The sequence below is a fragment of the Pangasianodon hypophthalmus genome, chromosome 25 (assembly GCF_027358585.1).
Source record: "Pangasianodon hypophthalmus isolate fPanHyp1 chromosome 25, fPanHyp1.pri, whole genome shotgun sequence".
In the NCBI taxonomy this organism is placed as follows: Eukaryota; Metazoa; Chordata; class Actinopteri; order Siluriformes; family Pangasiidae; genus Pangasianodon; species Pangasianodon hypophthalmus.
In genome coordinates, this window is record NC_069734.1 from 6,516,322 (window position 1) to 6,632,539 (window position 116,218).

At 37.7% G+C, this 116,218-nt stretch overlaps 5 protein-coding genes across 7 annotated transcripts; 2 read left to right on the forward strand and 3 right to left on the reverse strand.

Moving 5' to 3' along the window:
• Positions 1 to 25,317: 25,317 nt before the first annotated feature.
• On the reverse strand, positions 25,318 to 65,024 carry kcna4 (potassium voltage-gated channel, shaker-related subfamily, member 4). Of its 2 annotated transcripts, XR_008300997.1 has the most exons (3): positions 64,489 to 65,024; positions 60,328 to 64,163; positions 25,318 to 26,722 (listed from the first exon to the last, which is right to left on the reverse strand). XR_008300997.1 is itself a non-coding variant. In XM_053229576.1 (2 exons), the coding sequence occupies exon 2, from the start codon at positions 63,592 to 63,594 to the stop codon at positions 61,567 to 61,569; it is 2,028 nt and encodes a 675-aa protein (XP_053085551.1). In that variant the 5' UTR covers positions 63,595 to 64,163; positions 64,489 to 65,024; the 3' UTR covers positions 43,716 to 61,566. The 2 variants fall into 2 exon arrangements, 1 of the variants encoding a protein (XP_053085551.1); XM_053229576.1 differs by lacking the exon at positions 25,318 to 26,722 and having other exon boundaries at positions 43,716 to 64,163.
• A 4,779-nt stretch (positions 65,025 to 69,803) lies between these two features.
• fshb (follicle stimulating hormone subunit beta) lies at positions 69,804 to 71,087 on the forward strand. The gene is given in 2 exon segments (XM_053229464.1): positions 69,804 to 70,008; positions 70,403 to 71,087. Coding segments are annotated over 2 exon segments (417 nt in total). The 5' UTR covers positions 69,804 to 69,835; the 3' UTR covers positions 70,647 to 71,087.
• A 262-nt stretch (positions 71,088 to 71,349) lies between these two features.
• On the reverse strand, positions 71,350 to 76,473 carry arl14ep (ADP-ribosylation factor-like 14 effector protein). The gene is made up of 5 exons (XM_026937409.3): positions 76,206 to 76,473; positions 75,087 to 75,294; positions 74,178 to 74,306; positions 73,423 to 73,484; positions 71,350 to 73,224 (listed from the first exon to the last, which is right to left on the reverse strand). The coding sequence occupies exons 1-5, from the start codon at positions 76,274 to 76,276 to the stop codon at positions 72,996 to 72,998; spliced, it is 699 nt and encodes a 232-aa protein (XP_026793210.1). The 5' UTR covers positions 76,277 to 76,473; the 3' UTR covers positions 71,350 to 72,995.
• A 389-nt stretch (positions 76,474 to 76,862) lies between these two features.
• On the forward strand, positions 76,863 to 85,677 carry si:ch73-314g15.3 (uncharacterized protein LOC368688 homolog). Its single transcript, XM_026937421.3, has 12 exons — positions 76,863 to 77,370; positions 77,455 to 77,543; positions 80,650 to 80,768; positions 80,841 to 80,943; positions 81,558 to 81,655; positions 82,481 to 82,630; positions 82,884 to 83,051; positions 83,150 to 83,219; positions 83,305 to 83,383; positions 83,865 to 84,018; positions 84,730 to 84,834; positions 84,927 to 85,677. The coding sequence occupies exons 1-12, from the start codon at positions 77,264 to 77,266 to the stop codon at positions 84,957 to 84,959; spliced, it is 1,275 nt and encodes a 424-aa protein (XP_026793222.1). The 5' UTR covers positions 76,863 to 77,263; the 3' UTR covers positions 84,960 to 85,677.
• On the reverse strand, positions 85,125 to 93,759 carry spi1b (Spi-1 proto-oncogene b). Of its 2 annotated transcripts, XM_026937698.3 has the most exons (6): positions 93,411 to 93,759; positions 92,558 to 92,632; positions 92,384 to 92,465; positions 90,993 to 91,186; positions 88,336 to 88,504; positions 85,125 to 87,140 (listed from the first exon to the last, which is right to left on the reverse strand). In XM_026937698.3, exons 1-6 carry the CDS (start codon positions 93,450 to 93,452, stop codon positions 86,827 to 86,829), a joined length of 876 nt encoding a protein of 291 aa, XP_026793499.1. In that variant the 5' UTR covers positions 93,453 to 93,759; the 3' UTR covers positions 85,125 to 86,826. The 2 variants fall into 2 exon arrangements, with proteins under 2 accessions (XP_026793499.1, XP_026793500.1); XM_026937699.3 differs by lacking the exon at positions 92,558 to 92,632 and having other exon boundaries at positions 93,411 to 93,758.
• Between the last annotated feature and the right edge of the window lie 22,459 nt (positions 93,760 to 116,218).

The following is a 116,218-nucleotide window of genomic DNA, read 5'->3' on the forward strand; positions in this document are numbered from 1 at the left end:
AACCACACGTGGCAGGCACACAGAGCATTACCTCTGATACTAAGATGGGTTACATCATTCATGTGTACTCTCGTGTGTCCACATCATGCCTCAGTCTTTCCTGCTATTCTGAAGCCAAAGAACATTTCATCTGTAGCTGCTACTCTATTTGGTCACTCCATATGGCCATAAGCCTAAATATAGTTCTCACAATAAATAGCTCAGTGTTGAACCCGCAGTACACAAATAGAATATGAATTTCACAGCTTTCATGATTTCCCGTGTGTGTGTGTGTGTGTGTGTGTGTGTGTGTAAAACATTGTTTTGAACCTCAGTTGTGGCACTTGTGGTGGAACAGTTGGCATCTTGGTTCGACATTCTGGCAGCCACCTGAGGGAAGGCCACAGGGTATCAGACGGCTCTCCATCTGACTCATGTGCCAAGACTCACAGAGCTCAGGGAGAGTCTCATTGAAGACACCCACTGAGTCTCAGTCTCACAGCAAAGCACTTCCTCTATGCAGAGACATATGTGAGACAATTAATATGTGAAACTGAGAACAGACTACAGACTACAAACCAAGACACCACGCCAGTTCAAGAAGCAGAAATGATATGATACTAATTAGATAACTAACTGGCCATCTAGATAACTAGTTATCTTTTCCAGAACAGAAATGTTTATTTGAAATCTCAACATATTTTTTTCTTACCTCCAAGCTCCTGAATGTGCTTGGATCACATCATGCATTACTTAATTCAATGTATTTTACACACACATACACTGTGTCATGAGCTATAGCGTTACATAACTTCAATTCATGGATGAAGAAACAAGATAAATTGAAATTACTCAAGACAAAACCTCATCATGTTAGTGTGCATTACCAAATCTGATGGAAGATACCATGAGTATAATATAATGAATTTGCTGGAAGATATAGAAAATATAGTGTAGTAAATCTGACAGAAGATATTATGATTGTGTGTACATTCGAAAAAAGACGGCGAGGATTGTATAGTAAATCTGATGGAAGATGCACTGAGTATAGTAGAGTAAATCTCATGGAAGATATAGTGAGTTTAGTATAGCAGATCTGATCAAAGATATCAGGAATAAAGTTTATTGAATCTGATCACTGTATCACTGGATCACTATATGGCCATAAGTTTGTGTAAACCTGACCAATCACCCCCATATGTGCTTGCTGAACATTCCAGATTTAGTCCCCCTTCATTGTCATAATAACCTCCACTCTTCTGGGAAGGATTTCCACTAGATTTTGGAGCGTGGTTGTAGGGATTTGTGCTCATTAAGCTAAAAGAGCATTAGTGAGGTCAGGTACTGATGTCGGGTGAGGAGGTCTGGGGTGCAGTCAGTGTTCCAGTTCATCCCAAAGGTGTTCGGTGGGGTTGAGGTCAGGGCTCTGTGCAGACCACTTGAGTTCTTCCATTCCCACCTTGGCAAACCATAAACCTTGCTTCATGCACAGGGGCACTGTCATGCTGGAACAGGTTTGGGCCTCTTAGTTCCAGCCAGGGGAAATCATAATGCTACAGAATACAGAGACATTCTAGACAATTGTGTGCTTCCAACTTTGTGGTAACAGTTTGGCGAAGACTCACATATGTGTGTGATTGTCAGGTGTCCACATACATTTGGCCATATAGAGTAAATCTGATAGACGTTATCACGAGTATAATAAATATCATTATATATGGATATAGTATAGTAGATCTGATAGAAGATATAGTGAGTGCAGTATAGTAAATCTCATAGAAGATATCATTAGTATAGTTTAATGGATCTGATAGAAAATATAGTGAGTATAGTATAGTACATCTTACAGAAGATATAATAAGTATATTATTGAAACCTGACAGAAGATATAGTGAGTATAATATAGTAAATCTGATAGAAGATACACTGAGTATGATATAGCAAATTTGATAAAGGATATGGTGAGTATGGTATTGTAAATCCAAAATTATAATGAGTATAATATAGTAAATCTGATAAAAGATATGGTGAGTATAGTAAATCTAAGGAAAGATACAGTGAGTACAGTGTATTAAATCTGATGGAATGTATCAGTAAGTAAGCCAGTCTTTCTCTTATCTCATGTAAAGCAGTAACATACACACCACATGATTTAAAACTGAAACTGTTCTTTTCAATTTATTGCCATAGAAATGTATAGGTCTGAGTCTATACCAAGTCCAGCAGGTTCAGTGATTATATAATGTTTATTTATAACATTACTTGTTTTTTTCCAGGCATGTCATGCCCACTTACAGGAGATTAGAGGTGTGCCATTGCACTGTCATTCAGGCTTGTCACTTTTAATTTCTCGGTTAAGGTCATGATGGTTGTTGACTTTTTGTAAGAGACTGAGTAAGTTTGAGAGGGCAATAGTTTTGCTTCACGCCTACATTATCAGGGTGAACTTTGACCTTTGAATTAACAAATCTTGTTTCTTGTGAGCCAAAAGAAAACAAGAAGGCAGGACTGTGGTCTCTTTAGTTGAAAGAAAATGCTATGAATTATTAAATACAGTCACACCAACTTTTGCATTTCTGTTTTCTTACTGTTCTTTGGTGCACATCTGAAAAACATTAGTTGTCTCATCCACTGACACAAAAAATTCTGTTTTTCTCTCTGCCTGCTAGAATTTTCATGTTAGCAATGTTGCTTTCTTCCGCTGAGTTAGGAAGACAGTTTAAAATTTGGATTTAATAACCCAGCATTTTTCACTTCACATAGGAATGGACACTATGATTCATGCTAATAAACATTTTAGGATTTTAGTGTAATGTATTTCAACTTTACATAATAAATTATACATTAGGAAAAACTTTAAACTCTTTTTGGTAAATTGCATCTCACAACAAGGCTAATAAAAAGCAGGGGTGGAAAAAGTGCCAAGAAACTGTACTTGAGTAAAAGTATGTGTACTGTGTCTGAGTCTTACTCAATTAAAAGTAAAACTATATATGAATGCAAAAATCTACATGAGTGAAAGTCAAAAGTATCACATTAAAACATACTCAAGTATTCAAGAGTAAAAAGTTAACATTTTTAACTGATGAGAACTGACAGCAAGTCCATCATGCACTACTCTGCATGACTAGCTAGTTCCCTAAGCAAGCATAAGGAAATTATTCTGATAACCCAGACACACCTAGAATTTGGTTAACTTGTTAGTTAATATTTAATATTTTTTAATATTTAATATTATATGGAATAAATGCTAAGGTACATTAGCAACAAAGGCAAAGCATAACTAGTAAGCTAATTTAACAATACTTCTTTAGATATTGCAAATTTTGAAAACAGATATTTCATTTTTAACTGAGACATCTCATCCTGTATGAATTGGTAACTCCAGCAAAAGTGAACATCTTACTTTTCTATTAAAAATAGAGCAAAGAAAATCCCATAGCATTTGAAATTTGTAATGAGTAATGAATATTTTGATGATGAAAATGAAAATGTAAATGTATTTTCTCTTGGAAATTTACTTGGAGTACAAATATTCTGTTTCAGTAATACAGGTGTCTCAGAAGTCTCCATACATAGGGGAAATTAACACTTTTTAGCAAAATATCTTCCAAAAATGTTCATACTTAGTTTATATATATATTTTTCAGATAGCCTTTAAGAACGCCTTTGAAAAAAGAAGAGCGTATTGAAATTATCCTCATGGGTGGATCGGGAAGCTGTTGCAAGGTTGCGATGGATTTTAAAAGGAAACATGGCAAGCACATCACACACAACATTGTTGCCAAATTAACAAATTTAAAAAGATTGGAAGTGTTGAGGGCCAACCGAGAGGTGGACGTCCACGAGCATCCACTGACGACTGATGAAGACACAACAGACGTGGTCGTGGTGCTGGCACACATAATCTCCTGTGTACTATTGGGATGCCCTGTACTTTCAATAATTCTTTCAAAATAGTACTTAAGTACAGTTCCACAGTACAATTACTCAAGTATTTTCCACCTCCTGTACTGGGGACATGCTAATTGTTATTGACAGGTCTTTTCTGTACAAGATTTTGTCCTTTTTCCTCCTGTAGGAAGGGTGCAGTGTTTAGGTGTTAACTTTGGCACTTGCAAAGCTGCTGTCAGTTTGGCTGGCTCAGCTGTTCCTGATGCCTCTCACCTCTCTACAGCGAACTGAAGGTGTAAAAGTACAAAACTGCCTTTTTTTTTCTTTCAGCTCTCTGACCGAGTTTCAAAACTATCTGCTGACTCACTCTAGCATTTCTTTTTTATTTCGTATTGAGTTTTTGTTCATAATGTTATGAATTGACCACTGAATAAGATTAAATCTGCATACTGTGTTCATTTTGTGGCTGAAGTAATAATGATCAGTCTACAGTGTAAGTAGATGTTGATTGTCTATAAACAGATGTCTAATGCTGATTGATGACTAATAAGTGTAAGTGCACCCATTCATCATAATGCCATTATTTAAAAAAAAAAAAAAAAAAAATTACATCAGAGAGTTTTTCAAGCAAAGCACTCATCCATCATCTATACACAAATGAGCAGAATATAATAAGACAAGAAACAAACTGACTTTTCAGGAGTGTAAAGTGAATACTTTATTGTGCACTATTTATTAGCATCCTGCACATACAGTACAGAAGAAAAGAAAATGACAATAATACTTTCTGTGAAGGCCATATCTAATATAAATACATTTATAACAGGTTATAATGAATTTATAAAGCATTATACACACTGTTATAACTACATATACTACACCGCTGTTGAATTCCCAGATCTGATTTGTCAGAAGGCATTGATTATATTAATTTACTCATTCTAATACATAATGGTTTCTATAGTAACAACTCATTCACATATACTTGTATGATGGACGAGCCGCATAATTTAAGCTGAAAACATATAATCATGGACATGGTGAGGTTTTCCGTAATGAGATGTTTATTTAACATTTACTGAAGGGGTCTCCAGTGTCAGTGGTTTGTAACATACAGTAAGTTTTCAAATTTGGTCTTTTTAAATTCAAGATAGATATAAAAAAGAGAAAGTCTGGTGAGGGAATGAGGACATGTCTCTTGTGGACTTGTCTCGTAGATGTACCTGTAAATGGATAAACAGTACAATGTGATATTCATTGATAAATTCAGTTGTTATCATTGACAAATTGCTGAGGTATAAGAGGAATAATACACCTCATGACATGTTTTTATAGGAAAGTAATCAACTTTGGGATGGTAACATGATGGGTGGTAACCTGGGTAGTATCACACCACCTTGTCTTTTATTATTTTCCTATAACAGCAAGCCCAGTCATGCTGTGTTCCTTATTCATTAAAACTTTATAAGACATTATTAGAGCTGATAAAGAAAAAAAAAGAATTCTGAAGACAATCATGAAGTTATATGATTTTTTGGACCTTAGAAGTAGGTTTCACTACTTGTCTATTTTATCACTTCTAGTTTTCAGACAAATGATGTGATGTTAAATTAATTTCTCCATGCTATTATTTGCCAAAGCAGGAAATCTGCAATGCTCTGCTTGGCCAATAATATCAGAGAAGTTTTGAAAATGTATTGAGTGAGCTTTAAGGAGAAACTTTAGAACCGGGTAATGTATTATTCTGTCTGCTAGACAGTTTCATTCAATTGCATTGGCTCTGTTAGACCTTATTGACTCTCTTCCTCCTTTTTTTCTGGCCTGCTTCCCTAAATAGCACAAACCCACTTTATCATCACAAATCAATTGCTTTTGGATTCATGAATATTATAAATAAGAGGTGTATAGAGTGGGTACAGGTGAGGGAAAGCAATTGGATTGGAAAAAATAGTCCACCACTTGCAGCACTGTGAACTCACTGACCACTAGTGAAAATGGGTGATATACACATTCCACATGTGCATTGGGGAAAAGCTGATATTACTGAGAATGGTTTAGAGGCAGAGAGACAGCCTGGGGGGATATATGTGTGACAGCCTGGGAAAACCTTTCACATGGTCAAATTTGGACATAAATTTGACAGGATTTCCTGGATTGAAATATGTTCCTCTTTTGCATGTATCTCAAGCAGAAATTCTAGCATTTTAAAGTCACCCAAAAGTGTAAAGTGTAAATCTCATATCCAATTCCACTGAAAGACACCCTGCCTTCCTGTGCATTTATAACCTAATCTACTTATACAACATTACTGCCACATTTAAAATAATTATGTTTAAGCAAGTGAAAATATCTTGAATATAGTTAAATTTATCTAGTATTTCCTATTATAAGATTTAAATAATAATAATAATAATAATAATAATAAGACACACTGTCTAGATTGTCTCTGTATGCTGTAGCATTACATTTTCCCTTCACTGGAACTAAGAGGCCCAGACTTGTTCCAGTATGACGATGCCCTTGTGCACAAAGCGAAGTCCATGAAGACAGGGTTTGCCAAGATTGGAGTGGCAGAACTTGAGCGTCCTACACAGAGCCCAGACCTCAACCCCACTGAACACCTTTGTGATGAACTAGAATGTGTGCCAGGCCTCCTCACTCGATATCAGTGCCTGACCTCTCTAATGCTCTTGTGTAAACCTGGAACAGGATGTTCAACAAGCATATATGGGTGTGATGATGTCCACAAACTTTTGACCATAAAGAGTATTTTTAATAACCTTATATTTGGGTTATTCTAATCTTATAATAGAAAATACTAGATAAATTTGACTTTATTGAATGTATTTCCACTTGCTAAGATGACATTTTTTGCATTGTACCTGCATTGTCACGTCATAATTCCACGCAGAGAGGAGCACTTACACACTGTACAGATGGCAGCAGACATTTTTTAAATGTTTAAATGACCAAAAAGACATTATCAAGAAATTTAGTGGACAAAAAACAGAACTGAGTGAATTAATCAGCGACACTTTCCACGTCAGTGTTAGTGTTAACAATGTTAGAGATCAGTTGAGGGAAGAGACCAAGAGAGGCCCGTGTTTAAATGTTACACGTGTCTTTTACCTCAGGTGATGAGACAGAAACTGATGTGGATGATGCTGATAATCAAAGTGAACTCATTTCCCATTTTTAAGATGACATTTTTGCAATGAGCATCACGGACATTTTAAGAGTCAGCATCTGATTACAAAATGAATTGATTAGGCTTATGTCCATTTCACTATGCCCATTTCACACATAGCTATCCAAAAACATGATCAAATTGTGAGGAAATCACACTTCACACTTGGCTAAAAAGCTGACTGACTGTTTTTTACCTCTCCATTTGCTCATTAGCCATCTTGATCTTTGCAGGTAGACAAAGCCAAGACAAGGTTATAAAGTAACCCAAATAAAAACATTTCTACATCATTACAGTAAAATATATTTATGTTTTCTTAAAGATTTCAAAATATATTGATAGAAAAACACAGTTTTTTTCCAGAATTCAGCATCAGCAACATCTTATGGGTTTTCCCAGACCGCCTCATGAATGTGGATTAAAAGAGGCTGAAGATTCACCTGTTGTAAACGGGAAAGTGATATTTGTGTGCTCAGAGGCAGATCGGCATTGTGCCAACTGTGATTTTACTGCGGGATAAAAGCTCACTAACCTCCCAGCGTGCTGTTTTTGCAACTGAAGGTTCATGTTAATGTTTTACTAGTCTCAACCCAGCGTGCTAGGTGACATACACCAAGTGCTCTCTGCTGAAGTCCTGCAAACAAAATTTGGAAAGGATTCTCATGAAATGTTTGGCTGGAACTATATTTGTAGTGGGGAGAAGTGTGCTATTTGCATGTGTTGTGATACACAACAGACTCACACTCTTGCTGTGTTCCTCCTGGTGGAAATAAGTACTCAACAAATCACTGAGGTATAAAAACTAATGTGCTACTGAACAGCGACTGCAGCACAAAAGAGCATTGTTTTTGTGTTATGCGTGTGAGTTTGTGTGTGTGTGCGTGTGTGTTTATTATTATCCAAAAGCCTTCTGTAGCCAAGCATCTCCTCAGCAGGCTATCCTGTTCATTAGAAAGGCAGCGTGAGGATCTAGGCTTAGCCAAGCCCAGTTCCAGACTCGGCTCCTCTTCTTGCTCCGCCTGTCATTTAGCCAGCCGTGTGTGACACTTTTAAGGTTCTAGAACAATTCATTAGCATGGGAGCTGTGCAGAATGAAATAAATATCCCTTTCTGCCTCATCAGTATGATTCTGACTGAGGAAGGGTTACGTAAGTCAGCTAAATTTATCAGCGCTCGTTTTATGCTAAGCCAGGGCTTGCAGGCGAAGTCTATGCCTCTCCAACTGGAGGATTGCCTTTTGTTTCTCTGCAAACGGATTCATGCTGTCAATGGGGAAGACGAAGAAACACAAATGATATAAAAAGGTCGTGCTATTTTTAGAAGGAGGTTCTCATTTCTTCTCATGGAGAAGAACAGGGAGCATGCCTCTGGTTCATGCTTGTATAGTCAATGAAAACAGGTTTCAATCACTTTGCTGTTGTGCACAGGGATTACCAACCACACACACACACACACACACACAGAGGAAATGTAAGATATTCAGGTAAATCAGTGAAAAAAGGAGAAGGAAAGGGATGGACATAAGGATTTGTATATACTGTGTTCATGTGCAATATGGTAAAACCTTTAAACTGCACAGATTGAAAGTGTGTGTGTGTGTGTGTGTGCGTGTGTGTGTGTGTGTGTGTTCACTCCTCCAGATGAATGAATCGGTATTCCAGCAGTGTGAGGCTAAAAGAGAGCAACTCCTATCCTACAAAATAGTGATAGATTCTCTCTCTCTCTCTCTCTCTCTCTCTCTCTCTCTCTCTGTCTTTCTCTCTCTTTCTTTCTCTCTTGGCTGAATGATGTGACGCATGGCTGCTAGGTGCTCAGCCACACGGGGAGAAGAGGAGAGAGAGGGAGAGAGAGAGAGGGACAGAGAGATGAGTTGAGCTGACAGATCCTCAGAGGAAGATGGCACAGTGTAACACAGTGTTAGGCAGTTTAGCGTTTCACAGCTACGAACACACACAAACGCACACACACACACACACACACACACAGAGGCCATCTCAGAAAATGCCCTATTATAGCTAGTTTGTCTAAAGTTATGGGAGAAAAAAAGAGGACATGAAATGAGCACTGCAAAAGAAAAAGAGAAGCCAATCTATGTATAACAGGGCAGTAGGAAGCTCAAAGAGGGGAGGGATCGTTTATAATGCTTATAATTTTTTCATTTGAGAAATGCCACACCTCATGCCAAATCTAAAGAAACTCAACAGTGGCTAAATATGCAGCCGGGAGCTTGAAGCGAGTTTGTTTTCAACTGTGTACTGCCGCATTTGTGTACAACTGCCAACTTTACCGACACGCAGGGATTGGTATCCAGGCTGCAACAATGCGGTAGTGAAGGCATTTTAGGCTTCATGCAAGGTAGGAGGTAAAGACTGCCATTTTTAACAAATGAGTCAATGAAATAAACTGTAATCAGGAACAAGCTTATTGGAAAACCATCACAAACACACACACACACTAACATGTCTAGACATCTCAGAATATTCACCTGCTCACTCTCTCACACATTGGCCACAAACTGCATACTATATCAGCCATATCTACTACTACAGACCAAAATATACAGTTTGTTTATGGGGCATGGAGTTTTTGGGGTTTGTTTATGGGGCGGGGCATATGTGTAGTAGAGAGATTTGATTGGATGCAAATCTAGTACATACCTATATTTATTACATCCCAGCTATGGGACAAAACGCTAAAATTAAAATTAAAATGATAATACTGTAAAGATTTTTAATTGCACTATGCAGTATCACCCCGATGAGAATGGGTTCCCTTTAGAGTCTGGTTCCTCTCGAGGTTTCGTCATGTTGTCTCCGGGAGTTTTCCCTCACCGCTGTCGCCTTTTGCTTGCTCATCAGGGATCTAAACCTACATCAGCATTTCTGTAAAGCTGCTTTGTCACGATATCTGTTGTTAAACGCATTATACAAATAAAATGAAACTGAACAACATCTCTAAAACATTTTGAAACACTGATTTTGATCTCATAGGCAGTTTAATTATTATTCAAGTCATGTCGTAGGTGCAACAACAACAATAACCAAATCTGAGGCAGTGCATAATATGACAGCGGATATTGTATTTCAGAATGGATTTTGAGTGTTTGACATTTTGAGGGTGCATTCACTTTTGCTGAACATAGGTATGTTTAACAATACGACCTGATACATAGCATATGATTGGGCCTAGATTTCAGAATTATTTAAAGGACTTGGGACACTAATGCAGACTAGACTTTAAACCTCCTACATGTGTTATAATGCATAAATAATTATTAGATGCTTTACAACCCCAAGCAACTGGGTACAAGTCAACTTTCATTTAGCTGTGCATGCAATTAAGAGAAAAGCATAATACAGTACATATTTTAATTATGAAAAGGTGGTGAGGCAAAGAAGATACAAAAAGAAGACATGAAATTTCATTATTTTAGCTTTGCATGATGTTGTTTACAGCTATCTGTTTGATTAGCCAGATTAATTTACTAAGCTAGCTTGTAACCCTCACATTTGGGATCAATATGTACTGCTCAGTTGCCTTATTACTTCTACGCCCTGCATGTGTATTGTAAAATATCTTTTTAAGTAACAAAACATAGCTGGATATTGCCTTTTACAAACTAAAGCAATCAGTCATTGGTACTTCATCTAGAAGACATATACGGTAAGTAGGATTCATTCAGCATGGGAATGTTACAGTGGACACAAAAGTGTACATTTGTCAACAGTCAAGTTTCTATACCTAAAACATAACTTGATTCACACACACACAGACGTACACACAACTCCCACCGAGACTGACAAGGCCACCAAGAGGTCAAATATGTCACAGCTGAAAATATCAGATTGCTTCCTGCTGCTTAGTGTCAGTTCCGGGCCTGCATGACTGGCAGAGGCCTTTGAAAGTGTAAGTGTGTGTGTGTGTGTGTGTGTGTGAAAGAGAGAGAGAGAGAGAGAATGCTTTAATGTGTCCATATCTTGGTGTGGACCAAATGGATCCCCACAAGGATAGGAATACCTGACAGTTTTGACCTTGTGAAGACACTTGGCTGGTCCCTACAATGAATACCCCTTTTTTCTTTTCTTTCTTTTTTTTTTAACAAAAACCGCAAGGTTAGGGTTAGATTTAGGTGCAGGCAGAGCATTATTTAGCTGCAATGCAAGGACCTCACAAGGATAGTAAGACAAATGTGTGTGTGTGTGTATGTGTGTGTGTTAGAGAGAGAGAGAGAGAGAGAGAGAGAGAGAGAGAGAGAGATCCGGTGCATTGCACAATCCAAAGGGCAAATCAGTGAATGGAAAGATCCACAGCAGATGATTGACACAACCTGACACTGTAATATATCACTCCTGCAAAGCATCCCTATGTTTGTGTGTGTGTTCCTCCCTCCACAAATGCATTTAGATCTAAATTAGTTCTAAATGTTTTAAATAAACAGATTAAATTAATGAACCAACCACAGATCCCTTATTATTTTTCAGTTATTAGCCTTAAACAGACTATTCAGTAAGTATTATGAATTATTTGGTACGTACAAATAATTATACTTAAAAATGAAGCTAATAGGGAAATGTCTGTAGTTATGAGAGCGAGAAATGAAAGTCTGGATCTGTATAGCCTAAGAACCCTCTAAGAAAGGGTTAAATGTCTTTAAAGAGGTTTATATAATCATTTCAAATATGTCTCACTTTGTGACTCTATGAATATATTTTAATATCTGCATAATGTCATGTGTACATGACTAATGACTTTAAACTCACAAATCTAAGTTAATCACAATAATCATTAATGACATGCCTCCAGTCTTTCACAGAAAGCAATTTGCACACCTGCTTAACACTGTTCATGCAAATCTCTGGCTTCGAGAGAAATCACTCTTCCGATTAAATAATCACGCAGTGTTGATATTAGATAGTGACGAGGCGTGTTCTTGCCTTTGGTGCTCTTTTGTTTCAACAGAAAAAACCTCCCTGATATTTTAAGTAAAGGAAAGGGATTCCCCCAAAGAGATTTAGCATCTGACCCCTCCTCTCTTCTTTTCTCTTCCCCTCCTCTCCACCACACTTCTTTTTTTTTCCACCAGACAATTCACACTGGCAGTTTCCATGACAACAAATAGAAATTTAACTGCACACCTCATGTGAGTGTTTCACTGCCAGTAATTTGAAGCCAGAATCTCCTTCCATGTGGCCACTCCCAAGAAAACCTCTCTATCATCCTCACAATCCAACCCATCCTTCTGATCTATCTATCTATCTATCTATCTATCTATCATTATTTTTTGATATGATCATTCTTTCATTGCATACTTCCTTCCTTCCTTTTTATCTTTCTTTCTTTATTGTAATTTTGATATATTTATTTAGTATAATTTAAATAATTTCCTTTTATCCTCTCTTTCATTATTTATTTTTTAGTTTAATCTTCCTTCCTTCCTTCCTTAATTACCTTCTTTCTTTCTTTCTTTTTTCTTTATTGTAAAGTTAATATATTTACTTAATATCATTTATAGAAGTTATAAATGTAAATTTTATATTTAATTTTATATTCTTTTTTTTATTTTACAATTCTATTATTTTTTCTGTTGTTTAATATTTCTTTCTTCCCTTGCTTTCTTCCTTCTTTCCTCTCTTCCTTCCTGGTATGTATAATATATCATGTTAATCCCTCCATCCTACTCCCAGTGCTCTTCCACGTCTCATGCAATGTTTCACATGCACTTTCACTGTTTAGCTTTTTTTTCTCATTCACAGGTTAAACACTCATTCACACATTACATATTTTCTTCAGTTCAAGCTGCTAACTCTTGCCTTTATTTAACACTTTTATTTGCTTGTTCCTGTCCTTCTTTATCCTGTACTCTTTGTTTCATTCACGCAGCACTGCTGTTGCTGTTGCACTGCTGCCTCTTGGGTGCACGGCTTCTAGTGAAAAGGACGTGATGGTTTCAAGGTAAAGTGAGCTTTTGTCTCCATAAAACTGTCCCTGCACTTGACAGAAAAAGGTCTTTAGACTTTGTTTCATTCCCAATTCCTCATTGTTATTACTATATATCTTTCCTATCATTTGTACAGGAGTTACTAATTAATTAATTTATAGTGAGCTATACTGAGTAATATAAACATATTACTCAGTATTACTCACTATGGATTATTAAATAACTGAATGTATAACTGAATAATAAGCAACAACTTTTGCTTAATTTAACAATTTTTAAACCAAAATCTTCATATTCTTTGTCTTCTGGCAGTTTTGATATTTCCAAACTACAGAAACTCCTCTCCATTTATTCCTGAAAACGCATGTCTCCTGAAACCAGTTCTTTCTCATATATATATATAGGCAAAAATGCACAACATTCACCAAGTGAAAACTAAAAGACTTCAAAAAATGAATCATGAAATTATGATATCTGTGTACATTAGTATTCCCTGAAACTAAAATCACAACAGCATGTAACATGTATGCATAACTCCTGGAGATAAAAGCCTAGGAATAAAGATTGTAGAAAATGTAAATAGAAAAAAATTATCTTCTGAGGGAAGTAAGTAAAAGCTTCTGAGTAAAAGAAACATAAATCATATATTTGTGCTGTATACCTTCATGACCTATGACACTTGACTTTAAATTAACTACCACAGCTATACAGTAAACAGAATTGACATTGATTGATGCATTGATGCTATATTGATGAGAAGTTGGCCAGATATGATAAATATCATTAATGTTAACCCGAGTTTGACATTTTTTTTTTTTTGCCATTTTGGTGCACATTAAGTGCTTGTTAATCAGTAGCAGAGTGGAATTATAAGGAATCACTGAAATATGTGTGTTATGTGCGTGATTTTAAAATGGTATAGTACTGTTAATTGATTGGCACACTTTCTGTGATTAATCACACAATTAATCACATCTTTAATCACATTGAGATTTCATGAAAAACCATAAACTGTAACTATATTTAACTCCAGGGGTTTTATTTATACCTAAACACAGATCTCAACATAGAGATAAAATAAATACATACATAATTTTCAGCATAATAACATAACAGTTATTACAGGTATTTCCAATATTAGAAGATAATCTATAACCACACTGTCAGACCATTGTTCTGCAACTGGCTCTTACAAGATATGCTGATCATGTTAAAGAGTGCAATAAATGACATAAAGGAATTAAACACATGTATTTCCACTGATTTAATACTCCTCTACAACTATAAATGTTGACATTTTGTGAGCTTAGTATTATCTGCCATTCAGTCTTAATTCAGATAGAACCTTATAATACTAAGGTCACAAATTGTAGTCTCATATTTGGCTCAAATAAAACTGTTTAATAATGTCCAAACAGTGCAACGACATAAAAGTCGTCCATCAACTGTCTATTTATTATATGGTCTTACCGAGGTAGTATTGGTTGCTAAATGACATCTGGTGATCATCCGTCAGTGCTGCTGTAGTGCCGGTGTGATTAATTTTTACATGGTAGGTTAAAGACATACTTCTGTGATACTTACGATGTAGGTTGCAAATTATTACACTCATGTCCATTGAACCATCTGGGAGTGTGAAAAGAAATGAATAGATGAAAAGAACCGTGTACAAGTTCCCATTCTTCTCCACTGATTTTCTCAGTTTTAATTTCTGCCCTACAGTAACCACAAAGCCCAAAAAAAAAAAAAAAAAAAACAGGACAGGAGCTTAACAACCTGAGTACAGTAACAATAGCCTATGATTTTGTCTGTGACAAAACTAGTAGCATATACCCTACCAATGGCTGTGCGGTAATTAACACACCATTAATTTTGACAGTCCTAGTACTAATACATTATAAATATCTAATATTACATATGGTATAGATCAGTGCTGATGCTGTGAATCAGATCTTGAGTTCTAGCATAAAAAAGTACATAAAGTATCTAAGTACAAAAGTACATAAAAGTATATGTAAAAAAAGAAAAATACATGAATATAGTTAAAAATTGTGGTCTGAAAAGCTTCAACTGACTTCAGTGTAGAGGGTCACGTATTAGACCTTAATTCTAATAAGTGCATATAAAGTAAGTAGTGAATACAGCAAGTATTCTCATCTCCCTTATAGTTTATGCTATCTCCTCTTCCTTAATAATTACTGTTTCTGGAAATGTGGAGGTTGATTAATAATTATTAAAATGATTGCAACACAATTATTATGTTTGCTGTCTCAATACATCACATATGAAGAGTTAAAGTTTCGTAAAAGACAGCTCTTAGTTGTATGTGTTCGGTACAGAGCTCAATTTTACAGTGCAAACTACAAAAGTCTAGTAAATACCAAAACGTCCAAACTCAATTACACAAAATACACAAAATGCTTTACGGGTTTTGGGTATCAATGAAGACACTACCAAGAAATGAAACAAACTGTGAGCATTTAAAAAATTAAAAGTATTGATAACTCTTTACATTAAGGGCCATATACATTTTCTAAAACTGTACTTATTAATGAGAAGCAGTTTACAACTAGGGAGAAATATGAAACATATAATAAAGCACTAATAACCTGCTAATATTGGGAAAATAACTGCTGTATTTACTCATTATATTCTCACATACTGCATTAGCTATGACTTAATGTCTAGCATGTGACCCTTATACTGAAGTGCTACCAAAGACCAATCTATAAATGAGTTATTTACTGCACATATAAACAGAGTTTATAGTATAAACGCTGCTGTATATCACACTTGTCCTCTAGAAGCAGACACGTAGATCTTGCTTTGTTCCAACACAGCCGTCCCTGTCTCAGCTCATCATCAAGGGCTTGATGAATAGTTGATCAGTTTAATTGGATGTCTTACTGCTTATCCACATCAAATTGGCTGCAGAGGCTTCATTTCAGTGGAGCAGGGAATTGCTATCTAAAGCCAAACAAGGACACAGGACAGAATATCAAACAGTGTGTGAAGGAGTTTTTGGAAGATATGAAAAGTGGAAGAAACAGTGCTTTTTCTGACAGTTAACTTTATGTGCTTTTATATTCTTGGAATTGAATTGCTATAAAATCCAATGGCCTGGTTCAGCAGAACTACTGCTGTCTATTGCTAAGTAGTGAATAGAACATGAGGTTAAGTAGTTGAGAGTTAATTGTGGGTAGCACAGGGTGGATGTTAGTGTGTTTGTGTGTGTGTGTGTGTGTGTGTATATGTATTGTGAATGCAAAAAAGGACATGTTATGGTGTCAGAGGGTGTTAAGTTTCTGGGGACATTAGCACACAGAGTGTTATGTTTCCAATACTAGACCTGAGGCTGAGGCAAACTGCCCAGGCGCGTGTTTCCTGGCAGTGTGAAGGCTACAGAATGCCCACCATGTGTTTGGCTATTGTTCGGGTTTAATGTTACACTTCTGCGTGAGGAGACCTATTTCTGGAAGAGAGCTGCCAGCTTGATGGACGGCCTGCTCTTACGATATAGAACGTATAGTGTTATAGTTAAGCACATTGACTATTATGACTAAATTGCCAATGTTAATTAATTAACTTTATATTGACTGTGTGTCTACACTGGGTGTAACACAATGACACTATTTTGTATCTGTATGTGTATCTGTTTAGTTCTTCAAATATCTCTATCTGTATTCAGAATTAAACCTGAAGTGGGTGTAGCTTAAACTGGAAAGTTTTATTTTCTCCCACTATGTCCCCAGAAACACTGGATAACACTGGAAAAACCAGAGAGGTAGAAATGCAACACTGTCAGCATGGCATGTGAATTCGGGTTCTGAGAGTCCCTCAACCTCAGTTTCATCACTCAAGTACATAATTTGTCTCAAATAGAGATGTGCACAGGACTGGTTTTTTTTAGCCCAATTTTGCAGATATTATTTGGGTTTGTACTTGTCCTGGATGTTTTCTAACAAATTTATTCAGTTCTGTTTTCCAAAATATAACCAAATTAATTGCCTAATTTAAACCATAGCTACTAAGGATGCTGTACATACATCATGCATCGCCGCACATTCATATTACTGAAAGTGGTCTTTGTTTGCCATGGAAGCCTTTTATCTGACCGCTTGCTTGCGTCTGCATAAAAGAAAAACCTCCTGCTCTCATGACTGTTTTGTTGCGTACGGCATGATCCCAGTCTCGTAGTCTCAATCAGATGGCCTGTGAAGTTTTCTGACAAGCTTTCATAAAATTTTTTTAAAAACCTAAAACTAATGTGCCTCCTATTCATATCTGTATGTATATTAACTTAGAACACATTAGCTGTTCATTAAGAATAATTCATTCATATTCAGTTACAATCTTAAGGTATATACTACTTATATTATAACCCTGTATTAATTCATTTGGAAATGTGATTATATTGTTCACTTTGCAGTATGGAGTACATTCACATCAAGCGGGACAATTCACAATGATGGGAAACCTTCCTTTGAGTGTGTTCACACTTTGTCATTTACTAGATAAAAGTTGCGTTAGCATAAAGCCGCATTGGTGTTCAACATTAGCACATCTCTACGAATCTTTAATAGAAACGAATTGGGTGGTGCAATTTATTAGGTGTTAGTTAGTAATTCATTTGAACTGAAATATAAACTTCGGACACTGTGGATAACGTGTATGTAGTCTGCTGCTTCACATCCATTTTTTGTTGTTGTCAAAAGTTCTGACTTGGAATTCCCACTTTGATGTGGACATGAACATTTCCCAGTTGGAAGCTGGGAATTATGATTTTTCCTGAATTGTGTGAATGCAGCGATAACCTGTGTTCATTTTAAAGTGACATGGCTGCTCATATCCTGACTTGCACAGAAAGCAGCCGGATAGTTTTGAGTCCTTCGGCAAGTTCACCCAATTTTCCCGACAGCTCTGATGGGCGCCGGTATATAAATAGTAGCACCTGACGCTGATTTACACCCAGTGGACTTCTCCCAGAGTCCACAAGCACTGACCTTCAAGGTGGAAGGCAAACACAGAGACAATTCTGTCTCTTTTCATGCCAACTTCAGCAGTTTATTGCAAATAAAGACGTCTAGAGGGACAAGGGAGATTTATAATTAAAAGTGAAAGGTCAGCAGTGCTTCGTGACCTGTTGACTCCAGTTCTCTAGCCGCTGGTGGTTGGTGGACTCTTGACTAAACTCAAGCAATCTTAGAAGCTCAGGCGTGTCTTAATTAACATTTCTTTATTTTGGCGAGCAGGGACATTTGTTTACATATTGTGTGTGTGTGTGGATGTCCTCAAAAAGTCTGCAGGATAAAAAAAAAGAGTGAGCAGGTACACTGCTGAGAGTTTGGCTGCTGTGTTTGGAGCATGTCCAGTAATTGTTGTATGCAGCTTCCATCTGAAATATTTAAACTCCATGATAAGAGAGTGGATCAGGTGTCAACTGTTAGCCCCAGCTGGAGAAAATGCCCCATCATGGAGGTGCCCTTCGTCCTCACGATTAGGACACAGCAATGTGCTACTACCACAGACACACACATGGACAAACTGTTCTCCCATGCTTTTCTAAATGAGCATTTTAATCTAAGTCACTGTGTCATGTATATTTCTCCTCTTGTACTGTATATATTCTGTGTTTCTTCTGATTTGTTTTTATACTTCTCGTTTGGTCTTATATGCTACTTACAGCAACTCTCTCTATTTTAGATGCGTTTTATCTATTAAATTCATTTTTATTTAAGTTTATACTTACTTTTGGTTGAACACATACTGTCTCACAAACCATTAAAAAGAATGTTGATCCATTAACTGAAAATGTTCAAATTTATAATAACTGTAATGTTCAAAACTAAAGTTTACAGTTAAATGCATGGATTTTTCTACTTGCATGGCATGTTTTTTTCCCCTCCAACAAAATGCACAAGCAGAATGGCTCAGCAGATATTAGTCTGACCTGGTGTGACTTTGTAATCTGTATAATCTGAGACCCAGTTCAAGTTCAAATTAAGATAAAAACCCTACCCACAAACTGTCGTAACCTGTTGCAGCAAATTTGCAACATGTCAACAACCTTAATGGCTTACAATAACTGGATAAAATAACAGGATCAAATAGTCTAATGTTACGAAACTTTTTAAATTCATTTTTCAAATCACTATTAGATGAATCTGCTATCAGGATCGAAATAATTTAATTATTTAAACAGTAGCATTTCTGCCTCACAGCTCCAGGGTTCCCAATTTGATCCTTAGCTCTGTGTGGCATCTCACACCCAGTGTTCCAAGGAAAGGCTCCAGATCCACCACAACAATGACCAGGATAAAGCGATTACTGAAGATGAATGAATGACTGAATAAATATATAGATAATTTACAGAACAGCAGTGAGGAAACGGCGCATTTTCCTCATCCAAGAATCACAGCAATGCAGACGGTTTGTGCTGTCTGCTTACTTAAACACCAGGTACTTAAGAAAGACAAAATTGCACCTTCTTTGCTTTTTTATTTAATATATTTAATTTTTTTTTATTTAAACATTGCACATAATTCCATTTCCATCACATCTCATATTGCTGCCTACAAAAATGATAAGAATGTAGAAAAACCCAGAAGAACGACTGATGGTTTACCAAAGAAACAAATTCAAACAGTGGAAACCGAAAATCAGAGGGTCCCAAATTTACCAAAGCAGCACCTAAAGAAGGGTAACACAAACACAAAGGTTTTTTTTTATTTGGGATGCACGTTTTTTTCCAAAAAACAAAGCATCATGCATAAAGAAAAGGCAAGTCTTGCCTTAAACCCACATGAACAAAAGGAACATGTGGATATTTCTGGATAATGATATTATACACTTCCTGCATGGTGTTTGGTACACCAGGTGCATCTCAGCATCCAGACACGCTGTTTGTGACGAAGCCTGAGAGATGACACAACACACAGAAACGTCAGCCCACAGAGCTGTGCATAGGACATCAACAGAAGTCCATGCGGATATCAACAAGCAAAACCAATTTGCACCAGGCGTTTCTGGTGCAACCGTCTCGCTGCACTCATGAGGAGAATTTCCGAGCTGACTCGGGTTTGTGTCTATGAGGGTGTGATGACAGAGGGGGCTTTGAGGCATATGATATGATAGAGCGAGTAAAACGATCAGCTGATTGAAAGAGATCTTTTCCAGCATGCAGCGTTTGGTCTGGCTTGTTACCATGGAGAGTGAAGCGGGGAGCAGTCAGGCAATAGCGTCCTTTGTGAATTATTCTGTCCCTTTGGAATGACTGATGGAAAATGCTTCACAGCCTGGTACACCATGTACAGTGTGGTCCAAAAGTCTGAGTCTACAAAGAAAAACTGCTTTTAATTCATAGCTTGTCAAATTATAAGTCTCAAACATGATTTATAGCAATTGAGTCAATCAGTAATTAACATTGTAATTAACACTGTGTTAAAATAAAATTAATAAAATGGATAGTTTTGGTTCTAAAATCTGATTGGTTGCACTAAATCCGTTGTTCTGTCCATAGAGTACCCAAATCTTTGCCCGTCATGTTGCTTAGCAATCAAAGTTTCCTGTTGACAGACTACATTGCGTTGTGGAAGATTTGTGCGTTTTTAAACATTTTTACTGATTTACTGGATTTTATCATATTGTTTTAGTCACTGTATAATAAATGCAATAAGCCACTTAAGGGTTTACATGATGCCACTGTAAAATCAGTGTAACACACGCCCTTGAGTGGCTTTAAAAGGTGTCTTTCTCAACCAGCTAAAACTGATTTATCAGGTTTTAATACTAACAATTATTTTTTAAATGTTGGGATAAGGTTTTATTTGACAAATCTATGATCTACTAATTCTATGGTCCAAAAGGACTTGAGAGTTGTATAGCTATAGTATTGTGTTAAACTTCACACATACAATTACTACAAATTTGTTAATAACATATCCTTATCATTAACTCATCTTAAAAGTCAAATAAAACATTATCATTTTAAAGTGTTTGAATATTTCACAGTTAATTGAGTACTATCTTATATAAGAGCAGTTCTCAAACTTTTTTTGCTCAACAACAAAACTCAAAAGTGCAGACACTGCATACTTAGCAGATGCTTCATTAACTACATACACGATAATGCAAATGAAATTTTTGGATTTTTTTTTTTTTGGTTCTATATTATTAAATTCCATTTATGGACAAGATCTCCATCTTACCAGAAGTGTGTCTATTTTGCTAGCTTTCTCTGCAGTTATCGTTGCCCTGCACATACAAGACACATTTACACAAAATGTAAAATTACAAAGAAGATATAGAACTTCTGAGGTTTTTCTGTGGCTTCCCTGGCGCCCCCCTGCGGCCCGCCAGTTTGAGATCCAATCCTATATAAGACTATAGATAGGAAGTAAGAGAGAAATGATAAAATAACGCACTTCAGAGTGGGACTTTTGGACCATACAGTAGATTCTATGGTATAGTAGCATTAGCTGGGTTTTTACACTTGCAATAGAAGTGTTTTAGATTCATGTAGTGAATAATTTCACTACAGAACATTTTGTTGCAGTTTATTAGTGCAGTTGTTGGTTTTCCAAGCTGAAGCACTATGTGCTGTCTTTGGGGGGAAAAAAAGTTGAAAAAGTTAAACATCTGAAATCCTCTTTTGAATTCTTTGGCTTGTCTCTTTGGGACAAACTTTAAAGGTTCTTTGCCGAATTTTACAACAGTTACAACGTCACTGGAAAGCATTTTTTTTTTAAATCCAAAGCAACTCTAAGTTCTGGTGAGAGATATCTGGGATAAGGCAGAACTCTATGGTGCTAGATTTGTGTGTTGTATCATCTATACAAGCTTTTAGAAATCTCTTCACCTCAGTTGAGTTTTATTGGACAATATTATTTTGCAGAAGTAACAGATTCATACATCATTTGAAGAAGTAAAGCTATATCTGAACATCAGCTAATCAAATCAAAATGTTCTGTGTAATTTGTTTTAACAAGGAATTCTCCTCTTTCTTCAAGCCGCTCTAACTCTATAAACTACTCGACCAGTCCACACTGGCCGAGCGTCTGGGGTCACACAGATCCTTCATGGTTCACTAGTAATTCTTGGCTGTTGACTGAATGTACAATGAGAGTCATGCGCATTGCATCGTGGGTTGGTAAGGAGCTTGTCGCTATCGTCACAGCAGGGAGCCCAGAGCAACGTGCCATGATGACATCATTATCTTGCTAGCGCGTATTTACAAAGTTAGGTCACATGCAGGTCTACAACATGTGACGCAACACGTAGCCCTGTAATTGGCTCTCCAGCCTCAACAAGATCTCCACCACGCCTGGCAGTATAAACCCTTCATGCTTTAACACTTGACCTCTGTCCTGATGCTCCCAATCAATCCACTCCTGAGGAAACATATTTACACGGTGATGTCACGTGCAGCTCTACAACATGTGACGTGACACAAAACCCTGCGTTTAGCTCTCCAGCACTGATCCGCTCACGCTTTTTTGGATCAGGTGGATGGAAAGTTCTGGTGGACAACTTGGCGAAGAGCCCAGTTGGCTATCAAAAAAGGACAAACACAAAAGATATCAGAGAGAGAGAGGCAGAGAGAGGGAGAGATAGAGAGAGAGAGAGAGGTCTTGGATGGTAGAACTAGCATTCGTCTGACTAGACGCTTTAAGGATCACAGAGTGTAAAGACAAGAATATCAAGGAAATATGGGTTCTTAGGGCTGGAGATGTCTAACAGTCAAAAAAGTAGACATGACTTCTTAAAATAGACATCTGCTTATGTAAATATGCTGCGTTCAATGTGTATCTATCCTCACTAGGTCTGTATCTCTAAAATAACAAAAGAGTCCCAAACATAGAACGGATCTGAATTCAACTTTGGTTATATAAGAGGCAAGGCTAGATTTAAAAAAATAGATAATACACCTCCATAAGTGCTTTGCATACAGATGAATTGAATGCATTTTCCATGACAACAAAGCAGCCACTCCATCCTTTTGGATATATCTATAAATTCAAATATTTCAGTTCACACGTCTCTGTACATCTCCCACAGGTTTATATAATGTGAGCAGAATCCATCAGGTAGAGTTGTAGCCGAGAAATTGAGAGGGGGCAAGGAAAAAAGTGCGAGGGAGGACTAGATCGAAATCAGGAGAGGAGTGGGAATGTGAGATAGTGTGCATAAGTTCAGGTCTGCATGCATGGCTGAATGTATCAGATAGGTAAGAGGAGAGAAAGACAGAGACACAGGGAGTGAGAGAGAACTGTGGGCTTTGAAAATATTAACAAACAGCTTTTGACTGCCTCCTCCTTCAGAAAATGCTTTGCCAGCCTGTGTGAGACTGTATGTATGTGTGAGCGGGTGATATTGTTGTGCTGTCACCAGGTGATACTGTAATTTGCTGCCGTCTACGTGAGGGCACACACTCGAGTAGAAGGTTGTACAAGCACAGGTTACAGTTGATGCTAAACACTTTGGAAGGGTTTTGCCCTTGATTCCTCAGCCTTGTACACTCAGCTTGTATCTCCCTGTACTTTAAGGAATGAGGTGGCCGGCTCAGTAGATAACGACAATAAAGAAGAGGCAGTGCAAAGCACGGACCAACAGCGATGGCTGATCCAATCTCTTTAACAGAATTTAGCTCTGCATTTAATGTCAGTGCCTAAATGTCTGTTGGAGCAGTCAGAAAGTTCAAGCTCAGTGTTTCGAGACAATAACACTTGTACTAACTGCAAGGAATGTAACTACATTGGTTTGTGCTGTTGGATTTTTCACAAGGCAACAATTTGTCAAAATAAATTTATCAATGTGGTATTGTAGTTTTAATTTAAGCATACCTTTGCCTTTTACAGCTTTAACTATAGGTCAGTTTAGTGAATTCTTGGTATTAAAGGAATACTCCATGCACTGCATCTGCTGCATATGTGTGATTACCACAGACAAGAACTATGAGAGAGTGAGAAAAAAAAACAGATAACTCGAGAACTAATTTATAATGGACGTCTAAGGGCTTTTGTTGAATTCCATCAATAAACATTTAAACTACGTGACTGCATATGGATAATAAGGAAAAAACAGACATGGGAGAATGTCTTACCAGGCCTGTTCTTATATAGTTTTATAAAATTGTGGTATTTAAATAGTATCTTTAATAGAGAGCACAAGGATGACCAACCTGATGTCATGGTCTGTTTCCAGAAGAAAGGGGATTAGTTGTGAGTGACCACTGACCAATGACATGCTTTACATCTTATCCCCTCTCCCAACATCTCAAAAATTAACTTGACTTGCAAGCAAAGTGTAGACTCTGTGCGAATAGGCGCTCATGTCTTAGTGCTCCTAGGACTAAAACACCTCATGTTAGCTGATACTGCTTGACGTGCTCAGGTCAAGATACTGTTTAAATGCCATATCCAGCTTTTAAACACTAAAGTAATGCAGAAAGTCTTCAGTTATTTATGCTTTCCCAAAGGTTTTGTGAATCTATTTTCTGGTAAAAAATAAAATAAAATTAGTCCCATATGTAAACGAAAAATTGACATCAATATAGAGTTTAATTTATAAAAACCTTTCACTGAGAAAATTATTAGAATTGTTCTACATTGTTTCACATCGATGTCTATTGATAGAATTGAGTGAATGTCCTTAGATTTTCCTTGTGACATTCAAGTAAACAAGTGTTCCGCTCTTTCTCAGCACAGAGTAAACTCAAAATTTTATCCGTGGTAATCAGATATGGTAGATGGTTAAGATTATACTGAAATGCACTGGAGTATCCTTTTAAATAAACATAAACAAATGTCACGCATCATAATAAAATATTTAAATGGTCCTGGCAAAAATGTGCAGAATGGACCTCATTTATCAATTTTTTAGTAGAATTGTGGGTAAATGGTTTTGTAGACCAAACCAAATTAAAAATTCCTGCCAGATTTACAAAATTTTCAGTAAAGCTGATTTTCTTTGTACTTCTGTGTGTAGGCCATGCTAATCAGCAGCAAATTACCAAGCTTGTTCACGGTACAGTTGATTTGCACTTAGTGATTCCAAAGCAAAGCTCATAGAGAGCTGAAAACAACAATATAAGAATTACATTGTGGAAGAGTGCCGCCTAGCATGGCATGTGCTAAATTTTCCAGTAGTGCAGCTCAGCCATGGTGGCAGTGTGTTGACTACCATAGACACATTATTTGTTTTGTCTTTACACACACACACACACACACAAACATATATATATATATATATATATATATATATATATATATATATATATATATATATATATATATATATATATATATAATGTATGGTTTGTTTTCTTTCAAAGCATGATTATGAAAGTTTTTGCAGAATTTAAACTTGACAGCGTAATCCATATATACAGTTACACTCCAATTATATGATTTGAAGCAGCTCAATTAAGGTTCACTTAAGTGAGTCTCCTTATACGTAAATTTACAGAAGCTCAGGAGCTCTTGTAGGATTTGAATGTTTTTCTAACCGGATTTTCATGAAGCAAATTACAAATAAATTAGTTCATATCTCCCTTGATAAATGAGGCCCAGTGTCAGATATATTGCACTCTGTATTCAACTGTTGCCAGGCCGCAAGTTTAAAACCTCTCTAATTCATAATGTTTAAATCTCAGACTCTGTAGCTTTCCCTTGTGACAGCGTGAAAGTAATATTTGTTGTTTATGCACGTATACAGCACTGCAGTTACCAGCAGGCTGAGCCTGCCATCTGAGCTTTCGGCATAATTCCAAGAATGAACTCATACACATGAAGCCAAACATCACACCTGGCAGTAAAAGCCTTCATGTTGTAACCGGTACATACATACTGCATTCATTCCTGAGGAGATCTTGTAGCTCCTTGCTTGTTTGTTTGCTTTACATTAATTGTGTGCTAAAAATATTTATACATACTGATGTACTCTAAACATTTGCATGTTCGCAACTGGATCTTACAGCACTTTGTTAAATACAAAATACACATCTGCTAAGAATTTATAGCTGTTGGGATGCTAGCTCTTGCTCTGCCTGCAGTGGCATGACTACTGAATCCAATGACAAGGGGAGTGGTGGTGTTTTTTTTGTTGTTTTTTTTTTTCTTGCTGCATGAATACACTGCTAATGAATGGCCTTGGGACAAACTCCAAGCTAACACCAGGCCATTTCAGAGTGCAGTTTTGGTTGAAACAGAAGGAGATTAAAAAACTACACACTTAAGACAAAGAGCAGAGCCTGATTTGCTTTGCTTTGTGATTCTATTACCAATCCCACCTAATGGAAACCAGTGTCCACATTACAACCAAACAAATATTTCTCTATTATATTAAAATATCCACATCTGTTTTGTACAAGACACATGTTCACAAGTGAAAAAAATGTCAAAAAAAATCAAGCTTTTTTTTTTGAGAAGACTCCTACTGTGTATCCCTCAGCGCAGAGATGTAGTGAGTTGTGTCTTTAAGGCATTCATCAGGGACAGGATTTAAACAGTGACTGACGCCTGGCATGAAGATGGACTTCCTGTCTTACAGGTGGTGGGAGAGCAAGCAGTGTCCTCGCTATCCTCTACTGTCCAGCAGTGGTCTCTCTGGGTCAGGTTTTTTTGGGTTCCTCCGATCTCTGTTCTCTCTGACAGCTCAGTCATCGTGGGTCCTTTGCATGGGGAGTTCGGTTCAACGGCGCCTTTGATTCCGATGGACAAGACACACTGCAATGGAGCACAGACAAGAGATGATCAGAAAAGTATGGGCAAGGACATGAACATACAAAAAGTAGGAAATCTCTTGAAATACAACAAATTCTATTTCAGCTACACTGGAAAGTTTGGGTCTATATTTACATTTAGCAAAAAATTTATCATATACAGTCTATAAATGCTGCTATTGTTCATAGCAATACATGAAACCTACACACAGTAAGTCCTTCATGGCCAATGATATAAAGATACACAAAATGGAGAAAGACCACGCCTAAAGCTCCACCTTCTTATCAGTTAACTTCCTATCAATTCCCATTTCTCTCTTAATCTACTATGGATGGCGGTGGCCTTCCCACCACTTCTCCATCTCTTCCCTACTATTCAGCAAATCCTACTCTAGAACTCCAGCCCAAGTTCTCCACATTTTTTAACAGTTCCATAATCACACCTCATGTCATTTATTCAAGGGCATGGTCTGCACTCGCAAACATTTATGAAGTCTTATTCCAGCAGGTGTCATCCATCATAAAGGCTGCTTTGTCGATTTTGATTTCAAGTTAATATACCACCAGTCAAGTGTACAGACAATCAGTAACAACACATAGAGCAACACAAGCTCAGGATCGAACTGGGAACCCTTGAGTTATGAGGCAACAATGCTATGACCATGTACCACATCTGGTATAGATATTCAAAACAATTTTAAATTGTTAAAATATACATAACTCTGCCATTACAGTCTCATGCCATAAGTATCCATAAGTATTCATAAACAGCACACAAGCAGACATATAAAAGTCAGGCCTGAAAGTGTTCTAACACAATCTTACATCAACAAAAATCTGTCATTTGACTCAGAAGTTACATCAACGTGACATCACCGTGACAGCTGACGCCCGTTGAATACACATTTATGAATATTAACGTAGGTTTATCTCAGTTAAGTGATAAAGGGGTTAGTCAGTTGTCCAGTAGCTGTATGAACACTGCCCTTAACTGTTACCCAGATACTTTCACAATGCAGTGTTTTATATTCTCAATTCTTGAGAATCTTCACAAAACATTAAAAGTTTGCAGTTTCAGTTGTGTAAAGTTTTACCATGCCATGTTCAACAACTGATGCTTGTTTTTTTTTAATCGCATTTTAATGATATGCTTATCTGTGTTCTCTGTGTGTTTAATTTGTGATGCATTATTTATTGCATTATATATCACAGCACTGTTGAATTCTTGATTCTGATTCTACCCTTACTAGCCAGTTTATTAGGAATACCTGTAAACCTTCTCATTCATGTAATTATCCAATCAGCCAATCGTGTGGCAGCAGAGTAAAGCATTAAATCATGCAGATACAGGGTAAGAGCATCAGTTAACGTTCACCTCAAACATCAGAATGTGGGAAAAATGCGATCTCAGTGACTTTGACCATGGCATTGTTGAGTATTTCAAAAACTGCTGATCTACTGGGATTTCCAGACAAAGCAGTCCATAGAGTTGACACAGAATGGTGCAAAAACCCAAAAGACATCCAGTAAGAGTTCAGAGGAGAATGGCCAGACCGGTTTGAGCTGACAGGAAGGCTACAATACCTCAAATAACCTCTATTTACAACTGTGGTGAGCAGAAAAGCATTTCAAAATGCACAACACATCAAGTCTTGAGGAGCATAACTGCATGAATGTGCAGGTGTACAGGTGTTCCTAATAAAGTGGACAGTGAGTGTATATTCCATATAAATGACAATACCTAGACAATTTTGATATAAAAATAACCCCTGATGCTCAGTGCAATATACCCAAATGCATTATTTCGTGTTTACTGATGTCAGTGTTTTCCATTGATACTTGTTTTATTTAATATGCCAGAGTATGTCTGTCATTTTAATGTGTCTGTCTGTGTTATGTCTGTCTGTTATAACTGATGTGTTATTATTTATTGCAGTTTATCTGGTTTTAAATCTCACCTTTTTTTTTCATTTGTTTGCTAAAATTGTGCACGTAAGCTTTTCATTTCAGTAAACCTGAACCGGAAATTTGAATGTCTCAAGCCACACATTACGAAAGTAAAGGTTGTAAGCCCAGGCGTAATCATTTGCGTTCACTCAAATATAAAGAAGTTCAGTCTGAATTATTTCTGACATATAAATATAACACCTGCTGTCTTTTGATTCCCCTGTGCAAAAGAAATAAACTCTCTATAAATCTCTTGAATGTTGACTGAGAGTATGAACCACAACATGTTGATTGATGTGACATTTAAATACAGTATACTGATTCCAGTGATAAGCAGCATATTGCTAGTCTTATCTCTTAGACATTAACTTAGGATATAAATATTATAAAATGTCCCACAAACTTGAATTCCTAGACTATTTCATATGAAAAATAACCCGTGATTTATGATGTAGCCCAGATGAGAATGTGTTTTGGTCCATCTCAAGCTTTCCTCCTCCTTAGCTATGTCCTAGGGGCTGAATTTGAATCGGTGCCCTAATTGCTATATAGTGACAAGTGCTGAACAATAAATACAAAAAAATGTGATAAAATTGTTGCATGTGCACATGAGTGTGAAGAAAAGCATAGTTACTGAAACCTTTGTAAATCTTTCGGAAATTTTTAGTTCAATTTAATGCACTAATGTGTGGTACAGAAATGTCACAAATATAATACAAACTCATATCATGATCATAACAACAAATGTAATTAATCATGCAGCTCTGTAATACACTGTATGTGGCTTTTAATGGATATTACAGCCTTTATAATTATATATTATAAATTATGGATGGGAGTTTTCCCTTGACCTTGCTCATGATGTCTTCTGCTTTGACACAGTCTGTATTATAATATACACTACAACATTTTCTAAATACACAGATTCTCATAAGTGTGAGTTTAGACATATGTTCGAAGGTTAGTACAATTCCACACACTGGTATGTAGATGCTAATCCTTCACCAAGAAACGCACACACATCAGCATCACCTTCTTTTAAATCCTTCCCGTATTAAAGGTGTTAAATGCAGGACAGGATATGTTTTGCTTAAGCTTCTTGCATTAGGATGTTTGAGGCATACAAAATTAAAGTAACGATTTCTTTCAGAGTAATTAGAAAGGAGCTCTCGGCCAATTGAAAGCTCATCTTCAGTGGAGCGCAGCGCCGTATCCATTATTATAACCGGCACATCAGGCCATACTACCACTCCCAGCAAACCAGACATAGTTATGATAAAGAGAGCTGAAAGAGAGATTTATTTTTAATGTTTGAGTGAACAGATCTGATTGGACTGTTGGGCTATGAAATGTGTTTTTTAAAGTAGGATTTGTCCTGTTTTTGTGACTCAACCAATTTATACACTTCTGAAGAAATGTGGTAGTCTATGCACATCACATTAAATGCCACCATTCCTATATCTCAGAGAGCTTTCTAAAACTTGAGCACATATTCAACACTCTAATTTCCCATTGGGATCAATAAAGTCTTATCTTATCTTATCTTATCTTATCTTATCTTATCTTTTCTTATCTTTTCTTATCTTAACATAATCAGTGGGCTAGTCATTTAATGCCAGATACATCAATTTATGAAACTGTGTACTTTATGATGGTGCAGTCACATACATGCCAGAGAAACTAGCATATAATATAGTATAGTGCAGATGTCTTTGCATTTTTGCCTTCATGTTGCATACACCTACTATTCACTATCCAATCAGCTAATCATCTGGCAGCAGCACAATGCATAAAATCATGCAGATACAGGTCAAGAGCTTCAGTTAATTTTCACATCAAATATCAGAATGGGGAAAAAATGTGATCTCTGTGACTTTTACTGTGGCATGGCTATTGGTGCCAGACAGGCTTGTTTGAATATTTCAGGAACTGCTGATATCCTGGGATTTTCACATACAACAGTATATAGAGTTTACACAGAATGGCACAAAAAAAGACAAAAAAGCCTTTCTTCCAGTAAGCAATAGTTCTGTGGGTGAAAATGCCTTGCTGATTAGACAGGGTGCTATGGTCACTCATATAACCACTCTGTACAACCATGGTGAGCAAAAAGCATGTCAGAACTTGAAAACGACTGGAATAAGATCAGGTGACGAAGATCGGCAGTTTCTGAAATACAAACCAACTACTTCATAGTCAAATTCACTTGATCATATTTTTTCCCCCAGTCTGATGTGTGATGTGAAGCTCTTGACCTATATCTGAATGATTTCATGCATTACACAAATGATGTGATAAATGAAAAAAAAAGTACACCGAAGAAAGTTTCCAGCACTTTTTTCCAGCGTTAAAAGATCTGATATGCTTAGAATGTGAACTTATAAAAGAAGCCAGCATATGGTCCAATTAAGTTACAATATAATGAGTCTGCTTGATTCTCAGCTTTACTGCAAACAGCCTCATAACTCTCTGCTTTACTGCAATACATGTGCTGAAGGAAAATAGAAAAAAACTTTTTTTCTTTTTATTTCTAGTTCTCTCTCTCTCTCTCTCTCTGTTTTACTTACTCCCAATCTTGCTTTTATTTTTTCACTGCTCTTAACTCGCCAGTTCTTTCGCTGCTTTTCCACTCTCTCCGTCTCTCTCTAAATGATATTTTCATATTTTCCTGGCGCAGGGGAAGTCAAAACATGACTCAATAAGGAATTCAGCAGTAATTGCAGCCAATTTTTGTTTTTCCAAGCTGTCTCATTCTGAGGCTAATTTTAGATCGCCAGTGCTTGATGCCTGTGTTAACAGCAAGCTGAAGTCTTCAGCGTGGATTTCAGCAGAGTATGATAATATTGAATTAGAAATCCACCTTACAGGTCGGAGGAAATAAGTGAAAAGACACCTAAGATACTGTAAGCTGGCAGCTGATCAATGAAATAAAGATTAGATAAGAGATAGAAATATCCATCTTAGTAGGTGAAAGCTTCCAAATACCCACTATATTCTTATCTTTAATATTAGGATGAATGTTATCATTTTTAGAAGTGAAAGACTAGGAACTGTTGCATTTAGAGTAAAGCTGAATCTGACTGATCAGAAGGTGCTGATTAATTTTCTATAACAGCAGCGTTGAAAGTAGTGCCAGCTGTAATTCAAAACATATAATATATTATCATTTCTATAGTAACAGTTAAGCTTTTTTTTTTCCTAAATCTGATTTTTAAGATAGAGTGACCTCAAATTATGGGCTACCAAAATTGTTTTGTTTGTTTGTTTGGATATTGGTTGAATAAATAATGGCACAGACATATGTTCAAGTAGTTAGTAAGAAAGTCAGTGTGTTAGTCAGTTAGCTACCAGCTCAGAGAATTTCCTTGGAATTATGCCAGTCACAGTTCTGAATGTATTTGGTGCAGATCAATTGTCCAAGCAATTTTCAGATTTTTATATGATATATTGTTCCACTTATAACTTTCATATTTCCACAATAAGTAAAGATACACTGACAATTATTTATTGATTTTTTTTCTATATTTTCCCAACTATTATCCCAATGTCATTATTTATGCATAACATACATTTTGTTGTATTTTTCAAAGGTCTTTTCATATTTCTCCATACTGAATCATATATTGTTAATAAGTGTATTCCGTAGAATGTAGTGTAGTAGTACATGTACATTTCTTTAAATGACACAATGATTGATTCTGAAAAATGAACTGGTTCTTAGGATTCTTTTAGTCACTGACATTATGTTTATTGTCCTTTTCTCAAGATGGCCTGATTGCCAGACACCAACTCATTGTCCTCAGCCTTCAAAGCAGGAACAGCCACATCATTTCACACACTGTTTTGTTGGTCTTATGGGCAGAATTTCCTGTTATCTTGAGTTGCTTTGACTTTGACATTTTATCCAGAAAACTATGCAAAATATGCACTTTTCCTACATGTTTCTTCTTATATAATTACATTAAAGAACTATGTTGAGGGTGTGTTATTATAATAAAACAAACAAAAATATCATTATGAGTTAAATACACTATGGGTTTTTGTGATATGTAAATTGGTGCATATTAAATGACTGATTGCCTCTCTTGCATCTTTTAATATTTTTTTATTGTAATACAATTTTCATAAATTATATTATGTATTGACGTATACATTCAGCATGTCATGTTTCATTCTGTTATGAGTAAAAGATAAAAAAAATAAGCCTATTAAGGCACGATACCCGACCTTAAGAAAATGAATCATACTTGGAAAATGACATTTGGTGACCATCAACCCTTTTACCAGAATATTTACCAACGACATTTACCAACATTTCACATAGACAACATAATCCAAAATGCCTGCTGCAAAGATTCACATCATTTATCATCGTTGATCTGTTCTGAATTCTTAGTGATGATGCATCCTTCTGGGACATGCTTGAATGCTCAAGAGGCTGCTGTCATCTCTCTGTCTCAGTATCTCTCTCTCTCTCTCTATTTCTCTGTCTCACTCTCTCTCTTTCTCTCGCAAACACTCCATCTCCACCTTCATCTGCAGGCCGTATGGCTTGAGGCAGGGATTGAATATGAGGTGGAGAGGTGCATCACAATCCCCGAGCTTGTTCCTGATTCAGACAGGCAGTGAGGAGAACGCTGCTACAGAGGCTTGTGTGTGTGTGTGTGTGTGTGTGTGTGTGTCCCTGAGTCATCTGACTCCCAAACAGACCGTCAGCGTGGATTAGCTGCATCCCGCATGCCCGGGTGAGGGCAACAGCACATCATTAAAGCAAAGACTCCCTCCTCTGCCTCAGCAGTGAGACACACACACATCCAAGCAAAGAGGATGGCATTTCCACCACCTGCCTCATTTTGCACTGAGCAACTCAGAACAGGGTTAATCAACAGGGCATGAAGTCAGTGGCACACCAACTTTACTCCTGTCTCTAAGTAAGGAATAAAACATGACAGATCAAGCTATTATAGGAAAATATTCCACGACGGGATGGCGTAATGTGTCCAGACACAAAGCGGAAAGTCAGATCCTGAAGTGTTTTTTTCCTCTTATACAACAGCACAAAGGAGTGCATTAATATAAACCTATTATTTGAATTACAGCCAGAACAACTGTCAGAGCTGCTGTTATAGAAAATTAATAAACACATTCAAGATTCAAGAATTCAACAGTGCTGTGGTAGAAGAGACGATGGAAGACTGCAACTTGAGCTGGCAAACAATTACTGATATATCGCCAAAGATACTCGCCAGCTGTAACTGTCAGCAGTTACAAATAATATTCTTACTACATCCAGCAACAGATTTACTAGTGTGCATCGAATATCATCATAAAAAGAACACTAAAGTTCTGTACACACTTCAGATAACAATGTCAATATTTGAAATTCTGACATATTTATATCTAAACTGCGAATACAATTTACACATGTTTGTGCAATACAACAGAGTGCTTTTGCTGAAACTGTCCCAATGTTTGACAACCCTGTTTATTTTATGGGTATAGTACAGTCGCACACATGCTAAACTTTTCCACAGGCTTTTGGAAGCATTGGATTTCAGTTTCTGGACTTTTTTGGTCATTCTTTTGCTGGATGCCTTTGAATTAGGTGAATAATCCACTGCTGATGGGATTGAGGGCTTTTTTTTTCACATACAGAATAACATTAAACACCAGTAGTATTGCATAGATTACTGCAGAAAAATATCCTGCTTGTTAAGAGCATTATAAGAAATGTAACCTTAAACTTAAACCTTGTTTAAACTTAAACCTTAAAACTTGTTTATTTTAAGTAAGTAATACTGAGAATTTCACTTTTTAGGAGTTTGAAAAATAAGTATAAATATATTTTAAAGAGTACTTGGACCCTCATTTCTGACACCAGACTCATTTGTCTATTACCTATAATTTATTTAAAATCTCAATTTTATTAAGCATTCATTACTAAACATAATATTGACATACACTGTAACATTTCACATAATAAAAACATAAAGTAAATCATATAAACAAAAAATAAAAACAATTAGAGCACAAATTTGATCACGTTGTCATGTAGGAATTTCACAATATTATGTTAATATTAGATGTAATATTTTAAGATAAGGGAGACACATACAGTAGATATGCATGCATTTATGCAACAGCTTGCATAGTTGAGTGTAAAAGTTTGCATGGTGTCTGGGTGAAAAATGGAAAATATACATTTATTTGACAATTTAGATTTTAAAAAAAAGCAAATTCCATTAAGTTCAAAATGAAATGTGGGTTTAGCCTGTAGCATTATTATTCTGATCTCATTTTTTCTTTTCTTTTTCTATATGCACACTTTTTAAGCATTTTTGTTACCTAACACTAAATCTCATGTTGGTATAAATTTCAAATATTTCAATTATTTTCTTTCTTTTGTGCTAAAACTATGCCAGCATTTGTACTTGAGTATAAGTTTTAGCAATTGATGATTTAGCTAATAGTTCCATCACCAACATTATCATCTGGAATGAATGAATCTGTTGCAAGAAAATTCTACAGATAGAACAAGAAAGGCCCATTTAGATGCCAATTCAGCAACAAAAGATACTGTATGTAAAGAATAATGCACTTTGGGCATTATAGGAAAATAATCCACGCCAGTGTGATACAGATTTCCTACAACAACACAGCCCAAAGTGTGCCACTGTGCCACTTATACCACAGCTTTTTGCCAACTATTACAATTTTTAATTCATACTGAATTAAACGTCATGCTTTTTTAAACATTTACAGTTATGTTTAATGTTATGGCACATCCACAAGGCAAGTTAGTTCCTGTTACCTCTTATGTTATAACAGCTACTGTATAAACAGTCATTCTCTCACCAGCCTCTAGTTTTTCCTCTCTCTTGAAGTTAAAAAAAAAAACCAGAGTATCATGTTAACTGAGAAACCAGAAAACACAAAGTGTGACAGAAAACTTTTACAGAAAACGTTGTAAAACAATGATTACATGCTCTTCTTTTTAAAAATATTAACGAGTATTAGAACAAAACCTGTCGTTTATGTTAGATCTGGAACTACTGTCATTACTGAATTATAAAATATCAGTTTTCTCCTAAAACTAAACACAACTGACATTATCTCAGTCATAGTGACATCTATGGTACAGTTTATAGATTCAAAGATTCATTGAAGTAGTAATGTATAAAAAAGGCATTGTAGTGTCATTGATGTATCCTACTTTGAACACTTGATCTCAACCCAAAACCTAAACCTAACCCTAAACTTAATATAGTCTGTGATCATAACTTATATCTAAACTCTAAAGTGAGTTTATTTACACTATATTAACTGAATCAGATCGGTAGAGTATCTGACAACCTGCAAGTGGGACCTGCAAGAACTTCAAAGGAGCTAGAGAACAGAAATGATTACTTATGCATCTTTTTTGTTTTGATGCCCAACATTACAGCTACAATATTCCCTGTGAGTTAGAGAGGAACATCTGGGGCTGGCATTCAATGGTGTAGCAGATGGAAATTAACTGTGGAGTATTAACATTTTTGGTAACATTCAGACAAGAAATCATACGAGAAATCAGACACAGCAAAAGTATTAAGAGATTAGTCAAAAATAACTACACCATCATCGTAGCATTTTATCAGATGTCCTCCTATCCTGATCGTTATGTCAATCTGATCCTGTTTTGGGAAAATTAATACATGCTTGAGTGGCCAAAGTTCCTCTTTAGGCTATACAATTAAATGTGCATCTGGTTTTTACGAGCTGACTCAACTCCATATTTAGCCAATGCTAAAGGCAGAAACGCGTCTCGAACCGTTTGTGTGACAGAAAGGTGACTCAAAGGTCAGCATTTAAAAATGACAATAAAAACTCTCGTTAGTAGCATTGCTGTAAGACACTTTTATGACTTCAAATTCAGGGCAATGAATAGAAGTGCAGAAGAGCGACTGGGAAATTTCAGGATGTCATGTGATGACCCATGCCGCGGCCTTGTACTTGCAGAAATACCCACTTGTCTTTTGGTCATGTATAATTATATTTTAGCTCATTTCCTTTTACTATCAGAATCCTAGCATAATTGGAATGATAATTTGCTATTTCACCAACCACATGAATATAAGAACACATTTTCAATCCAATATAATAATTACAGTAATTGCATTTCTTTCCTCTAAAATCACAATAAAATCAATCCAAATAACATTCACAATGACATTCTGGCTTTGCCATTTTTTTTATGTAATTCTAAATGCTCTGGCCAATAAATTAGGTTACAATTGAATAACTGACTGGCATTTGTCACAGTCACTCGTTGTTCTTTCAGTAGCTGCTTTCCAATAGGTATGCTGCCGGACTTTGACATTCAGAATAAGTGATATAAAAATAACCAAGCAGGCATTTTGACACCATAACACCTGTATGGTATTGTAGATAACAGTAGCTGTGAAACACATTTTAATAACCTATTTTGTAAGCTTTGTTTTACTTGGATCCAAACTCCCAACTTGAAAGATCAATTTTTACATTCCTCATCAGCAAAGCTTTCATCAGGCTTTCGTGATGTATGACACTATGTCACGGTGCGGCACAAGAACAGAATGTACAGGCTATATAGCTCCAAATAAGGATATCATTATTTTTTATAAAATGAAGAATTACTGTGAGGTTTTTCACTTTGGGCTTCAGTCACGAATTCAATCAAATTTACTCTCTTGGAACTGCCTTCTTGGAAACATTGGAAATGAAATTTTGTTGCCACACAAAGATTTATTAAGTGAACATTCACTGATTATGTGAACTTCATGTACTCAAGTGCTTCTGTAGATTTGTGTACAGAGTCAATATTCTCAGATGAGTACAAATCAAAGTAGCTTTAAATGCCAATATGTCTGACTTTGAGTCCCTGCCAACCTGCTTGAGATTTAGCCAAATGCCAATATGTGAACCTGGATAGTGGTGGCGTGTCAGAGAACGAATGCGGAGCTGTAAGTGTGTCAGTCGTGTTCTTCACTTTCCTTCACCACAGTGGAGATTTATGGCACATGTTTGGTCTCATCAATCACATGGAGACATCTGCTTCACGACTGATCTCGGCAGTCATCTCCGTGCCCATTCCCATCTCTCTTCCTGTGCCGGTTTTTTATTTTGCTGATGACCTTCATCCTAATCATAGTGGAGCTGCACTAATGTGCCAGACGGTCCGCGGCTAATGCCAATTACATTCTCCATGCAATAGAAGACTGGAGCCACAACACATTAAAACAGATGCATACTTCTAATATTAAGTTTTAGTGTGTATGGTAGTTACTAAACTACTGCAAACATGCTGAAGGACATTAATTGTTGCAAAGTGCTTTCAAGTTAACAAATTACATTATAAGAACATTCAGTAAGCATTCAACAGGTTCTAAGGAGGTTGAGCTGTAACAGACCAAAAATAACGTCCCGGCAATGTTCCAAAACATCCGCTGTAATAACATTTGCTTTACAGTGGGCCTCATTTATCAAGCTGGATACAAACACTTTTATTCATAAATCGTTCACAGGGGCATTTACACAAGAAATGTGGTATTCATGAAAGTCCAATTAGTTTGGAATACATTCATATCCTACAATAGATCCTGAGTTTGTGTAAATTTACATATTAGGAGATTCACTAATATAAATGTTGACTGATCAGCTTTACTTGGATTAATTGTTATGATTTATATACAGATTACACTGTCAAGTTTAAATCGCTTATTTATTTCAACTGCACGATTTTAATGAACAATGTACAATCCAGAAGAAATCTATAAATAAAGACAAATACACTTAGCCAAAAGAAATGGCACCCTATAAAAGGAGGAAGAGTTAGTGTGTGTCTGTGGTGGTTGATGCACTGCAGTTGCTGAGCCACATTACTGGAAGATTTAGTGCATGCCACATATAGGACGCACTCTTTCACCATTCATCATTTTAGCCTTCTGTAAGCTTTGCCTTTGGAGCTTTGTGTACCATGAATGCGCTTGGTAATTTATGAGTGATTTGAATATCAAGAAATTCAAGAAAATCAGCATTACTGAAACTTTTTGTAAATCTGGTGGGAAATTTTAGAATGCTTGGACCGACAGAAACATTTACATGCAACGTTACTAAACAAATTGATAAATGAGGCCCAAAATTATTACAGCATTGCTCACATAACCTTCTGAGTTACACAAAAAATTAAATGTTAGTGTTAGTTTTCCTATAACTAAAAATGTCACAGCAACTTCGCAGAAATCTTTGTAAATGTTACGTAGCCTTAGACACTGGCTGTTGTATTTTTCACTTTCTTATTGTTATTTACTATTAGCAATCCTCTAATTTTAACTTTCAATAACTAATTAACCAGCTAATGTTATGTGCATTAAAAAAAACGATCTTAGGAATGTTTGATTTGCCTCAGAATTTTACAAGAATACATTCTTGTAATATTTTACAAGAATGACAAGAATATTATTCTGTAAGACCAATTAAGTAAGGAATAAAACATGACAGTGTGAGCCATTAAAGGAAAATAATCATAAATAGGGTGATTACATGGAGTGTCTGCCATACACTCTCTACGAATTAGCTGCTACTATAGAAACAAAACCACAGATGAATAAGTGCATTAATATAAAACTTTGATGTACAGGTTTACAGCCAGCACTACTGTCGGAGCTGCTGTTATTGAAAATTGATCAACACCTTCTGACCAATCAGATTTGAGAATTGGATAGCTTATACTGTTTGCAAGTATTTGTGTGTTTAGTCATTATTCAATATTTAAATATTATATGTGGTAAAACATCTTATAATACTCAAAAAGTAATGTATAATTTGTATAATAATGTGTAATGATCAAATATTTAAAGCAGAATAAAAGTTTATGTACAATACAATTGGACAGCACCTCCCATTCATCAAATAAATTACTAATGAGACCATTTAAACAAAATTAAATTTGTTTATTCTGCCACCAGCTTAACTCCACCTGCGGCTTCAGAGCAAGCTGCCAACACCTCTGAGGGAACCAGGGCAGTTAGTCATTGCGGTACCTGAAAAAGCTAGGGCTGGCTCTGACCACAGCTCTACTGCTGATGAGTTGAATTAGGTGTACTAAATGAGATAGATTGCTAAACGCTTCTGTACCGGAGCCAGACATTCCAGCTTTATATGACGATGAGTACCTTATAAGCTGTATGAAAACTATAGTATAGACCGTCAGGACCATCACCTCATGAAAAAAACAAAAAAAAAAAACAATCACCAATATTAATAAAACGTTGTATGATCCATTTACAGTATACTTCATATTTTTTTCAGATGCAGGTAAGAATCCCTTGCTGGAGATCATGTGACCAAAGAAGCCAAGCCTTGCCAGAACAGAAACATTTGATATTTAGTCAGACTGACCTTTGGATGGGGTCAGCAGGCCTATCAATGCTCCAACCTATCAGTGTAGTGGAGGTCAAAGAGAGTACTAATAATGTGATAGCCAGATAGGAGACATCACATGGCACGGCTATAATATAGCTGATGCCTACGATCAAGTCAATCTGAGAATTTCATAATGTTTACAATCACCAGAAAAATACAGAAAAAGATGTTTAATCTTGAACTGAATTGGCTATGCTTGTCATGCACTAAAAAGACATTTTATACCATAATTTAGTTTTTCATTTACATTAATTCATCTGAAATTTCAGTGCTGTTTTATATTCCTCAATATGGTGAGCGATGAGTAATTAATCAATGGACTGAGTGTGCATGTATATTTAATACAGTATATCACATCAAGATTCTACATCCTAGCCTAATTTAATACGCTTAGCATATTCAGGCCCCAAGACTCAGTTGTATGAAACAAATGACTATAGACAGAACTCATATCAAGTTCCTGCAGAAAATAGTGGGAAAATATATGACAGAAGGATTTTGTTTTCATCAATTGCTACAAATCTCATACAGCATAAGAAAGCACAGCCTTGAGACTTCAGACCAGGCTCTGATGTGAAGAAGGAAAAATGTCTATAGACATCTCTTTCTAGTGTGTTTACTCTGGACCTTGGAAACTAGCTTGGCAACCTGCCTATGTGTGCTATAAGGGCTGAACCTTTTTCTAACCCCCAAAAAATCTAATTTTGTTTTGCAAGAAAGGGACACTGACCACCAATAATATTATAAAAAGGACTCAATATGAATTGTACACTTCACAGCCTGTGGAGCTAAAGCACTACTCAAAATATGCAGCACTGACAATTTAGTTTTAGCCACTAGGGAAGAAGCGTAGGAGTGCTCAGCTGCACCGATGCAAGACCTGTGATAATTGCTTGCAAACCTTATTTATTATTAATGAAAACAAGCGAAGGAGAAGCGTGACTGCAGAGCAAGTCATTTAAAGACTGTCATGATGCCATCAGAAAATTATCTCAGAAAGAAGTCTTATTCCATAGTGCATGTTGTGCAAAATCATCATACACCCAAGTCCTCTGAGCATCACATCAACATCAACCAAGGGCTGCTATGCCCCTGAGGGTAAATCCATTGCTTAGCATTGCAGAAACGTGCCACACAGCCGAGTTTTACACTCGAGTCTCTGCATTATCATTGAGAAGGACAGCAGGGTCTCTCAATCAGGACATCAGTAGGGTAATGCGGCAGATTTGAGCATTTTGGCATTCTCCTTCGGCACATCCAGTACTCTGATTGTTAAGGCTAGACCAGTGGCCTTGATGGAAAGCTTATCTCTGACTGGAATCTCAGTCTGGCTGCAGACTAGGACATACTGAGAACAACATCTGCAGGACACCGCACATACATAGACACACACACACACACACACACAATGCTCTTAGCCATGATTCAACATCCTTTGCCTTTGATATTCTCTCACAAAGTGAATTTAAAAGCCATTGATTTTTTTTTCTCCCACTGCCAAAGCAGCCTATGATTCAACTGTCTCAACCTCAAGCTCACTAGGCTTAAAATCCTCACTCTGCCCACATCAACTGCACACACACATACACTCATACACGGACACACACACAAGCTCTCACAGATAAACCAATAACCTGACACTATCTGTGGCATAATCTGTAGTGAGTATAGTTAGTTCTGTCACATGCATTGAAGCATGTCTTGATGCATTTCATGTTGCGTTTCTGCAACAGATGAATGAATCCTCTCAGGGCCTAAGCTGCCACTCATATTAGCTGTCATGCTAATAAACAAATAATATGAATAAAACTGTTCCTAAGCCTAGGGACTCCATTCATTATGTATAACCTACTTGATGTTATGCAGATTTAAAAAAAAACATTCTCAAATTTTAATGTCTGAATTCCCTCCACTCTTGCAATAGTAATATTACGAAGGAGGATTGGCTTTTCTGAGAGTCCCCATTAACACCAGGTTTGATTTGCAGTGTTGTTTGGGGAAGTGGCTCATAGCTGATCTTTCTATTGACCTGCTATAAATGATTCTGTGCTGCTGTTTTTCATACAACTCTACTATCACATTCAGCTGGGGCATTAAACCTCCACACCAGCAGAGGTACCCTTCCTCTGAATGCTAACCACTTCCTGTTTACAGACTATAGAAAGCTAGTTCAAACTCTCATGGGATCCTTGCACAAACACTTCTGCGTTCTTTTTAGTACTGCTCATGCACTTCCAGTTCATTTACTACACGCGCAATAGCGGTAATTTACAGTCAGTGTCTGCAGTAGCTCCCGAAGAGGAACAACAGTTCCAGTCATCAGATATGTAAGAATACTCGTACACAACTACAAATGTAAGAAAATACCTATTTTATGTAAATAGGTATTGCGAAGTCTTGCAAACATCTGCGTTTGTGAACATTATATCTTGTGATTGCTATTACCATGGTCTTGACCCTTGCCTTGTGTTTCAACTATTTGCCATGTCTGGACTGTGTTTAATGTTTTGTAATTAAACCTCCTGCACATGGATTCTTGTGCATCTCGGGTTTTGAGATTTTCAATTCAGTGTGTTTTCTTTTTTTCTGTATAAGAGAAAACATGCTAAACTTCTTGTTCATGGTTTTCACGGTACTCATTCTATGTGGTAGAAAGATTTTGCTTCAAAAAACATGCTATAGAATAAGAAGAACTCTTGCAACCTTGCCTGTAGCCTGCCCACTGACGGCCATTTTTCCAGCTCTGACTGAAGGTAATGCAAGCTCTGAGCTGTGGACTGCCAGGTGGCAGATGAAAGACGCACAGCCGCAAAAAGAAAGGAAAAAACTAAAGGGCAACAGTGACCTCACTGGAACAAATAGAAGCAAAGGCATTTAACTACAAAGAGCTAGAAGGATCCCAAAAAAACCACTGCATGAATTACTGTGTTTATGTATATAAGATATTGAAATTCAAATGCATGCGAGTAGAAATACACAGTGAGATCACTCTCTAGTCGAGCAGTGTGGAGCTGCAAAGCACTTAAGCGCTCAGCACGTAGCAAAGCTTCAGGGACTGGCACGGATATGATGAGCTGCCTCCGTGTGTCTGCCATGAATATGGAAGCACTAGAAACTGCAATGTGCAGGTACTTAACTGAGAGACAGACAGGAAAAAAGAAATTTACAGAAAAAAGCTGCTCCCTCTCTCTCTTTCTCTATTTTGAGGGGGAAAGTGTGCAACACTGACACATATTTTCCAAGCAGAGAGCAAAAATGTGTGAGCAAATGTGTGAGTGAAAATTGTTCTAATTATGCAACGCTCTCTCTACCAATTTTTCTCTCTCTTCCACACCATTTTGTCTAACATTCTCTCCCTCTCTCTCTCTCTCTCTCTCACACACACACACACACACACACACACATACACACAGAGAAGCCTCCAGACCATACTTCGAGAGGAGCTAAAAACAAGTGTACCTTATCAGATATTTCAGCTCAGGTTACCATGGCAACAGTAGCATTTATCGCAAATATTTGTGTACACTCTCAGCTGATGCACACCACAGCCCAGACAGAGAGAAAGAAGAAAAGCGACTTTAACTTTATCATTGCCCCTGGGAAGAAAATAGAGGGGAGATTGATCAGCTCCCTCCATTCCTGAAAGCCAGGCTGAGTATGAAAGAGAGAGATGATGGGGTTTAAATAATTTCATAGGCTTCTTGCAATTTGCAATCCAGTAGAAACATTTTACTGCCTGTATTGTGGAAATGTGTTTTTTTCAAGGACAGTCAGACAGAACAATCTTTTTTTTTTCTTTATGAAAAGGCTGCAGACAGTAACGATTCTGAACAGCCATAATTCATGCAGAAAATCTATTTATGATATGCCCTTTTAAATGCATATATTTATAAACCCATGCTATTGGCATTGTACAGTTCATATACAGCTAAGTGCAAATGTTTGCACACCCCATAGGACAAAATTAAAAAACATGTAATTTGTTAGTTTTGTAACAGATGTAAAAAGTGCCTGTTAAGATATTAAGGACAAAAAGAATTATATAAGTCTAAAAATTTGCACCACCCTTTCTGAATGCGATATAAATATTCTAATAACTTATATGCCTTCTGTTAATTGCCTCCCACCCCTTATGTATCCTCTGAGCAGCTATTGGATCCTCTGAGTTGTAATTTTCACCCCATGTTCCAACATTTCTCTTCTAATTTTAATTTGTGTTCTTGAAGGAATCTTGAAGGAAGGTCCACCCTGAAACATATTAAATAAGTTTATATTGAAATATCTGTGATGGGCTCATTTCTGAGATGTTAGGGTTTGTGTGCTGCTCTGAGGTCACAGGAAGATGTGGCTGGCACAGCTAAAACTGTTTAATGAGAAAAAAAAATTCAACATAAGGGATAATAGTCTGTTTCTCAAGATTGGTCAAGAGCAAGAGCTTCTTTTCTCACTTATTATTTTGTCATATTAATAAGAAATTCAGTGTAGTAGTGCAGACAGCAAAAGGTGGACACAGAGGAAGCTGATCTGTTTGAGCAGAGTGTACAGATGAGGTGAGAGAGCTGGACAGACTAAATGACTAAAGTGCTGCTGCATGACTCTCTTTACGTAGAGATGAAATCCCACTGCAGCTCTATAAGCAAGTAGTTAAACGGCATTTTGAGTAATGTAGGATATCGTTAACCAAAGCAAAAATAGAGCAACATGTCAATGAAAACCTAAACCTAAAAAGAAAAATAAAAGGTAAATGTAAATTTTTTTTTAAAAACTCACTTAAAATTTAATTACAAAATAAATCTCGGATGCCACTGAAAATCATGTGTTAATTTTAAAGATTAATATGCAATACTAATTTATATGACGTCATTCAGGGTGGAGCACATGTGAAGACTTAGAGAGCTGCGGCAAAACTTATTTTCTATGTATTTTACTGTTGATTATGTTTTGGATTGCTGAAGACACACTTTTCACTCTTAACTTATTAGAAGTTTATTTTTTTGTGTGATTTACATTTTCATTTTCCATTCATAAATCATGGGGAGGGGTGCACTCAACTTTTTCACTTAACTGTATAACTAATTTCCAATTCAAATTCATACAGTTTTGAAACTAATTGTGCGTAAAGCAAAATACAAGCAAAATACATGCCTCAGCCTTTCAATATTCTCTTTAACATTCCACATCACAAAATCATCTCATGTAAGTGTGGACAGCGAAACCACTATAACAAGATAACAAGTATGATGACCAGGCCTTTGCTGCACTGGCTGATGGTGGGGAAGTTCCTGCTAACTGCAGCAGCATTGGTGTCCCAAAAGGCAGGAAGTGTAGGCTATTTCCATCCTCCTAAACATGCAGTATCTCATCCTGCTCTCTGGGGTCAGCACAAAGGGCCAATTAAAGCAGCGGAAAACCCGCCAAGGTAAACATTCAGGGCAGAAGAATCATCACTATAATAAAGCCATCTCTTCTCACAAAAGAGATGGAAGAAGACATTTAACCAATGTTACCCAATCCCAGAATGTACAGCTTTAAAATGATGAGGGTTTTCAAAATACGCCTCACCTCACTCTTCTGACTAGCATTAATGAGCTGTGTCTGGTAGACATTGAAGTGAAGTACACACTGTTCCTTATTAAGAAAATTAATGGCATGGAGGTGCATGTGCAGCAATATGAAGGCTTTAGAGCTCACTAGTTTTTGGAGTTTGTGTGTGTTTGTGCGTTGGAAGGTCACAGACTCCCACTTGCAATTCGCTGGCTCCCTTTAAACACCAAACAAGAGCAGGAATTACATCTGGGCATATCCAGTCCCACTTGTAATTCATTTTTCCTGATGAAAGTGTGCTTGTTGTGCACTCTCAGGTTTTAGTGTCTGTCTGGGAGCATGTGGGCTCACATGTGAAGAGAAGTCATCATAACTCTCCCTAGATATTAAAGTCTCACCCTTAAAGAAGAGGATGGTAAGAGAGACAGGGGAGTAGTGATATATGACCAGTGCTTAACAATCTATTTATGGCATAGTCATTATTTACAATGTGATTTAGTGGAGACAGAACAAAAAGCCTTTAAATAAGTTAAAAATAACCTAACTAAATTCTAATATGTTTTATAATGACCAAAAAAAAGGCCCAAGAACATCTCTGCATCTTTACTCTCTCTCTCCAAAAAAAAAAAAATCTATGGATCTGTGGTTACACATAGTGGAATTAAAATCCCAAAAAACGAATTGCTAGTAACATAGCTCTAATATGTCACATGTAAACACAAGTCGGATTTCAGTACCGGAGTCTCAATTTGCATTGTCACAATCTCAGTGATTTAATTAACAGCATCAAGGTTTGCATCATAGCGACAATTTTATTCATGACTAACTTAACTAGCTTGCTATTTAGCTAGCAACCTAGCTTTATTTTGGCCCAGGTAGACATGAGTAGATTTTAAGTATCACAAAAATTGAACTGTCATATTCTTAGTGATTTGTTTAACAGTACCTAACCACATAACCACAATTCTGTTCCTTACTAAAATAGGCTCACTTAGCTAGGTGGCTAATTAACCAATGTATAACATTTGTAGCAGACACAAGTTGGATTTCAGTATTATAGCCTCAATTTAAAATGTCATGTTTATTGTGATTCATTTAACATTAATTAAAATTAATATTAACTAGCTAGCTTGCTATCTTGGCATGCAAGTTCAGTGGCCAAAAGTTCTACGCTCGTACAGAACACTCCTTGATTCAGAAGTAACAAGAAAGTCTGTTTGATGGAAAGATTTTGCATTCTATTAACAAATTTGACCCAGATACCAATCTATATAATCACAATCAGCCCATCCAAAAGGAGTCAGAAGTAGGTTTAAGTTCAGGAGTACTTTAAAACATTTCATCTTTAATGCGGTTTTTAGCAGTCAACCATCAAATTATACCAGTAGACTGTAAATCCAGAGTTTTCCATTTGGCTCCTGTAACAACACATGGTTATACACAGTAATGGTTCAGTGGAAGGCCTTTTCCATGTGTGGTTGGTCTTGGGTTGTAAACATTACCCTGAAACAATTATTTGTGGCCTTATTTAAAACCGAACCATGAATTGGTCTTCGACAGAACTTTGGCATCTGGCAAGTTTCTGATTTAATCCACACCTAACTTTTTAGCCAACTCAGCATTTCAGGGAAAGAATCAATTGATTTCACAGAAACATTTAGAGAATGGTTTTACATCCACTCTGAATTTAATTAATTTTAATAAACATGCTGGAGGCTGGCGCTGGCTTTCTGCAGCATGATGCAGAGGGCATGCCAGTGAACTGAGAACGACGTGAACGAGAGGCATCACAAATAACTGCCGGCTTAGCCAGGTGTTGTTTTGCTGCACAATAATGTGTAATGCATCATTATAAATAGAGCGACAGGTCAGTCGCTGGAGGTTGGCATTCACTATATAGTGACATTGAAAAATACTTTTTGTCGCGCACGGCCTTTTTTCGCGTGCAAGACAACACACACACACACACAGGGAGGCACGCACGGCTCCAGGAGCTTTTTGTTTCTCATTTGGATGTTGCTCCACAGAGGTTGGGCGGGCAAAAGTGCAAAAGCAGAGTGTCCTGCCCTTCATCATGTTTGATGTGCATCAAAAAGGCAGACGTGATGCGTCGCCTTCCAGCGTAGAGCCAGGGACCAAAGGGGCATCTCCGTGTGTAACGCTGAGTTCAGGTCTCTCATCAGAGGAGTCAGGACCATCTGGCCCTGCAACACTGCCCCTGGCTCTAGGCATTAAGCATTAGATACACGCAATGTGAAGCAACATGAACATGATGGAATTGCTCTTATTCCCACACCTACTGGCGTGTTAAGGCCTATTCATAGTGGACTATTTTTACAAGGGGAGGTGGCGTAATATAATTATTACCAGAGTATCTCTGGGATTTTAGTCCCACCCAAACTCTGTCATGTCAGTAATATTTAAAGACTGCCCATTCATATGTGGGGATTATGCCGTATTTTACCTTCTATAAAATGACAAGTAGAAATAACTATATGCAATATACAGTACATGTATCCTGTCTGAATGGACATGGAATGTTGATAAAGATTCAAATATATCCTGTGGGAAAAGAGGTTTTGCACTTTTTCTTCAGTATGAACACACTTCAGGAAGCAGGGTACTAACTAGGTATTGACCAAGCAACACTTCTGTGGGTTTTAGGTAAGTTACTTATTATAGTATAGTATAGCCTACTGTCATGTTATTGTCATGTGACCTATTGGTTAAAAGAAACTTGCCAAAGCCCTACAACAAGCACTTATAACAAAAGGCCAAAACAATCAGTTTTTATTAAAATAACAATACGTGATGACAATACGTACATTGTGAAAACACTCCCATCTCTGTGATTTGATCATATGTGATTTGATCCCATGTGAATTGATCATAATTACTACAAACAGCCTCTGGCATCATTACTTAACGTACATATGTCTGGAAATCTTATCCCATCTGAATAGTACTTTAGAAGACCTTGGAGTAGTGGGTGTGTGTCTGTCGGTTTTTGTGTGTGACTGACACCAAGTCTTCACCAAGGACAACATCAACCCGAAGGACACAAACAGATGGAACGCAAACAGATGTGAACTATGAGAGTGAGTACATGGTCAGACTCAGAAAAGGTAGAATTAATTCAGCCTTCAGAAGATATTATTATTCAAGCAGTCTCTGCTCCAACATATTACATACTGCTTTGCAATAAGTAGTGGAACAAATCAGTGATATCTATATAACATACTGTATGTTCTTCACTCAAAGCTTATAAAAAAAAAAAAGGCAAAATATATCTAACCTGTATATGATGTGACATACTGCCCCGCCATCTCTTACATGTTTATCATGCTTATCATGCGAAATAACAGTAACAACATATTTATCATCATTCTTAACACACACCTTATGTATAGAGAGAGATCTTTAGAGAACCTGTCTGACATTATTCGTGAGTAAAATACGAGTGTGTAAAACCCACTGTAGAACCAGCTGTAGGGACTTCTAAATCAATCACTGGAACAGGTCTCTCCCAGAAATTTGTTATTTCCTTCCTATTTCTGCCTGTAAATGTACGGCTACCCAAGAGAAACCATGGCTTTTTGTCCAAAACAAACACCCAGACCCTGCACAAATCCTCAACTCCAGCCACAATATTCACATCAGTAGTTCTTTAAGTCTAATAAATGCCTAATGGTAACAGCAAAACCAGTGATCCTTCAAAAGATCTTTACAAATGATTAAGTATACATAACTGTAACAATAACTCATAAACCACAGAGAATTATTACAGCAGTTTCTGAGTCAGAGTGTGCATCTCTGTTTCTGTACTTTATCTTCATGTTTACCAATAATAAGAGACAATATATAGCCATCATAAGAACAAATTCATGACCATATGGGCTGAGTTTCTTCAAACTCGAATGTAAAAATTATTAATTTTTTGCGTACATCATCCAAAGCTGTTCATAAGCTATCAGGATATTTCTTCAGCCCTTAAAGTTTTTATTTAATAACTACTATGAATTATTACAGTAAACCACCGTAAAACTAAATCTAATAGAAAATGTATGTAGCTACAAGAGTGAGAAATGTAAATTTGGAACCACCAAGTTAACCCACCAAGGGTTAACTTGTTTTTGTGTTTCTTTTCCCATGACTAAAAGAATCACTAATTTCCAATGAGACATTTTTAAAAATGTTCTAATACCCATACAACTCTTTTCTGTTTAAGAATTCATACTAAAATATTGTTTTTGTTGTTAATCTTTAAATCTGTAACAAGCAATAGCCCACTTATGCCAGTTTTAGACTGTGCAATTAATGGTCTTAAGATCATTACATGTCACACTGTACAAGATGATCCTGATAAAATCTTGATCGATTTCTGTATCAGACTGTGCAATAACGCTCTCCATGTCAGGTTATGCGATGAAGATCCTTTGACAATAGACCTGTGATTAAAGAAAATTATTACTTTCTGCTTATGACATCAATCAGCCTGATTTGGGCTCATATAGAAAATGGTTTCACATAAATAGAAACATTCTTGTTCTTGCGGTAATAAGCGTATTTTTCTTTCTATTAGCGTGTTTTGTTTGCTTTTGTCTATTGCCACTACAGTATTTGTAGCTGTCCTATGAGTTTTGTGTCATCCCATGCTGACCTCCTATTGGTGGGTTTTAAATGAGCAGAATAACAATGATCCCACTCTGAGGTTTTAATTTTAAAAAAATTTCTGAAAGGACTTTGTTGATACTAAATCAGCTGAGCACGTCACGTTGTGTTCTAAGACCCCCGAAATCAACTCATAACTAAATAACTCTTTTACAATTTTTGTCTTTGACACCAAAATCAGCGAAACATTGTACAGCGTAAACTCAGCTTTAGTTAAAACATAGTATTTCAAATTGAAGCCTGAAAACAAATACGATTCATATTTAAACTGACTCAGTGAAAGCAAGTTTCAATCTGACCATCTAGAATCATATAAAGCCTACACCAGGTGATGTGAAAAATGGCAATGGTAGTACAAATATTGTGACTCAGAGTCAGCATCCCCAACAGTGTCCACATAAATACGCAGCAGAAATACATGCCTCACAGTGAATTAATGTCTGTGTCTATTGAAAATTCTCGATGAAGTACAGACTGCCGATACAGGTGTATCCACAGGACTGGCAACACTTGAAATTTCCTGGGGCATTGAAGATTATGGGAGCCTCCAAAGGCTGAACACTAAAGTCCAACACAAATGTCAAAATGTGAGAATCCTAAAACCCTAAAACCTCTGAGGGGCAATGTACAGCAACATGTCAGGAAACCTGGACAACTAAATTGGCTAGCAAGTTCCTGGCTTTATTTGAGTTTATTTACATGAATATGCACATGGTAATAGTGGCAAATGAATTGAGGATGAAAACTATAAGCCAAAATGTAATGTAAGATTTACATGTGCTCAGTTACATTTATGGCAAGTACTACTCACTTGCCAAAAATGTAATTGAGCTAATGTTACATTACTTTTCGAGGAATTGCCGCTTGGTTTGGAGCAGAGCCCTCTTGGTGGAATTGATTAGTTGGCTAGGAGTTGTCCAAACTGTCTTGTTAGATTGATTTTCCGAGTATATACAGTACGATAGTAAAAAGTAAACATTAACAAATGTGCTGTTTTTGATGTGCTATAATGATGGCTGAATGAGTTGGAAAAGATTCTAGCTACAATGGAGATTAGGCATGTACTAGTCTAGCTTTGACATTAGTTGAGTTAAAATACAAGTATTATTGCTAGTTATTGTAGTATGTTTGTATTTATATAATACAATTAAATAAATAAGACTTCTGGATGCATAATGATGATAAACTTTGTTCAGATGACAAAAAATGGTTCATGGGCACCTGGGAATTTTGGCAACAATTTATATTGTCTCTATAATTGCATCTAACTGCCAGGGGTTGAATTCTTATTTCATTAAAATTGAATAGAAGCCCATTTGGCGCTAGATGTCTCCCGAAACTTTGTGCTGACTCCAGCTTCTAAAAGCACTATGCCTCAAACCATCAGCGACAACCATGGACTTAGCAAAACTGTGGTATATAAGACTATTCATGCTGTTCCCACTGCACCCAAACTCTTGAATCCAAGTTACACTTAAATGTTGAGATATTATTATAAATTCACCAGAGACTCTTTACTGACATTGTGGTCAGCTGGAGTCATAAAGCAGTCATCTGGGCCAACTCTGCCAGAGAGCAAGAAATGGAGACTTGGAAATGGCTGGCTACTGGGTGATAGTGGATATCCTCTCTGAATGCATTTGCTAACACCCACTGCTCACCCATGAACCAAAACTGAGAAGTGTTTCAACACTGCCCACCAAAGGTCATGAAAAATGGTGGGAAATAAGGTTTAGAGCAACACCAGAGAGGACTTGTGCAAGAACATTTGTGTGCGCAATGCTGGACAATGTTTCTGTAAAATCTGACACACTCCTAATTTGTATTGTAAATAATCACAAAATCACACTATCCATTGTCACCCAAAGGAGAATGTGCTTCCTCTCACGGTTTCTTATGAGGTTTCTTTCTTTCTTTTTTTTTTTTACCAGTGTTGCCTTTGGCTTGCTCATTAGAGGTCTGCTTTGCAACAATGTTTGTTTTTAGTGCTATACAAATAAAATAGAATTCAATTATTGGGGAAGTCCAAGAGGAATATGAGATGGAGAACAAAAAAGAACAGAGGAGAATATTACTCTTCCTGACCTGAAGACAGAAGGGAAACGCCAGGCTAGTGTGGGCGCACAGCTAAGGGTTTTTTTATTAAGATGTTTCAGTTGATGCTTAAGTAAATTTTTCCTGGGTCTGTTGGGAAATGTAATTTTTTTTTTTTTTTTCATATTTTCTGTTATTAAACACTCTGCAGAAATGATCTCATTAAAGGATGCCAACTAAATATTTGAACAATATAAAGCAAGAAATCATAAAGCTAGAAGCACAAATTTAGGAAAATAATTCATTATAAAAAAAAATAGGAAAAAAAAAAAAGAAATGCGTATGCAATATAAACTGTATATTTTCTGCCAGGCTGTCAGATGAGATGAGAAATTGTAGTTAATTAAGATTAATTGATCGAAATATGCAAAGAAGTTTTCACTTAGTGAATACCAGGTCACTCTTTTTGTTCAGTGGGAAAGATTATTGGTTCTGATATTGAAGATGTTTCATACATTATATGGCCAAAAGTTTCTGGATACCTGAGCTGAACATCCCATTCTGGATTCAGTCCCCCCTTTGCAGTTATAATAACCTCCACTCTTCTGGGAAGGCTTTCCACTAGATTTTGGAGCGTGGCTGTGGGGATTTGCTCACTCAGCCAAAAAGAGCATTAGTAAAGTGAGGCAATGAGGGTGCAGTCGGTGTTCCAGTTCATCCCAAGGGTGTTCAGTGGGGTTGAGGTCAGGGCTCTGTACAGGCTACTCGAGTTCTTCCACGCCATCCTAGGCAAACCTTGTCTTCATGGACCTTGCTTGAAAAGTGCACAGGAGAATTATCAAGCTGGAACATGTTTGGGCCATTTAGTTTCAATAATTGTAAAAATGTAATACTATAGCATATAAAGATATTCTATACAATTGTTTGGTTCCAACTTTGTGGCAACATTTTGGGGAAGATCTACATATGAGTGTGATGGTCAAGTATCCGCAAACTTTTGCCCACATAGTGTATCATGCCTTTATACGAGAACATGCTCTTGGTCTGTTAATACTAGCTCATGCCTATTAGCACCTACTGGACCTCTCTGCCCTATGTGGTCCACTAATTTGGTTCCTGCTATAAGGACTCAGCAGCTAAACCAGGACTATATGCATGTCTAAGGGGTTCAGGCTATGGAGAGAGGCGGGCAGAGGGGATGTAGATAAGTCTTAACTCTTCTCCACGGACATTAATTCCTTGCCTTATTCCAAAAGACACTGTCAGACTCAGTATTGCTAGTGCTTGCTCTTCTTCTGGGGTAAGAGGCTGAGTACATGACTGTCCTCCCCGAGTTTTCCCCTGTCTGTCCGCAACTCTGCAGTCCTCCTCTTTGCCAATCTATAAAAGTCCTGCCATTTGTTGTAGACGTCATGGCCTGTTCCACTGTGGTAGCTGCATGCACTTCATCATTCTGCAATGTCATCCCATTTTTTTCTTTTTTCAGTGGTGGATAAGCTGCTTTGAGACAGTAAAATATCTTTATTTTTACTCCTTAAAACAAAAACATAATTCTTTTTTTAAATGGTTTACTTTTACATATGTTATCTGTTATTTTCAAAAAGTGCAAGTTGTCTGAATGGATTCCTATTTGTTACTGTTTGTAGATTTATAATTTATATGAATTACATACTGACTGTTGATTAATTTGCTTTTTGATGGAATGTTACTATTTACATTATTTGCATTTTGCACTGTACAGAAATGACAGATTACTACATGTTCACAACATCATTAAACTTAGCTAGAAGAACCTTCATAATTTTCAAATCCAATTTGTTCACTTTGAACATCTTGCTCCCAATTTGTGCTTACACCATCTGTAGTGTAGCACTTGGTGTATACAGACTGTAAGAAACCATAAATATATATCTCCAAAACTACTGTTTTTATTTACTTAGTAATCTTGTCTAGGGTTTCTTCCTGTGAAGATCATGCTGAGAGCCAGTTTAACAAATGCAGCGGTAAAACATTTTGCCTGAAGATGTCTAAAACCTTACTAAGCTATGTGCGATTTCCTCACACAGTCAAAGTTTTATTCAGGCTTTATTCGGACAGAACTGTAATCAATTGCGTTTGTAATGGGATACCGGCTTTCAAAGTGTCCCTGGTGCTCCTGTGTCACCATCAGAATGGAATATTTACATGCAGTTTCCTCCATTTTTCACTTTTGGGGGTAACTAGACTGTCACATCAGGTCAGGACATTAAACTTCCTTTTCAGCAGAGGTCTCCCTCCCCTGAATTGTAATTGAGCACTTCTAAGCTACATCCTCTTTATAGACTATACTGTATAAGGCTAACAAAAGCAGAGCTTCATTGTGAAGTCTTGCCAACTCCTGAGTGTGCATAAGTTCTGTGTCTTGTACTTAGTGTTTGTTTTTCTTATGTTTTTGACCAAAAAACACTCTTTTGAGTGCACATTAAAGGTGCTTGACTTCAAATGAATGTATTAAAGATACAGTAAGCATTTTCATCTAACATATGTACATCAAATAAGAGTCAAACAGAACAATAAAAATAACCCCCAAGAATAATGAAATACAATAAATAAACAACACAATCCTTAACTTTATCTGTTAGGAGACATTTGACTTCCATATTTATGTAAACTAATACATTTTCTTTTTAAAACATCAGTACATTTCTTTTTGTGTCCTCCTCCAAAGGTGCTCCTCCAACAGTAGTTGCACTTAAAATGCAAAAAAGTATGGGATTTACGACATAGCTTTGGATTGGGGTGGAGTCAGAAAACAACCAGAAAGAGTTCATTAAATCTCAAACAATCAAACACTCACTCGTGAAAACCTTCCAAGAGAGCCATCTGCATAAGATTGTTTAAACTCTCCTATGCTTGTTTATTTGCCTATCATCAGATGAGTTAAATGTCTATGCAAGGAAAGTGATCATTTAACAGGGCTTTGAACATGGCGGCTGTGCTGGTGTATCATATTTCCCCAGTAGACAGCACGCATATCAACTAATTAATGCTCTGAAAAGAGCAATGATGATTGCTTTCTGTCGGATGAGTGCCAAATTATGTCTGGCTCCCACCCCTTCTCCATGCAAATGCTAACCCAGATACTCACACTAGTCAAAGTTATGAGAAATTTGATCAAAAAGGCATGTTTTATAATAACTCTTGGATCTATTATTGTTGATACACGTCTTTAATATTGAGCCATGGTTGTGTTATGACAGCATGCCGTTAATCTGCTGTGTAGTGTGTGGTGGAACTTGTTTTGCATTTGTTTTGCAAGTAGTTTCAATAAAAATATTGATAGTGATGTCAGGTCACAGCTCTGCAGGAGCTGTATAAAGGGTAAAGCATGCCTAAAGCACTTAAAGGGGATTTTTCATATGCATTCTTTTTAATAAATGTTATTTTGTTTAGGAAAACAGCAAAGTCTAGCAAACATTAATTCTGCACAGTTCAGACGCATGTGTCATCGTGGCTCTCTAAATTGATGGTGTTTCTAAATTAGTTTTATAAAAGTCATTGCCTAGGCAGGTCTTTTAGTTTTTGTTGGATAAAATAGTGCTTTTATGTCACAAAGAGCACAAATGCACAGAGTGATGTTGGGTTTCTGAGAACAACAGATGCACACTGATCATTTTAAGATGGAAGTGTGGGTATAGATGAAGTTGTGGCATTTTTAAACACTGCTTTGGGGAAACTGAGCCTGGGTAAGTGTAATCATGCAACACATTTAACTTGTGTTAGCACTAGCAGTGGCAGAATGCCAGCCAAAAGCCCCATTAGCTGTTTAATCTTTCATACAGCTTCCAAACTTTCCTTTCAGGAAATAAAAACCCTGTTTGGTGAATAATGATGGCAATTCTCCCACTCAGTGACAGTTTTTATGGTTGTTTTGGTATATTATTAAGATATGATTAAGAACATCAGTATCAATTCATTGCAATTATAAAATAATCTATAGCTGCAAATGACAATCTGTGGGGTCCAAGCACCCTTCACAGTTAGCACCCACTATGGCCAGTTCTTGCCAAGTTACATAGAACACTACAGAGGTGAACATACTGTATAGGTTTCGTGACAGAAGCTCAACTCTGACACTGTGAAATATCTGTTAAGAGGTTACTGGCTCATAAGACAGACTACTACCTACTGAGAAGAAGAAAAATCCTAGCAAAAACATTAGGGTTTATAGCAATAATAAAGAATGTTAATGTATTCTGTCAGCGCAGAAGTAATGTGAGTTTAATACAACACAGTCCCACTGAAGGACCTTGGGATTTAGTGACATGATAAGTACTAATTTAGTGCCTTTGTGTCTCAAATTTAAATTGGGAGTTTCAGTTAATTGGTGTGTGAAAAAGAAATAAGATATTGGATCTATCTAATTAGGAACCTGTCCTGTCAGATAGAGAATGAGAGAGAAAGTGAGGAAGAAATTGTTTCTAAGCTCAACAGTCCACTTTAAGAGGGCAAGGACAACATAAAATCTATTTTTAGTACTAAAAATTTCACATTTTTAAAGTTTGATGGAATCTTGGACACTTTAGCTTCAAATTAAATTAATCACTTTATCGTATTTGTTTGGTGGTCTGGGAACCCAGTTGGATCCCACTGTGGCTGAATTCTACTTAACAGCCAAAAATGCAAAACATCTGCCAAAACAGCCAAAAAATCTGCATAGATTACAATGGGTAAGGAGCTAGTTTAACAAATGCAGTGGTAAAAACAGTCGGTCTGCCCAAAAGATGTCTAAAGCCTTGCTAGCTAAGTGTGATCTCCTCATGCAGTCAGTGTCACGATTAGTTTAATTTAGCTTGTGATCACCAGCTGTCAAAATGTCTGTGACACTCTCGTGCCGTCACATCATTAAAACTGAGAAGAGCACTTACACACTCTGTTCAGATGACGAGGGACAAAGTTTTAAAATATTTAAATGGACTAATAAAAATATGAGAAATTTAGCCAAAAATACAGAACTGAATTTATCAGTATTTATTATTTCAGTACCAATTTAAAAGCGAACAATTAATGACCAATTAAATGCCATGACTAGACCAAGGTGGATGATGCTGGTTATCAAAATGATTTCACATATTTATTCATAATCTAATAACACTTTGATAAGCATTGATGCATGATTTGTATATTTTATTTATGGGAGGAACTACGGTGCAGTGGGTAGCATTGCCAACTCACAGCTCCTGGGTCCCTTGTTTCATCTGAGTCTGATTAGTGTCTGTGTGGAGTTTCACATATTCTCTCCATATCTGTGTGGGGTTTCTCTGGGTTCTCCAGTTTCCTCCCACCACCCAAAAACATGCCAGGAAATAGACTGACTGCATTAACTTGCCAGTAGGTGTGACTTCGGGTATTTACTCTTATTTGGACTCAATAAACATGTTAATATCTTCTGTTTTTTTAATATATGGTGACTTGTAGTTTTCCTACTCCAGAGAGCTGATGTGAGTCATGACCATTCTGCTCACAGATGGATGGGTGCTCCCAAAGCCTGAAGGACTGGTCTTACTCACTGCACATTAAAGGAGCCAAATTGAAGAGCAAGCCCACCAGGAACCTTGCTGTTCTCTTATTCTGGCATCCATTTTGCCAATCAGCCACATGCTTAAGCAGTCCTTTTTGCTTTCATGCTGGTCAGCAGTGTCTGAGTTTACACAATATGTCTGATCAATATTAAAACCTGATGATCCAATGACTAGCACAGAGAGCAAGCTCTGGTCCAGTGTAGCCTAAGCAAGATTCAGAGAGGTTTTACGCTGACACACAGCGCCATCATAACCTTGGCGAGAGTGATGCGAACACTTAACCCGCTATGCCATTACACTGTCATTTCACCCCTCATAAACACAAATTGATGTAAACAACATTTGTCATTATGACAGCACAGGAACAACATCTCGGGAAATAAGGACCACTCGGCTAGAAAGCTGTTTTCTAGAAGGCACTTGTGATGCAGCATTACATATGGTGGATGCCAAAGAGAGCATCTATATATCTTGTTTACATGGTTTTTAAATGTGTAGTGGGGCCAAGTTACTGACAGAATTGGGTGTGAGACATGATATACAGTAAATTACAATACTGTATCAATGCAACTATATAGACTGTGCTTCATATCGGCCTGAAATTCAATCCTAAACTCAATCCTGAGCCAAGTGGACACTTCAAGACATTCAAAATCTCGGAATCGCTCACACTACCCAACTTTTGCCACTTGCAATTTGTTGTTTTAAAGCAGTCATATCTTTCACCTTGACAGATCCCCCCTGAAACTCACCCGAAACCCAAATCCCACTTTCTCACAAAAATAGGTTTTGCATGTTTTTCCTGTATCCACATGGGTTTCCTCCAGGTTTTCCCATGTCCTTCCTCCCAAAAACATGCTAGTAGGTGGATTGGCTATGCTAAATTGCCCCTAGGTTTGTGTGTGTGTGCGTTTGTGTGTGTTGTGATGTCTAGCATCCCATCCAGGGTGTATTCCCGCCTCACTCCCTGTATTCCTGGGATAGGCTCTGGATCCTCCATGACCCAGACTGGGATAAAACAGTTACTGAAGATGTATGAATGAATAAATAAATAAATGTATATATCAGCACAGCCTGTAATGCAGACTGCAAACTAAAGCCTCACATTTATTTATTTATTTATTTCACACTGTTCACTCAGTAATGATACTCCAAATACCCCGACAAAACTCATAAAAACTGCAAATATTTTGATAATATACAATATTGGAGAACATATAGTGAGGTGTTCAGTTAGTTCTTTCAACATGACCATCTGTGCTGTACGAATTCAGACAACGTATGAATACAATAATGGGATTCTTGAATATAATGAATGCCTGAATTTATTTTTAGAAATCCTATGCACATGTGATAGACCTCTGGTAATGTATTCTTGGTCAGCTGCTTTTGCGGTTAAGCATGGGTTATAAAGGATACAATTTCTTTTCACAAAGGAATAGCCTCTTCATTAACAGGAATAGCACACTGGTTCTGTGGTCTGATTACATTAAATGATTCCTATCATCGGTTGCTCAAGCACAAGTGGAAATGGATCGCTTTTGTAATCTGACACTAACACTAGTCTACCTCTCCAGTTTAAAGCCAGCACTTGATGTGATTAACTCATCGGTGGATTTTTTTTTCATTCATATTAAGGGTTAATAGGCTATTTTTTAACATTAGTTATGTCATCTATGAGCAATTAATCGACTTTGACAGCAATTATCCTGTGTGGCAACTGATAGACTGCACAGTCTAAACAAGAAACTCAAGACAGTTAATGAGGCGGGAAGGGCGACTCTCTGTTACCAAGGCAACCAAGTAAGGACGCATCCTACAGAAGGAAAAAACCTTCATCTAGAGCACAGATTTGCAACCTTGGTCCTAGAGTACTCTCAGTCCTGTACATTTTAGTGTTTTTCCCTGCTCTTACACACACAGAATGTTTATTAATTAGCTAATTCTTTTAATTAGGTGTGTTGGAAGCAGGGAAAACACTACATACTCCATGACCAGGGCTGGGAATGTGTGATCTAGAGATATGTTGTTAATTTCTGAGTGCTTCACTGAGAAATGTGTAAAATATTACATCTCATCTGATTCTGCCCCCTTTGCATGTGTTGATTCATTAGATATCAGCGACTCAACGTGTCATGAACACATCTGAACACTAGTGTTATTGAACGCTCCTCCATAGCTCCTGTTTCACCGCGAGCGTGCAGCGTCACCCAGCTACAGGAACCAACAAGCGCGTGCGGGCGCATGCGTACAACTCGACACGAGAATGTGTGAGCATCCTGAAGTTAAGCTCGTGTAAACTGGAAAAGTGTGTCTTTGATGTGCTCATCTTTGTGCTGTGATTCTTTTTTTACGAATCCTGGCGAATATATTGTTGTAAAATTAATAATGATCCATTCAGACTGCTTACCTTGCACAGTGAGGCGCTCCGGTGAGACCGTGTGGTCCCTGCACGCGCTCCAGGAAGACCGGTTTTCCATCCAGAAGTGATTTTTGTGCATAAAGTCCACCAAAGCACAAGTGCGGAGCGCCAGTTCATGTTTCCACGAGAGCTGCTGCTGTTGTTGTTGTTGCTGTTGTTGTTTCTTTTCCCGTCGGCGTCCTTGTAAAGGGATACATTGTCATTTTGGTTAAAGGGACGCAAAGTAAACAGTTGCATGAAGCATTCCCTTCTAAAATAAAAACATATTCCCGTGGCAGCACTATGACCCAAATGACAGGTCTGTCCCTTCTCAGCCATGGCGTCAGAGACACTTGTGCATGATAATTATTTTGAGATGCAATACCGGTATTTTGGCCTAGCTATATCTAAGGGGTGACATCTACACTTAAGTGTTGATCCCAGAATTGTGGTAAAAAAATGTTTAAAATGGCAAGATGACTGATTTGTTTAACGCTCTTAAAATAATTCAATGCCTCTGACTTTAATGTAGTGGATAAATTAAGTGTTACCAGAGGGCAGTTTAATGTGGCATCGTGCTGCTACTGTCAGACTAATTTGCTGAGTTTCCATAAAATATGAGACTTTGCATGTACTTCGTAACATCTGTTACTAAATAGTTATTGAATTCTCTCTCTCTCTCTCTCTCTCTCTCAAAGACGTGTGTCTGGTAATCTCTGGTTTAATCTGGTTTGAGAATAGAACATATTTAATGATAGTGCAAATGATTTAAACTTTATTGCATAACAACCTTACGTTAACAGCTCGCTTCCTGCTCTAACATTGACGTCTTCTGACAAAATGTAACTTATAAAGTGCCTATGCAAAATACTTGTTGTTTGTTCCGTTCTTTTAAACCGGGAAATTCTGCCTACAGTGTAGATGGGCCAGAACTCACACCTCCCCATGTTACGTAAAGCTGGTGATTTTTGCGTCGCCTGTTATTCGATTACAGGGTGTGTTTCTCTAGAAAAGTAGCCACATTGCAAAGAATGTTTCAGCCTAGGTCCATAAGAAATGAAACGTGTGCCTGCGTGCGTGCGTGCGTGCTTTTTTTTTGTGCATGTCTGGTAATACGCGCGTTTGTGTGGGGGTGTGCGTCCAAGCGCGCGACTTTGCGCACTTGGGCGTGCATGTGTGCTGATAAGTGAATTGTGCAATCATCTTCACGAAACCCTCCACAGAAAGTCATCAATGTGATATTTATAATCATACATCTGTCTGTATGCTTCTTGAATGTGTACTGTTTCTCCTGCCAATGTCCGTGCCGTTCCCTCTGCTCGGGCTCTGCTTGTCTATGCCGCAAAGTGACTCCGTGACACCTTCTTCCATCTCCATGTACTCGGCGGCTTTGTCGCCCAGTGAGGACCCGGATGGAGATCCTTTGAACTTTTTCAGGAAATCCGGGAAATACGGGCATCCCGGGGGCGGGTACTCAACCGCAGGAGCCTGGTCCTCATTATCAGTCTCCCTGTGGTAGAAGTAATTAAAGTTGGAGACGATGACTGGCACCGGGAGCGCGATGGTGAGGACGCCGGCGATGGCGCACAGCGAGCCCACTATCTTCCCGCCGACTGTTATGGGCTTCATGTCTCCATAGCCTACAGTCGTCATGGTAACGACGGCCCACCAAAAGGCGTCCGGGATGCTCGTGAACTGTGACTTGGGCTCGTCCGCCTCAGCGAAGTACACGGCGCTGGAGAACAGCACCACCCCAATAACCAGAAAGAAAATGAGCAGCGCCAGCTCGCGCATGCTCGCGCGCAAAGTGTGCCCGAGAATCTGGAGTCCTTTGGAGTGTCGGGAGAGCTTGAAGATCCGGAAAACCCTGACCAGTCGGATTATTCTCAAGATGGCAAAGCTCATGGCCTGCTGCCCGTTGCCTTGCTGTTGCGCGAGGTCCGTGCCCAGAGTTATGAAATAAGGCAAAATGGAGACAATGTCTATAGAGTTCATGATGTTTTTGAAGAAAGAGGCTTTGCTCGGACTGGCAAAAAAGCGCACAATGATCTCAAATGAGAACCAGATAATGCACACGGTCTCCACAATGAAAAACGGGTCGTTGAAGGGCGTAAATCCGTTGTCTGTATGCGTCACGTTTTTACCTGGACTAAGGAAATCTTTGTCGTCCCTGAATTCTGGTAACGTTTCCAAACAGAAAATAACTATTGATATGACGATAACCAAAACGGACACCACGGCGATGCCTCTGGCAGGGCTCGAGCTCTCGGGATACTCAAACAAGAGCCAAATCTGCCGCTTGAATTCGTCCTCTGGCAGCGGTTTTTCCTCCTCTTTGACGAAGCCCTCGTCCTCGCGGAACTTCATCATGGCCTCTTCGCCAAGCTCGTAGAACTTGACCTCCTCGGAAAAGATGTCGAAAGGTACATTGACGGGTCTCTTTAACCGTCCCCCTGACTGATAGAAATACAGAATGGCGTCGAAACTCGGTCGATTCCTGTCAAAAAAGTACTCGTTGCGCAGCGGGTCGAAGTACCTGATCCGCTTAGCGGGGTCCCCTAAGAGCGTGTCGGGAAACTGGGCTAGAGTCTTGAGCTGAGTTTCAAACTTCAGACCGGACACGTTGATCACCACCCTCTCGCAGCAGCCGTACTCGCTGTAAACGTTCTCGTATCCGGACTGTGGACGTCTGTCCGTGAGAGACGCTGTCTCTTCGTCGTCCATGTTATAGATAAAACTCGATCTCTTGCTTCCCCCGTCGTCGTCTTCTTCGTCGCCCTCGGCCTCCTCGTCTTCTTCTATCATAACGTCCTCCTCGGATCCGAGAAGCGCCAACTCAGAGTGGCGCAGGTCCCCTCCGAGAGCCGCGCGGTGCCGCCTCCAGCGCGCGACTCCTCTCTGCTTCTTGCGCTCTCTCAGAAGTTGCTGCTGAGGCTCGTACTGCTGTTGCGCCTGCTGAGTGGAGGAGGAGGAGGGGCGCGAGGCAGTCCCTCCGCTCCCATGGTTGGCATTATTAGAGGAGGCGGTGCGAGTCTGATATGGCTGACCGTATGGGTGGGTGCACGAGCCACCTCCACCACCACCGCCGCCACCGCCACCTCCGTCTCCGGTCGCCCCGGCCTCGGACGCCGCCGCAGCTGCTGCCGCCGCCGCCGCCGCCGCCCGTGACTGTCTCTCTCGCTCGCGCTCTCTCTCCCTGGCGCGAGCCTGGGCATATCCGTACGGCAGGTGGGGGTTGCACCCGCTGCTGTCTGCTCCGACCATAGCAAACTCCATGTTGGCGTAGTTTGTAACCGTATAGTTAAATACAGTTATTTGTCAAGACTTCAAAAGTGAGTGCAGCAATGTCCATAAATGCACTTGGAACGCCACAATGAGGCTTGTGGAAGATGTAAGTCCACTGAGGCAAAAAAAATAAACCCTCACAACATGCACGGTGATTACAATTTCATTTTATGTTCATGCAACATTCACTGAAATCATTCAACTGAGTCCATAAGGTGTTAATATAGGTCCAATGACATCATCAAGTCCAGGTGCGTAAAGGTTAAGGAACCTGTTTGTTTATGGCGTTGCATCGGTGTCCAAAAGCACAGGCTGCCTTCAGAGTCCTCCATAAGATTATTAGAAGAGTAAATGATGTCTTCACCTTTCACCGCCACCTGAGGTGTTTTACTTGTAGGAAGAAGCGACTTTGAGTTCTGTTAGTGATCCGTGGTTGCAATCTTTGGGATGAGGGAGGAGGGTGTGTGGTGGTGGTGGAGGTGGTGGTGGGGTGCTGTTCTGTCCTCTGCCCCTCCACTGGCTACGAATGAATCACGGAATTATTTTGACGCCAGCGACAGCTGCAAAGGGCACAAAAACAAACATGTTATAGACTGCACGCATCCCCTCCCACCCTTCAAGAGAAAAAGAAAAAAAAAATTCTCCACACTGTATTAACGTGTTGTGCGACAGGGACAGCTCAATACTGATTTTAATAACACTCTTAGAAATAACAATGCATATTTTATTATGATATCAGTGCGCTGATATAGCAGTTACAGGCCTGTACGGCAACAGGAGACAATACGTGATTATTAGAGAGAGAAAAATCCCTATAGGCGATTAATCCTAAACACTCGCCGCACGCAGCGGCCACCCCACCTTCCCTCCGTTCAGACCACTTACATGAGAAAAGACCGGAGAATATCTGCTTAGCTTCCACCTCCAGCACAATACGGCGGAGCTAGGTGAGGATGTAAATCCCAGGTTTGCCCAAAAATCCCCGCCTGCTCTGGGCATCCAAAACCCACACGACGCACGCAGCAAGAGAACATGTCATCCTCAGGAGTCGAGTTTTATTCGCATCCAACAGGATCTTGGCACTTTGGGGCTGCGTCTCGCCGTGTCTCAATTCAACAGGATCTCGCATCACCTGCACATCACATCTTCCATTAAAAAAAAAAAAAAATACAAAACAACAAACAAAAATGCACCACAAGACGCAAAGACGCACTTAACCAATGAAGCAAGCTTATGTCACTGGGAGTGCACGGATAGATCAGTGAAGCAGCGCGATGAATGAAAAGTTGAATAATGCCATGTGAAATAGCCTTGGGTAAGTGGACGCCCTGCGCGTCTGCCGCCGCTCGCTCTCGCCCGTTTACCGTAGCGCGCGCCTGTTATTACCGAGGAGCCTCGCGCGGCCACGACCAGTGCCGACAGAGCTCGATCATCCCCCAGCGGCCACTGCGGCTCACTGCGCCCTCACACTCGTGCTGCAGTCCCAAACTTCTGCTTTATATATCATCTGTGCATGATGCTAATTGGTGGCCATAGGCTTCCAGTACTTGTTAGCTACTTTAGCATAGTGCAAAGCTGAAAATATGAGCTGGATGACGTCTATAGCTACGTTGGAGAATCGTGCCAGAGATATGAATAGAAAGTAAAGCATTGAATGAGGACTCACTCAATTCCTTGAGTATGTGTTCACACATGGAAAAATGCTGCGCATATACATCCTGAATTACAGCAAATGCAAAAAATAAAAATAAATAAAAAATTATGCAGAAAGATCAAAATCCCAAACAATACAGCCTCTCCCCTCAATCACATGCACATTCATTGTCACTGGGGTGGTGGTCTCATCATTTCTACCTTTTGTACCTTTAATTGAAGTCTTTCGCCTGGAAATATGGATGTAGTGTACATTAAAAAAGATTCACAACATTGGACCATTAAGAAAAAGTAAGCAATATGCACCTTTCTAGGTGAAAGATACACACTACAGGTGCAAAAAGTGGACTCTAGAGGGTACCACCCCAGTGACAAGGAATGACACAGTGTAGCCCCCCTTCTATTGCCAGCTACCAGAATGTGAGGAGAACATACAAACTATTCCAAAAAAGGTGCTTTCACTTAAAAATCAATGTCCCTATGAATAATTGCCCAAGCCAGTAGAGATATAGGCCTAGTTAATACTGTCTGGAAAATTTGCACTCAGAAAGTCATCAAACTAAATGAAGAAAAAAGTGGAGAAAAGTGAGAAAAACAACCATGAGCATCAGACATGTAAAATGAAAAAAAAAAGGAGAGCAATAGGTCTGTGAAGGACAATAAGGCAGCTGGTCTAGATGCACATATCAAATTTATACCATAATGCATAGATGAAGCTGATTTATATATTGCTGGTTATATCTTGTTAATTACAATTTCCATTACAGGAAAACTGCTGTGATGCAATTTTAATTACATAAATAATGTAAAAAGCCTATTTGTGGAGCCAAAAAAAAAACCTGCATGTACAGTATCTTAGGCTGTAAAACCATAAAATTAAAATGACTTTTCACAAATGACAAAGAAAAGCACTATCATGCAATGATGTTCAAATTTGATCATTTGCAGAGATTGTATTTCAGGTTATTAAGGGCTGCTTTGGCTTTATATAAACTCCGGATCCACTACGCTCTCTGCATGAAGCCGATGAAACCCACGTCAACACCACTGCACCATTTAAGCTACAAATCAATGTGTAATGTTGCAAGCATTTTGGCCATTCTATGGCTCAGGTGGGAATTTTGTCATTTTAACAACCATTCATCTTGTGTGAAATATTGCATTGCTTTCAGCACTTTGTGCTTTTCCACCATTGTGCATTGAGATCTAGTGACTTTACATGCCTAGAATATTACTCTTTCCAAAGTAGCATTATAGAAATGCAGTACCGTGTTATTTGGCCTTGGTTCGAGGGTTTTCATCTAGAGATTTTGGCCATATTATGCCTGCAATGGGTTGTAAGCAGTGCGCTTGCACACAGAGGGCAGTATTTCACTAGCTGATATTACAGCTTAATGACCAAAGCACTGGCCAGGGCCAGATGGTCACATTACCATTTAGACAGAGGGTTAGGGAGTTCACTGGGATGTTCCCAAAATCTAAAATGAGTGTTTGTCCACCTCTGAATGCAGTGTTTTTCCCTGCAATATGAAGTCTGTATGGTTGTTTTAACAGACATGAACAAATCAGAATAAAAAAATCTGCTGCTAGCAGATCAGGTACTACATTAATAAAGCACTTATAAGGCAAAGTTTGCTCCATTTATTTCAGTCTTATACTAGATTGGTGATCAGTCATGACCTAGTCATTCTGGCTCATATATGGCATATTACAGCCCTATACTCATTCTTTAGTTTACCTTGAATTATCTAATCTGATCCTATATCTTGGTCCAATATTCTTCATATCAGCCTTTTAGCTGCCAAAAGAAACAATACTGCTTCATCCTAGTCTTATCTCCTGCTGTCTTAGACATGCTGATGTGAGATAATTGGAACATTAGGATGAAGGACAGACGTCACTGGCACAGGTCAAGGCTTTGCATATAATAGCAAGCAACAAAGATTGATTTCTCCACTGCTAATGCGTTGGATGACTTTTAGTTTTATTTTCATGCATAGTTACGGTAATTTGTGCAGGCCATCAGGTGGCTTTAAATCTGTATAAATTTCACAGGGAAAGTTATTAAGCTATCATTGTTGTGTGTTTAAGAACATGTAAGAACTCCAGAATTATTCACACAATTCGTTAAAATATGCAAAAAAAAAAAAAAAAAAGATTAATAAATTGATCAATAAATTGATAAATTGATCATTTAGGCCATTTATTTGAACAAAATATTCTCCCAAACTTCCAAACTTTAATAGTACTAAACAGCCCAAGGCATCAATGAGCCACCACCATATTTTACAGTGTATATAATGGCTTTTCCTTTGTATTCAGTCCTCTTTTTTTTTTTTTTTTTTTTTTTTAAACCAAATATTCCAATGGTGGGTCAGTATGGTGGCACAGCAGGTATCACTGCCACCTCACAGCTCCAGGGTCCTCAGTTCAATCCTGAGCTCAGGTTACTGTCTGTGTGGAGTTGTTTTACATGTACTCTCCATGTCCACGTGGGTTTCCTCTGGGTTCTCTGGTTTCCTTCCCTCCCAAAAAGATGCTACAGACTCTAATTTGCTCCTAGGTGTGAATGAATGTGTGAATGGTGCTCTGAGATGGACTGGCATCCCATCCAGGGTGTATTCCTCACACACAAGTCACACTGGGACACGTGACCCTTACCAGGATAAAACAGTTACTGAAGATGAATGAATTTAAGGCAAATAGTTGGATTTTAGTCTCATCTAACCAATGGGCTTTCTTCTTGCAGCCCTTATAAACAGCTTGTTGGTATGGAGGTGGAATCTAATATAAAAGAATATAATAGTTTAAAATTCAAAACTACAAAAATCAATGTGCCTTTCAGAGGACTTGTGTCCTAGCCGGTGTGAGTTCTCCCGCCTTGCGCCCAGTGATCCTGGGATAGGTTCTATATCCACTACGATCCTGACCAGGATAAAGCAGTTACTGAAGATGAATGCATAAATGAATGACAAATCATTTTTATTGTTTATGTATTTTTGTATATCTATTATCTGACTTGTGCAGATCAACAACCATCTGTCATCAGTCTACTGTGTTAAAAACTATTCAGTTTTTTCCATAGGGTGACAGATAACAAAGGGATTTTAAATGTGCTCCACCTCATATTTGGTCAAAGTCAATTTATATATACTGGACAGGACACCAGTTTTTGAGAGAAAGCACTGTTGCTATTATATATGTCCTTGTAAGAATTCCATTTTGTTTGAGCAATGGTAAGTTGTCTCTCCAACTGAGTGAAGATTTTAAACATTATATGCAAACCTTTTATACAATTATTGCACATTCACTTGAAGGGTGCCAATAATTCCTGAGCTGACTGTAAAATGATGGCGGTATTTAATATTCATTGTTTGAAATTACTATATTACCTTAGCCTAAGGTTTTTTAAATGCACTAGAAGATGTGGTTTGTACACTGTATGTATCCTAGGATTCTTTTTGTGTTGACTGAAGGTTGCAGGTAAATTGAGTTCTGAAAGGACGCATGAACCTGGTGCGATTAAAGTGTGGAACTGGAGAGAAGAATGATTAATGACCTTCACCATGGGAACTGGGTAAAAGGCTTGATTGACAGAAGGTTAATATTGATTCACACATTTAATGGTCTAGCGTATCTTGGGGAAATAACTCTCCCTGGAAATCTATGCTAAGAGTTTCCTAACTCAAACCATGTTATAAAAATATATATATATTCCACATATCTATACAAGACTTGATCACCTTTTCAGACAGATCCAGCCAAGCAGGGAACATCTTACACTGAACTGCTTATTAGATTAAAAATACAAGACATTAGGAAGGCGCATGCATCTTATATCTCAATCTTCTTGTCCATATTCTTCAATTTGCAGAATATATTGGTGGATCCAGTGATGTTTTCCATTGTGAGGTTTGTGGGAGGTTTGACCTTGAAGCCCCAGACCCTTCAGCAGGATGCAATTCAGACTAAACCTCCGTCAGACTAAACGCTGAATGCCAAGGCTATGGAGCTTTGGGGATTAGAGTCCACCTCTTCAAATGGCATCAGAAATAAAAATGGAAACATGACCCGAAGATAAGACTGGAGCCTCTTTGGCCCCAAAGTGGGCGTTTGGCCTGACAGGAGGGTATAAGTAAGATGGCTAATGGTGACAGACAACATAAGACAGAAAGAATCTCCAGCAGGTAAGGTGAACCTCAGGTCTTGCATCATTGTTTAGCCTGATTTTAAGCTTGCTTGTATTTTATTTTATCCTCATAGATGTATACAGGTGAACATTAGTAGAAGAACCTTTAATGTCATGCCTCACGCATCCTAGCTTGTTAGAAACGCACAGAGTCAGCCACGACACGGCACTAACAGTGGCAACTTGGTAGTGCTGGGGCTTGAAGTCATCATCATCATCATCATCATCTAAGCTTAACCACTGAATCACCAATTCTCATTATTTAGTGCATATGATTTTCTACCAATAATCTACAATTATTGAGCCTAGTTTAACATCCTTCTATAGCTAAATATATTGCCATTGTGGTATTCACATATTACCTTGAAGTGTGCTGACTTTGAGGTGACGATGCGCGGAGTCGCCATGGTTTTGTTGTTGCCGATGCTGGTGTGGGCAGGGTCAGAATGCAAGGCTCGCTGCCGTCTTACCAACATCTCCATCACCGTGGAGAGCGATGAGTGCGGCAGCTGCATCACCATCAACACCACGGCCTGCGCCGGCCTCTGCCAGACCCAGGTACAGTCCAGACATCATCACAGATCACAGCCCAATTGCTTTGAATTTACAATCAAATTTAAGCCATACTTTTTTTAAAGAAATATATTAAAAGAACGTGGAATTCTGTTTTGCACATAAACTATGAAAAGGAGGTACAAACATTGTTACCCCAAAAAACAAGGAGCTACAAACTTTTGTACCTATCTGTATAAAAATGTATTAAAATGCTGTTTTATGTCACTAATAACAAAGCGATAACTGTTAAGGATCTTATTTATCTTGCTATTATGTTTCAAGCACTAATTCTGAAATGACTTTATTTTTTTATAGAAGACATTATATAATAGCTACATGTTATAAAGATATTATAACATACCTAAATGTTTTTCTTGTGTAAAATGCCATCATTATGAAAAGTCTGTAACATTTTCAGGAGAGAGCATACCGCAGCCCAATGGCGCCGTACTTCCAGAACACCTGTAATTTCAGGGACTGGACGTATGAAACCATCCAGCTGCCAGGCTGTGCTCCGGGGGTTGACTCGTCCTTCACCTACCCTGTGGCTCTGAGCTGTGAGTGCAGCCAGTGTAACACAGAGATCACAGACTGCGGCGCTTTCAGCATGCAGCCGAGTAGCTGCGACACACACGCCTACTACTGAACCAAGTCGCATCAGCTCGGCCAACAGCCCAAAGCTCTCATAGCAATCTGGACCGCTTTCAGCATCTTAAAATTATTTTTGAAATATTGTGTAACAACGGGTTTCATCCTTTACATTAATTATCCTATCTCACCATTATCACTGACACACAACTTTACAAATATGAAATACAAATAAAAATAAATAAATGAGATACAAATATGAAATAAATAAAAAAAGAAACCCACAGTTTGATACCTTATACTACAAATTAGATACAGGCCTGTTCTGTTTGTCTGTGTGACCCTGAACATCGTGAAGGACATGATGTGCTGTTGCTCAGCATCACCTGTGCATGTAAACACAACTTCATTAAAACAGCTCACATGCAGCATTAGCATCTTCTATTTGTTTCTGTAACACAGCAGCTGCTTCCAGACTCCACACACACATACAGACACACATTACGTTGGGCTGGATGAGAGATGTATGCACAAGTGCTTACCACAGCTTATAATTATTCTTCAGAGACCAATTATGAAATTCTTCTCTCCACACATACTCTGCATTTACTCCAAAGAGCAGAACCCATGATCCGAGCTTGTTTTGCTCTAATTCACAACTAATCAACTAGATGATGAATCAACGTGAAATTCAAACTGCGTGTCTGTGATTATGCATGATGCATGAACAGCGTCAATATAAACCAATTAGAGACACAAAGTGGTAACACAAAAAACAAAACAAACCTTTAATCAACAAACAGTTTAGAAGAGAAACCAGAGACAGAGATAACACATGCCGTAAAAGAAAAACTCAAAAATTAAAAAAAAAAAAAAAAAAAGTCATTTAGTGGATGCGATTTCCACAGACAACAACTGACATGTTTCCCTGTAATGAGAAAAGAACAACAACAACAAAAAGTTTATTTAAAGATCACTTAATGGAAGTTGAAGGGCACTTGTTGAAATTGGTCAATAATTCCTTTATAATACACAATTACACAACATGAAATTAAAATTTAAGAATTAATGTCTTAGTATAAAGACAGACACAAGGGAAAGTCTTACTAAAGCTGTTCTTAGATTTATCCAACTGAAATCTGGTGAAAAACAGTAATATGCACTGAACTGAAGATTTTGTCTTGTTTACACTGACAAATTCATCCTTCTAAAGGAGTAGTCCTGTCTCTTAAAGGAGAAATTATCCCGATTTTGAGCATTACAAAAATACAGGTTTTGCATAAAAAATTTCTATTGACACCCTAATAATTGGTCTACATTTTGAGCAATCAGGATTTCTTTCTTTTCTCAGTGCAGGAAAAGGTGGTTAGATTCTTGTCCATGGTAACCCCACATACACTACACATGCGGTAGATAGAGATAACTTGTAAAAATGTTGGCGTATTCCTTTAATAGCACGGCAGGTAACACTATACCTCAAGGTTTTAACACTGTTTTAACACAATACTTAACATGAACAAACCATGAAGTTCAGCATTACCAAGACATAAGATCACATTAGAGAAGTAACTAAAGCTTGTATTAACTGATTTTTTTTTTAAACAATATAAGCCAAATAATCAATGCAATCAATGAACCGATGTTCATACCATAAATGAGACCAGACTTCAGGAAGTTATCAACACTAAATAAACATCAATTAATATATGTGGTAACTTACTGATTGTTTATTAACGCTGAAGTTCATAGTTTGTTAATGTTAATTAATGTAGAAAATAATGTTAATTAAGGGACCCGTAATGTAAAGCAATACCACACAGTAGAACTGTAAAGTAAACACAAGGACTGCTTTGAAGCGAGTGTCACAGCCTAGGATTCTGAACAGTGCACAATGCTGGAAATCATTCATATCAGATTTACAACATAACTAACAACCTAAGGAAAGAGCTTGTGTTTGAGTGGATTTTAAAATGGCCAACTGTCAGACTATCAAATCTCTTCATTGTGTAGGGCAGGGAAGCAGAAAGTGAAAATGAGAGTGAAAGTTGAGCCTGGTGAGGCCTCATGAAAAAGAAATCAGTTTATCAGAAACGAACACAGCCGTGGAATTAAACAGAAAGACTCCCATCACAGTGTTAAATTCATATCTACAGAGTATTACAGTTCTTTCATTTCTTGAGAACAGTGGATGGCACACAGAAAACTCTCCATATGTCCAGACTACAAACCCAAAAGCCAGCAATGTCTCTGGATGACCATTTGGCCTTTTCAGTCCCTTTATACCTTTACTACTTTATGCTGACTAGATGAAATCTAGTACAAAATCGACACCTTAACATTTACACCACAAGCCAACTCTTCCATGCATTGAACCCTCAACACCATCTCAATTTTCTTTCTTCGCCCGTTAGCTTGCGAACTTGTTCCGAATGATCTCGCCCCCCTCCACTTCCACCTGCTCATACAGCCACTTCCTGTCACAGCGGCACTCGACACCACATTTGCGGGAGCCGCAGTCGGGACAGGGGTAGAAGCAGCCCATGCAGTCCACATCCAAGCAGTCACACAGGTCTCTGCCACAGGAGATCAGCAGACCTCGGCTGTCGTACACTTTGCTCTTAGCTGTCATGACCTGCCTGAATTGGAGAAAGGATATAAACCCAGAAATTTGGCTTTTAGTGAGTCTCATCATGCCCATATTATAACATGACTTCAGAAATCTTCAACTCATAGAAAAAAAAATAGTGAAAAGATTTTCCAATACAGAACAGCAATTCCCAAACGTCTCCATATGCCAATTTTTCATAAATGGAATCCAAATTTAAATCTGATACCTGTCACTGGATGAGACCTTTGCTCCTCCACGCCTCCTGTATGCATCGTTTCCTGTTCTTCCCTGTATAAAAAAAAAAAAAAACATTTGATGTATCAGAATTTGACTTGTTTTTCCATCATTTCCATCACAATCACACAGTAATTGTGTGTTTCAAACACTATTTCGATTTATTTGTTCCACCCGAGTCATGGGCTGTGTCCCAAATCATATACTACTATACCAGAAAACATCTTGTGGTGTTGTTGGATGTCAATACACTGTCAGTTTACATACAAACACTTGTGATATCTTATAGCAACAGTTTTGAGAACCAGTCAACAAACCCTAAAATATGAATGGCTCCAGCTGCGCTGATATGCAGTAATACTGACTATTCCTAGCTTTAGTGGTCCGGAAAATGGCATTTTAACCGTTCTGGGTTTAATAAAGCTATATCAGAGGGTAAGATTTTTACAAACTTTTATGTATTATCACAAAATATTTGTGTACAAGCTTCGCCTTGATGGAAGTGTCTTCTGTTTCCTGAGGAACTAGAGGATATTCCTCAATTTTTCATATATAAGTTCAACACAGTGGTGGCGTCAAAACTGTCTTCTATTATTACTGTTTAAAGAAAAAGAAAATAAATTTCCTTGGTAATAATTGCATCAGTTTTTCCCGTGTGTAAATAACTATGTAAAGAGAACAACAATACTAAACATGTAAACAAACATGCTCCAGTTTCAGCCAGTAAAACAGCTATGGGTATGTTACCTTCTGGCCAGTATCTCTTGTGGTTTGTCTCCTCTCCTTTGTGCACTGCTGTTTGCCTCCATCAGAAATTGAACCAGAACGAGATTCCTCTTTCGTCCCCAATCCTCCACGGTTCTTCCGTAATTCAATCTGGAAGGAATTTAAGTGGATTTTTAAATAGTTTATAGCATAATCCTCAAACTTGACATTTTACTTCACATCATCTACTGTGTAACGACTTCAGTGCAGTATCAAAAAAAAGCAAACCTTTTGACAAATATATTAAAAGTTAAACCTGTCTAGTTTCCTTTCTGAGGATCTCTCACTTGTCTACAATGTTTTCAAAAATAAATTACTTTAAACGGAAAAGAATTTTTAAAAATATATATAAATTAGTTTCTCAAAAACACTGTATATTTTTAAAGGTTCAGTACAAAATTCTAACTTCAAAGTTTGTCATTGCTGTTTTATATAACAGATATCACAATATCTCACAAAAGTGTACAAACATAATTTATCACAATATCAACATTATTATACTGACACATTTCCCAGCTGTACTTGCAGACACCCATGCTCTGATGATATTGGACTTTTATTTTGGAAGACAAACATAAATTATAGAGTTTGTATTTTTTGGAACTTATTTTGGTATGCATTCAAAAATATTTGATAATCATATGAATAACAATCTTAAATCTGATAAATGCATGGATTGTGTTTTCAACAAGCTCTTTTAATAAAGTCCTCATTCGTCCTATCTAATAGCTATAGTGCCTTCCAGAATTATTTGCATCCTTCATGAAATTAAGCACAAATGATTGAATGAAAAACATCTTCCACATAATAGTGTGCTATGTGCTATGGACCATTCCATAGACAACACTATGCTACTATGTTTTACTTTAGTCCATACAGCCTCACACAGACCTTTGCGCCGTCTACCCCCTCCTTGGCAGAGTGTGAGAAAATCGTAGGGACAGCATCTTCCCTCAGGAACTGTTTGCCATTGTAATCGCGGAAGCAGTCAGGCAGGAAGTGCTCTGAGCACAGACATGAGTTGGTGGTCGGGACAAAGTTTTTTCGACCGAGGCTTCGCACCCACTGCTCTGCTAACTGAGGCTTGCTGATGGGGAATCTGTAGAGAAGGAGATTAGTTCAGCCCAATGGATATCTCATCAATTTTACAAGTTTTGAAAGATTTTAATGTGTTAAGGAAACCAGACAACCCAGAGGAAACCTTTCTTTTATTGCATACCTACTAAATCCACCTATAGGGTAGGTTTACATGATGAAATGGTCAACGAGTGTAGCTACAATGTACACTGGGTTATCAGGAGCATACTATGTATTTTAATGTATTTTATGCCAAAGAATAAAAGTAGGTAGTGGTAGTTCAGTGGTTAAGATGTTAGCCTTCTAACCAGAAGGTTATGAGTTCAAATCCCAGCACTACCAAGCTGCCACTGCTGGGCCCCTGAGCAAGTCCCTGAATGAACTCAAATGTATAAATGAGATGAATGTAAGGATAAGAGCACCTGCCAAATGCCATTGAGAAATGATTTTTTTTAAATTTATCATTTAAAATGCTGATGTAGCATACCTCATAGCTGTTAACCAAATTTAACATAACTGTTAGGATTTTTTTATATATTATATATTATTTTATTCTTGCTGAAATTGGCCTAGATTTTATTGTATCAGTTCTGTCACTGCATTATAAAGTTACTCTTCATATACGAATATCCAGTTTAACTAAATCACCTCTGGCGACAAGAAACTCGAGGCTGCATCCCAAAACGCAGCCTGTTCCCTTTATAAGTGCACTGTCTAGGGCACGACGGAATGGCGCGTGAACCCTTTGTAGTGCACTCTATATACAAGAAGGAACTATTTAGGGTTCAACCTGCACCGACTTCATGAACAGTCCGTAAACGTTTAACTTGTTCTTAAACCTTCTCTAGAATACAACCTATGCAAAATATTACATATAAACGCAATTGTAAACGAGTTTATTTGCTACAATGATATATTTGAAAGCAATGTTACCTGTAAAATCGGATCTCGGAGCCTTTCACGAATCGGTTTGTGCATCCGAGGGCTGAGCAAGCAATAGGCATGGTCTTAAATCTTCACAAGTGTTAAATTCTGAGACAAATAATAAATCATCTAACTGAAAACCACGTAATAAACATTTAATGCAGATATTCAGATAGTTCTAACATAAATAATAACAGGGGACCAACGTGTACCACTGTCTGTAAATACAACCAGAGCAAGCCAGCGCTTCTTACATAACATACACCGCCCTCTAGTGGCTGGAGTACACGTCACAATAATAAAGGTACTGCAGGAAAAGCATACTACTTTACTAAACAGTATGGCAAATTAGTACGCAACCATGGATTACCATAGCTATTATAGAGATTAACGATCTTATTATCTTTTAATAGAACATAGTGTCTCCGAAATAAGCTTGTAAAGACAGTTATACACTTTTATTGTGAAGTAAAGCTAGACACAGGCTGCGTCCCAGTTCGCCTACTATCCGGCCTCAATAGTATTCGAGATACTAATTAGTCTGTCCCAAATCGTAGTATGTTGAAATGAGTATCCCAAAGGTACCCGGATGTTCTAGTATTTCCGGTGGATTTTCGATGTGTGGCTCTGTGGACACCTTTTAGCTAATATTGCCCACAACTCCTTGCGCGTAAATGAAATGTGGAAAACTAAATCAAAGGAATGGTAAATTAAATTATGTAGTATAAATTATATAAGGAATAATGAATGAAGAGAAGCTGAAATGCAGGGAGGAGTTTGTTTCCGGTGACAGTGTGCGTAACTAGGCAACAGCGTTCTCTTCCGTTACATGACGCGCATACTCTTTTGCTACACACTCAAAAGTATGTACTTTTTCTTCACAGAAAGAGCCCATACTTTAGTGCTTGTATGAGTAGGCGAATTGAGACGCAGCAAGAGTTTAGGATAAACCGGAAGTAAATCATGTCTAAGCGATGTTGCATGGAAATGAATGGGTTCTGTAGTGTTAAGATCACTTTTTTGTATTATAAAAATCCCCAGTGTTAAAGGATAATTAGGAATTCTCCATGGAGCATTTTGAGCAGGATTTAGTTGAGGCTCTGAGAGATGTTGTGAAAGCTGGGAGCTGGCAGTGTGTCGGAGAAGCAGCCAAGTTCAAGGCACCGTGCACCAAGTAGGACAAAAATGAAATAAATAAAACGACATTTTTATTATATAAACATCACTTTGCCTCTGAATCCTCTACAATCTGTTTAAGGTTGTACTCTGAGGATGGAGAGCATATCGTCCTTGTGCGAACAGAAGACGGACGGTTTTGGGCGATGGATTCCTCCTGCCCACATGAAGGTGTGTTTTCACAAACACCAACAGAAAAAAGAGAAGAAGAAAGAGCCTTTTAAGACGACTTTGTTCTTACCATAATCAAATTAATAATTAAAAAAAAAAAAAAAAACAGCCACAATTTCACCAACTCAACATACAGTCTCTTCTGAGACTAATAACATCATTTATAACCCATGCTGTTAAATTCTTGACTCTGATTGGTCAGAAGGTGTTAATTAGTTTCTATAGCAGCAGCTTTGACAATAGTTCCGGCTGCAAGGTTTATATTAATGCGCTCATGCGAATAGGTTATCGTTTCCATAGTAACGGCTAATTCACAGGGACTTGTATGTATGACGCGCTATGTAATCTAGACCTAATAATAAACAGATTAAAAAACATGTCATGTAACAAAGATAAACTTGTAGTCGTTGATGTGATGAAGTTTTCTGTTAGGAGACATTTATGGAAGGAGTCTCCAGTGTTAGTCCTTTGTTTTCCCCCACAGGAAAGTCTTCAGGACAGAGGAGGTTTGTGTGTTGTAGTTTCTTGGTAACATGACAAGCTACATTTATTATATTATTGACTTCGAGAGAGAGAGAAAAAAAAGGATGTAAGTGATAAGAGGAACTAATGTGTCTCAGATGGTGCACGACACTAAATGTAACCGTAAACAGTTAAAAAGCACAATGTGCCATTCATTAATAAGTTGTTGTTGTTGTTGTTCCTCTTTTGGCTGCTCCTGTTAGGGGTCGCCGCCACGGATCATTGGTCCGCGTATTTGATTTGGCACAGCTTTTACGCTGGATGCCCTTCCTGACGCAACCCTCCCCAATTTTATCCGGGCAATAAGAGCGCACTGTTGCGTGCAGCCCCAGTGGCTGGAGTTGGTTCCCTGGCTGGGAGTCGAACCCAGTGAGAACGCTGTGGCCTATACACTAGTCCTCCAGGAACCCCTATTCATTAATTAAATTAAAAATTGTAATTGTTGGTAAATAGCTTTGGTATAAAAGGAATAAAACCCAATGGGACGTGCTGTTATTGGAAAATAAACAACTGTGAGGTGGTAACAGGAACTCCGATTCGCGTCGGGCCGCATCACACCACCCCACTGTGGATTATTTTCCTATAACAGCATGGCATGTCAACACCACGAAATAATGAACCTGCAATATATAATTTATTCTAAAAAGTCTAAATTAATGATTATTTAACTTTAATTGTGTAAATAATAATCTGCAGAGAACATTATATGTGACTGCTAAGCTCTCCATCACTATTTTCTTCACTGTACCATGAACAAGCTGGATAGAGGTTGGGGTGAAACTGAAATGTCTCTGTCGCCCTCTAGTGGCGTCCTGCAGTACAAACGTCTAAACTTGTATGAACAAATGAAGCACTTGGAATTCAAACTTAGAATCCAAGTTAGAATTACTGTAAGTATATCAGCCCTGACAGTTACCTTAACATTAATATCCTTCCCAGTATTTTTCTTCAATACAGTTTTATTTATATAGCACTTTTAACAATGGACATCACAAAGCAGCTTTACAGAAATATATAAATTCTGGATGTAAATTTTAAATTTATGAATTTATCCCTAATGAGCAAGCCAGTGACAACAATGGCAAGGAAGAACTCCTTGAGACCACATGACCAAGAAACCTTGAGAGGAACCAGACTGAAAAGGGAACCTCATCCTCATCTGTGTGACACCGGATAGTGCGATTATAAATAATTTCCCTTTTATAACCATGTGCTATATAGTCAAAAAGTGCAGTTGTGTAACCAGGTAATTCATTATCATTTTAATATGAAGTCTACTTTGTTGAAGTTATCACCTGTTCACTGATGGAGACTTGAGTGCAAAACTGTTCATGGCAATCGTAGTCCTAAGCCACTGTAGTAAAACTGTTTGTATCAGTTGCAGTCGAAAGCCATTTTCATGGTTTCTAAGTGTATCTTTATGCTGTCCATATAGGGCCATCCTCAGCAGGGGCGAATGCTGCTCATTTGTGCTAAAACACAAATGTGTTTTATAGAAGTTATTGAATGGTATTTGTCAGGGTGGGCATTAAGCCAGGGACAGTAAAAAGTACAAGTTTTTGAGTTGTACGGTCTCAGCTCCAGAATGATTTTCGCTGAGTCATGTCTGCTGTCAAGTCATTAATTTGTCTACAGAGTAACTCTGACTGCTTTCTGGTCTTCTACAAGCTGTTTAGGCTGCAGGGCTTGGGCCAAATTTGGCTCTAAACTAGGGTCTAAATATGACAGACGCATACTGGCATCACTGCATACTCAGAGCAGGGGATGTCTCAGTCGGACACAGCATCCTGGAGATGGTCAGTACCAGGCAGTAAGCATAGCTGATGTCCTTCTTCACCTTCCACAAGATTCGAACCTCAGCTGGACATCAGTATGGTTATTTTTGTCATGCATGTATAGCATGAATTATGGGCAAATCTAACCCAAGACTGCAATGAACAATGCGTGGTATTTTGAAGGAAACCCACTCAACCACACTAGTGGCATGTTAGCCACAGGTGTGCTAGTTGACTAGATGGTGGGAGACAAAACCCAGACTGAGAAACCTGGAGATTATGCAGAGAATACAACTACAAAGTGCAAGTTCATAGAGCTAACGTAGTAAAAGATGTTGTGTGTGATGGCTAGTGCAGAGTAGTAATGTTAACAAGGGGAAATATCATATAAAATAAGCACAGTCACTGAGGAAGAACAGAATGAGAGGTAGCTATCCCCAGTTTTGAATGACATGTCAACTGGAGCTCTGACCATTTTCACAAGCTGTTACGCAGAGAGCTCAATATTGTGTACACAGAGTCCAAAATATGTATGAGGTGAAAAGCAGAAAGGGAAAGATGAGTATATGACAGCAGTGTTTGTTGCAAATACGGGTCATTCTTCACTACTCATACACACCAGGTGTTTCCTTACCATCCTTGACATTTAGGAGGGGTGAAATACTGAAAGGGGTGGATACTTTTAAATAGTTATACACTGGTCCAGGAAGAGAGAATGGGGAAATTGTGCATTCCTAGAAGCAGCTCAGGCTTTCAGGTATTGTCCTGATTTATTCCTTTACTGATAAATGTTTTCACTTTATTGACAGGAGGTCCACTTGACCAAGGAGACATCGAGGACCTTGGAGACGGCAAACTGGCACTAATATGCCCGTGGCACTATTTTGATTTTAGCCTGGAGACAGGTTCGTCCTCCACAGGCCTGCAGGTAGGTTGCAGTAATGAAACTGTCAGTGAACTGACTGAACTGGTTCTGACATTATGTCAAATTCTTTCACAGAATCAAGTCTACGATGTCAGAATAGTGGATGGAAAACTGTATATAAATACTCAAAGTAGCTTGTCTCTGTATCCAGTCCCTGTCACAAAAAAGGCAACCCGAGGTGAGTGAACACAGTTTGAAAAGAAAAAAAAAAAACAGGGATTCATGCACTCATTTGCTAGTAGCATGTACTTATATTCATTGGCTTTTATCACTTTTATTATTGACAGTTTCATGTACAGTTTGTCAGTTTGGGTGGTGCTGGTATAGTGTACGTTTACTGGTCAATATATTAGGCACATCCACCTTGTCAGTGTACAGTTAGACAGTATAGCTCATTTTTCCATGCACTATTTGATTATCATTATTCATCCAACAGTCACTTATCACTGTCGATATCACCATCAGTGATATTGAGGTGTTTAAAATCCCAGCAGTGCTGCTGAACCTGATATACTCACACCACAGCTACACACACTAATATGTCAGTGTCATGTCTGTGCTTAGAATGAACCACCACCCAAATAAAATCTGTTCAGTGCTGGTCCTATGGTGGTCCCTTTTATACTGATAGATGTGGTAAAAGGGAGATGACAGTCATTATAAAATTTGTAAAAACTACAAAGGTCACTTAAATGGTAGGTGTATAAATAGGTGTATAAAAGTGTCAAAGAATAAGCTGCGTAACTCAGTGTATTTTAAGGACATCTTCTTTTGTTTGGAAACCTTCCCTAGATGCCTTATTACCCACGGAAACAAAATTAGACTCATCAGAAAATACACTCTGCTTCTGGGCCAGGAAAATCCTCTGTACTCCAGACCCACTAGAAAAGGTTAGCTTTCCTCCTTTTGGAAAAACTGAGAAATAGTGAATAATTGTTTTACATGACTGTGAATGATTACTGCTGTTTGATTTTCCTGCAGATTGATGAATATGCTTATACCAAAGCACTGTAGAATTCTTGAATAAGATTGTTTGCAAGATGTTGATTAATTTTCTATAACAGCGTATTTCTGACAATAATACCAGGTGCAAGGCAAAGCACAGGTTTATAATTATGCACCCTGTAAGGAGATGTTTATGTAACTTTTATGGAAGGAGTCTCCAGTGTCAGTGTTTTATAGCAATCAGAGGTAAAGCAGTTTATTTAATTTTTCTGCCAGTGGAAAGTCTTCAGGACAAAGGGCTGTACATTTTGCATTTTCTCTGTAACATGACAAATTGTCCTATTAATTAAAGAAATAGGAAAAAAAAAAGATAGGCTTGTAACTTGTAAGGGAACAATTGTTTATCACTGCTATAATGTACTAAGTGATAACAGGAACTAACTTGCTTTACAGATGTTCCACAACATTAAATGTATCTATAAAAAGATAAAAAGACACCGTGTCATTCATTAATAAATTTAAAAAAAAATTGCAATTCTTGGCAATTTGCTGTGGTAAAAGAAGAATTAAACAATTTGTGTTGTTCAGGATCTGCTGTTATAAAAAAAAAAATAGTCACTATAACATCTATAACACTATAACAGCATGCCTCAACGTGTTTTATTCCCTTCATTCCTTGCGTTCATTTGCATCATTGCTCAACAATTCAGCTTCATTGTAGGTCTCCCAGGCGACCATTGTTATTCCTGCAATGCTTTTCTGTATCCCAGGTGGCTTTGACTAAGAAAGTGCAGAGCTGGTGGGACACTGGGGAAATAACCGAGATTGGTGAGTGTGCACCACCAGCTCAGCCTAGCAGGATAGATAGTCTGACTGTGGTGGAGCCGGGCAAAATCAAACGTGGCAAAGGAGGCACACAGGTACACACAGTCTCACAGAGGGGAGTCAGAGGTGTTGAATTAGTAAACAAACCAGGAAGCTTTTATAGCTTTCCATGAAATGTGAGACTATTTCTAACTTCACAATAACATTTTGTATGCTATGACCTTTTCATCCAGTAGGTAAAATATAGCTTTAGCATTTTAGGTCCAAATCAACTTAACGCCTTCTTGTGATAATCATTCCAGAAAATCTAGATGATTGTTTACTTCCAGTTGACTTTCTTCTTTGTAGGCAAGCAGAATTGCTTTGCTTCATTCTCTGGCTAACATAGAGCAGTGGGCTATTGACCTCTCATGGGACATCATTGCTCGATTCTCTACAGTCAAGCTGAGCTCCGGAGACTCGCTGCCACGAGAGTTCTTCAGCGACTTTGTCAAAGTAGCCGGCGATGAAGCTAAGGTTGGTCTCTTAACATGATTTCAATATCACTTCATATCAACTTTGGTCTGTTATCTGATTGTAGTATAACCTTTTTGTTTTGTCTTTTTTCCCAACAGCATTATGAATTATTAGAGCAAAGGATCAAGGAGCTTGGCACCTCTTTTGGTGCTCTTCCAGTACACAATGGTGAGAATGTTGTTTGCCTTAAATGTCTGCATGGTTTCAGTGAAGCTGGATTTTGAGTGAGGAAGCACTTGTTTTGTCTTTACAGGTTTGTGGCAATCAGCAGCAGAAACTTCACATGACCTTCTGGCTAGGCTGGCTATAGTACACATGGTCCATGAGGCTAGGTACTCCACAAACATTTTCAGACTTTAACAGTATAGTCAAAATTAAAAATTTTAAAGGAGTAAGTTGTAATATTTAGTGCCCTCTGCTTCTTGTGGCATGAATGTAGAGCCCTCTGCTGCTTGCAACAACCTTACTCTAGTCCCCTTAATGTAGTCAAACCCCAAGCCATCTCTTTAAACCATGCATGCCTCATGAGTTTCCTGAAAAAGAAGCAGAGCTGAGTGGTACTGTTCTGGTTGTAGAGCTCATTTCTGGGCCAGAAAATTGTAAACAGAAGCCTGAAATCAAGAACCAATCCAATTCCATGTCAGTATTGTTTTACAGAATCAGTTTTTTAAGTATCTTTGAAATTATATGAATATTCAATTAAGTCTAAAAACCTTTAAAAGTTACAGACTGCACCTTTAAACCTATGTCTGAAAAATTCAACTCCAATAAAGACGCTGGGTTTTTTGTTTGTTTTTTTGTGGGTTTTCTTAGGGGCTTAGACGTGCACCCTCAGACACTGTCCCGCTTTGCAGCGCAAGGAGACACAAGCTCAGTAAAGATCCTGGAGGTGATTTATGCTGATGAGATAACACACGTGGCTGCAGGACTCCGATGGTTCACTTACATTTGTTCCAAGGAGGAACGGGTAAAAATAATCAATGCATAAATAAGTGCCATCTTTCCCATGTTTGGTTCTGACTGGCTTTTACTACATTCATACTAACAGCACTTTTCAACCAGTCAGTAAGGTCATGGCCCAATAAAACACCCATCATCCCACATTTTGTTGGTTTCATTGCCAAGTTTGAATGTGATGGTGAATTTAGAAAGAGTGGAGACCATTGATTGATCATATGTAGCTGTTACAGAATTGTCTGGAAAAATCTGCCATCTTCAAGTGAAGCCATATCACAAATGGCTTTCCTATTCATAGTGTGTGTTCCCTACACAGGGTATACTTTTGTGTCGTTGTATTTAGTGCACTACATGTCAGAGAGAATGCCATTTGCGATTTATTTTAATGGCGTCTCTCTAAGTCCACACTCAGACATTCAGTACATTTAAAATATTGGCATGCTTGATCATTTTACTGAGCATTTGAGCAGTATTTTTATTAACTATGTCCATCACTAATCACACTACAGTACTTCACTCCACAAGAAATTCTTCTATTTTCACAAGTCATGTCAATGTTTTGTTATAGGAAACTGTTACACATACATGACTAGGATGCAAACTCATCCTAGCTGAAGTGGAAAGATATCTGATCTCTGCATTATTTTTTGTATATTTCTTTAATGAGCTTCAGATATTTTTCAGTACAGCAAGTTTGACCATCTCTGTGTCATTTCTCTAGGATTGCCTGGCAACATTCCATGACTTGGTTAAATTGCATTTCAAAGGTTATTTGAAGCCTCCATTCAACATAGAGGGAAGGAAGACAGCAGGGATGACAGAAGAGGTATCTTTAACACTGTAATAATTTGTCTCACAATGTGTGATGATGCAATGACTAATCTCATTTGCAATGATTATAATTTTTCCATCTTTTAGTGGTATGTTCCACTTGTTAAACCCGCCAGCTGACTGAAGATCTCCTGCAACATTTCTATGAAGATAAGCTGCTATTCTTGCACCAGTGTACACACAGTCTGCCAGTATCGATATCTCCATTACAGTAAACATGGTTTACCAGTTTTTAGTTTCTGTTTGCTGTTGTGAAGTGGTTATTTGTACAGAAAAAAGTATTGCTTCTACGTACAATTAGTTTTATTATTTGAAATTTTAATGCCGTGCTAATTGGTAAGTTGTCATAGCATAATCATTTATTGTAAGGAAGTCTAATGCATTTCTTGGTAATTCAAGAACAAATAAAAAATTATATCATGGGGTCCAAAAGTCTGAGACCATTAGTGAAAATGCTTCTATTTTACATTTGGTGCATTTGGCTTCTATTTTGCAACATGGTAAAATCACAAATTTGTATAATTTAATTTACACATTGACATAGTGCAGAATCTTGAAATCCTGAATATTTAAGATGTTAAACATTTCCTTTCTTTTTTCATTTTTTGTCAGAATTCTAAAACATATTGTTTATTTCCAGTTTAAAATAAAAAAGAAAATCGTAGATTTTAAAAATGGTCTCAGACTTTTGAACCCCACTGTGTGTGTTTGTGTGTGTGTGTGTGTATATATATATTATATATACACACACACGCACACATACATACATACATGTGTTTGCATTTGTTATATGCAAGGCACCATATTTAATATTGTCCAATAAATACTATACACTCAATGTTTCATGTATGTCCTTTAGTGAAAAAGTTTGGTCGGTTTTAAGTTTACCAAAACCATCACAGATCATTACATGTGAATATGATTATTTATGAATAGGACTTATTGTATTGACAGGGGGTGCTGGTGAGTCAAACACGCATGAGCTATAGTGCTGTACTACGAATGAACATGAGTAGTTCTTAGTTTGATGGCTGAGATCCATAGATGAATTAAACATATTTTAAATATCAGATTTTTGTCTTTATACTCCCATGATCAAGATGAGAGACTGTAAAGCTCAGTGTTCTTATAAAAATTATATAAAGGTTATATATATTATATAACTTATAAGCACAGAGCCAGTACATAGTGCTAGACTGAATGACCATTAAGGTATCTCTTAGTAAATTTAAAATACATTTTCAAGCTTTATCACAAAACAAGAATCTGTATACTCCTCTGTGGACTCACTGATGAATAATGGACATTATGAAACCAGTTCCCTCCAAACAACTGTAAAGATTTTGCAACCATTCTTATTTTACTTCTTTTACTATTTTAAAAAGATTTATTCATATACAAAATGAATATAAATCTTACAGCCCTTGAACAAGGGTTTGTCAAAAAAAGCACCCTTTATGGTAAAAACAGAGTCACACCGCATGTGTGTTGGCCAGACGAGACAGCCGTATTTTCCGTACAGCGTGAGCCTGTGTCATTTGTTTTCACTTCTGCTTTTGTATTTTTGTGATCCACCACCCCCACACACCCCCCTTAATGATCAGTGAAGACGTTAACAACAGCTTCTACACAAGAGCTGCTTGGTTTAATTTTTAAACTCACTCAAATTAGATCTTTTTAATGTATCAGATCTTACTGTTTATATTTTTTACACTTCTCTTCTGTTTAGAGAATAGAAAGTTTTTAATTGGACATGCAGCTGAAATGGGAGTGTGAGCTCTGGGCTGGAAGTTCATGGAGAAAGTTCATTGAATTAATGCAAAGGTGAATAATATTAAAAGGAACATAAAGGGCAAGCGAAGAGTCTAATGCTCCAAGTCCAATGAGTAGAGCTCTCTTTTCAACAGACTGCCAAGTCTCCCCTGTCTATCTCTTTCTTTTTTCTTCCTGTCTATCTGTCTGTCCCTCTGTCCATCTTTCTGCCTCTTTACATGTACACCTTTCTGTCCAGGTGGCTCTTTCCCAGCACATCACCACTGAACTGGTATGTGAGCTTCTTCTTGACTTTTTTGACCTCTCCAGTCTTGCCGTAGTTTCTCAGTGCCCTGGCCATTTTCTGGTAGGTCATCTTCTTGCGGTTACCTTTCTGCACTCCCCAGCGGTGGGCCAGAATCTCTTTGTGTTTGGAGGAGAACTGGAAAGTTCCCTTTTCTTTGTCCACCCACCAGATGCTGTCCTTCATGTCCCCATTTCGCAGAAGGTCCAGCAGGAACTGATACAGACGAATCTTCTTCTTGTTTCCTAGGCAGAAAACGACAAACATAAACACAGGAAAAGTTGGCTGGAGCTGCTTTTTTTAGTGGGGGATCTTTGGTGATTAAGGAATGTGACCTTTCTCAGAAAGTAGCTTGTTTTCTGTTGGCCTGGTTAAAGGGAAATGTAGGGGAAGACAGAGTCTTTTTCAGTTTGACATTAATTTGCAGAAGTGACATCACTTGGATTTGCTGTCTACACCTTAGGACTTAGGACTGCATATTTTGTAAGAATTCATATAAGTCAGCACTTAGTAAAATGGTTATGGTCAGGGCGAGGTGTGGCATTACAGCTTGTAACTATTCTTCTAACTTAACCCATATGAAATCCATTATAAAATATTAGAATTCTTACACATTTTGCCCAAGATAGGGTTGCCTCTAATGTATCTGTAGCAGGAGGGGGTGTGGTTTAGCCAGAGGGTGGTGTTTAGGGGAAAAGCTACAGGTGTAATTCCTAACGTCACACCTGTTCCCTGTTTTTCCTGTCGGTTAATATGATCTGTTTCTTTCTCTCTTTCCCTGAGCGATGAACAAAGCGAAGCAGAAAGCTTTCTGGAAAGCTGCCAAATTATTTCTGCTGAAAGGTTTTACATTTGATAGCTTGGTGATGCAGAGGGCAGTGTTGCCGCCTCAAAGCTCCAAGGTACCAGGTTTGATCATGAGCTCAGGTTGCTGTCTGGAGTTTTCTCCCTGTGTTTGTGTGGGTTTCTTTCAGGTTCTTCATTTTCTTCCCACCTTCCAAATGTGAATGTGTTTGTGCATGGTGTTCTGCAATAGTCTGGTGCTCCACTCAGGTTGTATTCCTGTCTCGCATCTAGTGTTCCTGGGATAGGCTCCGGTTCCAATGCCACTCTAACTTGGATAAAGTGATTACTGAAGATGACTGACTACTGTGCCATAGGAGCGAGCCTAAATTAAAAAAAACGCACGTGTGATACTGCTGACATTATTGTAGTGTCATTAAATACAAGCATTCTCCCTAAGACCAGACTATTTATAAATGACTTTAACATCTTTGAGCATCCATAGATTGTGTTCTTAAATACAGCAGGAATCAAAACTGTCCTGTACAGTTCCTACAGGTTCTTCCTTTTGGACCTTTTGTAGCGCCTCAGGCTGACTGCCAGTGTGGTCTCCATTGACTGCACTGTATAGTATGGAAGAGATTAGAGGATCCTCACCATGTTCTACCCCGGTGGTAGAGCTGATGTGGTCCCTCATACACTCCTCATCAGACACCTCCAGGGGGGGACTGCGACTGCCGGGGTCATCATCGTCCGAGCTGCGCAGGAGAGGTGAGGGCTGCACACTATGAGGGTAATACGCAGACGGCCGGGGCAAACAAGCCATCTAGAGGGGTGAAGACAGGATTTTATTTTATTGATTTCAGTTATAAGAATATTTGTATATTAGGATGGTAATTGTGTTGTGTTGTCTGAGATGTATATGTTGAATGTATCATGTTGTGACCAAACACCAAGAAAAATTCCTAATACATGTAAATGTATATGACGAATAAAATTATACTGATTCTGTTTATAAATTTGACTTCTCCTCACAGGGATTTGTGACAGTATTTGCCAAAAGACTGAAACCCACACCTATGTCAACAGGTGGCTGTGCTATATTATATCGAGATATCATAAGAAGGCTAAATATCAAAAGGGGAAGTTTCTCTTGTACCTCTGTATGCTCCTTATGAGGTATAAGTATGCTGTTCTTTTAATACAATACCACACCATCCTGCCTGACTATGTTTCTATGTCCATTTATAAATGGCAACAATCTCCACTGGCCAAAGTTCAACAACAGAGAAAAATAACTAAATAACAAAAGTATTTCAAAATCCACTGTCAATCGGCTGAGCTGCCCAGATCTTGAGAACGGTCACATTGTCACATGTGTCGTTTCATGCGACCCATTAGAAGGCACGCTTCCACATGACTGGGAAAAGGTCACGTGTGTTGAAATATACCCACTTAACTAAAAAAAAGTCTGCAGAAATCATTTTTTTACACAGTTTGCACAGCCCCTTGACACACAGAGCTATATATTGTTATCAACATCTAAACAGGAAAGAAAAGCGAGAAACCTGTGTGGGATCTAATGGTTTAAAACCAGGCCCTGTGCTTTTGAGGGGAGGGCTGCAGGCTGCCAAGCTAGCTCTAAACAACTTGTATATTTTAAGTAAGCTGTGGCTAGAACTGCAATTCACACTTTTATGTTTAATCCAGTGCTAATCATATACTTAGCCCAGAGAACTGTTTGTCATATTCTTAAAAAAAGAATTAGGGAAAAAAAAAACCCTATGTAATATAGTTGAATTCACGTAAATAGGCTAGCGCAAGTTCCCAGTCGCACCATGTACCATATTTTCAAATACAACACCAACACATCAGATAAGACTAACAGAAGAAGGTTATTTTCAGACTAAGTGTCACAGTTTGTGCTGCTGGGACTTTGTGTGTCAGTGGCCATGCGTGTTACAGGAGGCAGTAAATCAGCCTGCCATTCTTTTTCCTCCTGCAAGTCCACCGCTCTACAAGAGGGGAAAAGCTCTCTTTTCTATAGCCTATACTGTGGTTAGTATCTGAGAACAGGAGCCCACCCAGATATAGAAGATCTAATCACAGTCATGCTCTAACCTGCTTCCCATTCTGAGCTATAGATCGTTTTCAGCCTTTGTCTCTCTGTGCGCTGCTCATTTTGCTCTCCATGTGTTTCATATATTCTGTCTGGTAAGAACATACCATGAAAATACACTTATTTTTATATTTTACAGTACTGTGCAAAAGTAGTGTTATTATTATTTATAATGATTGTTTATTAAAATTTTATTTGATTTTTTTTAACCTACTAACCCATTTCTTTATAAAGCTGCATGACTGCAGAGTACCTAAGAGAACAGATATGAGTGGTCACACCAAAAACTGATTTGGTATAGATGTTTCCATTTTCTACCCCTCATGGTACATTTTTGTATATTTAAAAAATTCCTTTCATTATTTTTAAAGCAGTTTTGTTTTGCAGATTTATTTTTTTGCATGTGCCTAAGGCCTAAGTCATATTTTCATATTGTCAGACTGTTAATCATTTATTAATAATTTCTGAATAGCATTTATTCAAATGAAATTGAGCACCAAATTCAATAATGATAGAAATCCTATAAATTGTGCATGAGGCATGCCTGACTGAATAGAAGCATGATTGTGTGTGTGTGTGTGTGTGTGTGAGTGAGTGAGTTCTGTGTGTTCAGGTTCATACAGTCGCTTTTGTTGTCTGGGAACGTGTGTGTGTGTGTCACAACTCGGTGCGGTAGTGTTTGTGTAAGTGGGGAGGGGGTGTGTAATGGCGGTTGGTGAGCATGCAGCACTGTTGCTGTGGTGAAAGTGGTGAGGACGGGCCAGGATAAGGGTGAGTTGAGAAACAGCCTGGGTGCAGATGTACTCGCCATTCTCCATAACAGCAAAAACAACTGAACAAATGAACAAAGTTTGGTAACACTAAAATTTCAGCAAAAAATTTCCTGCAGGTTGTCTTAATGCAAATTGGATTCTCCAGACACCATATTGGACTATTGGACTCTAAACCAAACGGTCTAGGAAATTCTAGCACAAAAATTACCCCAATAAATTATGTGAATTCATGGAAAACATGAGCCTCATTCAAGCTCAGGATCTTTATCCGCCAATGTAAAGATCCGATCCTTTGCCATGATAATCAGAGCATCTTTGTAGTCATATTGTTCTGGCTTTTGTGGTGAGATTTTGTTTTCTGTCTTTTCATTTTTATTCTCAGTAGTTTAGCAGTAGATTATCTGTGATTTGTAGACCCTCACCTGTGGAGGAGGCAGTGCCAGATGGTGTCCAGTCAGACCGGACTCCAGAAAATGGTTAGGCTCTACATCAGGAAAGCGATGCGCACTGGGAGGATGAACCTGCTGCACACTCTGGAGCTCCGTGAAGTGGCTCTCTGTCAAATTCTCAAAGTCCCCAGGGTGGACATGGTGTGCATTGTACTCCCAAGTATGATCTAGACAAATGAGGCCAGATGAAGGGTAAGCAAATGCTATGATAACATGTATAAGGCATGAATAATGCTTTTACCATTAGATACTCAAAAAAAAAAAAAAAAAACATGGTTATTTGGTTGTCCATTTTAGATTTGTATTGTATTATGTTCGATTTGTAAGATAATTTGTAGGGTTTTTTGGGTTTTTTGTTTTTTGTTTTTTGCTAAAACCACCAGGACTATATGTGTCATGCTATTTCCTGTTCACACCACTGTTTCCTTCAGCAGTTTTTAATACTGTAAACGCTTCAAAACGCCTGGTGTTTCATTTTTTTGGCTTGGTATTTTCCACAACTGGAATGCATATCTGCTTATAAATCTTTTTGTTGCATTTTTTCAATCCTTGGATCCAATACAGTATGGAATAGACAAAGACAGACTTCCAAGAGTACAGTAAAATGATCACCAAGGAACAAAAATGACAAAGAATTAATAAGCAAATCAATGGAAATCTTTCAAATGTTCATGTTAAATGGTTGTATCAAACTTGTTGTTTTGCTTATGTTCTTCTGTAATTAGCATTCCTTTGACACCTCTATTTTCACTTTTCTTTTTAACATCACACCAAGTCGCATTGGTTCTCAGAAGAGAAATGCTAAACACCAGAGCACACAAAGGTCAGGCCAAAATCCTGAATATAGGAACCCAAATGAGACACATCCATGTCTATATTATCATATCATATCTTTTCTGTACTATGTACATGTTTTAGCACATGCTAAATTGTCTGTCAAATTTGTCTGTCAAATTATCTTTCTGATAAATTTGTGGGGTTAGTTTAGATTCTTCATGGTAGCAGACCCTTGGGGATATTTGTCGTTCTACGTCTATAGTTTTCTTGCCTGTCAAAATAATGCATCTGTTTCCTGCTTTGGTGTCGGGTCACTTGCCTGGTTCCACTCGCTAGCTCTCCTAAACGCCCCCCACGAATGAATTCCCAGCAGCTCTGGGTGTGATTTTAAACCGTTAGCTCAACCACGTTGGTGTTAAAATGGGACTCTAAGTGTGTCAGATGAACAAGCTATTTTGGTAAGGTTTCAGTTTTAAAAAATAATATCTCTTAAAATATTTCCAAAGACATGCATTTTATCAGTCTGCCCCAGCGTAGTGCAGTATATCCATAATGATGAATTGATGTAAATACAAATAGCATCTCACCACTCTGGCTTTCATCGATGATGTATTGATATTCCATCTGTTGTCGGTAGATGTCAGGTTCATAGATCATATCTTCCGTTGGCTGTAACCAGAAATCGAACAATGTCAGTAAAATACAGGAATAAACCCCGAGTTTTATACAAAAGAATGAATGCAGTATGATAGAAGCCTCACATCTTTATTTACAAGTGCCCAGTAATCTTTAAATTCAGACGGTGCCTGTGACATCCAGCCAGTCCAGCTTTTTTTCTATTACACATAGAAATTATATTTTAGTATTTGATAATGTTCATATCTGAAAGCAAATTAATTCTTAGGTTAGAATTTGGTCGTAAATTTAGTGGTTATTTTAAATGATTGCTAATCATGCACTGTGTTATATATGAATCAAATTTGCTCCTAATCAGTTGTGATTTTTATCATTGTAGAGGTGAAATTTATATAATTCAATAAACCAGTTGGAGAATATGCAGGAAAGCCAACAACAATAAGTGATTCAATCTTCAAGCAGATCTGCAATAATAATAATAATAATAATAATAATAATAATAATAATTACTAAAGTTATTGCAAATTATAACAAATTATTAAGATAATATATATAATTGATATAATGTGTATAAATACATGCATGTTTATGTATAAATTAAACACTGACTAATATAATGTGTAACATCATGAACAGAACTACACGTCAGTCACAGCTCATATTCAGCTAAATTGACTCTCACTTATTTATTTTTTTAATGATAAAGAATGGCTGCAAAATACTAAATACAAAGTGGGAATATTATTCTAGATATCTTTGACCTTCTACTGGTATAATAACTGTTCATCACTAACAAGGAAAATATTACAGTAGGGTGACTGATACGTTGTCGCATCAGCTATTATCGGGAAGTCGCTTCATTACTGAATCCAAAGTCTGGGTTTTACCTAGTTTTACATTAAGCTACCCTGACATTACACACACATACACACACACACACACACACACACACACACACGGAAGATGAGGAATACTTACAGGCGGGATGATGTACCCCTCCATTCTGTATGAAGACAACATGGAGTCTTCTCCGCTTCACGCACTCTAGCTCGATGCGCTTTCTCAATTGCTTTCAAAACAGCCCCCAAGCCATTGCACAACTCTAAATTTCCTCTTAGTAAATGAAACTAAAGACTCCGCGCACACACACCTTACCACTGGGGCCACGCAGCTCCCAGGGCCCATAAAAAAGAAGCCAAGTACAGATACAATGCAAGTGTTAGCCTAATAGCGACCGTGGCAAAACAATAGAGCTTTCTGTTTGTTACTTCTTTATTTTTGGGTATGTGTGAGTGTGTGTGTGTCCTGCTGGTTCCTGATTTTAGAGTGATGTCAGGTGGGGATTATAACTACTCAGTTAGAACAGACACGTTGTGTCACCTCCCCCAATAGCCAATCAGAGACAGTTCAGCCGACGTTGTCCACCTCCAGGCCTTCCATTCTACAAACTTAACGTAGGATGAAGGAATAATTGGTGCCACCTTAGATGACTTAGGGGGTCTTCTAATTTTCTATTTTGCAAGCTATTCCCAAAAGTAACTATACCCTTGAGTCGTATATTATTCTCCAAATCACATTGTGCATCATAATTCAGTTCAGCATTTTTCTGCATGATTTGGGCTAGTAGATGACAAATTGAAAATAAAAGAAATGTCATAATTAATGAGAAACATTTTTGTGTTTTTGAAACAAAAAGTACTCAATTTGACAATCAGACTCAGTTTGACTTATCAAAGCCTTTTCTCTTTGCAGATATCAGACATGGATAAGGTGGCGGGTGAGACGTTATCTTGCAACAGTTTTAATCTCTTACAAAGACAAGCAGGGAGAATAGATAACATCGTCATGCGACAGCGCATGAAGAAAACTCTCCATTTAAACAATACCAGTAATGCTGGCAGTTATTATGCAATCAAGATCATGCTTATGATATCATGATTATGATACATCACATGGTGCATAATGATACTGTGTTTTTGTTTTTTTGTTTTTTGTTTTTTTGTTGTTGTTTTTTTTTTTAATTACAGTAAGAAGCATTATCTTTAGAGCAGGTTCTGTTTAAGGCCTTATTTTTTTGCTGTTAATCCTAATCGTGCAAAATAATTTAAAATATTATTATAAATAATAAAAAAATATGTTATTAATATGTCATTTATTCATTTATCTTCAGTAACTCCTTTATAATATGAAAATGGATTTGCCAGCCCTTCTGGATTGGTCAGGAAACTCCAGTAGTTAGCCTTAGTCTCTCAGACTGACCAAATAAATTCCCAGAGACTTTTTTGTCAGGTTGAAATAGTAACTAAAATCAACTGAAAAGTTGTTTAGTACATGTTATTTAATACGAGGCTGGCTGCTTTAGAGTCCAAAGTTACCGGGTCTGCATGACAAAAAAACAGCCCAATGGTCAATAAAAACCACCTCAAATGTAAAACTCAAAATATCCTATGCTTTTAAAAATCCACATTTACATACATACACTTTAAACATAGTTTTGTATTATTATGTAGCCTGTGAACATGGCAAAAAATTTTAAAAAATCTCTAGGAATTTGATCAGAAATCCAGGCAGGTTAGCACAGACTAGCTAACTGACTACTGCTAACAGTGAGGATTATTAACATTTACGTGTATAATTTAAAAATCCTGCCAGAAATCCAGTCAGGTTAGCACAGGCTAGCTATCTGAATACTGCTAGAGAGAAGATTATTAACATTTATGTGTATAGTTTAAAAGTCCTGTCAGAAATCCAGTCAGGTTAGCACAGACTAGCTAACTGACTACTGCTGCCAGTGAAGATTATTAATAACAAATATAATTTAAAAATCCTGTCAGAAATCCAGTCAGGTTAGCACAGACTAGTTAACTGGCCACTGCTAGAGTGAAGATTATAAACATTTATGTGTATCATTTAAAAATCCTGTCAGAAATCCAGTCAGGTTAGCACAGGCTAGCTAACTGAATACTGCTACCAGTGAAGATTATTAATAATGAGTATAATTTACAAATCCTGTCAGAAATCCACACAGGTTAGCTAACTGACTACTGCTAGCAGTGAGGATTATTAACGAGCGTAATTTAAAAATCCTGTCAGAAATCCAATCAAGTTAGCGCAGGGTAGCTAACCGACTACTACTAGCAGTGAGGATTATTAATAATGAGTATAATTTAAAGATCCTGTCAGAAATCCAGTCAGGTTAGCACAGGTTAGCTAACTGACTACTGCTTGCAGTGAGGAGTATTAACATTTATGTGTATAATATTTATAAACATGACTTGGTCATCACCTGGTCTGTGATCTGTAGACAGACATTACTTAAGGTTATCCAAGTTTGAATCCTATCCTGAATTGTGTTACAGGCCAAATACAATTACATACTCAAATACATTCGAGCTTTTATACGTAATACAAAATTAAGAATAGAGATGTCACATCGTTGCTTTATTATGCTGAAATTGTATGAAAATATATTCAAATTCCAGTTCCAGTTCAAACTGTCACTTTTTCAGTGCTAAGCCCTGAGCATAAGATCATCTGAAATGTTGTTCCCAGGGCTGGGGAAGTTACCAAAGACAAATAATTATGATAAAACCCAGCATTGGAGACTGCACTACATTGATACTCATATTCTTCTGAGTGTTTTCATTGAACCTTCTAAAATACCAAGTAAAGCTATTTCAGTTGTAAGGACTAAACATCAGTTGGCTTTGGTGTTACCCAATATTTTTAAAGCAGAATAAGCATGCCTGTCATATTTTGAAATATTCAGAATAGGTTCAATGCTGTAAAGATACAATTGAGTACTTTATGGCAAATACTATCTGAAAAGAAGACTAATTCAAATATGTCTTCCAGAAAGAAATTTGATTATACTTGACTATTAATCTAATTTAAAGAAGTTGTGAACCAGTACAGTATATAATAATTACATGAATTACATCTAACGCATCATTTAGCAATGTAATCTCAAGATCATTTCATTTAATTTCAAAGAGTGATGTGGTTTGATTTTATTTAATTTCAAATGGATGGAGTTGTAAGAAATGATACAAACACCAATGATACACCCAACCCTAACCTTTGTATCCTTTCTTATGACTTCTTGTGAAACATTACGAATCTGCAAGTGTGAGTTGGTTTTTCATGTTACTTCACTGAGAGGAGATGGAGTTTTCTCTTTACAAGCAAATATCTTGGCGTGATCATGGAATTCACACGGCGCCGAAATGTTACTTTGGCTTACAAGGATGTGATTGAGATCTATCCAACTAGCTGTGTAGCACTGATCATTTTAAAGTAAGCTATTGAAGGTACACTGTAACTATTGTTAGTTTGGCTCTCTCCTGGTCCTTCTGACTATTCGTAATTGTTTTAATAAAAATTCTATACATTCAGGAAATCATGTATTCATTCATCTTCAGAAAACGCTTTATCCTGGTCAGCATTGTGGTGGATCTGGAGCATCAGGAACACTGGGTGTTAAGCAGGGATACAAGCTGAATGGGATGCCAGTCTATTTGCAGGCCACTATGCAGACACATTTACTCAGACATTCACAATTTTGAATAGCCAGTTCACCTCATGGAATGTTTTTGAACAGCGGAGGAAACCAGAAAACCCAGAAAAACTCCACATAAACAGTAACCCGAGTTTAGGATTGAGCCAGAGACCCTGGAGCTGTGACGCAGCAATGTTACCCACTGCAACACCACGCCATCCTAAACTCTAAATTCACAAACAGATAAAGGTTTGCTGCAGATTTGTAAATAATGAAACCATTATGCTGAAACAGGGAGAGCAGTCTTCTGAAACTGAAGATAACAGGCAAACCAGACATTCAAAAACTGAAGTTACTCCACTTTCCACTCTATTCGAGGAAATTTGAGACATTTCCCAATTAAAGAGAGTCTGACTAAATGAACTGGATGAACTTATCTGGCAGAAAAGCTTTAGGGAAAAATGTACTATATATTTTCCTTCCCACTCTTTTTTATATGTGTGTATGTGTGTGTGAGAGAGAGAGAGATAATGTTGTATCTTTGTATCTTTCAGTTTTGCATACTAAAAGTATGTCTCAGCAGCCGAACCCACATCACGAGCCAAGCAAATTATGATAAGTGGTGTAAAACTTTGAATGCTAAGCACCATATACAAATACCAGGAATGCTGATGATTTTTAACCAACTTAGATTTAAAAAATATTGCCCGTTTTCACAGTAAAATATTTCAAGAAAGTCCTACAGGTTCTTGAAGGAGACATTGGAAAAATATAGTCAAGTGCAAAGGTTTGCACCCCCATGGGTTATGAATGGGGGGCAGGTTATCTACAAAGCATAGAATTTCAAGATGTGGGTGTATGCTGCAGGTCAGAGCACAATGCAGAATTAACATAAAAATATTCCATAAGTATGTTTTTTCATGACCCTCTCAGTCTCAGCTATGAACCAGATATGTTACAACAAATGTGTAGGAAATGGGAATCAGCAAGCACACTTTTGTAGTGAAATACTTCACTTCTTATTTGAGATAATGGAGAAATATGTGATGCACAGTAAATGTCCTGCTATAATTTTCACTGGTTAAATATAGTCTTCATTTTGTTGCATGGGGTATGCAAACTTTATGAACAGAACCATCTTTTATAAGAGTGCATGAGAGATATGTTGACATGTTGACTCTCATGGGACCATGCACAAACATTCACACACTCATTCACCCCTACGGCATCTATATCATAATTTCACTGAATATGTTTAACAATGTGTAAAAAATGTTTTATATATATATATATATATATATATATATATATATATATATATATATATATATATATATATATATATATATATATATATATATAGATAGATAGATAGATAGATAGATAGATCTCCTTAGCACTGCATAATAATTGGGACCTTGTTTTATTTATTTATTTAATCTTTATTTAACCAGGGTAAGCACACTGAGAAAAAAAAAAGATTTATTAATAAAAAGAGCCCTGGACAGGAAGGCAACTACAAACAGCATTCAAATATGGGGAATAAAAATAACACTTAAAACATCACATGAAACAATTAAAAATTGAGCAATTAACGAACCGAAATATTATAGTGTTTCATAGTTGAATACACTTCTTAGTCAAAGGTCTATATAAGAAGATGTTTATGTTAGAAGATAGTATGTTTTAAGAACATAGAGTGATCCTCATAAATCCTCAAAACAACATGATTTCTATGTGATATATGCAAGTAGAGGTAATATGTTTTTATTTTTGTTGGTTTTTTCTTGATTTTTCAGTGTGGGAAGTGAAATATTTACCAGATGATGAATCATCAATGTTTCCTTTTAACTTAGAATGTACTCAAAAGTGTTAATTATTTTATTTATTTATTTAATTATTTATTTATTTATTGTTATTGTACTGACTTTGTTCCACCACAAATCCAGCTGCTGTAACTACAGGCTGGTCGAGCCACAGCTGTCTGCATATCTTGACTGAATCTGATGACATTTACTATTTTTCTGGTGTATTAATACACACTGTACATTTAACAGCCACCTCAGCATCTATTTCCCCCTGTTATTTTAGACAGCTGCATAAATTAGAGGTTTTACATATATATAGGGGTGATTTGCCAGCAGCATTGTAGACCAATGAATATTGGGAAGGTGATATGTGGTCATTTCTGGTCATTTCTTGCTATTAGGTTTGTGAGTTATGCTCTTTTCTTTTTTTTCCTTTCTCTTGACAAGTACAGGTTACATTAGCATATACTGGACAAGGCGTTATTAGCCTATGTTTAGCGCCAAGCTTCCTACACAGCCTTTCCTCATCAGCTTGCAGGCATGTTGTTGCTCTTGCTTCATGGTCCCTGTTAGATAGTACAGAAATGGCGCAATCGTGGGAAGGCTGCATGCATCTTGCTTAAATGTGTATAGTCCGGACCACTGCACATTAGCTCTTTACATCCTCGCTGCTTGCTTGTACTTTTGGGAACTTATTAAAACAAAAGCAAAACTAGCTTAATTCAGCTACAGGTCTGAGATGTTGACTTTAGCTCTAAACAAACTCACTACGGGTATTTGAATGAATGCTAATTTAACATGCCAACTCCTTTTTGTGTGTAAATTAAGTGTGTGAATTATTCTATGTCCTAAATTTATTGTATAAGTATAAAGATAAACTTTGAAGCTAAACAATGCTTAAACAAAAATTTGAGTCTACATATGAGGTCATTAGCAATCATAATAGTAAATACTATCATTGCATTTTGTTAAATTAGGAATGATTGTGACTCATAACTGTATTTCGATGGCTCATGACCATAGATTTTTAAATTAAGTCAAGAGGCTATCACACTTGACTTATACTATAGCTTAATATCTAGTGAATTACGAATAACCCCATAATAGTCAACAACATACAGTCATCCACTATACAGTCTAACAGCTCATTTTGAGTGGTTTTAGATGTACCTTTGCTCAGCTGTGTTCAATACAATACACTTCGGTGTGCTTGCCGAAGAGCCAAAATCATTAACCAGGATTGCCAGGTTTCAACAAACTTTCCAGCTAAACTACATCTGAAAAACCACACAAAAGATCCCGAAACTAGCCCAAATGCTTTGGCCATTGGAAAAAAGAGACATATTTTTCTTCTTTTTCTCAGCCTTTGCATAGAAAACAAGGTCATTGTGGTGCACTTGCTTTCCCTTTCCCCTTTCCATTTCCCAATCTGCAATAAATTTGCAATATATCATACAATAGAAATGGTTTCATACATCACAGACACATTGTCTGCACTTACACTTAGATTACATTAGATTAACATTTGTTGAATGGCTGATATATACACTGCCTCACCTACCCCTATGAACTAGCCTCCACTGGGTCTGAGGACCACCAGGGATCCATAAAGCATAGCCGGGGAGTGTGTGATTTTGTGTATTTATTTACAGCAGTGGAAACAGTTGAAGTATTATATTTATTTATTAACTTTATGCTTTCTATCAGTGGAAAGTTCAGGACTAAAAAAATCTATGGCTTTAATAAATAGACAAAAATTGTCGTACGCGTTTAAATACTGTTCATGAAATGAATCTGTACTGAAGGGGTCTATGGAATTTGTTTTACACTTAAAATGGTTACAAACCATTTGAGAAACCCTACTTTAAATCATTCAGCCCCTCCTTATGCCTCTGCTGAAGACACATGGGATTAGAAGTACAGGCTGAATATGGAGGATATGGGGAGATGGTGCGATGCATAAACTTTGTAACAGGGAATGAAAGGGAAAGATAGGAACAAGTTAGCTAGGAAGGAAGTATAGTTTCAGTTACTTCATTATAATGATTTCAGGTAGACATCAAGGCCACACAGGCTTAGAAAAAGTTACACATATAGCAGGCTTCATGTGTATGTGAAAAAAAAACAAAGAGAAAGAATTGAGAGAACTTTCACTTCTGCGTTTGAATGAACAGCTAAATAAAGACTCAGAGCTTTTTTGTTTCTTTTCGAGCCAAAATGTCATGTCCTTTTACAGACATGGACATGGATTTGTGTCTTTTATAGATATATTCAACTTCTGCTTTAGCAAAAAGATCACATTTACTCAGATTTATTACAAAAATACACATGGAAATGGTGAACTCTTCAAATTTTGAGGTTTAGACATACAAATCAGTGAGTAGAGCACTGTGGTACATTCATGCGCTACAAAAAGAGCAGGATATTATGAGACACTCACTATTGCTAGCAGTTTTACATTTGTGGCTGTCTGAGACCTCGCATGTCTGTCTTTAATGTAGCCAAAAAAACAGCAAATACACACGCAGATCCACACAAATAAAGCAGCCTCCTCTCCTCTCCTCTCCTCTCCAAAAAGCAGAAGTCGGGGGGAGGGGGGGACTCTCTTTCAGGTTCACTTCTTGTTAGGCTGTAAGTGAATGACTTGTGAGAGCGTTTGCGTTGTAGCTTGGCCTGTGGAGCAATTGCGAAGCACGCAAACAAAATGTGTTAACCTCTGAACATATCTTTTGTGTTGTACATGACCTTGTAGGTTTACACATTGTTTTTCAGAAAATTCTATGCTACTGCAAAGCTTTTTAGGATTGCTGTATATATTACAAAATAATCTGATTCAGTTTATTAAAACTACTGGAGTGCTTTCGTCTTTACTCTTATTCTTTGCTATGTCCTTCTTGGTCTCCAGGAGTGTATGACATCTGACAAAGATATAATAGCTATATCAGGAGGAATGTTTCAGAAAGTGGGCTACAAGGCCTGAATATTGCAACTTAAACAACCCAGATGTTGTTTTGAGCTGAAGGCAATTATAAGGGCAAAGCCTGAGCACAAGCTCATTACATCACATTTAGAAATGTGATATGCTTTATGCTTTATAACGTGAAACTTTGTTCACTATTACACTGTCTTTTTTAATCTCGCATACACCATTTGACCATTTTATTTTTGTTATTGAGAAGCGAGGAAAGTCTGTGAAACATAAAACACTTAAAAAGGTCCTGCTATAAATTATGAAAGGAAAAGACACTTGGGGCTTGCTGTTATAGGAAAATAATCAGTGACAGGCTGGCATTACTGTTACCACCCTGAAGTTAATTATCTTTCAATATCAGCATGTGCCAAAGTGTTTTATTCCTCTTATACCGCATCAATTTGCCAATGATTACAATTTGAAATTTATTAATGAACAACACATCACATAACATTATTTAATGTTATGGAATGCCCATGACAAAAGTTAGTTCCTATTATCACTTAAAGCTATAACTATACACCAGTCACCTGAAGTGAATAACATTGATTATCTCATTACAATGGCACCTGTCAAGGGTGGTATATATTAGGCAGCAAGTGAACAGTCAGTTCTCAAAGCTGATATGTTGGAAACAGGAAAAATAAGTAAGCATAAGGATCCGGGTGACTTTGACAAGGGCCAAATTGTGATGGCTAGACAACTGGGTCAGAGCATCTCCAAAACAGCAGGCCTTGTGGTGTGTTCCCAGTATGCAGTGGTTAGTACCTACCAAAAGTGGTCCAAGGAAGGACAACAGGCGAACCATTGACAGGGTCATGGCGCCTAATTAATGCACATGGGGAGCGAAGGCTAGCCCGTCTGGTCCGATCCCACAGAAGAGCTACTGTAGCATACATTACTGAAAAAGTTCATGCTGGCTATGATAGAAAGGTGTCAGAACACACAGTGCATCACAGCTTGTTGCGTATGGGGTTGCGTAGCCGCAGACCGGTCAGAGTACCCATGCTGATCCCTGTCCACCACCGAAAGTGCCTACAATGGTCACATGAGCATTGTAGAACTGGACCATGCAGCAATGGAAGAAGCTGGCCTGGTCTGATGAATCACATTTTCTTTTACATCATGTGGATGGCCGGGTTCATGTGCATCGCTTACCTGGGGAAGAGATGGTACCAGGATGCACTATGGGAAGTCGGTGGAGGCAGTGTGATGGTCTGGGCAATGTTCTGCTGGGAAACCTTTGGTCCTGGCATTCATGTGGAAGTTACTTTGAACATGACAAAGAGTTCAAGCTGTTGACTTGGCCTTCAAATTCATCAGATCTCAATCTGATTGAGCATCTGTGGCATGTGCTGGACAAACAAGTCAGATCCATGGAGGCCCCACTTCACAGCTTATAGGACTTAAAGGATCTACTGCTAACGTCTTGGTGCCAGATACCACAGCACACCTTCAGAGGTCTTGTGGAGTCCATGCCTCAACTGGTCCAAGCTGTTTTGGTGGCACAAAAGGGACCTACACAAATGGGACCTACACAATATTAGGCAGGTGGTTTTAATGTTATGGCTGATCTGTGTAAATTCCATAAACCTCCATAAACGTTAAATAAATGTCTGCTTACAGAAAGATGTTTTTCTTTGTTAAATAACAGCACATTTTTAATCTGTTTATTATTAGCCTTAGATTGTGTCCCTGTGAATGAACTGAAACAATAACATATTAGAATGAGCACATTAGTATAAAACTACTGTGATTTGATTTACAGAGCTGCTGTTATAGAAAATTAATCAACACATTCTGACTAATCAGATTTGAAAATTTAACAGCGCTGTGATATAAATTGCCTTTTTTCTTGACTGTATGTAATTTAAAGGTTTTGAACCCACTGCTCCCTGGCTAGGCCCCAGATCCTCCACAACACTGACCAGCATAAAGTGTCTAAAACGCATCTATGTAGTATATATATATATATATATATATATATATGTATATATGTGTGTGTGTGTGTGTGTGTGTAATCTAAAGGAATTTTTACCTTTTTATGATTATACTTTTTGGGAAACCTATCTTTCAGAAATATCCTCTGCTAACTTTACCATGAATATCACAATGGGTATTTAATAGTAATTAAATATTTTGGACAACAAAACAAATCCTAATTTTCTATCACTATATTACAGCAAGCCATGTTTCACAGATGCCACAGATACTACATTAATTACAGGATATTCGCTTATGTTGCTGTTGCTTACACATTTCCTGTGGCTTTATGAAATGGTCTACTTACTGTATCTAATGTAATATGAAACCCTGTTTTACTTGCAACGTTCACATTGTATTTGCTTGTAACCTTCTTGTTATAGAATTATGTTCCTTTGTGAGTTTCCCAGATTTGCAATCAATCTCTTATTTACACAAAATGTAGTATACCACAAACTGTCTTTGAAAGCATGAGAATAGACTCTTTGATTGTGGTAGGAAGAACCTACACTTTAAATATCATACGCACCACCAGAAGAAGCTTGAGGTTAGAGAAGGAAGGCCTATAGCGGTGACACTGTCTTTTTTTTTTTTTTTTTTTTTATTGTACATGCCCTGGACTGTTGTCTAGACTTTAGCATGAGGTGTTGATGCGTTATTCACACATCTGCCTTTAACCTGACCATAGGAACAGCAGGAAAGAATGCTTGCAGTGCTAGAATGAAGTTTTCACCTTCACCCTCACTGTATGAACAGTAAGTTCGTAAGTTTCCACAAGGTTGCAAAACTGTTTTATTTTTTAGGCTATATTTAGTTGGGTTTTTACAGCTTTTAAAATCATCCCCAACAAACTGAAAGTGGTCAAATAAATAAATAATAAATCTACGACTATCATGCTTTTCATGGGTTGCACAATATTTTATTTTTTAGTGTACTGCCACTCTGTTTCCTCTTAGCAGTTTAGCTGTGTCATGCTTTCTCAACACAAAGTGAAGAACTATCATAGTGCTTTTTAACAATTACTGCTGCTAAATGTTATAGTGATTGTAATTACCCCTTCCCTAAATGTGATTGTTCATCGTTGTTTGTACACATTACTGTTAAAGAGTAGAAATGGTATTTGCAATGCCAAACATAATATGACCTTATCTTAAATACTTAAATACTCATACATGGTCAGCAGTGTCCACCCTGCTTGGTGACCAAGATCACACAGTTTAAGAAGAAAACAGGAAACAGTGGTGCATTGCAAAGGAAATGTTGCGCTCCTCCTGTTCAAGGATGAGGTATTCAGATTGCAGTTGCACCAGATTGATGTCCACATTCTGGTGTTGACACCAATGACTGTCATAACTCTACTTTACCAACTCAAGAATTAAACCATTTCTACACAGCGGTGTATAAACAACTGGAAATAGACTTATCAATAGATAAACTTTACAAGAGGAGGACCGTTGATGGTTAATGTCATGTGGAAGTCATTGTATATTATTTGATTTGGAAAACATTCACCTAGAGGTCAAAGGGGAAATGTCATAAGATCTGAAGACAAACAAACCAATATTGAAAATCGGGTTTATAACTACTCTTGCGGATTAATAACAAAGTTGTATAAAAAAAAAAGTTATGAAGGTTAGGCATAGGGTCAGTGTTGAGGGTTAGGTCTGTGTTTGTAACTTTTTTTTTTTTTTTTTTTTACAAATTTGTCTCAGCCTGGGTCACTGTGCCTACAAGCCACAGAGCATATGATATCTTTTATACACTTTTTTGGCCACAAGCTTGCAATTTGACTGGTCCAGTTAGTCCGTCCCTTACCAACATTCACTTTACATCAATTTCACGCCCTCTTGAAGACTAAATTTTAAAATTTAAATAAAAATTGAAAAATTGAATCACACTGAGAATCTTTTATACAATAAAAAGAAAGAAAGCCTCTGACTGAAGAAAAAAAAATTAATTCATTAGGGAATTTCCCAGGTTCAGGCATTTTGTTATACAGATGCACACAGGTTTCTTTTAGATAGACCTTTTCTTTCCTGGCTTTTAGTTTTCTTTGGCCAGAATCATAAATATTAAGACCTTCCTAACTGGAATGAACCCTCAAATTTGAAAGATAAAAGATAACAAGAAGCATAAACGTGAAATTTAATCCTTTAAAGTTAAGCTTTAAATTGCTACATTTTAGACTTAAGATGTCTTTTGCCTGTCTCTTTTGCCTGAGAACACAGGGTTTCTCAGATCCCAAATCGTTTCTCAGATCTCGGAAAAAAAAAAAGTGCACCTGTTAGGAATATGATGGCTTTTTGTTTGGAGACAGTGAGTGGACTGGCCACAGTGGGCTTAATTTCCTGTCTGTTAGCGCACAGAGGTTTTAGTGGCCTCCTTCTCTTTCATAATGACACAGAGCCGGCCTTAACCCGAGTGCGTGGGGACGTCCAGTCCTTCTCACTTCTTTTTCCTAATTCCTCATTCTCTCCAACCGTGACAGCGCCGCAAAAGATCCATAGCAGCACCTACTTTTGTGGCGATATCAATTCGTGCTCACACACACATACACAGATATGATTGTACATAGGTAAGTAAATCCTAGAACTACATAATCTACACTACACAACTAACTACACAATACATAGGTTTTAATCATGATTTAGATGCAGGTGCTAGGCTGAACACCTCCAAACTCAAATAAAAGAATATTCAAAAAGCTGTTTTAGCTTTGCTAAGGAACAAAAAGGTGTTTAGGTTTGCAAAGCCAACATAAATGAGAAATTTGCTGTTTGCAGTGAATCAGACTTCACAAAAGGGAACATAACGATGATGAAGTCTCTGATTCAATGCTGCACTTGCTATAATAAAAAGCTTGTTCATGAAAGATGAGGAATTACCCACAGTGCATGATGGGAATGTCCAGTATACAAATACAAAATAGAATGCTAAACACAGATATCTTTAGTTAATGTATAATTGAGTGTTGATAGATTTTTCATCTCTACTTAATCAGTTTCCAGTATAATTACAGTAGAATCCAGTATAATTAGGCTGTCTATAAAAATGCTTTTCTACTTACGGTAACAACTAAGCAGCTTTGTTATTTTGGTTTTAGCAGGTCACTGAAAATGCAACTTTTAATACAATGCAGTTTCTGTCATATTTAAATGTCCAGAAAGCACCGTAAATCTCCCTGATGTCCAGAAAAGCAAGACAACAACTCAAGGTGTAAATTTCCAACAACTGTACCTGTTGCATACAAGCTGCGTTTTCTTCTGCGGTATTTTTTTTCAGAAACTTATCTTTGTGGCTTGTGTTTTTACCATCAGCCACATCAAAGGTGTGTCATCATCCATGTGAGCATGCATGGGTGAAACTACTTGTTGTGGAATGGGAGGTTGACCTAAGCATGGCCATGTGTGTTTTTATCTATAACAAAGCACACTTCCTGTAAGGCCCATTACTTCCTGTCATGGTCCAGTATAAGTGGTCACATCTGCTCCAACAGACAACCAGACCAGAAAAGAAAAAGTTTGCATTGTTCGAGTCTTTTCTCATACTTTCATTTCAGGAACATATCATAATCCAGTGTTATTGTGACACCTTCAGCACTGGTAAATGCATGTGTACTACAGGAATGAGGTGAGAATAAAAAAAGATGACTACAGTCATTAGATCTCAAGATGTTTGTAGCACAAATTAATAGAATCTAAACTAATCAATAGATTAGTGGTGGTAAACCTCAGAAATACGATATTCCTAACCTGTGAAACACTTATAGTGTTACTCACCCAGCTTTTGGTAATTGATCATCTACAGTCCCCTCCGAAACTATTGGAATGGCAAGGCCAATTCATTTGTTTGTGATATGCACCAAAGACATTAGGGTTTGAAATCAAAAGATGGATATGAGACAAGAGTTTATTTCACTGCCTGATCTTTACATCTAGATATGTTAAACAACATAAAACATAGAACCTTTTGTATCAAACCACCCAATTTTTAGGTGAGCAAAAGTATAGGAACAGATAAGTCTTGAAATAAACTAACGTAATTAACACTTAATATTTGGTGACATATCCCTTGCTTGCAATATGTTTGTTGTTAATGTTTGTTTTGGTGGGTTTCTCCCTTCTCCCTTCAGTCTAGTCTTCAGGAGGTGAAATGCCTGCTCAATTGGGTAAGGTCTGGTGATTGACTTGGCCAGTCTAAAACCTTTAACTTTTTCTCCCTGAGAAAGTCCTCTGCTGAGTTGGCAGTGTGTTTTGGATCACTGTCTTGCTGCATGAAGAAGTTCCTCCCGATTAATTTGGATGCATTTCCCTGCATTTCTTGGCAGACAAAATATTCCAGTAAACTTCTGAATTAATTCTGTTGCTACCATCATGAGTTGCATCATCAATAATGATTAGTGAGCCCATTCCAGAAGCAGCCATGCAAGCCCAAGCCATGACACTACCTCCGTGCTTGACCGATGAGCTTGTATGTTTTGGATCATGAACAGATCGTTTCTTTCTCCATACTTTGGCCTTTCCATCACTTTGGTACAGGTTAATCTTGGTTCCAGAACTTTTGTGGCTCATCTCTGTATTTCTTTGCAAATTTCAATATGGACTTCTGATTCTTACTGGCCATGAGTGGTTTGCATCTTGTGGTATGGCCTTTATATTTCTGCTCTCGAAGTCTTCTTCGAACAGAGGATTGTGATACCTTCATCCCTTGTCACTGACTGTTGTTTTCAGGGGGTTTTTCACAGCTCTCACAATGTTTGTCATCAGCTGTTGCTGTTTTCCTTGGCCAACCCATTCGGTGTCTGTTGCTCACTACACTAGTGGTTTCTTCCTTTTTCAGGACATTCCAAATTGTTGTATTGGCTATGTCCAATGTTTGTGCAATGCCTCTGATTGATTTTCCCTCTTTTCTCAGATTCAAAATGGCTTACTTTTCTCCCATAGACAGCTTCCTGATCTTCACAACGGTTTATCCTTTTCAACAACAATTGCACAGGTTTGTTCATCTTCACAGGTGAAACTGAAGGCTAAAACCAAAGGTAGATGTTCAGAGCTATTTATTGTTTAAATCAAACAGGACACACCTGTCAGTCACATGTTCCAATATTTTTGCTCACCTACAAATTGGGTGGTCTGATACAAAATGTGCTATGTTCTATGCCGTTTATCACATCTACACATAAATACCAGGAAATAAAAGCTGAAATTTTACACACTCCTTTAATATTCATCTTTTGATCTCAAACCCAAATGTCTTCAGTCTACAGAAAAACAAATGAAGTGGCCTTGCCATTCATTCATTCATTCACTTGTCTTCATTAACCACTTTAACCACCCTCCTGGTCAGGGTCTCGTGGATCTATCCCAGGAACACTGGGCATGAGACAAGGATACACCCTTGATGGGACACCAGTCCAAACCAGGGCACCATGCACACACATTCACAGATAGAGGCAATTTAGAGTTGTTAATCCACCTAAGTGCATGTTTTGGGGAGGTCCCCATTTTAATCCTGAGCTCGGGATACTATCTGTGTGGAGTTTTGCATGCTCTTCCTGTGTCCATGTGGGTTTCCTTGGGGTTCTTTGGTTTCCTCCCACCTCGCAAAATCATAATTTGGTAAAGCTAAGCTAAATTGCCCCTGGGTGTGAATGAGTGTGTGAATATATGTGTGGTGCCCTGCAATGGAGTGGGGTCTCATTTTGCTGTATTCTAGCCTCATGCCCAGCATGGGATCCACAACGACATTGACCAGGACAAAGATGAATGAATGAATCAATATTTCAGGGTATCAATGACTAATGATACCGTAAATCCACTTGACAAATGCTGGACCCAGGTATTACCTATGACGAACCTGCCTTAACACTTATCATCAAAAATTATACACAAATTGTACTCCTTTTGCATCCTCATGGCATAAACTTTGTTCCTTTTCAAAACTGTTTTGGATAATTACGAAAAATCTTTTTTTTTTTTTTGATCACATCTGAGTCAAAGTTGCTCAATCTGTTGATCAATCAGATGCAGTATTTTAAAAATGATTAAAAACATACAATAGCTTGAATTGTATTTTAATTCATTATGCAAACAACAGTGAAGCAAAAATAATAAAAACACAATATTTGTTTTACAGTTTTATGGTAAGAATAATTGTCAAAAGTCAACCACATTTATTTACATTGCTCACCAAAAGTTCACAATTGTAATGTTCATGCTTCTATCTGCTGTGAAGATGGCATAAAAGTGGCAGTCCAATCTAAATAAAATATGAATAATAGATATGTTAAAGATTAAATCCACCAAATACTGTAGTTGTATCTGTGTTATTACTTGTTTTATTTAATTTCTGAATTTAAAAGTTACTGTAGTTGTATCTGTGTTATTACTTGTTTTATTTCATTTCTGAATTTAAAAGTTTGATTGGAATCAGAGGGATTTTAGGCTTAAGGACAAGCTGAGTTGCATGCATCTAAAAAACACTTCTGAGGAATGAGTAAGACTCTCATGTTCTACAGTGCATGCTGTGCACTAACAACCACAGCACGCACACATTCACACAGTGGCATGTATTCGCATCCTACGATCTGGTACTGTTAGCTCTGCGGCTCCATGCCTCCAAAACAGGTTCCTCTTTCTATATGTGCATTGCATAAGTCATGTCAGTATGACTCACAGAAACTGTGCTTTGTTCATCTGTTGCATGGAGCATATTAACCCTATCCTATACGCCTTCTTTAACCAGGGAATAATGAGGACAAATGTAGGCTACTGATTCAGGGTTAGAATGAACACTTTCCACAGTCAGTTACTGTGTGAGTCTGCACTGAGTTGAGCTTGTCAAAAGTTCCTACACAGTTCAAATGTTTATACATACATATACACAGTCACCAGCCACTTAAATAGGAATACCAGTATCCATGATCGTTCATGCAATTATCCAACCGGCCAGTCAGGTGACTCACAATGCTTAAAATCATGCAGGGTAATATTCACATCAAACATCAGAATTTGGGGGGAAAAGATGTGATTGTAGTAACTTTGACCGTGGCGTGTTTGGTGATGTCAGTATGAGTATGATTCCTTGGTACGAGTATTTTAGAAACTGCTGATCTCTTAGGATTTTCAGATACAGCAGTCTCTAGAGTTTACACACAGGGTTGAGAAAAATAAAAAAAACCCAATGAGTGGCAGTTCTGTGGGTGGTAACACTTTATTGATGAGAAAGGTCAGAGGAATATGGTTCAAGCTGACAGAAAGGCTACAGTAACTCAAATAACCACTCTTTACAACCATTGTGAGCAAAAAAGCATCGACCCTTGAGGCTGACTGGCTAAAACAGCAGAAGGTTACACTCCTGTCAGCCAAGAAGAGGAATCGGAGTCTACAGTGGGCACAGTCTCACCCGAACTGGACAGTTGAATACTGGAAAAACATCTATTAATAATTAATGCATCTATTAATAATATTGCTACTACGCAACTACACTTTTTTAATCCAGAACCCTAAAGGCTGCTTCTGTTTGTCCCTGTGTGGAAAGCCTAAAGGGTTGTGTAGAATCTTGAGTAGGAACTAGATAGTTTCAATATCATAGCAAGTAGCTAATGTATTATAATACTTTTTTAAACCCAGATGGGAAATTCCAGTAAAACTAATTCAGGAAGAAGAGCCCGAATTATACAAAGAAGAATCCTTGTAGAATCTAGGACCAGGGTAAATTGGTGTTTGTACATATCAAAACATATTTTGCAATAAATATCAAATTATAGGTAGCATATAGGAATTGTAAATTACATTCTCAGTACACAACTTTGGACTGTTTTGTTCATGACACTAGTCATTAGGTATCTATGGGTCACCAAGTTTACCAACTAGCGCTGAAGTTACTTCAGGTTTCATTCAGGATTTTCTTAAACTGACAGAAACAATTTTAATCTTTAAATCTAGCATCCCATATAGAGGTAATGTTCCAATTCACTGGATCATGTTTCTCACACAAGTGAGCCATCTTGTGGCAAAGTTAAAAAGGAAGACTGAAAATACACAAACCATTTCACCATAAAAGTTTCTTCTCAGTCGTTCAATTAGCATTTTTGTTGGTGTAGAATTTATAGCTCAAGCTACAAAGAAAAATAGGTATTAATAATTAATCTGTCCATTTTGATGTCTATTGGTGTTACTCTAAATTCCCATGGTTCCACTCACAGGATTAATCACACACTAGCTCTAATTCTGACATTTAGCATTAATGTGAGCAAGGACGTTACAGATCCACTCACAGCTGCAGCACAGACAACCAGACATTTGAAAATGTCTACATTACGCTATTGTAACATTCACCTAGTTCGTCTCGTTCCCCTTCCTTACCAAGAAAAGAAAGTAACACATTAGCATTAACAAGAACACATTACGTTGGCCTATTGTTAAGTTCCACCTTGACTACAAAGTCTTATTTATGAAGATCCAAATTGTTTTGCTTCAAAGATTTTTCTGATCTCCTGAAACATCCTAGTCCATCCTGAGCACTTCACTCATCTGATGCAGGCCTATTGTTAATCCTGATTACCCACAATTCAGCCAGTGAAGATTTTTCTTAATCTCTAGAATAGTGTTCCAGAAAACATAAAAAAAAACATTAGAAACACCAGGTGCGCTTTATATACAAAGATTGGTCAAGCGTTTATTATAAAACCAATATATTCTCCAAGTAACTGACTTATTACACATTTTTTAATATTTTAACTTGTTAAATGTACTTTTCATGATTTGTAGTAAGTCAGTTACTTGGGGAATAAATATTGGTTTTATAATAAATGCTTGACCAATCTTTGTATATAAAGCACTCTGAAATTGTGTAATCAAGTTTTTATTTGAAGTTCCATTAGAACTGATTCTGCCTACTGTACTTCTCCATGTAATCTTCATTAGGGACTTTGGTCCATGGATCTGTGGCCCTGATGTCTTCTACTAGGTCCCCAGTTATTCTATTGTACACAAAAGAGAGACATATTTATAGTATTAGAAACATCACAGAAGGAATACATCTAACACAAAAGAGGACACATCTAAACTAATCAATCCTAGTTGTTATTTTTTTTTTTTTAATTTGACTTAAGTCCAGAGAATCTGCTTACATTTTGTCATTTCAAATAGGACCACTTTTAAAGCCATACAACAATGAAGCAGCAGTACAAGACTTTGGTTATTTGTTTAGGAAAACAATTTAAAACTGACTTTTTTCCCCCCAAATTTCCTTAAAATTGCATACTGGCACTCCATGTATCTAAAATAATGCTTAACAGCTCACCAGTTAGTATTACTTTAATTATTTGTTATACAGCAAAGTGAAATACTGCATACATTTGTACTACATACAAATATACAAAATTTAAAAAATTTCTCCAAGTACTTTCCATCTGGTGTCTTGAGAATAGGCCATCCCTTTCTTCTGAGGCTGAATGTCACCCCAGTTATGGGGAGGTTGATGTGAATTGCTAAGATTTAGTGGGATTCATGAAATGAGGAAAAGAGAGATATCACTCACCTGTTAGCTCCTAGTGGCCCTAGAGGTGGAGGTACTGTGCTGTTGTTTGTCTTGCTCTGCTCTCCTTCTGTTTTCCCATATCTCCTTAAAAGGGCAAAATAACACCTCAGTAATTGTTATTGTCATTTCAGACACATACAAGTTAGTAATACCTTTACATAGAACCTGTAATGATTCTCCCAGAGGGACAACCAAAGAAGGCTAGCTATCTGTGTTCTCCACTGAGCAGTTATTTTGTGTTTATTTTGAGAAGAAGGATCCTACCTTCTGGAAAGACAACCATCCTCCTCTCCTTCCCCCATCTTCTCTCTTCAAAGAAAGGCTGATTGTATCTAAATATGGGGGGTTGACGGGCTTCACTCTAAAACGATGAGAAGAAATTGTTTGAAGTGCTTTAGTGAGATTCTTGAAATGCAGATGTCAGACACATCGTTGACCTGTGAGCCCCTAGTGGCCGTAGTGGTGGAGGTTCTGTGCTGTTTTGTTATATTTGGCACAACTGGTCGTGCTTTCTCAGCGCTTTTTTTAAATCTTCATCTACCTCCTTAAGAGAGCAGAATAACAAGTCAGTAATTTTTATAGTCATTCCAGACATATAAAAATTATAATACAGTCTGAGAATGTTTCATGTTGGGTATTTTGGTTATTTTTGTCTACATTTTCTCAGTCACTTACTAAAAACTGTGCCAGCAGTTGCTGATTTTTCAGCCTCATCCTCTCGATAGGATCTTGCTCTGCTGTTTTAGGAATGATTTGAACAGTTGGAACGTGTAACAGTAATAAAAGTGAAGGCACAGACAATCTTTGGTTTATAAGTAACTTAAAATTGCACTTGACTGACAGATATTTCAAGTCAGTACACCGGTCAGAATTACAGACAGAGAATTTTGAAATGCCACATTCAAAAACGCTAAAATTTACTGAAGCGCATGAGAATATATTTGTCCTACCACAATTCATACAAATTTATGAAAGAAATGATCAGGATGTTTTCTGGACCTAATCCTGTGTTTGAAAAGATCATCCACACAATAAAAAAAGGTATATTCATGTCTACCTTATGTATATACTATCAATATACTAATGTATAATTGACAGAATATCTGAGAAGGCCTCTTTAAAAAGTAGTTGCATTTGTTAAACTACTTTTGAGCACAAAATGCCCCAAAAATGAAGGATGCATGTTTTTGTCATGCTGTAGAGTCAAAATTAAAATAAAAACAGGTTTATGGAAAATCTTGGCAGACCTTTGGAGACTTGCTATTCTTCATGTTGGGAAATTGGAGTAACCATTGGAATTGGTGGAAACGCTTCAGTTGGTATCCCACTTCCCTTTTTTGTTTTGTTTTGTTTTACTTTGGTAACTTACACATGTGAGATTTAAATCCATGCTTACCAAGTTGAAGCACAACAGCAGCTGTATTTTTCTCCACTTTCCTCTGTAATGTCCCTTGCTCCTGCATTTGGGTGTTGTGTTGTTATCTGTAGGGAATCCAAGTTAAACTGCTTTACTGACATTTGTAAACATTAAAAAAGGCTCAACTAGAATTAAAATGTGAAACTCTCAGAGATAAAGAGGCAATACATGGGTATCATTAAAAGTGTCAGTGAACAGAAATGAACAATAATTAAAATAACAGAATAATAAAACATTTGAGTATGTGCAAAACACTTGTATTATTTACAGGACAACTCTCATGAGGGAAATTATTTGTCATGGCTACTACCACATGGTGTGAAACTGACATTTAAATCTCTCACTTACAACATTTACATTTTGACATCATGAAACTAATCATGGTCACAGGTGTATATTTATACCAAGTCTTTACTACTTTGACTTCAAACTTAAGCATCTATAAGAGCACTGCGCATACCACATGTCCAAATTATTGTGAGGCAAATTTGTATTATTAATATCTTACAACCATAAAAATAGTCAGATGTAACATTATATTTCTAATGTCTCGATGTCATTGTGTGATGTCAGCGTAAGTCTGGTGGTGCGAAATATCAGTACATGTTAGGATTTCATTATAAGTACATATATTTTTAGTTCAGTGCTTTTTGATTTATTACCAGTGTGTGCTCCTGCTTGACCAGATGAGGAAGGACTTGGCATTGTACAGCAGGACCATACAATCCTTCAACAGGATACTCTCTAGCTGAAAGAGGAAAAAAGACCAACATGTAATCAAGTAACACCTGGTCCTGTGTCAAATTATAAATATTACAGCTCTACAGCACTAAAAAAAATTTTCATTTCAAATCCAAGTGTTTTTGATAGAGCCTACAAAGCACTTCTGTAAGTTGTTCTGAATAAGGGTGTCTGCCAAATGCTGTAAATGTATATGTAAAATAAAAAAATAAATGTCTACTAAATATTATTATTATTATTATTATTATTATTATAAGGACACTGACTGGAGCTGGATGTTCCTTAATGCTCTTCACCAGGCATGCCCCTTACCAGACATGGAGCTGCAATAGTGGTCCACTGCCGATGCAGTCGTCCCTGGAACTCTATCTGATTAACATGAATGAAGCAGTAATGTGATAGACTGTGGTGTAGTGCAGGGATCAAGAGAAGAGAAATACTTATACCTTGTTATAGCTGGCCAGATGGGCTCCCATAGCAGTGGCCCTGCTGCTCCTGGTGGAACACGTGGAAGGCTGGAACATGGAGGAGGGTAGGACAGGGTGTGACAAGTCACCAACCACCACCCATGAACCAGAGATGGTGAAATTGTCCCAGCTAGGGTAAAATGGCTGTGACATGAGGCGAAGAAACAAACAGGGTTTGGTCAATTCCCTCTGCGAAACCTTTTAGGAAGCGATGTAATATTGTAAGACAGTGTAAGTGTGTATTTTTTCTTACTCAAAAGGTAATATACCTGGCCAGGCAAGATGACATAAGCCTGGCCCTGAGCACTGGGAGTGAATATCTGCTCCAGTGGTACATGTAGGAGAGTGGGACAGGGTG

Coding starts and splice junctions, on each gene's coding strand:
- kcna4 (XM_053229576.1), bottom strand. CDS start 63,594: ATGGAGTTTGCTATGGTCGGAGCAGACAGCAGCGGGTGCAACCCCCAC.
- arl14ep (XM_026937409.3), bottom strand. CDS start 76,276: ATGCCTATTGCTTGCTCAGCCCTCGGATGCACAAACCGATTCGTGAAA. Junction 75,295..76,205: donor TCCGAGATCCGATTTTACAG/GTAACATTGCTT, acceptor CCTTCTCTACAG/ATTCCCCATCAGCAAGCCTC. Junction 74,307..75,086: donor AGGGGGTAGACGGCGCAAAG/GTCTGTGTGAGG, acceptor AATTCCTTCCAG/ATTGAATTACGGAAGAACCG.
- si:ch73-314g15.3 (XM_026937421.3), top strand. CDS start 77,264: ATGGAGCATTTTGAGCAGGATTTAGTTGAGGCTCTGAGAGATGTTGTG. Junction 81,656..82,480: donor CTCCAGACCCACTAGAAAAG/GTTAGCTTTCCT, acceptor TCTGTATCCCAG/GTGGCTTTGACTAAGAAAGT. Junction 83,384..83,864: donor CACATGGTCCATGAGGCTAG/GTACTCCACAAA, acceptor GGGTTTTCTTAG/GGGCTTAGACGTGCACCCTC.
- spi1b (XM_026937698.3), bottom strand. CDS start 93,452: ATGTTGTCTTCATACAGAATGGAGGGGTACATCATCCCGCCT. Junction 92,633..93,410: donor AGGGGTACATCATCCCGCCT/GTAAGTATTCCT, acceptor TATGTGTAATAG/AAAAAAAGCTGGACTGGCTG. Junction 91,187..92,383: donor CATCGATGAAAGCCAGAGTG/GTGAGATGCTAT, acceptor TCATTTGTCTAG/ATCATACTTGGGAGTACAAT.